Genomic DNA, 108486 nt, shown 5'->3' on the forward strand with positions numbered 1-108486 from the left:
TTCGAATATTTCATGTTTGCTCATTGCTTATTGCAATTACAACAGGAATCATGATGATGAAAATGACGTGATTTCGTAATGTAACGGTACGGGTTATGAATTCTTGCAAGAGAAGTCACCGAAAGCTGTGTTCTAATTGACGTCTTTGCTGCAGAAATCCTGTTTATTTGAATTAAAATGATATATCAACCATATCACCACAGCGCTCATTTTGGTCGTCGATATATTTACCTCTTTTTGGGGGACATTTCAAAAATAACAGTACTGACAAATAAAGGGAAATAGCATGTTTTAATCGCTCGTGATTTCCTCGTCACCTGTAGTATCATCATCACATCACAATATCATCATAGCATAATATCGTTATTGCTGTTGTTGGCTACTGAACACTCGCTGACTAATGAACACATGATCCTTAGTAAAGAGGGGTCAATTCGGTGCTTGATCGTAAATATGTACTTCTGAAGGGAAATAACAGCAGAGAAAGAGAAAGAAAAACAAGTGAACGCATCTCGAAGAAATTTAGATCAAAACGACTCCATTTATTCAGCATCAGGCAGCATAGGTATGGCGACAAACAAAAAGAATGATTTCTTCTTTTTTTGGGGGGTTTTCTTTCGCAACAACGCTTTGACACTGCATTGATTATCCGTGTAAATGTCACATGGATGGGATCTTGTATTATTAATCACTTGAAATTATATAACGATACAATATTCTCCCAATGAAAATGACTCAGGGTGATATTCAAATACAATGTTAAGTTTACGACAGCGCTCAGACCAATTGTGTTGACCATGGTATTTCTATAGCAATTGACTGATGCATATTATGATATAAAATAATTCATGAGGGTTTACCACTCTGGTTTTCATTTTTCACCGACCAGGCTCTTCTGATTGTTAATGTCCCCCAAGAAATGTACCATGAATTACGTGAAATGCAAACTTATCTAATTCCACAATATTGCCGTCAAGGTCCTTTTGATAAATCAAAACTGAATAGAAATGTCTTTCTAGTTTGACGTAACGTAATGTAATGAATGTAAATGACTTAAACATTCTCTGTCAGTACAAATGGACATAACATTCAATTTTGATAGACAACTCATTAACTGCACCTAAAATGAACAAATCAATTAATGTGTGTATTCATATGCACAGTTTGCAAACTAATACGACGACAAGTTGTTTTGTGCACGAAATATTTCATATACACGAATTGGAATGATGATGATGATGATGATGATGATGATGATTATAATAATAATAATAATTATTATTATTATTCATTTGGCCATACGATTGCGGTATAACATACATACATGAAGATGTAAGGGAGTGAGACATGGGCCAGGGCTTACAAAAGTGAACAACAGCAAACATGACAAACACGGCAGACATTGTAATACTGTAGATAGCCTTTAAGGGACATTCAGCCTTTGTCGTAATGTACTATTCGACTAGTCTTGATATCGTTGAATTTAAACGCTCTTCCAAAAACTGCGTCCATTAGGAACTATTCTAATCATAACACGTCTTTGGTTAAGTCATTGCCTGACAAAATCCACAAGAAGTCGTACAGGTTAATTTCCCGGTATGCATGAAATGTGTTTTGTTGGGTCAACATTGCTGATTTCTATTGTTGTTGTTGTTGTTGTTGATGATGATGCTGATGCTGATTTTTCTGAACCCGTAATAATGATCTCATCTACATGTGCAGTTTTAAAGCATAGAATTAAGTAATGGTGTCTGTTATATAGCCCCTTGACATCAAAGTCTTTGTCGAAATATTGCTTGTACAGTGTCTACTTACATATTTGATATGGCTAAGAACAGGTAATTTTGATGATTAACGTGATATCTTTTAACGGCGAGAGTATCTTCTTTTAAGGTCACACGTATAGGCCTACACTAAATTCTTAATTCGCGACGTAGTATTGAACTTGCAATGTGATACAAGGACCCCGTCATATCAACAGCGACGAAAGACAACATTCTGGTAAACATTTTTCGCTAATTCTGACCTGAGTTGTAACGTAACTTTTTATTTTCATTATTTTACTATTGTTTTTTTCTTTCTTTTTCCCCTCTCTTACAAAATGATTGCTGCCACTCCCGGAATGTAGGGTACTGTTTAACCACACTATAATAACTAGATCAGTTTAACTATGTACATAGGGAATTATATATCCAGAAATTTGTGCCTGAATGCACCTGCTCGCTGAGGGGTGCCCCTTAGGATAATTAGAGGTCCTTTATACTCGGTCTTTTTTTTTTTCCTTTCTTTCCTTTTTTTTTTGGGGGGGGGGGCGGGGAGGAGTGTTTTTTTACTGGCGTTTTGAATTCTATTCAATGGCGGTAATCGACTCGCCAATGGTTGTATTCTTTTTGTAACTACTATCAGACATTACTTGATAAACTTTTTTTATTGCAAAAGAAAACGTTCAGAATTGTTTTTAATCTATACCCGAGAACATACAGATGCTTTGTTTTTTTACCATAAAATACTAAAAATAAAAGATTTGTATGTGTTTCAACTTGGCCAGTTTATGTTTAATTATAACAGCAACTTTTTACCTGAGATATTTTACGACTCATTTCATCGAAACAGTCATATACATAACTATCCCACGCGACGATCCGACGAATTTCATCTTCCATTAATGAGAACCGCACATGCCCAAAGTACATTTCTTTATACCGGACCCAGACTTTGAAATAATCTAGATAATAGTTTAAAAGATTCCCCCAAATTTGTTACATTTGAATACAAATTCAGAAAACACCTACTCTCTTCTTATAATTCTAGATAATATAAATTGCTTTAATTCATGCTCGAGCTTTCACCTGTCCTGATGTCGCAGCACTTGGCGTGTTCTGTATGCAGACCTCTCTTCTTTCTTCTCTCCTCTTCCTTTCATGTCTTTTGTTCTTCGTAGACTTGTATTGTTACCGTCTTCTCTCCTCTCGGTACTGTCTCGCGTCATGGGTAATGTGTGTACGTGTGTGTTGTCCTTGTCATATTTTCCCGGTACAGGTGGTTCAGTGAACAGTGTCCGGGCATTAACACTGATATTCTATCTTATTTTTTATTTTTTCCGACCTGCGTATGTCAATATAACTACATGTATATCTTTACAAATGACTTAATTAATCTATATCGAATACAATACATGTAGTTATAAAAACCCCTCGAATAATATATCATTTACTCATTATTTATCTAGCGATCCACGTCCCACAAGCTTTGCTTTTTAGTGGATCACTATTTTCCATGAACGAATCTATTTTCCGCACGCCCACGAAGTATATATGCATTGTTCCTCCTAATTATTGTATATATATATATATATATATATATATATATATATATTGTATATATATATATATATATATTGTATATATATATATATATATATATATATATTGTATATATATATATATATATATTGTATATATATATATATATATATACATATGTTGTTATATAATTTCTCTTGGATACTACATGAATCTTTTGCAAATGTTTGAACAATATTATTTCATGACATGTTACTTTGGTTATGTTATGTTTTGATTTTCGTTGATTGGAAATAAACTATGATTGAATTGAATTGAATTGAATTGAATTGAATTGAATTGAATTGAACGTAACATCCTACATCTGGAAAGACAAAATATGAGATTGTACACGTTGATATAATGAAAAGCCTCGATAACAACCAACAACAATTAAAACAAGAACAGTCTGTAACTTGACTCCATGCAGGTGCGACGACATTGACATAAAAACTGTGGCGTGATGATAACTTGTTAAAAGTCGGCAGTTTTCAATCTTTGGGCTCCAAAATACTATAGCTGTCAATTTAATAGGCCCTACTCCAAGACACGCCTATATCTAAATGGACATAGGGTTAACTGACTGTCGACTTAAGCTGTGGCAAGAAATGAGAAAAAAATATTTGTTTATATATTCAACTGTAATTATTCTCAAAGTGTTCCCCTAGAGCATGAAAAGGTCCCTCAGATTCATAGTGTCAAAGTACAGTAGTACTAGTATGCAAATTACACTGGTGATATCAGTCTCTATGTATATAATCGTAATAACGAATGTTTAATGCAATTTATAACACCTACATCGATCCTTGTCATTTGATTGGTTGTTTGATATTGAGCATTGTTATTTTGTCCCTTTTTACTATTACGTCATCATTCGTGTAATTGTGGCTTCATTTACAGTGCAATCTTAGATCCATGCGATTTGCTCCATCACTGCACGCACGCCGATCGAGAGCCCGGCACACTGCGTACTCAAAAACGTGCATGCGATCAAGAATATTAAAGGAGACCTCCGGATGATTTTCAGACTTTTACATAGCATGAACAACTATAGATTGGTTATACTGGGGACCCTTTAGAGCTAGATTCAGAATTTGTAGTAAATGGGATGACGGATAGGAATGATTTCAAAATTTGTAACAAGTCACAATGAACAAGGATAATGACATGGCAGCCTCACTATAAGAATGCGTGAGTAGGGGCTACAGGAAGCAGAACAAAAGAAGAAAACATGCATGAATTCTACACACTGCTACATTATTTCTTAAATATGTGAGGTTCCTATGTCATCATCTTTGTTAAGTGCAAATTTTTGGGTGGTTTCAGAGTATTGATTTCTCTACTCAAGGACAACAATAAATTCTACAAATTTGTACATGGAGCCGTTGATTTACGTGTTCATGATGTGAAATTATGAAAATCGTCTGGAATACCCTTTTTAGGGACAGAGGGCTATAGCGTAAAGCCATCAGTGAGCACTCTCTCGATCCCAGATCTCGCACATTCTCTTGTTTCTAAATTCATTAAACATCAAATGACAAGGATTTATTCTTCGGTGTTATATAAAACAAATGATAAATGTACTTTTCAATTCGTGCAATGGACAGAACATTTCATTCGGTGAAAGATGAAATCAATATTATTGACTCATACAACTCGGCTGTGCCTCGTTAAATGGATCATTTCATCTTTTACCTCATGACATATTATTCTGTCCATTGCACTCATAAATATTCATTATTTCTATATTATACAACACCTAGAAAGAATGCAGCTATCCGATTGGTTGATTGGCCATCATCAATTAAAGGTTACCACCGTACGCTGTCTCTGTCAGCCGTGAAATTTTGTGCGAGCAAAAATGAATATCGCATGGCTGACGTCACCAATTTTCATCGAAAGTGCTCCATAAAACTTGGCGGTGGTTTGTGCCACCTTTCTCATGCCAGACACAATTCTGAGTTGGGGCATGGATTTCCAACGCTGGCGTACCCTTCGAATCTTTTAGCCTCTGCCAGGGTGCCCTTGAAAAATTCTTTCCAGTGTACCCAGAAGTTAGGAGCGTCATTTCTCTGTTCTAGGATGGGTTCTGTCGTGTTGTTCTGAGCAGGAACGAAGAAACGAGCGGAAAAAATGCAAATGTGAAAGCGTATATAGGGTTTCCTCCAATAACATGTTGGAACACAACTATCATGGTAGAGTTCCTTTTTCATAGTAAAAATATATCGCCGCTATAAAACAAACAAACAAACAAACTAGTTTGTTATACTATTAACTATCGCATGTGACAGAAACGGCGACTGGAGTTACTGTGTCAGCATAATGAAAATACTTGCTACTGAATGGATATCGTCAAGCTTCTATCATGGATACTATTAAAGTAACATGTACGTCAAGTAAGCAAAGGTATCGTACATAATTATCCTACATTTCTTTTATGAATGTGAAACTACTAAGTCAATCTGGAATGAAACTGAAAAATGGATAAATGAAGGTACTAGTGCACAGATAAAGTTTAGTCTGGAAAATATTTTTTTAAAGAAAAGAGAAAAGACGCTCTAAATTGTGTTGTGATTTTGATTAAGCAACAACTATTTGTACAAAAGTACTAAAAAAAAAAAAACCCAAAAGTCCCTAGGTTTAACTCTATGAAAAAAATATTGAATATTATGCAGATGAAAGATATATTTATTCTGCATTGGGTACTCTCAACAAGTTCAGTTTAAAGTGGCAGTCACTCCAACATTTGTTTGTGTAAATGTTTACGAGAGAATGTTAACAGAAAAAGAGATTATGGTTGAATATTTTGAGTGGTTATACTATGTTAACATGGAGAAAATAAAATAGTCCATGGAGGGCTAAAAAGTTTTGAAAAAAAGTAAGCAAAGGTGATTTGAATATTCCTCCTCAAATAAGACGGCGGTTCCACTTACAAAAGCTAAGAGAGTGTACTACTTCGTTTAGAATGATTTCATCACGTTTGTGTACTCACCATCAATTCCTCGATCATACCCGTCATCAAGGGGCAATACTTGAGCTAAAAGAAAACGATAGACGGAAAATCAAAGATTGTTTGCCTACGTATACCAATACAAGGCCAAGTTCAACTCGGATGTTACAATCAAGATTGCCAATGGATCGATCAATTTAGTCTGATGATGACATTCAAATAGGACATGCAACGCGAAGAGGAGAAAAGAAATCACTCCGCCTTTACAAGTAAGTAGGTCGACATGTATTTCACTAGTTCATTGAGTTATGCTATGTGTTGTTTTGTATTATGTCGACATACAAAACAGTAGAGGCACGGTTGATTGATATTGGAAACTAATTTGTGTGTGGGAAAGTTCCCCGTGAATCTGAAGACTTTCCGAAAAAAAAACAACACCGCACATCAACCCAGGACTAAGCCCCAGCAAGTATAATTTATATATATACATATATATATATATATTTTTTTTTTTTTTCACGAACCACCCATTAACTTCTACACCCCAAACGAACAGAAATAGCAAAATAATGTGATTAAACGAGCGCAAAAAGTAACTGGTATACAATTAGAGCACGTTCTATCATGCACTACACCGGATTATAGAATGACAAATACTGCGGACTCGGTGAAACAAATCGGCACAAGGGATAATTTAGTACAGCAGTATTTGGAGTTCTATAGTGTAGTACTGCATGGTGTATCAATAGAACATGCATTAATTGATACATCCCTCGATCTACATGCATTGTTCGGAGGTCTAGGCCCTAGTAGATCTACTACTGATTTCATTCCCTTTATATCTAGAATACATGCCAAAATCGGGTGCTGTTCGTTATTCCGAAGGTTCGATATTCCGAAGGTTCGTTATTCCGAAGGTTCGTTAATCCGAAACACACAAATTCCCTATACCTAGAGGTTCGTTAATCCGAAAATGAAAAAGGGTTCGCTAATCCGAAAATTTGTGGCGTTATTCCGAAGGTTCGTTATTCCGAAGATTTGTTAATCTGAAAATGAAATTCGGAAAAACGAGCCTTCGGAATAACGAATTTTCGGACTGACGAGCCTTCAGAATAACGAACCTTCGGAATAACGAGCTGTAACCCCAAAATCAACGGTCTACCGAAATGTTCACACGATTACACAATGTTATCTAACCAAGGAGGTTTTATATATGGAGTTCCAACTGGCTGCAATTATTCAAACAGTTGTCAGATTTCTATTGATGTATAAAAGAATTCCACAAGTGCACTTGTGCCTTTGATGATCGATGTTCGACGCCGCCGTCTTGCTGAGCAATCTGAAGATTCATTTTGAACGATATCATAATGTTGGTCATATTTTGCTTATTCATTAATCAAATGAAATGAAATTTCACTAAATGTTAGAGCATGCAAAACAAAAGTCAATCCCGTCCAGAAATTTGTGCAAAAGTGTAAATCAGAGCTGTATCATGTGAAAATGTTTACAACTGTACCATCCTGGAAAGCTGGTTTTATCACTTTTCCGCTTGATTTCCACAAATGAAGCTAATATGGAATAATCTTCAAGTATAATTCTTTATTGATAGATATATCAGATTATTGCCCGGGTATGCCCAGTCGAGTAATTTTAATCTTTATTTCAGCATTTTTTGCTCAATTTCTATTCGCGCATCCTCGTATCTGTACCACCTACCTTTTATAAGAAGGGATAGCGAAAAGAAATTATCATCACAAAGACATATCTTCCTTTGAAAGTGGCTGGTGATTATGCAATGAGACACGAGTCAATTGTCTTCGTATCTGCGCGGCAGATCCTGTTTGGCACATGCTTCAAATATTTTTGAGTGGCGGCTTCGAGCATCTAGCAAAGGGAAGAAGACGGTTGTGACTCCATTCTCTAGAACCTCCTTGATCTAACCAACCACAACGCGTATTCTATTACGTAATACTCGTATAAGTCTTCAGAGGTTAGCATTTCCCAGGTGTTTAAGGCAGTGAAGTCACATAATGAAATTCAAAGTAGGTAAAAATTCCAGGCAGTCCCAGTTGGTTATAAATACCCGTGTCAGTGAGCAGTAAGCATCTTTTTCAAGTGTGACGGCAGTGAATTATACCAGGGAGGTGAGACACCTCCGTGATTATACATCTCGAACTCCAATGTCTAGTGATCAGGAAGACGACGCTACCTCTCAGCCCCCATCCCCGCGGGGAGATCAGGGCATGGAAGGCCGCCTTGAAGCTCAGCTAGAGAGACCGAGATACTCTCCCGCCTCATGGATAGGGCGGCGGCACACCGTGGTAATGACAAACGGCATGCGAGCCATGCCAGCTGGTGCAGGAGAGCTTCTCCTCCCGGCGATTAGTCCGGACATGCGAGCCATGTCCGCGGGGACAGGGGCGCTGCCCCGCCCATCGAAGACTTCAGCGAGCTAGCCATCCCCATCGGCAGCTCAACAGACGACGATATTCTCATGTCAGCCTCCTTCCTGGCAAAACTGATTGCGTTGCCCTGTATGGGTGGCCTTGACTCTGCCCTTGTGGTTATGGTCATTTTGACAACCGAATTGATCCGGATGCCATGTCCTTACAGCCAAACTCTTTCAAAGCCTGGTACCAAATTTGATTTTAACTTAAATTCTGATCTCATTTGGGCCAAATTTAAAAATTGGCTGATTTGCTAATGAAGGCAGTCACACTGCCCATATCAGAAGGTAAGTGCTCTATAAAATCGCGAAGCAAACGCTCAATTGCCATCGAATGCCCAAGCAGTTCTCACACCAAAAATCGAGAGCAAAATTCGGGCGATCCTCCTTCACGAGGCCTTGGGTCTTGTGAGCTCCCAACTTCTACAACAAAATGTAGTGAAGGGACTTCTACCACATAGATAAATCCTTTCTGAAATTCACATATCATGCACGGATAATCATCCATGCAATTGACACAACGAGAATTGTAACAACTCATGTCACCATCGATGGCCTGACACTCCCGGGCTTTGCTTATCGTATGATCCGAGCATGCACCATCGAGGTATCTTAAAACCCCTTCTCAACCCTTCTCAGCAACACTTGCGCAGCAAGTCGATTCCACTTGGTAGAAAGTTGTTCAGAAAGACATCTGAGAGAAATTGACAAGTGTCACATAAGCGGTACATCGTGTGTCATGAATGTCTCTACGCAAGCCAGCAAAAAAAAAAAAAAAAAAAAAAAAAAAAGGGATGAGTACTGTCCAAGACCGCTCAGTGCTGGAAATCTCAAGCTTTCCAAAGATGACTGGTCAAAATAATTCCCGAGCCTTGGATATTGGCCACAATATTTGGCTATGAAGCCAATAATTTCATTTCAACCCCATACCAATAAATTTTTCCTCTACAGAGTGTACATTCTACCGAGGAGGAAAAGGCAACCCATGAAGAATTGTCTCCGAACATTCTCGCAAAGCAAGCTATTAGAGAGATTCCTCACATGGAGTATCAACTCTATTCTAGCGCTACCAAAGACCGGCGGTCTAAGTCCAATCATAAATCTGAAAAACTTGAACAAATTTGTAAGATACGAACACTTCAGAGTGGAACAGTTTCGCTTGATTACGGCCTTAATTTTGCCCCTCCAAAGGGTGCATATTTATCCGTATCCGTTCACCTTGTTCATCAAGCATAGTCTTTCGAATGGAAATACTAAGTAGTATTTTCACTGCATTCCTTCAGTGCCTTCCATCTGGCCTTAATTTGACCCCACAGAATTCCCTTAAAGTTATGAAACCTGTCTTTGCCTCGGTGAGTAGTGGCATTACAACAATCACCTATTTCGATGATATCCATATTCTTTCTCACACCAGAGAAGAGTGTCTTGACAAAGCCAATGATCAACTTGTCACCCTTAAAGAGTTTCAGTAAGGATTTCGACAAATCCAGTTTCAACCCAAAGCACGTCGAGACCTTCCTTGGTTCTCATATTAATTCCCAGCAAATGATTTTCAGTTTTTTCCTCAGAACAAGCTTGACAAGGTTACTGCCCTTGAAAATTCAATCTTGTATGGCAACGAAACCAAATTTCGGGATTCTAATGCCTTCCACAAAGAAATTTACATTCTCGTCACTTAGGACTAGAAAAAATAAATCGACTAATGCTCTGCGTAAAGCAGAAGATGACATCGACACGAAGTTTGGTGTCGTTATCTAGTCATGCGATACAAAACATTCTTTGGTGGTGGCTGTCTCGCAAGACAAAGAATTACTTTCCACCTTCATTAGCATGATAATTTCAAGCGATGCTTGCATCCCAGTATGGAGAGTAGTTAATTCTGAACAATGACAATTCCTTTGCTCAGAGAGTCTGGAGTGCCAAACAGAATTCCCCGCATAGCAATGTGTGTGAACCTCTTGCAATTCAGAACGATCTTGAAGCCCTGTGTGGCTCGTGTACAAAAAATGTGCTTATTCATAATTCGGTCAGACATTTCTACAGCTAGTAGCATACCTGACCCGAACGAATTCACGGCCAACATTGGAATTGGTGTCTAGCAATTGGATATCAGCTTCACATTCAACAGATGTAGATAATTCTTAAGTTTTCTGCTGTCTCGCAGAGACATGAACAACTAATTACTATTTTACATGTTTTTCACCACACAATCCACAAACTCTACATATGGATTAGCAACTTTCCTCATGTCAAATGGAAGCCAAGTTTTATTGCCCTGAATTTTGATGCCTTTTTCCTTACCCTAGAACGTTTTCAGTCCTCCACAAGCTTCAACTGAACAAGGTGACCTGAGCAATCCTCACTGCCCCAATGGCGGCGGCAGCCATGGGCCTCATTATCGCTCAAAATGCGAATAGCCCCACCTCTATTACTCCTAGAGAAAATTCTTGCCCCACACCCTCACCCACCGACGAGCCTCCAGCTCACACTAGCCGCCTGCATGGGTGCTCTCTGCTAGCGATGACAAGTGGCAGACACATCGCAGCACATTGCAAAGCTCCTCTCATCGTCATGGCGAGACAATACCAATAAACAAAACAAATGAGGGTGCTTGAAGACAGTAGCAATGTCTGTATTCTGAACAATCTTGTGATCCTTTTTAACCCGTCTACAGAACACGTTGTCAACATCTAAGCCTATAGCATAGCTTTTCAACAAAGCCCACCCCACGATTAACTCATAGACCTGCTCGGTCTTCCATACTACCTGAAACCGAGAGCTATGACATAGGCAAACAGCCCCTATAGTCAGAACTTATGAAGGGCGTATCTAACTCCGACCCTCGCAAGCCTAAATACAACAACATTGGGGATGTTTCAATTGTTTTGAATCACTTTTTATCGTTTCAAGATACCTATGAACTATAGACTCCTTCAGTGCCTTGAGCCAAAAACAATTTTCCTAGCTCGTTTCGGCAAAACGTACACAAATGCTGAGACATCTAGTTCTTATGACATTACCGGAAGATGATGCCACGTTTGCACATTAGAGATATGGAAGGTATATCTCTAACCAGGTAATTAAAGTGCCTTCTTTTACCTCCAACCCTAAAACTCTGTGTTCCGATCAACTCTTCATGAGTATATTAAATGCACAGAACATCTCCAACGAGCAAGTTCAGAAAGCAAACTCATAATTCCTCCGAAACATCTCAACAAATCGGTGACGACAAGCATCTTGGAGCGGAGGCTGAAAGCCAGTCCCTCGCAGCTGCTTGTATAAACACTTAAAATATAACTAATATACTGTCACTAGCTGTACGTGTACATGCCTGTACACTGTACTGACTGTTGCATACAATTAGGTATGAATGTATTGTTGCTATGGGAACATGTACCGAGTTTGATCTGTCTTCGAGATCAGTATGAAAGGGTACCACAGGACGTACATACCTCGTGCTCATATACATAAGGATTTGGGAGCACAGTCATCCCGCGTTCATCCCAGACTCTGGTCTGGTAAGACATCCACGGATGCTAATATCAAAGTGGTATCACATTCTCAGCTCATAGCTACAGAAGCGCCGCAACTTCTAAACTTTCGCGCATGAAGTATAAAGGTCATAATGAAATCTTGTCCACAACTGACTGGACGAACGCTGGTACATTTTGAACCTTCTACCTTCTAACAATTGATTCCACATTAGTTCAACAATTCTCAGTTCTACTGAGTTAGAAAGATACATGTAAATTGTGATAGTATGTGTATATACCTGTATATTAGTATCTCAGTTAAGAACAATGTCATAATACGAGTCAGATAAGACACAAGACCATAAATCACGTTACGTTGTGCATTGGAAAATGGCGACACATTATTCGGCCACTCGTTTAGGAGATTCGGTCCACCAAACTGATGAATTTAAACTCTAATATCAACCCAAAATGCAATGGACTTGCCTCTAATTATTGCTGCAATATTACTATGCCGAGTATGAACTGGTTAATGTCTAATTCTTCCTTCAAATGTACATGAATATTAAGGAACATGATTAGGATTATGTCTTGATTGGAAAATCGGTACAAGAGGTCCATTGTATTTGATTAACTTGTCTGTGCGCTATCATGCTTAATCCTGCTCCAGTTAAAGCACGCAAGGTATCAAAATGATATCATACTCAAAACCTATGCCTTGCACCTTATACTAGTAGGTTCTCAAGCAAACTTTGCTCGAGTTCTTCTCTTGTTTGCGACAATGTGTGTCACCATCGATAGATATTCTCTATGCATGAGGAGTCATGACCAAAGTTTCAACCTTGTTGTGAAAACTGTCCATCATCCTTCTTGTCCTCTTGCCCTCACTCGTGCCACTAGACTGACTTCTGTACGGAACTTTGAACATGCTAACCTCTGAAGACTTATACGAGTATTACGTAATAGAATTCCTAAATTATACAAGTAATAAGAAGTATAATTAGAATTCTATTAGTAATAATGAAGTATAAGTCGAAGAGGTTCCCACCCAGCATCTCATTTGATCGATACTCTTCAGTTCTGAACCCTCCCTTTACAACACTGAACAGAAGTCAAAACTGGTGGGCCCTTATACTGTATACTGATGTTTTGCTTAATTGCTTGACTTGAGATGTCCATACGTATAAGAATGCTCCGTGCCTTTGGAACAGCAATGATTGTGCTTTACTTATTGCTTGTCTGTATGATGAGAAGGACCAGTGAGCTAATTGTCTGCATTGCACCCAATACTGCATGGTGTTGCTGGTCTGTCTATTTAAAGCCGTATTCTCTTTGAAAAGATGCTTACTGCTCACTGACACGGGTATTTATAGCCAACTGGGACTGCCTGGAATTTTTACCTACTTTGAATTTCATTATGTGACTTCACTGCCTTAAACACCTGGGAAATGCTAACCTCTTCGACTTATACTTCATTATTACTAATAGAATTCTAATTATACTTCTTATTACTTGTATAATTTAGGAATTATACTTGACCTATTTACTATAAGACGATAAAGCGGAATCATTTAAATACAGTATGTATGCATGTATTATATATGTATAGGCTCTACAAACTCTGCAAAAAAGTTTGGAAATCAGAGTTTGATCTCTTATTTCTCACTTATCTTAGAAATAATCAAAGCATGCATGGTTAAGCCTACATCAGAATGATTAGTTTATTTTCGAAGTTGTTATGTTTGTGCCATAAGAGAACGAATAATTTAAAACATGGGATAAAGTTTAAATTGAAAAGTTACAAAATGAACACCAATGGTCATGAAGTGGTGGTAAAGAATATTATGTTCTCTTTCTTTTTTTTTTTCAGTAAATCTCTTTTGTTCTCAGCTAGTCAACCATGAATTCCTATTTCAACTAATGTCGTGGTGCCATGTCGGGCAAGGTTATCAGAAAAAAAAAGATCAGTGACTAACCAGACTTGGGTAATTTTACAACTTTTCGATTTTGAACTTACCCTACATTTCAAAGCACTGCACCTCCATGTAAGCCACAGTCAGAACTAGAAGGATACCATTTTACAGAAAACTCATAATCTTTTTTTTTTATTACAAGTGTACCGAGATTTTTTTTTTTTTTTTTTTTTTTTGCGGAGTGTATGTAATAAATGCGTATGTGTGTGTGGGGGTGAGTGGGTGGGTGAGGGTGGGTATGCTGTTCGGATCTCGTACCTGCTCCATGAAATTGTCAAGAGCATTCAGACTTCTGTTTGCGTTATCTCTTAGGAGGTCCACGTCCACATCTATGCGCGATCCAAAGTCGTGGTTCTCGAACATATGCATCTGAGCGACAAATCGACGGAGAATTAATAACCTCTTCGTCAGTCTCACTAAGCCTGCGCTCCCATTGGGTCTGGACTGGAATCAAAGATTGTGGATAATTCAATCAAAGATGTTTTTAAAAAAGTAATAACACAAACACACACACACACACATACACATTTATTATATCTCCTTGTACACTCTTGACAATATATTTCAACATTGATCACAAGATAGTTCATCGGTATTTCATTATAGATGAAATATAACATATAATAGAATGTAGTCTATATAAATACTGGTCGGTGATTGGTCATACTGTAATCACGTGACAAGTGCAGAGAGAATCAAAATCGTTGTATTGCGAGCAGGGATGTTAATTTAGGTCGTATTAATCCAGAATTTGACTGTCTACCAACGCGACGGGATGAGAATGAAACTACAATTGTATGCTTTTTTATAGATAATAATTTCCTTGTCCATCGTTGTAAAAAACAAACAAACAAAAATACATTTGACGGTCTCTTGGGAATCATGCATTCTCTCAAGACAACATTTTCCTCAGGACTATGCTCTTAGGGGAAATATCTATATATATATATATATTTTTTTTAATTTATTTTTTTATTTTTTTATTTATTTTTTTTTGGGGGGGGATTAAACTTCCGCGGGATTGTCACGTGCTATATAGCACTTCTAGAAAATAATTTGTATACCCTCTGCAACTTATTACGGAGAACGGACGCGCGCGCGCGCGCGCACACACACACACACACACATACACCTATAGGTCGACCAAAACTCACAACCATTAAATTCATCATGAACGTTACCTATTTTCTCGTAACGGAATACTCACCGGAGGGTACTCCCATGTATAGTTTGCTGGTGTTGGCTGTGATATGAGGGGAGAAAAGGGGAGACAGAAGCACAATCGAGTCAATCATCACATTCAATAATTTGTACTCTATAAACGCTTCAGAAAAATAATGATATGACCTTTATCTCGCTTTTGGAGATGTCTTTCCTCATCACGTATACCCAAAACAAAGAAGCTGGGATTCCCAAATATTCCGCCTCATGGGATTTTAAGTGAGCGAGGCTCCGAAATGAACCTCTACAAGTGTGAAACATCTTTAGAGGCAAGGATATTTGCACGACACAATAGTGAAGACAGTGTGTCTCTACAAGAAATAGGTTCTGTCAAGGTTAAGAGAGCAGTGATGTTAAAGGCGAACAAATTTAGCAATATCTAAGTCCTTTTATACCAGTAAATTCAACGAATCAAGGTCTTATGCATTTGGTACAGCCATGAGTGATACAAGAGCCTATGTATTTGATGGAAATGAACAAGATGTACAGAAACCTGTTTTCATTCTCTGTTTTGCATTTAAAACAAATAAGAAAAGTTTAAATCTACAATATGTCCCCAAACATTTCGCTGAATTGCCATTGTAAATGCCATTGTCAGTAAAACATGAAAATTGATAGTATTTGACACTGATATAAAAGATCCGTGAATAACAAAAGAGGCGACTTAAAGTACACAAGGCACATGATTTTTCGGTCATGATTTCGGGTTTTGTAATAAAGGTGCACTCTGATAATCGGCATAGCCGGACTTTGTTTGTTTGTTTGTTTGTTTGTTTTTTCTTGCATCATTTTTTCGGAGGGAAGGAAAAATACTGAGTATAACCAAGAGTACAAACAATGCTGTATAGGCGTTATGAAAAATGTAAAACACATGTAGTACGAACTAAACAATGTCATTTCTTTTAACGATAAGGACTGTCAAATCAAATTAAAATAAGTGTTATGTCCGATGATGAATACGATAGGCAAGTTGAAATATACAAATATAATAATAATGGAAAATGAGCAAAGAAAATGGGATTCCATTTTCTTTGCTCATTTTCCATTAATAGATTATATTCATATCTGGTCAGTTTTCTTCTGTGTACGTTTGTTAAATGCATAATAATAATAACAGTCGTAAAATACAGAATATAAGATTCTAAAAGGATCCAAGTCTTGGGAGAAATGCATCATACTAGCTTCAGTAACTCTGTGCATGTCAAATGAGGGTATGTCTTACGTCTGTATCTTAACAGTCATATCGAAGTCATGTTCAGTCGGAAGACAAACACAATCATGTAATTTTTCTCTTTTTCATCCTCTGTCGTTAGAGTAGTAAAAAGGTAGGGTTCTGTACAAGGAGAATTACCTTCAGTATTTGAAAAAATAAACAAACATACTTTTAGTTTACCTATTTGTAATAAAAAACACACACACAAGTGCAAATACAATCCAACCAAGCAACAAACAAACCAACAACAACAAAAAACCCAAAACAAAACGAAAGAACCAAAAAGCGTGGTGACGCGCCTCGATATGATTGCGTGAGTGATCGCAAGTATTTTGCAACAATTATGACGCGGTGATACTCTGGATAAAGTTAAATGAGGTCCGACTCATATTTGAACGCAGAATAACGCGAGGAACATCACACACTTCATCAGTCTCGGGGTGATTTAAGCACCAAAGATGACAATGCTCACCATACGGACCAAACTGATATGTGAGAGGATGTCTGTCGTGGCAGCTTTAACTGATTCCAGGTAGACCAAGGTGACGTTGTCAATGAAACACTTATCCCTGCTGACAATGTTGTCTGCCCGTTGTCCCGAGATACCGTAGGAACAGAAAACCAACACGACCAAGCCTACAAGGACAGACATTTCTGCAGCCGATTTTCTGTTGTGATGTGGCTTTTCCCGCCGGCAGTTACGTAAAAATCTCAAACTTGGCAGAAAAATCTGTTAAGTACAGAAATCAAAGGGCAAAATAAACCAACATGAAGCAAATCGTCAAAGACGTTTTGTTTGTTTCTTTTGCTTTTAAAAACCCCTGTGCAGGAATTAGAAATCAAGTAACATAAACAGGTAGAGAAAGAAGGAGCAGAAATAATGTCAACCCATGCTGGATTCTAGTATATAGTTAAATTATGGAGACGGCTAGACATCGGATTAAAATCTGCAATAATCTAGAGATTACAACTTTTTTGATGTAGCTGTGTCATTGTGGAGTATTTTGTTAGTCCCCCATTCATAAATCATAATTACAAAGGCTATCATAGCATTACGAAAAATCAATTTCAATGAAATTTCAGGGAACCCAAAGGTATCAAACTGACTTCAACGATTATTACAGTCTATGCAGTTATACATGGGAACAGTGGCTGGGTCCAAAACAGTATTAAGATGAACGGTATCTCAACTTTTTTTTTCCTCTACTTCTTTTCTGTGCTTCTTCATGATTGACACCAAACATCTCTTTTTTTTAAACTTCTACCCTTCTTACATGTAGGAGGCCAATGTATAACAACCTTTTGCGCTGCATTTACCAATGCCTCCCAATGCTGAGTGATAAAAACTTTCGTCACTTTAAAGAATTGCATATAGTCCCGCCTGTGGAACAGGGAAATTTTAGACAGATGTCTTAAGAGTGACAGTAATGATCATAATCAATAAAATCAAGTTTGTTTGTTCTTGCCACTCCAGCATCCCATAACATCTACATCATTACATGATATTAATAATTATTTGCTATCTAATAACATCAGTGAGTTTTGGACTCGTAGAACTGTTTCTTACCTTCAAGAAAGGAGGAGACTTCGTCACACTTTGTCACAGGTTTCAGAAAATAATGTATGCTACGTTGATTCTTCAGTCTATTTAAAGGCGTGAAACCCAAAAGTTGTCTCTTAAGAAATATCGCAGGTAATCAATCAGTATCCGGAAATAGCAGGTGAGAGATCCTATCTGGAAAAAAAAGAATACGTGCATATATACATATTTCTAGTGGGCATACTTTCGTTGTTTTTGATTTCATTGTCACAGTTTGCGCAAGTTTACGCCCGTAAATGATTTGGTATACTAGGAGGAGTACTGAAACGAAACTGTCGTTATCCCAGCATTCAAGCATAGGCATTTAAGGATTATTGCGCAATTAGACAGAGATCCAAGTTCGCCATCTGAAAGAGCAAATTTCCCAAGCTAAGCTTTACAAAAAGGTACAATTCTACACCATATCTGTCTCCTCTTCAGAGTAAATGAAGCATGATGAATCGATTGAGATGGCTATTTACCTGATTAAAGCAAGTTTGATACAAGAAAAGACCAAAAATATGAAAAATTCAGTGTCGTTTACACTGGAAAGTGCCCAAATAGTCCGGATACATACAGTTAACAACAAAATTATTCATACCCCTGGGAAATTTTTAGTTCTGAGTAGATTTTTTACAAGTTAAGGATGGAGTGATGGTGATTGGGTGTTAAACTTTTTACTCTTATTTGTCCTCTATAAATTGACATTAATTCCAGTTTCATCTCATTTACATAACAATAGAAATGTTGAGATAAACACCCAATCACCATCACTCCATCCTATACTTGTAAGAAATCTGCTCAAAACTAAAAATTTCCCAGGGGTATGAATAATTTTGTTGTTAACTGTACATGACAAAATACACACCTCACAAAAATGACAAAGTAATTTGCCTTTAGATCATAGCTCAAATACTTATGGTGTGTTGTATCCAAACAGAATTTGAAGAAAATTTAATTCCAAACATTTTAACACCTCACTTGCTGAAATCGAATTTTTGTCTGGGGACGAGTGGCCAGCTTGTTATAACGTGTATTCATAACATGTAGGATGCCTATGTAATTATGACAACCTTTTGCGCTGCATTTACCAATGCCTCGCAGCTGAGTGATAAGATATTTAGTCACTATAAAGAATTGCAAACAGTCCCGCCTGTGGAACAGGGAAATTTCAGACAAAGGTCTTGAGAGTGACAACAATGATCATACTCAATAAAATCAAGTTTGCTTCTTCCAGTATCCAATAACAGCTACAATATAGTGATAATTATTTGCTATCTAATAATCTCAAAGAGTTTTAGACTCGTTAAACTCTGAAAAAATATGTTTCTTACCTTCAAGAAAGGAGGGGACTTCGTCACACTTCATCACAGGTTTCAGAAAATAATGTATGCTACGTTGATTCTTCAGTCTATTTAAAGGCATGAAACCCAAAAGTTGTCTCTTAAGACATATCGCATGTAATTGATCAGTATCCGCAAATAGCAGGTGAGAGATCCTATCTGAAAAAAAAAAAGAATACGTGCATATGTACATATTTCTAGTGGGCATACTTTCGTTGTTCTTATTTCATTGTCACAGTTTGCGTAAGTTTACGCCTGTAAATGATTTGGTATACTTGAGATAGTATTGAAACGAAACTGTCGTTATCCCAGCATTCAAGTATAAACATTTAAGGATTATTGCGCAATTAGACAGAGGTCCAAGTTCGCTATCTGAAAGAGCAAAGTTCCCAAACTAAGCTTTACAAAAAGGTAAAATTCTACACCATATCCGTTCCGGGGCGATGTTACTGACGATTCCACTACACACCGGCAGCATTAGTTTTGTTGCGTCACAGCTCGTTCAATTGTTGAAAGTAGAAGCGAAATGTAACAATAGAAAGAGCAGAGGAGGAAACGTGAAGAATAGAAAAGGATAGAGCAAAATGAACGTAAACACAGACGTAATGGGCTGCAAGATTGAAAGGAGCAGCATTTTGGCGCGCAATCAAAAGAAAGAAAAAAAAAGTTCTAATTTCCTGTCTGCAAGTGGGAGAAGAATCATGAAGAGCAATTTTTGATAATGCTTTTGATATATCTTATTACTGATATGCAATTAGGGAATATCTAGCCAGCCCTGTTTCAACTTCAATTGTGATACAATCGGTGGAGGCGAAATTGATTTCGCGCAAATCACTCTTTCTGCTCAGCATTGATTTATGGTGAAAACGTTACAAGTTTTATTGTTTTAGCGACTGCATTCCTTCATCGCTGGTAAGAGGAAACTGAAAGAAAATTTTATTTTCGTTTCAAGTAATTACTGAACTTTTAGTTAAAGGGATAGTACAGTATTGGTGGGGATGAGAATTTGGCTTTTAACTTTTCGCGAGATAACAATTAGGAAACACTTATGAAATAGTACAGAGCATACCATTTTAAGAGGAATTCAGAGTTCGTTTGATGAAAATTGGGTTTGGCATTACTGAAACATCCAAAAACAAACTAAAACAAAGCGATCGTGAAAAAGTGTGGGTCCCACACTTATTAGAATCGCTCTGTTGTGGATATCTCGGCCATTTCAAAACCAATTTTCATCAAATAAATGTTGAATTGCTCATAGAATTACGTGCTCTTTCATATTTCATAAGAGGTTTCTCATTATCTCACCAAAAAATGTTAGAAATCCGAAATTGGGTCTCAACCAAAACTATACGATCCCTTTAACACAAATGTGCAATCTATATTCACGAGGTCAACACTAAAATCAAAGGGAAAATTGTTCTCTTGTCGTTATTTTGAATATAACTAGAATGACATTAAAAGACTTCATTTCATTAAACATAGCAGTGAGAAGAAATTTCCCTCAACTCTCAAAAAGACTCTGACACACACACACAAAAAAAAAACACACCCAATTGTCAGGTTAACTTTAATGAACACAACTAAATCAAAGGAATTAAAAAACAAACAAACAACAAGCTTGATCACAGTCACATATAATATGCATATTACAGTAGGTAATGATGCCAGGGCCTTACATGACCATAACTAGAAAAAAAAAACAAAAAAAAAACAACCAAATCCTATTATTTACATTAATTTGCTCTACATATTTTGTAACGGTTTGGCAATAGTGACACTCCGAGGAATAATACATACCTTGCTGTATCATTGTCAAAGACAATAATTTTACTTAATCTCACTTAAGTAAAACTTAGTACTATCTAACCGGAGAGCTAACAAGCGATGACATTGTCGCCTTGTCTGATGTGCTCATGTGACTGTGTATACTGCTATTTCGGAAAAAAAAAAACCAACAACATTTTATCTCTTCTTTTCTTTTCGTCCTTAAAACTTCCTACAACCCACCTGGACAGTTGACAAGCAATGACTTGCCCACCTTGTGCGATTTGCTCATGTGACTGTTATACTGCTGTTTCGCAAAAACACAATCCTTTCCTCTCCTCTCTTTTTCATTTTTATAAGACTTATTTTTTCTGTTTTTTTTTTACTAAACTCTACCAAGGAAAGTCAAATGGGAACAAAGAATGGAGTTCCCCTTAAGTTCAAGTTACACCCACGAGTGACAAATTTATTTCAAACAGGCCTATACGATGAAGATATTATAGACCAGAGCTGCACGTGCTTTCAAGGATTAGTGCGCTTTATGAAAGTCTTAAAATGTTATATTTATTTATTTCATTTTATTTATATATTTCATTCTCATTTTTCTTTCAACAAAACATAACACAAAGTAAATCCAAAATTCAATCGTAAGTATAAATTACAAAGTATGACAATCAATGGTAATCACAAAAACTAATAAAGATATGCGCACATACTGGAATTACAAATGAGGTTTACATTATTTCATCTGATAGATTTGTACATGATATATATTATGTGTACATGATAATATAGAGTGCCTACCAGTTAAATGTGGTGATTTTGTTATCTTTTCACAGTATACCAGTTAAATCATCTAGGTTGTTATTTACAGAATAGGTTTAAAGGGCAAAAAATCCCGTCCAAGTATGTGAGAACTGCTCGGGGCTCAAACACATCAATATGCCTACATGTGATCATGTGAGATCTAGAAAAGAAAATTGCTTTAGATCCAAATGTTCTTTTCGACATTTTTATCGTTCCTTCAACAACAAAAAAACCAACAACAACAAAACAACACCCAAATCAAACCCAAAAAACAAAAAACAAAATCAAAACGAAAGAAACAAAAAAAAAAACAACAACAAGCAATTGGTCAAGCCCCATGCACACCCAAATCAGCGAATACTTTATGTTAACCAACTGTGGCGAATAATTTTAAGTAGGGTCCATCCGATTCTACAAGGTCTAATTTGCATTTGAAAGTGTGCCATCGATCAGGGTAGAATACCATGGGCCTGATAGGGGTGTATCAGGCCAAAAAGGATAATTAGGAGAAAATAAGTACGAGGTCCTAGTGAACCTTTGACGATGTGCCTATACGATCCCAGTCTTTCGATGATGGGATAGATAGAGCTGTTTTAGAACCATCGCATATTTTCTTTCATACTCAAAATGCTTGCTCATTGTCTCCGTCAAAATAATCTCATTGTTTAATTTACTCTTTATTATTATCCATAAATATATATCACGTACATATCTATCAGATGAAATAAATGTAAACCTCATTTCTGCAAACACATTTTCAATCCGGGACGAAAAATATCTCTACTTTTTTTTTTTTTCAATAAACGCGCTCCATCAAATGAAAATTATCAAGTTTAGATTTTGCTTGATGTATAGTTTTCAATACTCGTATTTCCAAAAAAAAAAAAATCACCCAAAACCACATGATTGCAAAGTACAATCATCATGTTTATATTTATGGCTGACACAGAAATAAGTGTCAGAATTCAACCACAGACGAAAGTAACAGGGATCGCGGAACCTGGGAGGTTGACTACTGAGGGTTTCACCCGGCATACTTCTTCCCCCGCCCCTCCCCAAACACACTGTTACAATGATAACACTAATACTAAAAAAAAAAAAAAAAAAGTTCCGCGGCCCCCGAGTCACGGAGGTAGGAGGCTAAAACAGCGGCACAGTTGCTATAGGTGGAAGTAGATTCTGGCGTCAATAGAGACTTCACACCAAATGGAGCACCATAGAATGCAGAGAATCAATGTTATTGAGTTATTTAACTCAGAACTCACGCCCAGAAATCATCCTCTACTCGTCAATCGATTAACACCTCAGAATTCCACTGCATATCTTATATTGGAAACAGATTATCAGGAACCGGCTGAATTCATTAGATCTGCACAAAATCAGGAGAAATTCGAGAAAAAAAATCTGACTCGCTGACCTTCTAAAGTGTTTTGCCAATACAAGAATCAGTTATAATAAATAGAGGAATTAAAAGTCTTTTCAAAGTTCTGCGACAGAATAACAACAATGAGCTTTGAGTGAAAGACTTGGCTCTAACTCAAAGAATACTAATAAACCAATGGCTGGTGGAGCTGACAGTAGAAAATAATGCCCTTAGCCAAAGGAATAGGGTCTCTTGGTGTTGAGAGTTAGAGTTAAAAACAAAACAAAACAAAACATACACACACACTCACACTTACGAGCCCAATGGCATGCATCATCTCAGCTTCCAATATTGGAGTCTACATTGTCTACATTGAAGATTAAAATAGTCATTGTGCTGCTAATACACTTTTTTTTCCATGGTGATAGTCATCGACATTGAGTCCTCTTTCCGTTATCACAATTAGTGCAATGGAATGGACGGAATGACATCATTTCCATCCAAGCGAGTTGGGGATTCCCCTCTCAGCTTTATTTGCTATGTATTTTACAGGGAAGCAGCAATGTTTCATGAAGGTAGCACCAATCATTGCCAATCTGGTGAACATATTAGACGATTGTCAGCGGAATTGACATACAACATACTCTGGATTCTCACGTTACTTCGGTCTTTGCACAGAACGAATGAATCACAATCTGTAAGGTGTTTTGATGAATGTTTTTAATGAATCTTGAATTTAAATGAATGTCATTATGCATAATGAAAGCCATATTAAGTACTCACAAAGAGGTAAGCAAGAAATTGTAAGTTTAGGGCATAAAACTAAGGTTTATTTTTTTTTCTATTGATATTCGATTATCATCAAACAAATGTGCTATTTATGAAAAGTCTCCTATCAATATCACATTGTTGATAAGACGTTATAACTAGCACACATTTGGATTACAACCTTCAAATAAAACTTGATGTGTGTTTTTTTTTTTTTTTATGTACTAGCCAAGCAGGAAGAAGCTTAAGACTAGTAGCATTCAGACAGCATTATGATCGCATGATCTCACGTAGAACATACTCAAGTTACAAACGACTGAAAAGTAGGTTGGAAGTACATGGGAATTTCGCATCAACAGAGATGACACAGCATTAAAAATCGACCTTTGTTGTCTTGAGAGCGTGAAGTTTCCCCCCGGCTCGGAGTCAGGAGTTCGCATATGATAATGGTAGTAAAGTGCACGTGCTGCAGCGACACATAATTATAATGATATGCCCCGCCGCTCCGTTTCAAGGTTTGGAAGAATAGACTAAAAATAGAAATGTTTCTGGGTTGTGAGGACATTCACATCTCTTCGTCTGGGACAAGATTTCAGACAACATAATATATATGGGTAGCAGTTACAGTTCATGGTACATGTACGACTCTAAAAAAAAATAAAAAAAAAATAAAAATCTTTCTGATCATTTTAAAACAAAAATTTCCGGCAAAACAGGGGCCATATATCCTCTCGGTAGAATGTCAATCGTCGCTGTTATTTTCAGTGAAATGGATTTTTTTTTTCTTGCTTTCCTTTGCCTCTTAGTCAGTGTAATTGAACGCTTAATACACATACACAATTATCTTGTTGTTTGATATATGTCCATTATCTACATCAGATAACTTGGTAAGTTACTAATTTGTGCAATGTACCTGTCTCTCTGGCTGTCTATACCTATTTACATTTAACTGTACGTAGCTTCACATCTATGTATTCAATAATAATAATATAATAATAATAATAATAATACAGGGTACTTATAATGCGCCAGTTCCACAGAGTTAACGTGCTCAAGGCGCAGTAGAAGAAGTAAGTTATGAAATACAAAAATCCTTACACAAACATGCACATGAAAATGAACGACACAATAATGATAATGAAAAAATATACATCATAATATACAATTCTACTGGAAAATGGTCATGAACAAATGAATCTTGAGGGCAACTTTAAAGGAGTCAACATTCGAAATGTGACGGATAGCTTGAGGCAACTGATTCCACAGGTAAGGTCCAGCATGTGCAAATGACCGACCCCCCCCCCCCCATGATTTCTTCGTTTTTGGAACAACAAGCAATCTACAATCGGATAACCTTAAACATCTGGAAGGATGATAAAATGTCAGTAGATTAACATTGTACTCTGGGGCAGATCCGTGTATGCAATGAAAAACAAATAGTAATAGTTTAAATACAATGCGAGATTCAACAGGTAACCAATGCAATGAGGACAAAACAATACACATACACACAGACAAAGACACACACACACACACACGCATATAAATGAATATATATATATATATATATATATATATATATATATATATATATATATATATATATATATAATGTGAGAAATAGTTCCCTGGGTCCCGAACGTACGCGGTGCCGCATTGTTGGATGCATATAGTTGAAAGAAATTGGACTGAGGCGGGACGTTGCTCTCGATCTTAGTCTCCCTTTTATTTGTCAAGCTTTCGGCCCGTCATTGGGCCTTCGTCAGGACCTATTCTGTTTGTGATCATCATGCTAAGAATTATAAGACAATATGATTATTATATGGCAGCATTATGATATAAGAATTTATTTATATATTTTTTGGACATATGATGTTATTCTGATGATGATTTGAGGTTAGAGTGGATATTTGTATTGAATTGAATGATTGATTTGTATATATAAAGGAAATGATTTAGAAGATTGGTAATATGTGAAATTGCATCATATATTATATGACACATCAGGTTATTCATATAATAATCGTTCTGTTGGTAGGTCCTGACGAAGGCCCAATGACGGGCCGAAAGCTTGACAAATAAAAGGGAGACTAAGATCGAGAGCAACGTCCCGCCTCAGTCCAATTTCTTTCAACTATATATATATATATATATATACAGAGAGAGAATATAGGCTATAAAATTGGTAGATAGAGAGAGACATATCTGTGTGTTTGTATATGTATTTAAGCGTCATTCATATAAAATGATGCTGACTGGAGTCGGTAAAAACTTCGTTTATCTAATGAATGATAGAAATAAGAGAGGTAAATGATCCAAGCGAAACCATTAGGCTTTAGGTCACCGCTAAGTCCCAGTGATCCAACTGAGATCTCGCAAAATACAATGTACATTGTACCAGGATTCACCCTCATTGTAGTGATCATCTATTGCAACTGCAAAATGATGATAAAATTGATGACGTTCATGTTTGCACTGATGATGATGACGTAACAATGCTTTTTCAACGTTTCGCGGGCATCAACTTGCAGTGTACACTCACCCTTTCAGAGAGATAAAAATCCAACCCTCTTTTGTGTAGTTTTCATCCCTTTATTTACTCAGTATCTTTATAGTCATTTTATGTAATCATCTAATTCATGTAGTTACATACAAATATCGACATTCTTTTTTTTTTTTATCCGAGTATACTCCTCTATGAAAGAAATGTATCAGACTTTTATCGTCTGCATGCAGTATGAGTAAAGAATAAGTAAATTTTGCTCTCAAGTGATATTAACCCCCCCCCCCCCCCAACAAGAACAACTTAAGTCTACCTTTGCCGCTGTAGATGCCAGGAGTTTCATTAAGAACTACAATTATGAATATGTCATCACATATCGTCTCGGAGTAGAGTACGTGCATTTTACTTTTATTAACTATCAACAAGAACATTAGCATTCGAACGCTCATTATAAGATACAATTATGTGCATTTACATCAAGCCAAAGCAATGTATCGCCACATTTCATTTAATTGAATTTAATTCATTTCAAATTTTCAAGAAAGAAGAGGAATATTGGCATATAACAGAACATCAATAAAATTAAATAAAAGCAACAATGACACCGAACATTCAGACCTTAACAAATCAATACAGTCTGCACTGTAAGATAGATGACAATACAATGATTGAAAAGAAAGACGAACGCACATAAGATGCCTACACTTAGCTAGAGCAAACACTGTATAAAACATATCTAATGTTAAGGAATAACACCAGCATACATAACTGAGTAAGTATATAATTACAGTACATCGCACGTAAAGAGGTGACAGCCAATAATTCCACATGAAACATCAGTATGAATCCAGAAGTATTTCGTGTATTTTTTTTCTTCATTTTATTGAATTGTAAATAAAAAAAAAAAAATCACATCCAAATTGTTCAACAATACTAAAAGAAACTCAAGAGGCAAAATATTATTGGGGTGGGCAATATGTCTGAGGCGGGAATAACTACGTGGAATGTAGGAGTGACATCTCAGAATGCCTTGACATTGTGTACAAACAAGTTACCAATAGCAACAATCATGGACTCATTCTACACGTTGACCAGCTTCCCCGAAAGTGGCGCCGTTTGAAAACTTTTTTTTTTTCGCCGTAAATGACCCGTGTTCATTTACTATTTAGTCACATGATACGAATGTATGATTTGTGATAATTGGAGCAGCTTCGTGGAAACCAGTCAGTTACGAAAAGTTTGATTGTCAATCATGGGAAAAAAAAGGTCAAATGAGCAATTTGTAAACGATTTGATGACTAAAGAAGAAAGGTTTAGTGCCAAAATGCGTCAAAACACACAGTGGTTGGGTCTTATACTATGTACTTTTTGAATAAAGTTGGTATAGCCTGCTGCCCCCTCCGGCTTTAATCAACACTTATTCTGACAGTATCATGAGCCAATCTCATGATAAAACTTGCAACAGCTTTGTAAAGAAAATTATCAAATTATTCCATTTTGGCCCCTTTTTGAAAGCTTAAATTTAATGACTTCTATCTGTATCAAAGGAGCCATTTTGAACAAGAGAGCGTCATCCTACGTTTTAATTTCTTCATGCTTGGACATATTTATCACATTGTTAGGCTCAATCAATTTGATTAGAGCATTGTACTCATTTCTTTACTTTTTACTTTTCTTACATTTAGACACGTGTCCTACTACCCACTCATCCCCCCCCCCCAAAAAAAAAAAAAAGAACAAGAAAAAAAAAATGACGGCTGCTAGGTCCAACGTAATAATATAGATATATTCTCTTCTTCTTTTTTTTTTTTTTTTTTCCTAACACGAAGTTAGCTAGCCTGCCACTTGTCGCTGGTACGATTGCATCATGGGTGAGCGTGTCAGACGAGGAAGTGCCGGAATTGGCGACCTGAGTGAGTGACGTTAAAACGAAAGAATTCGTCGTCGTTCATCCTGGACTTCCGGCCAGCCAAAACCGCATTGTCAAATCATTTCACGACAATATCTTGTGGTGCAATCTATGCGTATGATATATCATCATATCCTGACAGATGGAATTGACGCTGCACTTTCCTTGTCAAGTTAATATTGAATTAAAAGGGGACTGAGCTTCCGATCCTAAATTCTCATGGAAATCTTCAAAGGTAAAATCTTGTAAAGCTATGTAAATTTTCTAAGTGAAATTCCACTCGGTGTTAATGTTCATTTGAAATGATAAACAAAAACAATTAGAGCTGCGAAAAGTTTCTCTCCGCTGATAAATAATAGCCTTGCTATCTAAATTATTGACTAAAACGGATTTCCACATTTTTCCCAAAACCAGTGATCGAACTTTGAGGGAATGACAGGCGTATCATGTTATCTTGTGATTGTTCCCGATGTCACTGTGTCGTGAATAGATAATTGTGTCAGACTGTCATGTCATAATTTCTGCAACTAAATTCCACAAATCCTGAAGAGAAGTTTGTTTGTTAGGATGGATATCTAGTAATGCATGGTAAAAGTGAACCTTTTTGATGTGGATGCACCTCCACAAGTATGTCATGTCGCTCACCAACGAACAAACTCTATACGCTGTATGTAGAAAACAAACAAACACGCACGCACACACATACACAATTTGAAACACCCTGGAGACTTTACGAAATGAATCATCTTCACGTCGACTAGACAAAAATTATTACTATAATATCAAGCATTTCTCAGCATAATGTCAAAACGGTACGATGGAAAGGTAAACCATGCTTTTAATCATAACTGATTTGTCTTTCAATAATCTTTTGCTAGAGTAAGAGGAGAAAGCTACCTCAAAACTGACGTTAGTAGTCAAAAGTCTGCAGGAATCAAAATAAGTGAAGAATTTATGGACTGCAAGTAGTTCCTTCTTCGTTGCTTTCTTTTATAACAAAGACACTGGCACGATAAACACACGGAGACAAAATTAGAGACAAATAGAGTGCGACAAACTGTAATACACATGATTTTAATCTCATGAAATGACGCTATATACAAGTTACATAACGAATGACTTTAGGCTGATTCAGCAACCATCATATCAAAACATACAATTATGTGCTTTGTCGACGTTATCTTTGTAGGTATATCTGTATCACTGGTCAATTAAATATCTTTTCCATTTGTTCCTGATCGAATACGATTTTTTGTTCAACAAGTTTCACTTCCATAAATGACCAACAAACAAACAAACTAACAAACAACAACCCCCAAACCCACCCAACAACCACAACCACAACAACCAACCAACCACAGCATTTCTAATCCAACTGAATCATACCTTGATACATACATTGTACAATACTGCACGGGAGCCTCGTATTTTCAAAGAAGATTCCCATCAATTTTTTGACAATTTCTATGTGTCAAAAAAAAAAAAATCTGACAAGACAAATACCCGTCAGGCGCTATCGATCTAGTAAAAAAAAAAAAAAAAAAGAAGAAGAAAAAAAAAAAAAGAAGAAACAGATTGTACTTTGCCCTATACAACCGGGGCGACATTGAACTATTCAGGCCTTTACGTTGATTTGTACTCCCTGAACTTCACGTCAATTTACAGTACAATATACTGGATATAGAAAGTGCATATATTATAATCTTATTGTAAATAGCGACATTTCAGACTTTGAACGCGATCTCGTGACTTGTACTAACGAAGTTCCCCAGTGGCAGCAAGTGGATTGACAAATTGCCTCACAGCAAAGTACCGTGTCAGACGAGATAACGCCACAGGTAGACACGGTCTTTGCCCCCTATAAGCTTGAACACTATTGTTCCTTATATGTATGCAATCCTTTTGAAATATTCTGTGCATTTTTTTTCCTGTAGTAATACATCACTGTTGTACCATATTCAATAAAACTATTGAGGAAAAAAAAAATCTGAAAACACCACAGTTCAGGCTGCTTTGGCGTAGAGGCATTCACACACAAACACATACATACCACCCCCAAGCAACACACAAACATACACAAAAAAAAAAAACTAAGAAAAAAAAAAACTACCTTCAACAAGTGAGAATAGACCACACCAACGCGTCCTGTCTGTGTGGTTGAACTCTTTGTTACAAAAAATTGTTCACTTTATCTGTCTCTGTCTTAGTCTCTCTATCTCTCTCTCATCTGTAACAATGACTTCACACAGTTTGGTCCATATTGAATGCATGCCACAATCAACACAGGCATCAGTTACACAGTAGAAAAATAGAATAGGTTCAGAGAAGGATGGATAAAAATTCCACAAATGCCAATACAGTTATAATTAATTGTGAAGCACTAATAAAAACTAGCATCCAGGGCCCCATTTCATAAAAAAAAAAAAAAAAAAAATGTGTTATGATAAGCAATTCTTGCTGGAGTAATTACAAGAAGCCAGTTTCCTGACTGGCTGTTGCTATGGGAAGTTGTTTTTCTAGCAAAACCTGCTATCCCAACATCTTTTATGAAATGGGGCCCAGGAATGGTTGCATGCCTGTTGGTGTGCTAACTGCATCATAAGACACTCATAACTCAATATTCATGTACAAATTTGTATCATTTAGTTATCTTGACATTGTTGTACTGCACCTGGGAGGGGGGGGGGGGGGACAACTTTCCCACAGATTCTTACTAGAATAAATTCACAAGATAAAATCCATTAAACAGAAAGCAATCTTCTGGAACCTTTATTCTAAATACCTTTGTTCTTTAATGTAGACATCGACATACAGATCTGTCATACAAGCCTCATTTGATCAGTTTATCTCAGTGATAATACTTGTAAGAAACATACGCCAACAGGAATGTATTACATTACTATAATATTACATAACTATACACATATATTTTCTCCATAAGGTGGCTCCAGCATTCCTTAATTCCTTGCAAAAAGTGACCAAGTTATTACTTCTCAGTAATCACCTATCATGCTATTTTTTAATGACAAAAAAATACTAATGACATGCAAAGTGCCAATACTAAATGTTGAACTTACCTCTCCATTTTTCCTTCGTTGGTAAAATCTTCCTTGATTGCAAAAACAAAAACAAAAACAACCCCCCCCCAAAAAAAAAAAACCAAACAACCAAACAAACCCAAAAACCAAAAGAAAAAAAAAACCACTCACTCTTCTTTGTCGAAAACCTCATTCACTGGTAGCCTCCCCCAACTCTATCAATAGTGTTAAACACCCCAACCCACACACACACACCCTACAGCTTCTCCTGGAACTTACAATCATGACTCTTACAATTGTCAGTCAATGGGAAAGAGACTACATGGAATTTTATATCACATGAAACGGTGATATGATGTAATGTGCTTTGAGTATGTGCTGGTTTTGAGTACATGGTGGGCAGGTGCTACATAAAACACCACACCTATTACTGGTACTAGAACTGGATGATGTGCCTGTGAAAGACAAGGCATATTGTTATGATGTAAGACTTTACAAAACCATCAGCAGCAGCATCAAAACATTAGAATCCTCACTTTATCATTTCATAAAACAAATAATACACATCTTATTAGAACAAGGAACATCTGTAAAATCCACTCATCCATGTAGATTTGAAGAAGCATATCTCCACGGCTGATCAAGGATAGTTCAGCTTGCTCATACGCAGAATATGCGACTAAAAAGAATGAAGGTATATGTATTCACTCAATAATCAGTACAGAAACACTCGGAAGGGTATTTGCATACTCTTTCTCTCATTCATGAAACTGAAGGCATTGTACAGTGCTATGAAAGCTGATCATGTGCTTCTTAAAACCATGTTGTATTTGTTTCAGACATCTTGAAATGCTTTGTTTCCCTATTAATATAATGCTGAATCCTGCACTGGTACAAAAGAACAGGGATTAACAGGAATTTTACCAAGTCAATACATCTTTGTTCATTTCCATGGATTGACATTATAGCTGTCATTAAGACTGGATTGATGATCATTCAAAACAAAACACTTTTTGGCTGCACCCAGATGAGGTAAACTTGAATAAAAGCTGAAATTAGTCTGCCAGTGACTTCTGACAAAATAACAGCAGATCTTACAGATCAAAAAACAGAATCATCCTGATTAAACAGTAAAATACTACACAATCTCTGTATTCCTGTTGAACCAATAATTGGTTGAACTTTTTCCCCCAAATGTCAAAACAACCAAACAGCATTCAATCTTCTATCAAATTTCTAGAGATATTTACCAGAAATCCCCTGAATATTGAACATGAAATCATTGCTATCTGCGTTTTTTGTTCAGTAATGAATACATAAAGACATTACACTTCTAACCACTATTTGGGATTTTATGCTGAGAATCTGAATATATGTTGTAATTACATGAAAGTGAAAGGGGGGGGGGGAGGAAGAAATCAACACAGCATTGATACCATGCTATCAAGTACAAAACAAAATGATGTAAACCTGTCACTCACACACAAGAAGAATGCATTATTATTACATGCAGCACATGCAAATGAAGACATTCCCCAATACTTCATATGAGAGCACTTCAGTTCTGAGAAAGACCTCTCTTGCACTGTCCGCATGTACAACTCTTTTTCTTTACTATTATCTTTCCCTTTTGATACATTATATACAATAGCACTGCAGCCTCAGTTTCACTATCATGTAGTGCGTCTGCTGAGAAAGTGTTGATTGCTATATCTGTCCGTGGGTCACCATGTTCTGCAAGCGTTGCGTTGTGGAGCCATCAAACTGGAATGCCTGGAGATTGGTTTGAAGGAAGAGAAGATGTGCAAGAAATTGATGGATCACTGTGCGATCTATTCCAGTACAGACACACACTGAACAATTGTTGGATAAAGGGGAAACTTGCACACATCTATCAAGTAAAGGTTAACCAACAAACATAGCGCAATGTTGTACCAGGGGGTAGGAGAGTGGTCTCGGAACCTTTTTTTTTCTTCTCATTTCGTTATTTTAGTGACTATTGAGCAAGAATAATTGACATAGTACATGTACAAACAACACAACATTTGTATGTTAATAGCAAGTTTCATTGATATCAAGGAGGATAATTTGAACACATATCACAACACAATGTACAGGTAACTGGTAATTTCTGCCTTAACTTTATTACATAAAGTTCCATAGAGAGATAACAGAGTTCCTTGTAGAGACTTTGGGAGGGGAGAGGTAGAGGGATAGGGGTGGAATTTTGGCCAAAGACAACAATGTACATTCAAAAAAATGGGCAAAAGAAAGCTAACAGCAAAGATAGGGAATGAGTTATTCTCATATCCTGTCCAAGCCAATGAAGATTTTAAGCCAATGCGGTAAACACACTGTGCTTCAGCCAGGTACTGTAAGTGTGGATATTTTCGCACGACTAATTTTTTGCGCTTGGTAGGGTACGAAGAGTTTCGCCTGTTTTTTATTTCGCGGAATCAGGGCATCAGCTACTGGGACATATGGCACGCAAAAATATTTGCATGCTTTTATTTTCGTGTTAGCCTCTGGTTGCGCAAAATGTGCGAAAATCTCAACACCGTGAAAATTTCCTCTTTTACAGTAGTTCAAGTAGGGGAGGGGGAAGGGCTGGAACTCACCCTGGAGTAATACTTCTGCGCTAGTGCCTTATCTTTTTTAACGCCTTGGCCAAGATGGAGGCATCTGGCATAGTAGAAGCAGCCCATGGCGATACCCTTGGCGATGAACACAGGCAGGCAGTCAGTGGCATGGGACAGTGCCACAACGTCATCCAGTTGAGACACTCTGCCATACAAAAGGATATACACAACAATCAAATGACCAACCAACCAACCAACCAACTTACGTACACACCAGCCCAGCAAATGAAAAAGTTACACTGATATTTGCCTCACAATTAAGACAGATTTGGATTCATTTGGCTTTTGATGCTCCCACTCTATCATAAGTCTCTCTTTTTTAGAAACCTCTACATCCCCATGAAATTTCGAAGGTTCGCTATTCCGAAGATTCGTTATTCCGAAGGTTCGTTTATCCGAAACACACAAATTCCCTATACCTACAGGTTCATTAATCCGAAAATGAAAAAGGGTTCGTTAATCCGAAAATTTGTGGCGTTATTCCGAAGGTTCGTTATTCCGAAGATTTGTTAATCCGAAAATGAAATTCGGAATAACGAACATTCGGAATAAAGAATCTTCGGACTTAAGAGCCTTCGGAATAACGAACCTTCGGAATAACGAGCTGTAACCGAAATTTCACATGTGTTAATTCTGCTTATTTGTTTATTGTCATCATTTTGATATTGTGGAGGTTAAACAAACAATCTGCTACAGAGACATGTCTCAAAAAATCGACCATGATTTATAATCTTATATGAAAATTTTTTGACTGCTCCTCAAGTGTAGACATTTCTTCCTTTGACAGCAAAAGCCCAAATTCCCTGTTGTTTGTTCTTTTTTGTTTTGTTCTGTGATGTTCTCAGACAGCCTGTGACATTGACGGTGTACAGCTTTAACTTTGATTACACACTAAAGTTTCACTATCAATACGTCATTCAGATCACACAATCTAACAAGCAAGTCCCAGTATAATCAAGGTATCAATCATTGCACTAAGAACCCAGGCAGCATTATGAGACATGACAGTGCTTACAGCGGAATTCTACACCATGGTCAAATCAATTTCAAACAAATGGACTACAATTATATGAACAAACTGAAAGAAATTTCACCCCATTTGGAAATGAAATACAGTAGATAAGTCATAGAATTTTGAAATTTCGTCCATTTCCTCTGAATGCAGACAAATTTGAAAAGGCAATGTTGTCATATTCTCACATCTCTCGAATGGTTTGTACACAAAAATATTATTTCAAATTCAATCACAGTTTTGGTTGATGCCTTGGTAACTACATCCTCTCTCCAACTGAAAATCATCGTTCCGAGGTCATTACAATTAAAGGACAAGTTCACCTTCATAAACATAAGGATTGAGAGAATGCAGCAATGTTAGAAGAACACATCAGTGAAAGTTTGAGGAAAATTGGACAATCGATGCAAAAGTTATGAATTTTTAAAAATTTTGTGTTGGAGCCGCTGGATGAGGAGACTACTAAGGCTCGTGATGTCATATGAGTACAACAGTATAAAGAAAATGTAAAGAAAATTCAACATATTTTCACTTTTTTCGCATAATTAAAGAGCACTTGACACGTCTCTTTCTAAAGGCAATGGGAATAATATTACCCATAACATATGACAGTAACGAGTCAAGGGAATGTGTACTTTTTTAAAAAGATGAAATTTGTGAAATTCTCTTTATATCTTCCTATATTATATACTACACTGCAGTAGTCTTCTCATCCAGTGGTGACTGCACAAAAACTTTAAAAATTCATAACTTTTGAACGGATTGTCCGATTTTCCTCAAACTTTCAATGATGTTTTCTACTAATATTGCTACATTCTCTCAATGCTTATGTTAATGTTAATGTTAAACTTGTCCTTCAAGAGTATAATTTGATGCAGATGATACATCTAATTCTTTCACATCAAACACAGTATGAAAATAATGATAGTTTAATAGGAGACATGAGGTGACGACATCCATCACCTCTGCCAATTTGGGTGCGTGGTTGCCACTAGTGTGTCTGATTTGTTAATCATTTGTGAGAAACTTTAGAATTCATAACATTCTTATTTCATGTTGGATTTTGGTAAAACCTAGCTGTGCCATTCTGTTAGCCCAATTCTACTCAGATTCATTACATCCAATGTGTGGGGTTTCATTTTAACAACAAGAGTAACATCATTCAGCTCCTATGTGACTTCAAAAAAACAAACAAACAAAGCAAAACAAAGGAAAAAATGACATTTACTACACAGATAATGTACTTACTGCTCGTAACATCCTGTATATTGCTTGAAAAGAAATACTTCATACATCTGCTCACTATTAACAATGAAATCATACAGTCATATGTTTGATAGCAAAATTATTTAAAAAAAAAGGTTTCCAGTAAATTTACACTTTGTTTATTGCATTCTTTGCCACGATATGTTCGGTTTTGTATATTTGTTTTATACATTTATGTATTCAAGTGGAATGTAAATCAATGAAATGAAAAAAAAAATACAGGGAGTGAAACGTAACTTTGACAGAACTTCTAATAAGACATAACAATCAATCAGTCCAATATTAAGGCCACAAATCCTCAATAGGAATTAGGTCATTGGGAAATCTCTATTAATAACATCTAGACATCTGCATCAATTGACATCCTCCAACACAAACACACTCCAGCAAACATGCTGATTGGCGATTGAAGCATACCTAATGTAAATGTACATTGTAATGAGTCCTGCTTTCCAATTCCGATGTCCCTAGTTTCGTTCTTACAGAAATGATCTTACATCATGAACCACGTCAAACATACTCATGAAAGGATTGAAAATGCAGCATGCAGTGCATTATCTATTTTGTATACAAGAGTCAGTGTTGCTGAAAAATCACATGTGCAGGTTTCATAATAAGCATCACAATATCAGGATTATGAGCAAACCAGTTGTTGACAAAGATGAGAAGAAAGAAATTAGGACAGCCTCGAGCACCCTTTCTTGGGGAAACCCCATGTAATGTGAATCAACCTCTTGTAGATTATTGCACTGCACATGACAAACAATGAATGCAGTTACATTAAAGGAAATGAATGACAAGAAATTCATTAGGGAAGTCATCTTCCTTCCATTTTGTAGGACTTGCAGATTGTGATCCAAGTAATATTTTTAGTAATTATGAAAACACGCAAACATAACAGTTTGTTGCATCAACCCATTTCTCAGTCCTCATTTTATCGAAAACGTCTTTTTTGCTTTTCTTTCTTTCGTTTTTTTTTTAACACCAGCATCAGTTAAAGCTTGTTTAATATGTGCTTCATTTGAAATCTAACAGTCAATTACAAAATAGCATCAATGCTATCTAAACTGGCAGCAAGTACTTCCTTTTCAATAATATGTAATCAGGCATTTTTTAAATCCTGTCAACAATGAAAAAAAAAAACAATTCTAAGAAATTTGATAAAAACTGAAAAATGATGATAACTGTATACTTCCCCTTGAGGCAGGAACTTGTGTAATACATAATTATGTGATCAGTTGTTGATCAGGATTTGACAATAATACCACTTTGTGGTTTACGACCAAGTGCAAATTGATTACTACACAGAGCCCAGTGTAATAAATAAATTACCATTTCAAGTGGCTAAGCCTGTCAAGCGTAGTAGCATTCCTAAATCCCTACATTCCGGTTTCAATTTCTTGCTGTGCATGGGCCATTGCAGTTGTCTTCTATGCATCAAGCAATTCTATTGTCTGCGTGCAAAGGATGCTCACAACAAAAGCTACTCAACACTCTCGAAGGCTGGGCAGCAGTTGCACATGCTCATAATATCGAGTTCTTGTTCCTGGACGTGCAGTTTTGCTTTTTTTGAAGGCCACACTTTTAAGGAGAATGATGTATTGCAATTCCAAAATAGAAGCATCTGTTCATCATTGCCACAAAAAGGAATTTTCTTTCCCCCAAGTGGCAAGAAACAACTTCATACAGGTTAAACGCTGTGGTGTCATCAACCCATTGTTAGCTCTGAGGGAGCTTATTACTTGCAGTCGTCCAGTTTTCCAATCGTGAAAATTAGCACAATATCCATTTTTGTCGCATTTAGGACTGCTCTATTACGACTATTATCTCAAGACAAAAATATAAAAAGAGATGCCATTAACATGATATCAACACGAAAGAAAGCTTTTTTCTCCCTTCAAAACACTTTGCCCTCTTCCACCGAACCTGATTTTTTTTTCTCCTCCTAGTTTTTATTTGAAAATGGCATTACAACGCAAAGGAGTATGGGTGAATGAACCTGACAATGTAATGTTTGCACACCGGGAAATGACAGTTCATATACATGTAGTATACACATATACTTTGCCTTGGAGAGTTTATGGTTAAAAAGTATGGGCAAAGGTGACTGCAAAATAGTACTCTTGGAGGCACTGAGGCTTATAGTTTTAATCAGAAATTAGGCAGAGTCACTGATGGAATTAAAGAGGACCTCTGGATGATTTTCAGATTTTCACATTTGAACAACTATAAATAAGTTATACTGAGGACAGAGTTTCAGAATATATGATAATTGGGATGAAGATTAAGAATATTTTCAAAATTTAGAACAAATTGGAATGAACAAGGATGATGACATGGCACAGTCACCAGAAGAATACATGAGTTGGGGCTCAAGGAAGCAGAACAAAAGAAGAAGGCATGCATAGATTATACACACATGAACTCCTAAGCAAGCAGTATTGTAATGAATTACACTGCTACATTTCTGAAATATGTGAACCTCCTATGTCATCATCCTTGTTCAGTGTCATCTGTTTAAGGTTTGTCAAAGTATTGTTTCTCTGCTCAAGAACTACAGTAAATTCCACAAATCAATACATGGAGTTGTTGATTTATGTACTACATGATGTGAAATAATCATGAAAATCGTCTGGAATGCCCTTTAATATGTTCTGCTAAAATTCCATCTCCTAATCTTTCAGTTACCACCAAATAAATTGACTTTTTGTAAAAAAAAAAAAAAAATTGAACATGGCCTTTCATTTCATTCAAACAATTTAAAATCAGGTCAGCAAAGAGAATTGATGTTTTACAAATTGCATTGTGTCACACCAAATGCTGTAGATAATTACCTACGCCAAGGCAGGAGGTCATGTTTTCATTGGCACAGGTTTGTTTGTTTGAAAAATAACTCAGAGTTGTGAAGGCATTTGAATGAGACTTGTAGGAAAAGTTGATGATGACACAAGGAACAAATGATTAATTTTGGTAGTGATCTGGGAATTTTAATGGATTTCCAAAGGATTTTTTATCTTTTTTGCAGACAGGGTCAAATGAACTTCGGAGTTCAAGCTGCACGCATTTGAGATTTGCATATGATCACTACAGCGCATGCTCTGTTCAGGAGAGGTGCTGCAATGCCAGAAGGTGATGACGTAACAAAAGGCTTCTACACTGGGAAACTGAGTGATTTTCAGCATGCGTGAATGGGAGAAATGAGCTGCTTGGCAAAGGTCTGCGCTTTCCGAGTGCTTTTCTAGTTATACAACTGTAACTGCCTTGAAACCTGGCAACTCCTCTACAATTCTGCTGGTACATTTAAACTTCAGTAGAAATCTATCAAAAACAAAATCAATCAATCAATTGAAATGTACTTTAAAGGGTTGATTATTGTTCCTTTAAGTTAGAATTCTCAAAGTTTACAGTTTGAGGTGTGAACTTCTGATGAAATGCATTTGGTCAAAAGGAAAAGGTATTGACAAGCATGACTACTAGATGTTTTAGAGGCTCACCATTACACCTGTGCTTTGGTGTGGGAAAGACAAAGGAAATGACAGCTAGAGGGTACAAATATATCATTTGAACATAAGGATTGTATGGTAAGCAAGCACATTTACAATTAGGCTCTCTCTCTGGAGAGTTTTTTTTTTTTTTTTTTCATGTGATCAGCAATAACAAACACATTTGCTTGAGAGCTATGTGATGTGTAAACACACTCTGCAAATGTCAGACAGGCACAGCTTCGACCACCATGGTTTACATGGCACACTTTGCTTCAAATGTAAGAAGGCAGTCTCCACTCTCATTGCATTCCACACTGTTTGCCAAACTAAGGTCTGGTAATGGAGAGTTTTCTTTGTTTCCTTCTCAGTACAATCTCACACAGAAACATATTTCCAACAGCTGATAATGACAGCTACTCTGATTAAAGGAGAATGACACTGAAATATACACATGGATTGAGTAAATTCAGCAACATTAACAGAATACATCAGTGAAATTTGAGGAAAATTGGTCAATCCATTCAGAAAATTATTGATTTTTTTAAAGTTTCAGTGCTGCCATCCTGAATGAGAAGACTAGAACAGTTCATGTCACTGCAGGACAATAATATAAAGAAACATTCGTAGAGAATTCCGCATATTTTCATTTTTCGCTTTCAGAAAGCAGGGGAAATAGTACTACCCTTAACATGACTTATGTTAGCAACAAGTCAACAGAATATACTTTTTATTAAAGAAATTAAGTTTTGTGGAATTCTCTAAATATTTTCTTTATATTGTCCTATCATGATATCATAAAGTGTGTAGCAGCACAAAAACTTATAAGAATTCTGAACATATGAAAGGATTGTTTGATTTTCCTCAAACTTCACTATGTGTTAAATTGCTGCATTCACTCAATCCACACGTTTCTCTGGGTTTCATTTTCCTTTAAGATACAAAAGATATATTAATCAGTTCATGGCTGAAATGTAGCATTTGTCTCACATGAAATATTCATTATTCCCTGGGAGCATGTGTGTGGGTGTGTTGGGGGGGGGGGGGGTGAAACAAAAGAAGAGTCTGAAATAAATGATGTAGCATTTACTCATATCAGGGACATGTTTGATACTGAATTACTGAACCAAATCAGCTGGATCTCATGTATTTTGGTCATTTTTTTTTTTTTTATTGCAGTTAGTCTGATTCTGAAAGCCATCTTTACATGAACCTTGCTGAATACTAGCAATGATTTCCAAACAGGAGCCTCTAAGTCACAGAGCACTATAACACAAAATTCAGGTATAAAAGACCAAACATTCCAAGAAAGTCTTCCTCAATTAATCGCTACACACAGATGAGTGACAAATTCAGGATTAGGGAGGAGACATATGAAGAAAATGAGGAATTCCTTGACAACTTCAGAATCTATCCCAAGAGAACATACCTGGCTGCTAACTCAGCCGCTTTGGTGTAGAGTTTGGTGGAGTAGTAATGGGCGACGAGGTGGCCGGTGGCATAGATGTTCCCTCTCTCTGATGCTTCCTTCAGACACTCAAAGGCGGAGTCAACATCTCTCTTGCACCCCTGTCCAGTCGCATACAGGACACCCAGTGCACCTGCGGTACAGAAGGCACAAGAAGGTATAAGGGATCAATTTAAATCACAGAGTCATCCCTTTGTGCGAGTACAATTCTAGACTGGTGTTTAAACTTGAAGAACTTCTATAGCAGTGTGAGGAACAAATAGCAATAACATCGGGAGCTGGATCTCATTTAGCGCTCAGAGCTTCTGTGGTTTGTTCCCTCAGCAGTTATGGGCGCAGAGCACCCACAGCTCATTGGCACCAGTCCAGCGAAGAGCTCAATTTTTTTCATTGTAAACCTTACTCCAACCACAGATCATACACTTTCACAGCCAATGTTCTGCAAGTAATTGTGCAGTTCTTAATCTACCCCTATATAATTTCATGAACTGTTATTCAGATATTGGTGGACTAACATCAGTACACAGTAAAATAAACACTTGTTTTTTTCAATGGTGATTATGGGTCTTTTCTAAGAAGGCGTGGGAGTTTGCTGTTGGGATTGCAGAAAATGTCACCATCAAACAGACAAACAAAGCTAAAAGTCTTCCTAAAGTCTTGAAGTCTATCAACTTAAGCACATCTGTATTTGGGTGGCTCTTAACCAGTTGAGGATGAACTGATTTTGCTATATTACACATTTTCCATAGACACCTACCGAGTATTCCTGCTTTGACTGTCCAATAGAAGGAGGGTGGCTCCAAAATGCAATGCCTCCACCAATCTGTTTTTGGAAGTTACATTGTTAACCATCTAATCACCAGCCAGACAGGATCTTACCATGATTATCTGTAACATAGGAGCATACACTGTAATTTGAGATAACACACAAGTGTGTGTGTGTGTGTGTGTGTGATGTAATTCATGCAATGAAAAAATCCACAAAATAGTTGTGCGGTGACCGCAAGTATCAATGTTTACAGTGGACTCCCCTTATAACGAAGTCCTCGGGACTGGCAGACTTTTTTCGTTATATCGAAATTTCGTTATAAACGAACGAATGAATAACTAGAGAAGCACTCTGAGAGCAAAGACCTCCGCCAAGCATGCAGCTCATTTCCACCACTGATCTTGTTCTTCCATAAAGATATCAGTGATTTCCACCCGTACGTACTTAGGCACCATGCTGAAAGTGTTTATAGTATGCTGAAAGTCGCCCGATTTCCCAATATAGAAGCCTTTGTTACGTCATAAACCCTCAGCTGCACGGCGCGCCTCACCCTAACAGAAACTAGACCACGCACTTTAGTGCGCGCATGCAAACCTCAAATACGAGCAGCCTGAACTCCCAAGTTCATTGACCCTACCCGCCAAAATATAAAAAATCCTTCATAAATTCCCCCAAAATTCTCGGATCACTACCAAAAGTTAATCGTTTGGTACTTGTGTCATTCTCAACCTTTCTTGCAAGTTTCATCCCAATCCGTTAACTACTTTTTGAGTTATTTTGTACACGGACAAACTAACTAACTAACTAACTAACTAACGAACGAACGAACGAACACACAAACAAATGGTAACGAAAAAATAACCTCCTCCCTTGGCGGAGGTAATAAAGATACATAGAGTAGATAATGATGCGGCTTGAATATTTACTTCATTGTAACCAGAATTTCGTTATAACCGTGTTCATTATAATGGGAGTGCACTGTACTATTAAATGTACGTGCATGTGGCTTATAAAGCTAGAGAGCATGACCAAACCTGTGTGAGTGGACTGCCAGTTAAGACTTTAATATAGCTGCTTCTGTAAAGCAGGGTTAACTGGAGAAGAATGACGTAGGAAGGGTTCCCCTTGCCATTTAGCACTATCCACTTTCAGGCCAAGGCTCATATCCTTACCAGGGAAACTAAATTTAATGTTTCCACTCTATGATCAGATTTAAAGAGCCAAACAATGTGTCACAAGAGTGATCATGATCATACTTGATCCCACTTGCATCCGCATCTCAGAATCTTACCAGCCAAATTAATGATGGCAACACAACGAAGACAACAACCCCTCCCTACACACATGTACAATAAACAAGGGAACAAAGAAACACAAAGCAAACACACACAAGAAGACAGATACTTTAGCTTATCTTTCTCCTATCAGGGCTGGTTTTGTTTAGATGCACTTTGAACAGCAATTTCACTAGGTGATTTTGCATCTGTGCTTTTTAATGTGTGCAAAACCTGGTAAAGCACGCTCAAATTACATTAATGTTCATTCACTGTTTACGTCACATGTACGACCGCCACAGCGGTCTAATGAGCATTGCCATTGTCTCATATCTCGGGCGTAGGGGAGATTGTGAGCATACATGTACTTTGCATAATAGCACTCATAGGTCTTACTCCTGCCATACTTTGTGGCATGATCCATGATATGATTTCCCCCCCTCTCTCTCTCCCTCTCTGATCTCTCTCTCTCTCTCTCTATCTTTTGCTCCTTTCCAGTTTGATGTCTCCTGACAGCAAACTCTGAAGTCCCCATTGTGCTGTATAGATGTGATTGAAGTTGTTGATGAGGCATCTGGCCAATAAACCGAGTTTCGGTTTGCTTCCCTGAAATAGCACGCAGGCATTGATCAAAAGACCCATCCTGGAAGGGGAGTGTCGATATAAAGCCAGAAGCGTCAAAGTTCCGTATGGCTGGTAGTGTCTATTATAAGGCAGTTGTGTCTGAGGCACGCAATGCAAAGATTAATTAGTAAACACGTACAATGTAAAAATACTTGACAGGGTCAAGTGCTTGCACACTGAATTCAGTATCACTCTCTAAGACTAGCATCATACATTGGAATTTTGATGATGCAAGAGGATTGTTTTATAAGAGAAAGGGACTGAGTGAGAGATGGAGAGAGATTAAGATTGAAGGGGAAAAATAAACAGCACAGAGAAATGGGGAAAGGAAAATAAATGGGTGTAAGTTAATGAAAGAAGCAATACATATCAACATAAAAATGTGATATAAAACATTAAAAGTTCAACAAAGCTAATTACAAAAGATAATTAATATAAAAAATAATTTTCAAAGAGTTATGGTTATGTAGGTGTGACCCAAATAGCACTGTGTATATGAACATTTTGTCCCTGATGTCTTTTTTTTTTTTTTTTTTTAAACCAGTAGACACAGATGTTTGGGCAACATGACTACCAAAGTCTTGGTTCAGCTCTACAATTGTCATGAAATTAATTTGAAGTAGAAGGATGACCCTGAAAATGGGAAATCAGTGATCAGTGTGATCTTTGTATCCACTAATGAACAAATTGATAAAGAAGGAAAGATGCATGGTCCACATATAGAGTCTTTAAATCCTGACAAAATCTTCATCTTGAGATAAAGTAAGAAGAAAACTGCAACAACACAAGCAAATACACAAAGTTTTGAAAAAATATAAACTCATAGCTCACACAAAAAGATTCTTGTATTTCTGGGGATAACGAAAGACTAGCAATATCGGGATGCATGAATAAAATTGTCAGCAAAATATCAAAAGGTGGATTCCTCTTTAAATTGAAGAATGTATTAAGAATGTCAAACAACCTACAATATATTCAGTTTTATATAGCCCCAGGTAACAAACTGTTCATGAAACAATAATTGTGCAATATATGTAAACCATGTGTCGTTAAAAATCCTAGTTACGTAAATTCAAAATAAAGCAACACAAATGCTATACATTTGCACACATGCTCACCCAGCATCCTAGCACTTAGGAAATAGTGTTTATTGACATTTCAAGATTTAATGTTACACACTAAATACCCTCATTTTTGTTTCTGTTTCCTGTCTGCTGAATTTGAATCGAGACAGATTTTCTTTACTGGATTTTGACTGACTTTCAATTTCCTTTATCTGACAAAGATCTTACTTTTGTGCACCATAATGTCATTGTTTCTTCAACATCTCAATGTACACGCATTTCTGTTGGAACATGGAAAGTGAATGAACTGTGCTAAATGTTCATGGCCTAACATTTTTTTTTCAATGTACAAAACAGAAAAAAAAAATCTCATTTAAAGAATATCAAGGTCACAAGCAGGATAATTGTTTATATTGTAAATCTTGCACAAGTTTTATCTGTGTTTGCGTCACTTATCGTCATAACACCATCACTCATCATAAACAATTTCTCCAACCCCACTATAGCGTATTATATGTTTTGACATGCATGAATTGACAATAGATTTCTATTGATTCAAGTCCAACCTTCATGCTATGGCTTTTAGGGCCACCTCAATCATGTTGTTAATGCCAGATCGTTTTGTAAGATATCACCTGTTTACTTTAATATGGTTGAATAAATGTAAATCATAACCTTGTCAACACTTGCTTGAGAAGAATTACAGTCTGGCATTGTGTTTTGTGTATTTGTGAGGCAAGGAATCTACCCACGCTGACTAGCAAATACACTACTGATGTAAGAAAAATATGAAAAATACACCATACATACACCATTTTCCTCAAAAAGATCAAATGCTGACTGTATGTTTCATTTCAAGTGATGTGTTGACCTGAAAATTGTGACAGTATTGTGCAAGACAGACCTGTGATGGCTGCAGGGATTCCCTGGATCAAATTATGTGCATATGACGTTGGCCCTATTAACAGCTACCGGTGTTTTGTCAAAAAAAAATGTGGGGGGAAAAGTCCGCTGGTGCACAGAAGACACATAGACATTGATCTGAATACACCAAGGAACATCAGCTGCAAAAGAAAACAAACAAAATCGATAGGACCTTCACATCTGTAGAATACACACGCAGAACCCATTTGTTCACACTCTATCGGCTCAACTACATGAACTGCACATGAGTATGCAGACTTCATTGTTTGTGAGCCCGCAAGAGGGGAAATCCACCCAAACACAGCCTACTTAAAGGGAACCATCGCATTACTGAAGACTTATGTTTATCTGTGTGTTTTTTTTTTCCTTCTGATAAAGCAAATGCCAGTTTAATATCTACAGCATGGCTATGACTTTGTTGAAGAGAAAAACAAGAAATAATTGATGGTGCTTAGAGTATCCATTGAGTACACATTTCATGAGCAACTCTGTCCATTTTAATAGTGTATCAATACAGTGCACTCCTTTCATAGCAAGCATGGTTATAACAAAATTCTCGTTACTACTGCTTTTGTCAGTATAAAATTTGGGTCCTTTAATTATCATGTATTTATTTTACATACTGTACAGTTCAGCATACTGAAATTTTGATAGAACAAAAGAAAACTCCCCTGTACCCCGGAAATGAACTTTGTGACATGAAAAAACATTAAGAGGTACCTCAAACTTTCCTCTCCACTCCAGCTCTTTGAAAAACCTATTTATTGGTTACTTTGTCCATTCACAGGATCCACACCATTCATCTAGGAAACTACATTTCACAACTTTCCAAATGTTTTCTAATGTTTAATGTTGTAGACCATGCTTCACTTCCATATACTGACACTGGATAAACGCAATAATGAATCACTCATAGCTTAGCCTCCATTCCTAGTGTCCTCTTTCTAAGAATTTTCTCCACTTTGAAAATGCTCATTTCCACACCTGGAGCAACCTGTCAAGGTACTGCCAAGGCAGTTGAAAAAATAAAAATTGTTTTGAATGTAGTGTTTTTCATTTTTATATTGCATATTTGAGCCTCCTTCTTACCTGGCAGATATAACCATGCTTTCAGTCTTCTGACGATTAATTGATAGCTGCCCCTTTTGTTCACTCTCTGCAACTACCACATCCAATAGCCTCTGGAGGTCTTGTGTGTGTCATCTGCGTAGTGCAGGTTTGTAATGTTTTGGCCTCCAACCCTTACATCTCTCTCCTTTTTCCAATGATCTGAGCATTGGTTTGCTGTGGTAATTAAAAGCTCTAGGGACATTATGCACCCCTGTCTTACTTCCCTTTGTATACTTGTATAATTATTTACTGCATTCTCCATTTATTCTGACAAACGCAGACTGGTTCCAGTGAAAACTTCTCAGCAGATGGAGGTCCAAATATCTTCAAGCAGTTCTTTGTGTCTAACATTATTAAAGCCTTTTGCATAATTAATGAAACATACATAAACATCTTTCTGCTAGGATTCTTAATAGTTGCATTTCTAATTCCTGTTTCATTTACTAGTCTATACTGTTGATTTCCAGTCTCTAGTGATATCCTACTGTGTACTCTTAATTCACAGAACAGAATTCTGAGAACAATCTTTGTAATATGGCTCATCAGGCCGATTGTGCGGTGCTGCTAACAGTCCACGGCACCATGTTTCTTGGGCAGTGTGATGAAAACAGACTGAGCTAGATCTTTCAGAAAATTTTTGATCTTTGTAGATCTTATCAATGGAATCTGTTTTTCAACATCATAATCCTCAAAAGCATCAATCATTTCTATCATCAACATCTGGACCTGCTGCCTTGTTCTTTCTCATCATGCTTGTTGCTGGTACGACTTCAGATATTCGAATTCTGGGGCCTTCCATATGTTCTTGAAAGTTTCTCTCACATCATGAAATAGCTCTCCTATATAACTCTGTCCATTGGTTCAGAACAAGATCTTTTCCTACCAGCAAGTTTCCATGTTTTGATGTAATGCACTCCAAACCTGAACAGCTTATCTTCCTGCCACAGACTTCATTAATCCTCTTTTACACATCATGATCATTTCCACAATGGCCTTCTATTTTTACTACACTGATCATTCAACTGCTTCAATTGCTTCTTCATTCAAATGTTTCTCTACATTTCTTATCCATTTGGTTGTTCAATTCTGTATTCCTGTCCTTGTCTATCTCTAATCTTCTGTTTATTCTCCACCACTGATATTATCTCTTCTGTCAGCCACTTGTGAAACATCTTTTTTCCTTTCTTTGATAAAGTCTTTGGCTGTTTGGACTAAAATGTCTCTTGGCAACTTGAAATTGTCCCATCCCCTCCATCAGTGAGATTTTAGAAACTATCATTAATCTGGATGAAATACTGAAATCAAGATTTAGGCTTGGCCAGCTTTCCCAGCACCTGGATAAGTTTCAGCAACTCTCACTGCTCCCTCAAAACTGTTTTTTGTTGTTTTTTTTAATCAAAATCTACATCGATACATTGTGTTTTTTTAATAAAAGTGATCAACTCTATCTGGTTCCTTGTGCGATCCCCGCAGCTCTTCAAAGTATATAACCTTCGAGGATGCTCTTTTGGACTGAGTATTTATGATAACCATGTCCTTAGACTCACACTATTGCACCCATCTGTCTCCTTGATCATTTCTTTCTTTCTTCTGTCTTACCCTCTCTACCACTGCCCACCTTGGCACTAAGATCTCTAATGATGATGGGAATTTCATTTGACTTGCAATGGAATTTAGCCTCATCCATTAAGGTCTCATAAAAGGCATCAATCTCCTCCTCCAAGATCTGATAAAAGGCATTGATCTCCTCTTCTGTACTATCTGCTATCGGAGCATATACTACTCTGATGGTTAGATGAAAGGAGTTTCTGTCTTCCTGATCTAGAAAAGCACTTGTAAAGCGCAGACCTCTGCCAAGTAGCTCATTTGCTCCCATTATTATACAAGCATGCTGAAAAATCGCCCCATTTCCCAATAAAGAAGCCTATTGTTTACATCATCCGCTTCTAGCTACACAGCGTCTTGCCGGAGCAGAGCATGTGCTTTTAATAGAGCTCTCATGAAAACTTTAAATATGCACAGATTGAACTCTCAAGTTCATTGAACCCATCTGTAAAAAGATAAACAAGAGACCCGCGGGTCTAGCGCTCACCTGAGTATCGCAAGTTCACCTTTTCACGCAGTCACTAATCTAAATTACACACAGCTCTACCAAAATTTGACTAGGCATTCTCAAGTAGAAGATGAATATGTGACCCGCGACAACGGTTTCAGGCAAAAGTCGCAAGAGCAAATTCCCTCCTAGGCGGGGTACAAAGATTTTGACCATTATTTTTGTCGATTTAGGTTTTTTGCAGAAATCGAACCTTTGATATGTTTTCTACATCTACACTAAATTTCATAGCATAAGACTAAGTTTTTCCTATCGAAAATGGAATTTTAAGCACCCTATGTTAGATCGCACTCGTCAGTTTCGAGCTTCTTTCGAACGCCGCGCCAATATCCCAAGCGTTGCTACGGCGCAGGGTCTCGCATGCGATTGGCTGGTGCGTCGCATACATTTACATAATTCGGCTTTCGGAGACACCAGTTGCAGCATTTGGGGAATGCTTTGTCCACGCGTGTACGATTACATGCTCCATTGTTCTTGCTACAGTGGTTTATATACGCTCGCTCTGTAGTGCGTGCTCTTCGTTTGGCTTTCTGTCCAAACTATTCTACCGCAATGTTCGACAACGGAAGTGAAACAAAAATCATGTAGCATGACATAACCGTGTGAAAAGAAAACTAGATATTCTCAAATTTGTCTACTTGTACATGTAGTAAAAATTATGACAGCAGACTGACTCAATGGAAGGGAGATGAGAGGAAAGGAGCGGTCACATGCGACTAATTATATTCAAATACTACACGTCAAGATCGCACCAAACTAACGAGTCGTGTTTGTTTGTTTGTTTGTTTTAATTTAATCAGCACCACCGAACAAAGCAACATATGCATGTCTTGTAAAAGCAAAACAAACAGGAAGCGTGACCCTTGCCAGCACTGGCAATTTTCTGCCTTCAACCTCGAAAGGGTCGGCAATGATATAGACAAATCAACCACAATGAAAACGCGATTTGTAAATGTGTGGATTCGCCACCGCTCCTGCTACATGCACACAATCATGGCGTGTGGATGCCATTTCGTAATGCGTGCACCAAATATATGTACACCATACAGCTGTACGTGCAATTATCGTATTCGCCATCTTGAAAGACGTACTGTAAACAAACCCGAGCGAAACGCATTGTTTTTTTTCGGCTCCATACGCTGAGCTCCGAGGAAGGTGCCCGGGAAATTTGACTCTGTCAGTGAGCCAATCAGAAGGCGATGTGGTTGCTAGAGGCGGAGCTTAACATCGATTGGCACCATCATACGGATGGGTGATTCTCCCCTCGCATCGCCGCTCCGACATTGTCTTTGAGAAAGAGGTGAATCTTCAAAGCCTGTTTTCTCGCAGTTTTGTCAGGCTAACATCTTAAAAAGTGCATTTATTTCTCTTTCTATGCCAACTTATGGTGCCGAAGAATACAAGTGTTTTATATCAATGCAAAGCTTAGGAAATGGGCAATGTGATTCAGTGAAAAAATGAATTTTCAAAATTTCTGACTTTTGCCTGAAACCGTTGTCGCCGGTCACATATGAACAATTAGGGCCCAAATTCGGACCCCCCCCCCCCCACTCATAGTATCAATTTTAGCTCCATCACTTCTGGTTCTAGAGAAGAACACTTTTTTTTAAGATTCCTTAATTTGGGGGGATGGGGGGGGGGGCAGGAGCATGGTGCCCATTTTAACAAATTGAGATTCTAACCCCCTAGGGATGCTACCTGCCAAGTTTGGTGAACATCCATCATGAGGTTTTCAAGAAGAAGATGAAAGTGTACAATTTAGGCCCCAATTTAGACCTCCCCAACCCTCCCCCTGCCCGCAAGGGAGGCACCCCTGGATCTGCTAACAAACAAACTTGAAACTACAGTCATCAATGTACTAACTCATAGTATTAACTTAGCTCTATCACGTCTGATTCTAGAGAAGATTTTTAAAGATTCCTTAATTTTGGGAGGTTTGGGTCCCTTGGGGACCTCCAGGTGGGACACAGTGCCCATTTGAACAAATTGAGATCCTACACCCCTAGGGATGCTACCTGCCAAGTTTGGTGAAAATGAGTACTGGGGTTCTCAAGAAGAAGATGAAAATGTACAATTTAGGCCCCATTAGGACCCCTCTCCACCCCCCCACCCCTCCTTTCTGGGTCCCAAGGGGGCACCCCTGATTCTGCCATGAACAAACTTGAAACTACAAACTTGAAACTACAGTCATCAATGTACTAACCTTAGTATTAACTTAGCTCTATCACTTCTGGTTCTAGAGAAGAAGATTTTTAAAGATTCCTTAATTTTTTTTTTTTTTTTTTTTTTTGGGGGGGGGGGGTTGGGCCCCCTGGGTGGGGCATGGTGCCGATTTTAATAAATTGAGATCCTAACCCCCTAGGGATGCTATCTGCCAAGTTTGGTGAAAATCCATCATGAGGTTTTCAAGAAGATGAAGAAAATATACAATTTAGGCCCCATTTGGATCTCCCCCACCTCCCCCCCCCCCTGCCCCAAGGGGGGCATCCCCTGGATCTGCCATGAACAAACTTGGAACTACAGTCATTAAAGTACTATCGCATAGTATCAACTTAGCTCTATCACTTCTGGTTCTAGAGAAGAAGATTTTTAAAGATTCCTTATTTTTTTTTTTTTTTTTTTTTGGGGGGGGGGGGGGTTTGGGCCCCACTGGGTGCTTCCTGGGTGGGGTTGGTGCCCATTTTAACAAATTGAGATCCTAACCCCCTAGGGATGCTACCTGCCAAGTTTGGTGAAAATCGGTTTTGGGGTTTTCAAGAAGAAGATGAGAATGTAAAAAGTTTATGCAAGACGCACGACGCACAACGGATGAAGAGCGATCCAATAGCTTACTTGAGCATTCGGCTCAGGTGAACTAAAAATCCTTCAAATATCCATAAAATTCCTGGATCACTACCAAAATTGAATCATCTTTTCCTGCAAATTTCATTCAAATCCATTCTCAACCTTTTAAGTTATTTTGCAATCAGACAAACAATGCCAATGATCATGCACTTAACCTCCTTCCTTGGCGGCGGTAATAAACCAATGAAACCATCAACTATAAAGTGTCAATGTTTGACCACCTGCTTTCATTTATACCAAGTATATTTACACTGTATGTTGATCCTTATTATTTCTTGCTTCACATTTTCTCAATTACCACTTTGGTACACGTACAGGGTCCCGACATTCCATGTTCCGGTTCTGATGGTACTTTTGGTGCATACAGTCGCTTGATGATGACCAGGATCCACCTGTAGCACATGAGAAACCCTACTAGGCTAGGAACCCTTTCGAACACGGATCAGTCCCCTTCATCCTGTTATCTACAATCCTTGAAATGAGACTATCATCCACACTTGCTCTTGGAGATTTGGTGAAGACAATCTATGTTGCCTTCTTCACGGCAGTCTGATGGCCATCAATGGGATTGCCACTAGAATGGCTATCATGCAGTAGAGTCAATATCTGCTGTTGTCTGATGCTCAGATCTTTCATTAAGACTCCACTACCACATGACTGCAGCCTAATGCAGGGCCAACTTATTTAGGAGGCAGCTAGAACGCGCCTTTATCACAGCATGTTACTAGCGATACACAGTTTTTTAAATGACTCTGTAAGTGTCACACAACCATATCCATTGGCCTTGTGACTGCCCTTTAGTCGCCTTTAAAGACAGGCGGAGTTTACAGGGGGGGGGGGGGGGGGGTGGTGCTCCTTTGACGAACCACACACCCAGCTAGGCTTCAATGTTTATTGCTTCTAAATTATCTGGGCCATTGTATCAGTAATAGGAGAGCATCAGCTTCATGCATGCAGATACAATAGCAATAGACTTATTGTATCATGCATGCATGCGTATGCACTGGTTTGGACTGGGGGTGCATGCAAGGGCCAGCAATATAGCTCTACATGTATGTTCACATCAATTGCATGGAGTGATGTATTGTTGTAGTGTCAACCTGGCAAGTCCTTTGTGGAGATGGTGGGAATCAATGAGATAAAAATAGTCATGCTCTATGTATCTTTAAATGGTGTATGGTATCTGCAACAAAGCAAAAACAAAGTCCTAACCCGGCAGTACCGTACCCTGTTTAACTGCTGTATTACTTTATACGTTGCATGCATTGTGCTAACTTTCAGAACCACTGAGTGAGAATACCTGGAAAGTGATTTTTGACTGCACATTTATCGTTAATATCTAAATCATAACTGTTGTAAAGAAAGAGTTACATTTCACATCAATGACATGTTTTTATAATCTTCCAAGATTAGGGTGCTCCCTCCTACCAATTCCACACAATTAGTAACATTGATATGATCCATGTTCCAACATATCTGAATAATACGAAAGACCAATTTTGACACAGGAGGTGCCCACTGGTTATCAGTCACCTGACTTACTAACACTAAAATGGTCACTTTGATTGTAATGACTGGTCTAAGTGTGATCATGATTTCGCTGATGTCCTGTTTTTGTTGCATTTTATAGCTTTTTTGTGTTTCTTGAAAAGCATGATGCAATTAAGAACATGGAAATGCAGAGTAGTTAAAAGGAAAAGGAGACTTCCTGAAAGTTTACCTTGTGACTCTAAACTTCCATTTCCTGTCGCCTCAGAGTGCCAGAAGAATGCCTAAAAGAGAACAAAATCAAATGAAAAAACAAACACAACCATTCAGAAATGTGACACCTTAGTTTGTTTGAAGACAAGACAAGTCACTTGGATTCTACATTTTCATTGATATAGACCTTTCACAAACCAGGGGGGCGTTTCATGAAGGAACTTGTCGGATAAAATATCTGACAAGTCAATTATATCCGACAAGTTTTGAGAAATTCTTTAGTCTGATTGGCTGATTTCTCTGAACTTGTCGGATATAATTGACTTGTCGGACATTTTATCCGACAAGTTCCTTCATGAAACGCCCCCAGATGACAATGCAGAAGACAAAAATGACACAAGTACTGCTTATCTATTCTTTCAAGGAAACATTAATAGACAATCCCACCCCCACATACGTTGCTGATGTGTTTGTGGTCAAGTCAGCACTTATCTTTGCATCATGTTTCATAAGATAAAGATAGCTTCATATGATGAATAGAACAGATCCATGTCTATGCAAACATTACCAATGTATATATTGAACCATTTATTATTATTTTTTTGCTTAAAGACAACAGAGTGAGATAACTTCAAAAAACAAACAAACACATATTTCTTTTATATTGCCATCACACTGACAAAGTTATTTCACCAAACCTAACCAGAGATGATAATGCATAAAAAAAATACTGGTAATTTCTCCTCTCTTTTTTTTTTTTTTTTAAAGGAAACATGAATAGATCACTACCTAACATAGTATGCATGTGGGCTGTTGGCCAAGTCATCATGATCTTTGTAATATATTTCGAGGATGTATTATATTTTAGTGTTTCCTCTCCACAACTATTAGAAAAAAAAAATAAATAGAAAAAAAAAAACAAGGCAAATACCAAGCAATGTCTTGCCTGCATATAAATGGCAATTTTCATATGGTTTGGTTAAACCTGACACAGCTTCCAAGCAAGGAAATGTCATAAGAATCTGAAGAAGCTGAAAAATAGATACAGGTTGAATGCCAGGAAGAGCAGAGGTCGTTAGAAGTCAATTATTACGCATACCACAATATAGTATAACCTTCCCTTTACGTGTGAAAACTTGTAAATATAATTTAAAAAATCAATCTGTTAACAGAAAAGAAAACCCAAAATGAAGTGCACACATAACACGGATGACTAAAACATGACAGTGTGATCATTCATCAATTTTGAACTACACAATATCGTGAGAACTATGCTGATCAGGGCAAATTCATTGATCTTTTGACCTTGTAGAACTCTCCCCCCCCCCCCAAAAAAAAAAAAAAAAAAAAAAAAAATTGGTCTCGACTGCCACTTTTAGGTTATCTACCTGTGGTATGCATTTTGTGGACATAGCTCAAAGGTGTGGAAAGTTATTGAGAAGACTAACTTGTTGACGCTGCAGCTGCACACGACAATAATGGATTATGGACACCAAAGTTTCATTTCTGCAGAACGGGCACGACAGAAATTACATGTGCCATGAAAGCCTAACTTAGGGAGCAAATTCACTTAAAAAAAAAGAAAAAAAAATAGAATAAACTGTGATATCACCAACTATGTATATATTTCTACAGTGGAAATGTAGTTTGTATTGTGCAGAGCAGGTAGGTCCTTGAGATACATCACAAAACTTCTTTCAACTTGCCAGAAAGCTTTAGTTGGTACAGGAATGAACTTTCTCTATTGGCCATAAACTAAACTCACACATGTGTAGATAGATGCCTGGGTACATGTGTACCTCTCTCGGAAGTTTCTATTTTCAAAGCTTGATTTCTCCTGGCATAGTTTATGTGAGGGGAAGTCATGGATTGTTATAAACACCCAAATAACACTGCCCTCATACTGCTCTCCCACTCGCAAATCCTGCTCTCACTTTTCCCCATCAGCCCATGATAAGCTTTCAGTTTCCCCAAGGTATTGCCAAAGTCATTTATGTTTTGCTTCCAGAGAGCTCTCAACTGGTTTCGGTCCTTTAAAGTTTGTGTGTCCCTTTTGCAACCCTGTAAATTAGATTCCTTTCATAGGCTGGTATATTGTAGCAATAGGTAATTCAGATCTTTCCTCACAATAATAAAACTGGAAACTTACGATGGAGGGGAAAACAATGCTACAGATTTCAAGTGAATTGATTTGAAACCTGAAAAAAATTTAGCCATTACTCTTGGTACATAAGGGGAGTGTATTCTTGAGTGACAAGGGGTTAGTTTTTCATTTCTATTTAAAAAACTCTGAGGTATATCAACTGATATTTTCTTCTAAAGAGTAAACAATGTCATCATACTATCATAGATTGAAAGCTTAACATATATTATTCAGTTTGTCTCTAAACCTATCATTCAAGATAATACTATATTTTTCCTTTTTTCCAATAGTGGTGAAGCACTTCTTTCTCTCTTTCATCTGATCAATTAGAATCCTGCCCCCTTCCAAATTTTACAAAGGATTCAATTACTCCCAACAATATTTCATTTCCAGTCAAACACAGAATAAGCATGTTGCATTCCCTTACGAATTGGATGCAGGAGATGACTTTCTTGGTGTAATCTTGTGGTGTTAGTGGAGAGCGACAGACTGTAATGCCTGTGCTTGATCACTGTGGTGGTCTGAATAGAGTGTAACTATATTTTATACATTACAGGTATGTGATCTGCTGATGTAATCTACTGGAAAATGAAGGAATTTGAAGAGATAATGCCTTTCATTGAGAGCTCAGTGTAGGGCCCTACTGTCGATAGAAATAGGATATAGTGATGATGAATGCCTGACTGCAAGCAATAAGTAGATGCAAAACAGAGACTTCTCATTAGAAGTGGTAATTTACTTTCGACTGGATTATTAATAAATGCTGTTTGCATTCTCTAGCTTCGTCGTCTGACAAGGCATTGAATAGCTGCAATGCAGCTGGGGTACGGACTCATTTCAAGTCTGGTTTCATTGGGCTTGTGAGGGCAGTATTGCATTTCTTCATACGGTCAAAATAAAATGACATTTCAATCTCCAGCCTTTTTTTTTTAATTCTTCTATCGCTCCCATGACCAAAGCAACAATTTAGCCAATTTCTTAAACTGCATTGTGAGTGTATAGTAATCTACACAGTATATTATAACTGTATAGCATGCAAGGTGGACAAATAAGGTAAATGTTGTTTCGATTGAGTGTATCTTGTGTTAAAATTATTTGCTTTGATAAGTCAACCACAAGAAACAAACACTTGCACAAAAAGAAAACCAACTATAAAGGATTTGTATGACTGCATAACAATTAAAAAAAAACGAAAGGATTTCCAGATTATTTTGAAACTTGCATACTCATGGAGCACATTTTATTCCCGTTTATTGTGCTTTCGTTGAGTGCTTTGGACAAACTTGTTCTGATAGGATTAACATATCTATCAACTCTTGTGCCCTACAAGAGTGGACATTGGAGAAAACAATGTCAGACAGAAGAAACATGGTTCTACAATGGCCATACAAAGAAACTACTGTATCAATTTTCTTCACTTTCATACTTTGAAACCCCAAAAGTCGAGGAAGAAATGATCACTTCTGAAAAACTCCAAAACAAAAATCACCATTGCTGACGCAAAATGCATACTTTGAGGCATACTAACGAAGAGACCTGGAACGAAGAGACCTGGAGGTCTCGTGCTCACCCGAATATCACAAGTTCACCTTCCACAAATTCTTACAGACTATTACCCAAGAAGAACATAGCAACTCAGGGAGCTTTTGGGACCTCCAGGGGAGCATGGTGTCCACTTGTACATTGTATATTCTATCAAAGTGGTAATAATACACGAAAAGTTTGTAGGAAATTTGACCATGCATCTTCAAACAGCAGATAAAAATGTAAAAAATGGTTTATACAAATTCAGTCCCACAGTGCTGTATATAAAGATAGTCTGGCCAACTGCTGAATTGGATGCCATGTCGTTACTCAACATATTGTGCATTAGAGGGTTAGCGTGTATGCTCAGATGTCATAATGAAAGCAAGCAAAATGAAGGGTAGTTAACAATGGGCACTGTGTGTGAGTGTAGTTTGATAAGAACATGGCTCCATGAAGATCACAGGACCAGTTTTGACCAATCACAGGCTTCAAAATTCATAAGCTGAAAACTGATTTGGCAAGACTCTCTATGGTACTGCAGTCCCAGCCCCAAGGGGGCCACCCCTGCCTAGATCTGACACATGTATACAAACTTGAAAGTACATTCACTGATGTACAGTATATTGTATTTACTCAGAGCATTTCTGGTTTTATGGAAGAATCTCTCTTTTTTTTTTTTTTTTTTTTTTTTTTTTCTAATTCTCTAATCTAGGGTTTCTGGGCCCTCTGGGGTGGGGCAAGGTGCCCATTTGTGCTAATGTACATTTATCAACCCAGCAATATACTACCTGCCAAGTTTAGTGCATTTTCAACAAGATGATGAAAATGTGAAAATTGGGCCCCACTTTGGCCCACCAAGGGCCCGAGGAGAGCATCCCCGGACCTGCCTTGAGTAAAACTTGAAACTACAGTCATCAATGTACTTACTCATATCACTAACTAAACGTTTGCGGGCTTTTGGGACCTCAGGGGATGGGGGGGGGGGGGGGTAGAAATTCGTCTTACAGACTATTACCCAAGAAGATCATTAGCAACTCAGGGAGGTTTGGGGAGCTCCAGGGGAGCATGGTGTCCATCGACTTGTATATTCTGTATAGTTTTGGACCCCAGGGGCCGGGGGAGGACAGATGGTGCCCATTTGGTGAAAATTTGTCTTGGAGTTTTCAAGAAGAAGCTGAGCATGCAAGAACTTTATGCATGACCTACGTATGATGGATGATAAATGATCGCAATAGCTCACTCAAGCATTTGGCTCAGGTGAGCTAAATATTAAATCATGGGAGTCCTCATGATTTTTGTGATACAAGTTAACAGATGCTTGAGGGGCGTTGTTCAGTTTTATTGAAATCAATCTCAGCGCGTATATTATGTCTGTAATTGTGTCTGTCACTCGACTATAGTGTCACATGACTGCAATTATTTCTACATGATTGATTGTAATTTGTGTGTGCATGTGTGTACGATCTGTTGTGATTCTAATGTTTACTATGCACTTCACTTTAAATAGTCACTTGTGAAGTATGCAAATCTTAATCTCATTTTCTTTTTTTAAACCCCTTACCAGAATACATCATCACTGTGTGATTACATTCATGACTTTCAATTATTCGTATGGAGCTATGATGTATGATAATTACTTTAATTGTTAACCTTCACAGCATTGTTCAATGATTGGCACACACTCTGGAGTGCTTTCTTTGCCAACTGGCACAGACTTCTGGAAAGTAACTGTCAATGAATAGAGATGACCTCATCTCCCTAATCCCTATTGTGTCACCATGGCTTCCTGTTGGACTGCTACACCTGACTCTTTAATTCAAAGTAAAGTGCCTGATCACATACAGGGTTAACAGTCCAGTTCACCATCACGTAAATCATGAAATCTGATGAATGATCTTCAGAAGTCATCACATAAGTCTTTAAATAAATCTCATAATGGCCAAAGTCTCTCATATGTAGCTAGATGTGAGACTTTCAAAGAGAAGTAAAATCAATTTCATGAAGTCTCTCATATAAGTGTGTCTTATGAGTAAAAAGTCTTTCAGAAGACTTTCATGAAGCAGATCTGTATGAGATTTTCCTGATTTGTCTGATATCATTTAAGTTGGTTTGTTTATCCAGTGATTGTGAAAGTATCGTTTCTGAAAGACTTGAATTAGCTGTATAGCTACATCCGTCAGGGACACTACAATGAATTTACTGACACAGCAACTTCTGATCATCAACCTTGTAACAAGGTACACCTACAATGTATTTCCGACAAACCAGTGTGAAGCTTAGGAACACTCATTTTGTGAAAATTCTCTATTGAACCATAAATATTGATGAACAATTTTAGTAGATTTTTGAGGTAGAAAATGATATTAAACTAAACTAACTAAATTGTTTCCACACAATTTCATATCGCAAACAGCAGTGCAAAAGAAACTCATTTGATCTTTATTTTGAATAAAGTCTTATTCAAACAAAAAGTATCTCTTGAATGCCTATTGCATATAAATCTGTATGGGACGTATTTGCAGTCTCCCATATCTATCTAAATTCAACTTATGTGCATCAAATCTCATGCAATTCAAATTAAATCAATTAAATGGGCTATTGTCCTGAATCTCTAAACTGCAACTTTGAAAACTTCTTTCAAGCTACAATTTCCCACGATTTACCTTTTTGAGATCCATAGTCTCTGGACGGCAGTAGTACATCCCCAGCGCTGTCTGAGCCTTAACACTGGCCTTTGGATTCCCATCGTCTGCCGCCAGAATCCAGTACCGTTCTGCCTCCTTATCAGACTGCTTGATCCCAGAACCCTCGAAGTAGGCACGGCCAATATTGTACTGAGCAAATGGGATCAGGTGCTGGACGAGTTTGGAGTCACACTTTGCCACATCCAGCATATACTGGAACCCTCTCTTCTACAAATTGCAATGTAAAGATAACAAGGCATAGAGAAATACAGCATCTGTCTACCTATCTATCTTTCTGTATAAAATGCTGCTCCAAAAAACACTGCTGGTTGGCTAACTTTCTAAAGATCTTTGGCATCAATCAGACCACATGGGAGCAGACAGCTCAAGGTATAGCAAAATAGCTTTCAGTTGTCTACCAAGGTATGAAAATATGTGAAGTCAATTGGATGGCTAAGCCAGTAAAACCAATGTCAGTAATCATCCAACTTTCCCAAAATTCTAAATTCTAAGTTCCTCAAAACATTCCATGCACAGATTGGTTTATTCAGTCATCTGCATGTCCAAACAATTGAACTCGTTCATTAGGAGGGCAAAGTAATAACTGTCATTTTGATGAGCAGATGAATAATGTAATATGTGCACGCACACACTTTGTGGGTATGTTTCAAGATGGCACATTGTGTGAACCATCAACATGAAACACTGCCAAAGACATTAACCCGTTGAAGACGAGTCCCAAGAATACTCGGGCAGGTGTCTATGGGAAATGGGTGTTAAAGCAAAATCAGTCCGTCCTCAACGGGTTAACCACTAATCATCTAATTGTGGTATCTATGCTGTAGACTCTAGGGTTTCCAATGATGCCAGGTATTTCATTTGACCCACTTTATGTCAAAACAACCACTTACATGTGTACTACAGAAACAGTAAAAAAAAAACAAAAACAAAACAGACCAACTGATACAGTAGCAGTTCAACTGAATAAATCTTGCCTTGAAGTCAAACTTGGACCAACTTGGTCAATATGACCAGGAACTCTTCCTGTTTTTCTGTTCCTTGTACTTGTACTTGTTATTATTATTATTATTATCATTATTATTATTATTATCATTATCATTATTATCATTATTATTATTATTACTATTATTATTAATTCTAATCTTTTGTCAAGGTTGCCCATTCACCAACAAGTAATGGTCTGCCATGGAGCCCTGAATAATGATGATGAACATATGTTCATTAAACAGCAAAACATTTCAGATCATCTTATATTAAAGGACAAGTTCACCTTCATAAACATAAGGATTGAGAGAATGTAGCAATATCAGTAGAACACATCAGTGAAAGTTTGAGGAAAATTGGACAATCGATGCAAAAGTTATGAATTTTTGAAGTTTTTCTGTTGGAACCGCTGGATGAGAAGACTACTACAGCTTGTGAGTCATATGCGTACAACAGTATAAAGAAAATGTAAAGAAAATTCAACATATTTTCACTTTTTTCGCATAATAAAAGAGCACTTGACTTGCCTCTTTCTAAAGGCAGGGGGAATAATATTACCCCTAACATATGTCGGTAACGAGTCAAGGGAATGTGTACTTTTTTCAAAAGATGAAATTTTGTGAAATTCTCTTTATATTTTCCTTATATTGTTGTACGCATGTGACATCTAAGTTATTCATACACTGCAGTAGTCTTCTCATCCAGCGGTTACTGCACAAAAACTTCAAAAATTCATAACTTTTGAACGGATTGTCCGATTTTCCTTAAACTTTCAATGATGTGTTCTACTAATATTGCTACATTCTCTCAATCCTTATGTTTATGAAGGTGAACTTGTCCTTTAACAAACACTCAGTAGATCATGAAGAATTGATTCAATGCCCACCTCATCTTGCTCGGCACCTAGTCCGTCAAAGTACATGATACCGAGCTGATATTTGGCCTGCATATCTGTTTCTCTGATGTCATAAAAGCATTTCTTTGCTTCCTTGTACCGCTCCTATGTAAAGAATAAAAAACAAACAAACAAAGAAGTATGTATCTTAACACAACATGGGGGGGGGGGGAAGAAACACATAAAAAATATTGTCTATTTCAAAGTGAGGGAGCCACGAAAAAGCAAAGTATGCATGTCAGGTTAACTAAGTATTGTCATAAAGGTATCCACTCTCATAGTGTACACTTACTTTTTAACAAATTCATTGGTACAATTTTTTTTTTTTGATTTTCATGATAGAATACAAAGGACTCCTCAAAAAAAGGCTGAGGAGGGGCTCCAAATCTCCTCCCCCTCCCCAAAGAAAAAAAATTCTTCTATTGTATCAAAATGGCTAAGGCTGCAAAGATCATCTATGACTTTGAATACATTCTCATGTATCCCATATAATTTTGTATGACATTTGTAGAGTTAGACATGCTGTGCAAGTGTCAAACTACTCTGCAATTGATCCTATCTGACACAGGCATATTGACAGGCATTTTCATGTGTTAAAGGCCCGGTCCCACTGCACTTACGGATGCAAAGAGGATGTAAACGTAAAAAAAATCTTGCCATCCGTTGGAAAACGCTACGCATCCGCTGTGTACTCATCGCAATGTGTTTCATACGCTCTATCCATCGAGCATCTGTCCACTGTGATTTCATCCACGCAAGAAATTTTAAGCTGCTTAAAACTTTTAGAACGGATGAACTTTCCGCCGTGTACGATGTTAATCCGCGACATACGAGCAACAAACGTTGTATGTCCGTTATCATCCCTTAAACGTCCGCTGTATCCTCTCTGCATCCTCTGGGCATCCTCGCAACTCACATCCGCTGCAGCTCAAAACGGAAAGAGGGAGGAAAGATATGGTACATGGAACGTCTATACATCGTTAATAGCACGGAAATAGAAAGGATGTAAGCGTATGCATCTCATATATAAAGTATTCAGAACGTACAAAGCGTTTGTTTCCGTCAGGCGTACGTGATACATCCGCTTCATCCGCTCTGCATCCGCTCTTCCGCTATGCGTCCATTTCGCAATTATCTCCGGTAACCCCTTTGGAGCTGTCATCCACTTCCATCTGCTTTCATCCGCCAGGCTTCCGATAAACATCCGTTTCACATCACCGCTACATACTACCCACGTCTGTTCTTTTTCCGTTCTGTTTTCGCCAATTTTCGCCAATTTTGTAAATTTCTGGAGCGGATGAAAGCGGGATGGAGCCATCCCCGAAATTTTGCTCGTCCGCTGTGTCCTTTCTGCATACGTTTTGTGTCCATCGGCCAGTGGGACCGGGCCTTTAATAAGTAGAGCAAGTCTTGTTTCTACAAATCAATGACATTTCCAATAATTATCTATGCTTTCAAGAAATATTTGATGCAATACAATCTTTGCTTGGTAAGCAAATTGAAACTTAGGATATCGAAAATGGTATGTGCAATAAAATTTAATTTAACTGTATACAAAAATCAAGAGATTCATGTAAAGCATTGGGAAATAATAAGAATATACCAGTCCATATAATGATTTTTACCTACAGGAACTACAATATCTTTGCCACTGCACACTTGTAAGTGAGATTTGAAATGGTTATCATAATTATAGTATTTATACCAAACTCAGGGCACAGTAAAATATGCCTGTTAACAGTTTGCATATTGCTTGTCAAGAAAATTGCTACAATCTAAATACAATGTAATATCACAAAAAGCACATGTTTCTACAGTATGTCCCCCAAAAAATTACAACGGGGCCCTCCGCAATGATATCTTTAAGAATAGTGAATCAATCTAAATACAAATTCAGGGTATGAAACTATAACTCATTGCCCACATCTTACAGAAAACCCCATTCGATTTGCTTCAGTGGTCAAAGAGAAATACGGAACTTTGTAGAGGATGTCGGGAATCTCTTCTGTCCAAGTTCTGTCTATTGTTCACACACAAGATCATCGAAATGCTAAACTCGGAAGAATCTGATTCATGACATGCTTTACAACAATCCACATTTCTCTGTGACCGTTTAACCAAATCGAATGGGGATTTCTGCGAAATAGAGCTAAAATGTTATATTTCAAGACCCTGAAGTAGCATTTGAAAAATTTAATCAAATTGGGCATTATCAATGCGAAAATCGTATTGTAATTTTTTGGGGGACATACTGCAGAAAGTCGCCCCAAAAATTACAATCAGACTTTCGAATTGATAACACCTATTATGATCAACCTGTGTACGTGCTACTTCAGAGTCTTAAGGTATAACATCTTAGCTCTATTTTGCAGAAAACCCCATTCAATTTGGTTAAGCGGTCACAGAGAAATGTGGATTGTTGTAAAGCATGTCATGAATCGGATTCTTCCGAGTTTAGCATTTCGATGATCTTGTTTGTGAACAATAGACAGAACTTGGACAGAAGAGATTCCCGATATCCTCTACAAAATTCCCTATTTCTCTTTGACCACTGAAGCAAATCGAATGGGGTTTTCTGTAAGATGTGGGCAATGAGTTATAGTCTCATACCCTGAATTTTTATTAAGATTGATTCACTATTTTCAAAGATATCATTGCGGAAGGCCGCGTTGTAATTTTTTTGGGACATACTGTATAGCAGTATCATTGCCCAAGATATTCATAACTGCACGTACCAACTGCTTACAAGATCCATGATAGGAGGGCATGCGGGCTCCTAAATACCCGGATATCCAAACTACTTATATCTGCAATCAACATTGCCAGGTTTACTTGAATAATCAACCGTACAAGCTAACCTGCTCAAAATAAAACTGTCCAAGCTGAAAGGTTGCAACAGGGTCCCCTTTCTTGACCTTGTCCACCAGGAGCTGCTCCACTTTTTCATTGAGCTCCTGCTCTTCCTTCTCCTTCTGCTCTGTGTCATCAATGATGTGCAGGCTCTTCGTAATGGCCGTAGTCTCACTGCCCAGACTGCCTGCACTGCCCGACCGAAGACTCTTGCTAGCCGGCAGAGGTTCCGAGGGGAGGGAGAGCTCCTTGCTTGGAACCCTGTGCTCCATCTCGTACTGGCGCTTCAATCACTATTGACTTTGCCTTCGTCTATACTCTATTCCACAAGGTGAATAGACATATCAATTAGAAACATTGTGTTGGTCTGTTTTCTGGCATGTATATTATTGTAAATATGTCTAGTTATTTCTTGCAAAACCTTTCCAAAATAAAACATATCTAAAAATGCTGCTAGTCTGCTCCTTCTGAGGTGCTCATGCACTTTTTTACCCATGTAGAATTCACACTAAATAACTCAAATTCTAATGTTACACAACCAAATCGCCCCAAAAGACAAATCACAGTTCTATAGTCTACTTGTAATGTCTAGGTCTAAGTTACACTACTTACAGACAGTCTAGCTTTAATATTTCCAATCACTCAACAAGTAAAACTAGGTCTAGTCTAAATTCAAGCCAAATCAGTTGTCTTTTCAGTTGACTTTCATGTTGTTGCCCAAAACAACTAACTCTTCAGCAAACAATTGTGACATAAATTACATACGCTGCCTGCACAATGTAAAACTGAAGAAAATAGGCATTGCGTAATTCGTCGATATGGAGTTGGATACTTGGAACCCTATTTTCAGAGATTATTTTCAGCTTTTACGAAGCGATCTAACGACAAACGTTAATTAGGCTAGGCTAGCTAGGTATCTACCTGGTTTCCACAATTCTACTTCTAGTCCGTGCGTGCGAAAGCTGACAAGGGTAGGGCAGTGGTGGTGGTGGTTGTCCCCAAAAGAAGTTTTTCCTAGATTCTAGAATTCAAGGGTAGGCCTATAGAATCTAACAAGTTAGGTGTCTAAATGAACAGGACTTCTTCCCAAGCCATATCCATCACGAAATCTTACGTATGGGACTAATAAATATATCCGGTCCGAGTTCATTCATACCTGCACATCTACGGGCGCGGGCAGGTACAAATGCAACAAATGGACGCGAAGGTACTTATTTTTCGATGTTTTATTGTTAATTGCCGTTAATTCTGAAATCACTACTGCAAAGCAAGCAATCGTTGAACCTATAATCGTTACCGAACTCTTACCTTAAAGTTGCCATCACGTCGTCAGACTGTGTTTTGCAATTTGTGTACTTCTCGTGTGGTCACAAAAAAACTTGGACAAGTTTTCGAGAAGCGCGCATGCGTGAAGCGTTCGTGGTTGTCCTGGAGATCCTCAAGTTCGCATTGAGAGTCCAGCCCACTGTTTCAAGTTTCAAGTTTTATATAGTTTTAGTTCAGTGGTCCAGCCCAATCCAGATTTTGCAAAAATGGGCTTTCGGCGGGAGATCTCCCGTCGAGAGCGGGAGAGTTGGAGTCTCTGAGAAGTAGGTCATTAAAAACACGTACCATATACATGTAGCTGTCTCAACACTGTGATTTCTCCTGTATGCTGATTGTGTTCTTCCGCATAGCCTAGAGCTACATATCATTTGATTCCAGTCTTTCCAGATACAATGTATTTATGCATGTATCTGATTGGCATATGCTCGCTCTACCAACTTTGCAACAAAATTAAGCTTTGCTTTTGGTCTGTAATTTCCCAATGATTCTGAATCTAAACCTGGCTTCTTAATACGAGGACCGACTTGTGCATGTTTGAAGGAATCTGGAAAACAGCCGCTCATCAGAGAAAGGTTGATAAGGTGTGTGAATACTGGAGTCAGCTCATTAACACATTTCTTCAACAGTCATGTGGGTATTGGATGCTGTTTGCAAGACGAAGATGATGAAGTCAACACCAGTTTCCTTACCGCTGGTTTATACTCGGTGATGGGTTGAAATTCTGCAAAGGTTGGTTCGCAGGCTGTCGCATGGATGCTATTTGGACGTGGTGACGTACAAGGAAGTGAAAGTGATGACTTGTTGTTTGATACTTTTGCCAATTCATTCTTTATGTTTTGAATTTTCTCAGAGAAGAATTGCACAAACTGGTTTGCCAAGTGAAAATCACCACCATACTTGGCGATGGAAGAACCTTGTCAGACGATGACGAGGAAAGCATTTTAGTATAACTGTCACAGAAAGGAAACCAGTATGCATTTTGTGTATTTTGTTGGCTTGTGATCCCCTCTTACTTCTTCTTACTTCCTGGCTCTTTCTGACGAAAATCTCACCTGGAAATCAATTATGGGGGCAAATATTGGAGGGGGCTCACGATAGACCATAATTATGTTACACAATATACACATACACACACACACACACACACACACACATCTATATATATATATATACATATATATGTGTGTGTGTGTCTGTGTGTCTGTGTGTGTACATATATATATATATATATATATATATATATATATACATGTATATATGTAAAGTGGCGTACTGTGGGTCGAAACATTGGGGGTGGGCACCTTGTGGAAAAGTAATTTTGACGGTGTGTATGCATGTGCGTGTGTGCGTGCGCAATAATGGGACTATATACAATACATTACGGAATGTGATACATTCAACAACGCAGTCATTGAGCAACATTGTAAGTTTTCCTTACATGGATTATGGAATGACGGTGTGAAACGACAAATTATATACTGTCAGCAACATCAGGAGAATTGCATAACAATAAAATGCGAGCGAGCGGAGCGAGAGAGCTTGAAAATTTTGACATTTTACAGTCCCCAAACTGCCGTTTGTAGCTATATCTTTCGCTTTGGAAATTAAGGGGGGGGGGCATCGGGCGCAACTGCTGGCAATTACTGGCGGCAACATTAGGAGAATGGCATAACCATTCAATGCGAGCGAGCAAAGCGGGCGAGCTTGAAAATTTTGACATTCTACAGTCCCAAAACTGGCGTTTAGCTATATCTTTCGCTTTGGAAATTAATGGGGGGGGGGGGGAGGGGGGCATCGGACGCAACTGCTAGCAATTACTGGCAGCAACATTAGGAGAATGGCATAACCATTCAATGCGAGCGAGCGAAGCGAGCGAGCTTGAAAATTTTGACATTCTACAGTCCCGAAACTGGCGTTTGTAGCTATATCTTTCGCTTTGGAAATTAATGGGGGCGCATCGGGCGCAACTGCTGGCAATTACTGGCTGCAAAATTAGGATAATGGCATAATGATTCAATGCGAGCAAGCGAAGCGAGCGAGCTTGAAAATTTTGACATTCTACGGTCCAAAAACTGCCGTTGTAGCTATGTTTTTCGCTTTGGAAATTAAGGGGGAGGCGCACCGGGCTCAACTGCTGGCAATTACTTGCTGCAACGTTAGGAAAATGGCATAACGAATAAATTTGACGATTAATTTTGACATTTTTTTAAGCTTTTTTTTTTTAGCTTTGGAAATTAAGGGGGGGGGGGGCGACCCAGGCGCAACTGCTGGCAATTACTGGCAGCAACGTTATGAGAATGGCATAGCGATTGAATGCGAGCGAGCGGAGCGAGCGAGCTTGGAAATTTTGACATTTTACAGTCCAAAAACTGCCGTTTGTAGCTATGTTTTTTCGCATTTATTCATTTATATACATATCTATCTTATTTTATCTATTTTTATTTATTTGTTTATTTATTTATTTATATATATATATATTTTTTTTTTGGGGGGGGGGCTTTTTGGGGGGCAAAAATGCGTTTTGCCCCCCCCCCCCCACTTTTTGGATTGGGGGGGGGGGGGGCGGCCGCCCCCCCCCCCCCCCCCCCACTTCCGGCGCCTATGCAGTGTACCAACAGCGGCTCGATACATTTTTTCCAGCACATGTAGTTGGGGGCCTAAGGGCTCAAAATGGGCTGTTTGCTTCAAATTCTTCCAAAAGCACCAAAATTGGCTCATAGGTCCCTTGTACCATACTCTTTCGATTTTTGATGGGCGCCAAGACTAAAAACCCTTGGGGCCGCCATATTGGTGAAATCCAATATGGCCGCCATCCGGGTTAAAGGTCAACTGCAGTTACAAATTGAAAAGGTTGATCAAAGTAATGAATCCCATGTGGAAGGGTTTACGAGATTAGAGAATGTGATTCTAAATGTCACTTCTGCAATTCAACGTCACTAATCACCTCTCAAGGTCACTTTCAAGGTCAAATAAGGGTCAAATCAGGCATTTCGGGCATTTTTGGAAATGGCGTCTGTGAGTATTCAACTGGAATTGACTGGTACAACTATTTTGTCCCATCTGTCTTTTCTTCCATACTTCTTCAATGATCAATTAGGGTCAAGAGCGATGTTCCATCCCCCTACATATCAATAATGATTATGACAAATAAATGAAAAATTACATATATAATATATGTATATATATATATATATATATATATATACAGTGAAAACTTTGAGTACAGAAAATGGGTTTCCATCGGTTTCGTTTTCTTTTCTCATTTTCTTTGCTCAAAGTTTCGCTATTTATCATTTGTTTCTGGTCAGTTTTCCCTTTCTTTGTATCAATATATATATATATATATATATATATATATATATATATATATATATACCTATGCTTAAATACGGCTGCCATCCTATTCCAAGGTGCTGAATCAGGGTGCAATGGCAAAGAGGGTATTAAACACACCTAATCTTATTTCGTCTTCATTTTTCCTTCTGACGAGATAGCTGGATAGCCCGTATGCAACTAGATGGTCTGTTTGTAAAGCTGGCCAGTTGTATGTGTACTTGGGGTGGACCACTTTACCGGTTTATGCACCTTGAGTTTTCCGATAACGGAATGCCGATTCGGGATCTTTTCATGTTTCTGGGTTTGTGATTCTTTCATACAAGGGACTTCCACTTTTTATATCCAAGTGATGAGGTGCAAAGTGTTGTGTCTCTACTAGAGGGGACGGTATGACAACACACACCATTGCTTAGCTAGACTTGAGATAAGTGGGATTCGAACCCGCGCCGGAACACAAGTCCCTAGACCGCAAGCCATATGCTACCGACTGAGCCACCTCGTCACCTTTCATGGTCAATTATATAACTTTCCAGCTGGCAAGCGATATGATTCTCCTCCTGCTGAAATTGGTGTATGCCTGCTCTCCCTTGACAAGACAGCGTCTGCTTCTTCAGTGCATGAAGGAAGCAATGGTCGAAGCTTCCAGGGAATCGAGTTCCTCAATCCAGGTCAGACCAGTTTTCTAGGGGCAGTAAACTAAATTTGATCATTAAAGTCCTTCAATGGCAGTATCTTATCAGAGTAGGTGAAGACAATTCAGCTGAAGGTTTTTTCTTATCTTTTTTTTAATTCTCTTTTTATCAAACGAAACCGTTTCTTTACTGAAAGTGCAAATGACTATAGGGAAACTGAACACCTATTGATGTTGTATGGGATACTGATCCTGAAGAAAATAATCTTAACATTTTTGCACAGCAACACTGTGACACTGTGCAGTCCTCTGACAAGAGATGGTGATGGCACCACTCAAATCTCAAATTATGATTGGAAGAGCGTAGCGGCTTGCAGAAAATTACGATTGAAAAATAAAGAACTGACCTCATTTATCAGCGCACAGATATCCAAGAATAAATGGGACGGACAACTCATCCTGAGCACCTGATTCGAGACGGAAATATCCAACAGGAATTGTGAGCTCACAATCCTTCAGCTTTCCAACAACTTAGATGCGATCTCCGCAAAGTATCCTTACAAAGGATGACATAGTGTTTTCTGAAAGCATTTTCTGAAAACAGTACACAATCGCACGGATGAGCATAACATCACATTTTCGGTAGTGTGCTTTTTTAATCCCTTTGATCTGAGGGTGTTACGGGTGGGTCGTAGTATTGAAAAGATAAAGGCCTTTTCAGCTCTTTCCTGTACGTACAGCATACCTCTCTTCCAGAGCCCAACATCAGGCACTGACAGGGTGCGACAGTACTTCAGACTTGCTTTGATGTGGCATGCAAAATGCCTAAGTAGTATGGGTCAGCAAACCAGAGCTAACTAACACATAAACTACTTTAATAATCGTGCTCATGTCCAGCAAGGACTGATGAGCAACAAGGTTTATGGGGCAACGAGGGTAGGCATCATCTCGTCATAACGTGGGAGCAAATCATCAGAAACTATACCCTATCTGCTCAAGCGGCGCTGTATCAACATTTCGAAGATCTGAGTGCTGCTGCAAGTGAGTTTCTATTGGAATCATGACAGCATGGGTCATGATGTGATCCCTGACTTCGGGGAGTAGAGCTGGAGGAAAGATGGCACAGGTACATGGCAATTATCAGCCACCCTCCGCAATGCTTCAGTCAGTACCAAATTTCATTCTTCTGCACCACAGCTGTTTCAAGGCATGCATTGGGAGGTGGAAAACATGGAAATGAAAAAAACAATAATGAAATGAATGAATGAATGAATGAATGGATGGATGAATGAAGGTGAAAATGCACAATGTAGAGCAGGTGTCAGACGAGCCATGGTCAGTAGTTTGATATGCTGGAAAAAAAAAAAAGGGGGGGGGAGGGGATTGAGGGCCTATCTGACGAGAGGAGACATTGTCGCAATGCCAGCGTCTGGAAGAAATTGTTTTCGCTATCATTTACTAATGCAATTTCCAGGGCGACGTCCAAGACGTCTTCAAACACTGAGGGACAACTTATTTGTTTGGAAGTCACGGGGATGTTGGCACGGCTTTTGCAGTCGCAGGGACTTATCAGAGACGTCTTTTCTCAGCGACTTCTCCCTTTCGTCGCCATTATGTTATTACGGTCTCCACAAGATGCGGGGACATCTCGAAGATGTTGCAGACAAATTTAGTCCCCATGACATGGCCACAGTGATGGAGACTTCGAAGAGACGTCTCGGAGACAAGCTGGAAGACGGAAATAGTCTCTTCAAAAATCGAAAATGTTCGATTCTCCTGCGAATCCTGGCTCGTCTCCAGGAGACGTGCGTCGTAGAGATGTTGGGGAGAGTAGAGTTGCAACCTATAGTGTTCAGACCAACGAGATACCAACTTATAAAGTCTTGTGATATCATACCAATTTGCGTCCAAGCACTTTGGAGAGAATCTTAATAGACCCTAGAAGGTGTCATGAAAGTTGTACTATACTGTGAAATATGCTTGTTCCCTACATGGCGTCACCAGGACCGTCATGTTCTCTGAACGGCATATTTAGATGTGGAGGCACATAAAAAATTCCTATAAGGACTTTAGAATCGAACTTTGATACGCAAGTTCGAAAATAGCAAATTGATGCCAACCTGATGAACTAAAAACTCGCTTAAACACGACAGTTTTTTATTTTTTCATCCAGATTAGGAGTGATCTTCATAGTTATCATTCCATTGAATTTAAATCTGAATTATGAATATCTATTGTGATTGAGGATCCCTGAACTGCAACATAGAAATAAAAACACTTCTCTTTTCAGTGGCAACGTCAAGGACGCTGGCAATATAGTTCCCCCCCCCCCCATTGCTAAACTATTAATATATTCGGTAGCAATAGGATTCTATTTCTCATATATGTATGTTTTTCATTGCATTCCTTGCAGATGAAGATGAAAATAATGATCCAATAATCAAATCTTGAAAACTCTTTAAAAGGGCATTACCCATAATTCTAACTAGCTCTTTTGGCTGTCATTAAAGCAAATGCAAATATATTGAATTCCGCAAACCTAATATGACCAGTCGGTGAGGACATTTCCTCTTAGCGCCTGTAATGTAAAAATAATTAATGGAACTATTGTGACATGAACTATGATATTCCATAGGGAGACCTTATAAGAACCTTTAGGGAGACCGTATAAGGAAAAGTTGACATCAGACCATAGAAACAACTTCAGAATCGAATTCGGGCCTTGACCCATAAAACCTCTAAAGCTGATTTTTTCAAATTATTGCAACACTTTAAAGGTTTTGAATACTGGCCTTTAAACGTAGGTGGCAGCCGTGGATTTTGCAAATATGCCTCCCCGGAGGGCGCCATTCACAAGAAATACTTGTACGCCTTTTCAGCCGTCGACAACTGCAATTCTATTACTAAGGCTGGCATTCCTGGAATATTGTCTATGCATGGGCAAGCCATTTTTTTTTCAATAAACTGTTATGAATACAATGGCTTGACCCCTAAATGACCTTAAGGTGACCTTATAAGGAAAAATTGACTTCAGATCATAAAAACAACTTCAGATTCGAATTCCTTGACCCAGAAAACGTCTTAACCTGACTTTTAAAATGATTGTAACTCTTCATTGTTTTCAAATGCAAGTGACCTTTAAACCTATATGGCGGCCATATTGGATTTTGCCAATATGGCCGCCCCATCAAAAATCGAAATAGTATGGTTTGGGCTACATGTGTGCCAATTTTTGGTGCTTTTGGAAAAATTTGAACCAAAAATCCCTTGCGCCCCCCACTAATAATGTACATGTATAGTAGCCCTACTACATATCGACCACCCTTATTGAAACCGACCGCGTATAATTCGCGCACTGAACACTTAGTACGCACTTCTCTGCGCGCAAAGCACATAAAAATGGATTGGCTTTGAATGTAGATTAGGATGGTGTGGGAAAACGCGATAATTCACTGTTCATTAATGGTTTTAATCAAGGACAAAATTTCGAATGAATATTTTCACCGAATCGTAATGACAGCACAATGGTAATGTCTATGGAAGTTTCTAAAAGGCTTCTAAAAAGCTGCGTACAACACGGTGTTCAATACAACTCGGTTTGCGTGCATTGTCAATGCAAAATCAGCGGTCGATCCTAAAAACGCGATTTACCGCGGGGAGCTGAAACGAGGCCACGTAAGTTCGTCGGCGATATTTTTGCACTGAAACTTCGAATCGAAAAGGGAACAACGGCATTTGATAGAGCTGGATTTTCTCAATCACGTAGGTCAATTTTTTTAGGTGAATTTCAGTGTTGAATATTCTTATCAAGCAAATAAACATTAGGCGGTCGATTAGTAGTAGGTCCAACCCTACTCGGTTGTATATACTGTCTTCAGAATTCCACTTGGTATATACTAGTATTATCGACAATGGTGTCTTTGCCTTTTGAAGACTTTCGTGACAGTGGGCCATCATTGACTGCTTATTTGACCATTGTAGTTCTCGCTATGCGTGGTTCACCAAGTTGTCGCCTTTTATTCTTGGGGACCGTGTGTATGCGATCAGAGTATGACATAGCATGTACATTCATTCCGTTATACACTCTTATAAAGAAAAGCGTAGGCGCCTAAATCAGCGTTTTAAAAGGGCGAGGAGTTACAGCGTTTTAAAAATGTTGCATTCACCCCTTTTCTTGCTGTATCTAGCACATCTAACTCTTTGATTCAGCTGGATAAAAGGGTGAATACAACATTTTAAAAACGCTGTCATTCCTCGCCCCTTTTGAATGTTGATTTACCCTTTTCTTTTTAAGAGTGTAGGTGTGTGTAACAGACCTATACGTTAGCTCCTCGACACTGCATATTGAAAATCTATAGCACTTGGATGGTTTAAGACTGAGGCCTAGAGTAGAGCAATGCTGTTGTAGCTCATCGATTATCTTTTGGTGTTGTACTTTGTTGCTAATTGTGACAAGGTTAAAATCATCTGCATAGGGGGTAGTGATCACCCTCGTATCTTTTAAACAATATCCATGTTGTTCTTTTAACTTAGACAATAATAGTCGATCAGAGGACATCAAGTTATGTTAAAAATATTACCGGCGAAAGAGGGTCCCCCTGGAAAACACCTCTATCAAAAAATCAAACTTCTCTGACGACCATTTACATCCAGTAACCGTACCCTGAAGTCTACTGTGAGTGTATAGGTTCTCAACATATGATACAACGTTGTTAAGGAACATCATATCGTTTCAGAGAATGGGTGATAAGATCGCGACTTACACTGCCATAAGCATCGGCTAAATCAAAGAACGTTATATGCCCAGCGCGTTTGCTTGATCTGCTGTCGGCTATGATTTCTTGGACAACTTGGTTATGCTCGATACATCCATTAATTCCAGTAACAAAGGCTTTCTGAATTGATCTATTAATGAACTAATTATCTATTAGATATGCCACCATCTGATTTGCTATAATCTGGGGAAAGACTTTACTTATGCAGGACGTAAGTGAGATCATTCTAAAGCTTTGAGGGAGGGAGGTGTCACCACATTTTGTGAATGAGTGACACACGAGAGATTGACCACCTTTCTGGAGGGCCTCTCGTTTCACTGAGAATACGCGAAAACAAAGTTGCCAAAAAGTGGCGGGCGCAAGGTACATTGCGTATGTTAGTCCATACATTAGACAGTCAGGTCCCGGAACAGAAGATGCCTTTTTTGACTGCAGAAATGATTTGATAAGTTTTGGGGTGGCATGGGAATAAATCGAATTCCGACCTCCCGGTTTCATTAAAGGGTATGAAAGGAAAGCATTGCAATGTGTTAAAGTCTAGCTCTACTCTTTGGGAGTATTTTTCACAATAATATATCTTATATCTGCTACTTCTTTGGTGAATGAAGGTTTCGTCTAAGTTTCCGTCTAAGTTTTGTCTAAGTTGTCTAAGTTTCCGTGACAAAAAAAATTGCGAAATTCCAAAAGTCGTTACGATATTGTCGCTCTTGATGTATACAATCCTTTTCAAAGTTCTTCCTTTTTTTTTTTCTTCAAATACGAAACCGCCTTGACTGCATCTCTGAAGTTTCTTCTGTCCTCGTGAGTGGTGTTCTTGGCATATGCTTTACGTCGAAGAGCATTTTTCCTTTTCCTCGCTTCGGCAAGGGTCTTTGGTCTTGTGCGATGTAAGTTTCGGAGTGTCTTTTCTCGACGAAATCCGGATGCATATACAATAGCACTAAAAAACGGAATCACTGATGAATACGGTAGGTTTGCTGCTTGTGTGGTCGTTATCACTCGGTGGTTCGGGTCATGATGAATCGGGGAAATGCGCTCTTTTAGCTCCGTATTGACGTGTTGCCATTCGTCCGAAGCGAAATGAGGGTTAGTAGTAAAACGTCTAAACGCTTCTGCTCTTCTGGTGCACAGAATTAGCGTTAGGATGTGAAATGGGCCACAAAACGAGATTATGATCCCCTCCCTCCACTGAAATTCCTTGCTAAGTTTGGTAAAAATGAATCCCCCAGTTTTTCAGAAGATAAAAATGGTACTTGTCTTGAAAACTTGGCAATTTGGGGTATGCCTCGGGCCTATTCTGCTTAGATGAGCTAAACAGACTGTAATTGAATCTATGCCTCTATGGACTTCTGCAGCAGTAGTATGTGAGAACATGGATTATACACTTTTACCCATTGATAATGTGTTGATTTTAGGATAGACCACAACTTTATGTATGACTGCATCCTAAAAAAAAAAAAATGCACAGGAAACTACCGATGCAGTCGTGTATGAGTTGCACTAACACATGATCCATCCATAAAAAGTCAACAGTAAGTAAGTTCATCACACTTTATATTTGACAAAAACATGTTTTTAACACACAAAGAATCAATAACTCGATTCTTTTCATTGATGCCACTCATTTCACAAGCTGTATGGCACATGTACTCAATTTTATTTTCATGAAATACCACTTCCTCCATCGAGTCTCCTGCAAAGTCCACACAAGTCAAGCATGATACAAAGGCATAGATAAACACTGAATTTGAGTGGTTTACAGTGACAAAGCATCATATCAGTAAGTAAGATATGTTCATACTGTATAACAAAATCCTGTGTAACAAAATACAATTGTGCAATGACAGGTACATGTACTACCACATCATACAGGAGTGATGTTTCTACGTAGTTGTCACCAGGGCTGATAAATTGTGCAATACACCCCCTCCCCAAGAAAAAATATATAACTAGAAATGTCGCTATGGCGACTGGTATGCCTCCGCCATAATGCATGGTTCTCCTAATAGGTCTATAGTACAATGTCTTGACAATGTGTGATGACAGTTTCACATAATTGGCAAAATATTAAAATGACAGGTTTGCCACAAATGTGCTGAATGATCACTTTCCTTGAACTAGGTTCAATTGGATGAATGATTAAAATGTCAGAGTGCAGGCATCTGGGGAATTGACTTTGACTTTTGACCCTTTTATAAGTTTATGCATCGGGTAATTTTCAAGGTATGGAGAAAAAGTGTTATTTCAGTATCAAATGGTAAAATATCTAAACCCGGCCTTTGACCTTTGACCTCAAAGTTTCAAAGAGAATCACTGTTAGGAAGAACATACATGAATATGTAAGTTTCATGATGATAAGCCTTTACACTGTACCTGGAGTTTCTTTCGAGTTATGGAGGAAGAAGTGCAATTTAGCACTTTCACTTGACCTTTTGACAAGAAACTTCCCACAGAATATATATTAGGTAATACATGCATATATCAAGTTTCAAGAAAAATCCTTCAGGCATTGCATAAATATGAGGGAAGTAGTGACATTTTGAGGAGTTGACCTTGACCTTTGACCCCCTGACCTTTGATCCATGACCCCCAACTTCCCTAGATAATCACTGTCCGTCGGTACATGCATATACTAAGTTCCACGAAGATACCTTGAACCATTTGCGAGATATGGAGAAAAACATGAAATTTCAACCTTTTGACTTGACCTTTGACCCTTGACCTCGTGACCCAAAACTCTCTCTGGAGAATTTTTATTTGGTAGTTCATACATACACTTAGTTTCAACAAAATACCTTCAGGCATTGCATGGATATGGGGGAAATAGTGAAATTTTGAGCATTTGACCTTGACCTTTTGACCTTTGACCATGAGCAAGTGCACCTAAAAGTTGATAGGAACAACCTCACACACTCATACATATACATACTACGCTTCATTAAGATACCTCAAACGGTTTTTTAGTTTAATATGCTGTCCACAAAATTGATTACGGATGGAAGGACGGACGGACAACCCGAAAACATAATGCCTCCGGCACCACTTCGTGGCAGAGGCATAGAAATAAATGCAAAGCAGTGATATACAGTGTAAACAAAGGCAGAAATTATAAACTTTCTTCACAACTGAGGAATTTACACATACAGTAGGGCCTACTAAGCATAATGGATATACATGAATCACGATCGTGAACAGATGCAAATGACAGAGTCTCTTGCATTTTCAGGGCCCTGTGTATCAAAAAAGTTATCATTTACTGCAGCTTCCAAACCCAAGGTTCCTCCTATGTCAATCAGTGGTGTATAGATTTGGGGATGCTGCACTGTTGACCTCTACAGACATTGTACAACATACATGCAATGTTCCAATTTACTTTGTTCTGGATCCATAACATTACATGATATGGGCAAAGTTAGTGAAGCAATAACAAATTTGTAATAAAGAAGTATTTTTGTGTTGTTACAGTCTCTGAAAAAAAAAAACAATAACAGAAGTCACACTGTCATCATGACTGAAAATATTTTGGGCACTTTTGACTTTTAGTACAAGTTGTTTTTTTTTAATGAAAGAATATGTTATGGCATCATTACACTGCAGTATGTTTTTAGTGATTGATTTTACATACGGGAAGGGGTATGAATTTACAGTCTGTATAACTTTGTATTTTTACATCAACAACAAACAAATCGCCCTTTAGCAAAGCGCTGCGATTCACAGCATGCCATTGACAACACATATAATGGAATGACCTGCAGTGGTCAAAGGACTGCAGGCTTCACTAACTATTAAAAAAAAAATGAAACAACTTTTAATCTTCGTTATTAGCCCATAATTCTGACATTTCCCACAAGTAGAATAATTTGGCAATATAATGCAGTAACATACTTTTCAAGCTACTCTTCAAGGCAATCAAACCGGACTATCCCATGTAGTTTGTGGTCACTGTGTGTCTGCCAAGTTTATCACAACATGGAAATACATTTTACAAGTATACTTGTGCAGACAAAGTTTTTTGTGCATGCTAATATCTTCATAGAGTACTTTGCCTACTGAAAATGTATTCATTGACCTGTACATAGAAGCACAAAATTTTAGTTTTCTCAAATTTAGTTATCTAAAGAACATTGCACAACTGATCATGCATATGTCAACAAATCATGCCATTTGACATTACAACGAAGGCATAATTTCCCTCATTGTAACAGTTCATTCGGTTTTTGTTTTGTTTTTTGTTTTTGCTTTGGTGTAAGTTGGCATTTGAAAGTGGACAAATGGTATACTAGTGTACAAATGTAGGTCAACATGATCTTGACCCAACCAAGTAAAAATTCTGTATTAATTGCCTCATCTATTAAGTCAACATGAAATTATGCTTTCATCAAAACAGAAAACAGGACAAGAATGCTTGGCAATGTTGATCTCGGCAATACAGACTTTCCATGGCCATGAAAACATCCAATCATACCTGTTAGGGCACTGCAGCATTTGTGGTGAGCAGGTTAAAGGCATGTGCATGTCACAATCCTTGACGTAGGATGTCCAGTAATCAAATGCTTCATGGAACCTGAAGTCACACAGGAATGTGGGGAAAATCCCCTTAAATAATAACAATAACAATAATAATCCTTATTCTGCATATTCATTAATACTAGCAACAGTAATAATGGTTTATAAAGAGCAATAATTGAGCATGAGAGTTTTTATAATCATTGAAGGGTTAGGAAAGGGTGTTAAAGTAGCTCATCACACATATAGGTCCATACTATACAATAATAATAACAGTAGCTACTTGTATAGTGCACACGTCCACCTTTCAGCGCTCATGGGGCTTCAAAAATGAAAAAATAGATATAAACATGCTCAAACATGACAACAGAGAAGAAAATGGCAAACAACAAACACATACCATTGATAAAGAATACAATTGTTCTGAACATTATAGACAGCAATTATAGTCCTCAGTGTGAGAGGAACTGATACGTGTCAAGTTTGGATTTGAATGTTTCTGTAGATGACAGTTGCCTTAACTGCATTTTAAATTGATTCCACAATTTTGGTCCCATAATGGAGAAAGCATGATCACCCCATCCCTGTTTTACTCTGGGTGTTTGGAGTAACAATGCATCTGATGATGAACGTAGACTTCGTGTCGGACTACATTTTTTAACAGAGTCACGTAGGTACACAGGGGAAAAAGAATGAACTGAATGATGTTTGTTTGTTCATTTCCATCTGAGAAGATGGCTGGATAACCCATATTCAGCTACGTTAAGCTGGTCTTCCATGGGGTCCAGTTGGATGTGAGGTGGGACCACTTCACCGGGTTAAACACCCTGCTCTTTGCGATGAATGAATGAAGCAGGATCTTTACATGCATGAGTTGTTACTCTCTCATACATGGGACCTCCATTTTATGTCCTATCCAAGGGACAGAGTGTTTTGCCTCTTGCTAGAGGGGGCGGTATGCTTACACACAACATTGCTCAGTCTAGACTCAAGTTCGAACCTGGGCCGTGTGATCGTGAGGCAGACGCGCTACCGACTGAGCCAACTCATCGCCCTTTACGGTTTACATTAATTTACATATGAGACTGATGGGTGAACCTTTCTTCCCCTTGACTCTAAAGGATCTCTACGATAAGACATATGTAAATGGTAATTAACTCTGAGAGTTATCAGCAATAATTTTCAAAACCATTCCACTACCATGCATGTTTTTCAACACTCAATGTCAACTCAAGATAACGCTGAAGTCGGTGTATACTATTTGTAATGAGACAAAATTGCACATGAACTCCAGAGTACTATAGGTTGTTTGGATTGCCAATGTGCACATAGAAGAGTTTTTCACAAAAGTGAACACAAGTCCATAATTATAAGGTCACAAAAGCTTGCAAGAAAAACCCTGAAATACAAACAGATGGATATGTATATTTCAATGAATTAAATGCAATGATCATTGTATCAACTTTAATGCAAAATACAACTCTGCATGATAGCATATAGAGCTGTCACAGTGAGAGGTAGCTCATATATACAAATACACTGTATCTTCGTTACTTGTATACAAGCTACAGACTGTAGTGATTCAACACATCAATCTTCCTACTGCATCTCCTGATAACTAATTTCAGTGCTCTTGATAAGCAAACTATAAAAAATGAAATGGATCCCCTGAATGAAATATTGATACTAATACTACAATTAAACTATGAACTACATGCAACATTAGTCTAGATATCAACTCTGTTCATAATTATGCGAGTAGATACCAAACAATCCCATTATAGCAAAGTCCTTGTGACCAGCAGTTTTCCTTTGTTATATCAAAATATCTTTGTGTAAAACAACAACAAAAAAGGATGAAAATATATGTACATGATAATTCTAAATACCTGTACTCTCCCAGACGCACTCATTCAAAAAACAAGTACCAGGATATACTTTAATGAAGACTTTACATCTGTTCACAAAGCATCAAGTCCCGTAAGGTACTCCCCTAAGGTACTATCTTAAAAGATGCTGCGGAAAGAATAACTTGACATGCCACACAATGTAATGTCCACATCTGATGACGATGCCATGGGTGGATCCAGAAATTCCTTAAAAGGGGGGGGGGGGGGGGTGCAAAAAATATTTCTGGTGCCACTTCCAGACATAATCAGCTAACAGGCAAAAAAAAAAAAAAAAAAGGGCTCCTGTGCAATTTCTTCCTACCTCCGGGTTTCAATGGCTGACAAGCAAAAAAAAAGGGCTTGAGAGCAATTTTCTGGTGAAACTAAAATCGAAAATTAAAGGGGGTACATGCACCCCCTTTCACATTTTTAAAAATGTCTTTTATTTTAAGAAAAAATTAAAGGGGGCGCCTGGCGTCGATGATCCCCCCCCCCCCCCCCCCCCCCCATCCCCTGGATCCGCCACTGCATGCTATCAGGTTGTGTAGCAGTTCTAATGAATTGTAATAGCACTTTCACAGGGCTGTCTCCAAACACAAGCAGAAGATTGCAAAGAGATATCAGGGCTTTTCTTTTGTAAAAACTTCAAGAAATAGTTTCAGGGAACCATCTGTACAATCAAGGAGATTTGGTGATTCTTCAATCATGACAGTTAGTATCCAGCAACCCTATCAACTGGCATAAGAGAAAAACCAGTATGGTGATGGACTTTGTTGCCCCTTAACTAACAGTCAACTGAGTGTGATCATAGATATGTTGGAGAATGGGAAATATAACAATGACAATCTTACATCGGGGTCATCATCATGTGGTGTAAATGCAATACAATCTGTGCTGGAATGATGTCCAGTTCATATTTCAAAAACTTGGCAGTCAAGCAGTCAAGGCTGCAATTGCATGCTGTACACTGTAGTTGCTAATGGTAATACACCTGGGTGTGGCTACTCCCCACAATTACAAAATTGTGATTGCCAGCGATACGGAAGTTGCTGCTGGACGGAGAAGTACTTGTAGATGATGGTGGTTGCATTGCATGTTCTGAAGAAGCTGCTTGTCCATGGCTAGTCATGATGGTCTCTGACCGGAGAGCAGATGGATCGCTGGTACTGTCATCATCGAGAGGTGTGATTCCAATGTCTGCCCTGTCTGCTGCCAAGGATATAAAAAGATTTTAGAGAGAGAGAAAAACTAGAATTATCACTGAAGGTGATTAATAGCCCCGCCCCTAGTGTCGCTTTATAGTATGTGATCATGTCATGAGGGCAATGACGTTGATACCAAGTTTGTGCACTTGTCGAATTGGAAACAGAATAATTTTAGTTTACTGTACAATTACAGAGTTGACACTGATTTCCACAAGGTTTGGGTAAAAAGTGTGGTTACCATGGCAATGCATTGTCTGATACAAACACAAGGGACATTTTGCATAACTACACTTAAAGACCATCATACACACCAAATTTGACCTTCATAGCTTGAATGGTTTATTTTGATACAAAAATGAGTGGTTACCATTGCAACACATTTCCCTTAAACTAACACATTGGTGTCTTGCAAAACTACACTTCTAGATCATGATACATACTAAATTTGACTTTAATTGTTTGGATGATGGAAAAGTTATTCGATCTGCAAGGTTTTGGTAAAATTGTGGTTACCATGGCAACGGCTTGTGTGACAAACACAAAAATTATGTGTTCCACATCTATACCTCAGGGCCATAATGCCTACCAAATCTGGTTTCAATTGCTTGAAAAATGTGGAAGAAGTTCACTCCACAGGATTTAAAAAAAAAATGCAGTTACCATGGCAATGCATTGTCCGATACAAATATAAAGGACGTTTTGCAAAACTACACTTAAAGAGCATCATACACACCAAATTTCACCTTCATAGATTAAATAGTTCAATTTGATACAAAAAATGAGTGGTTACCATGGCAACACATTTTTCTTATTATTGGTGTCTTGCATAACTACACCTCCCGATCATCATACATACTAAATTTGACCTTAATTGCTTGAACGATGTGGAAGTTATTCAATCCACAAGGTTTTGGTAAAATTATGGTTACCATGGCAACGCTTTGTCCGACAAACACAAAAATTATGTGTTCCACATCTATACCTCACGGCCATAATGCCTACCAAATTTGATTTCAATTGCTTCAAAACTGTGGAAGTTGTTCACTCCAGAAGATTTCGAAGAAAACATGCGGTTACCATGGCAACGCTTTGTCAAGTACAAACACAAAGAGTGTCTTGCATAACTACACCTATAGATCATCATAGATACCAATTTTTAAATTGATTGCTTAAATACTATGGAAGTTATTCAATCCACAAGCTTTTGTTAAAACTATGGTTACCATGGTAACGCATTGTCCAACAAACACAAAAAACATGTCTTGCACATCTATACCTCAATATCATCATTTACCCTAAGTTTCATTTAAATCGCTTCAAAACTGTAGGAGGAGTTCGCGACGCAAGATTTTGCAACAGACCGACCGCCCGACCAACATCACGGTGATTCCTATATACTTAGTACCCCCTTCACACTACGTGTGGCGGGGGTATAAAAAAACACCCCACAGTAGGAAATACACACCATAGGTTGAGAAAGAATAATGCTGAATGGACATCTGGAGCAAAATGAAAGCAACAATTCTGGGATATTTTCAGCAGCATACATTAACCCGTTGAGGACAGGGGTCTATGGGGAAATGCGTGTTGTAGCAAGATTAACCCGACCTCAATGGGTTGACACTTCTAAGGGAAAAATAAATACTTATCAATACACTATGTCCTTTGCTGGAAAACCTACAGGGTGAAGGTGATTACTATAACTGCATACAGACCATAACACCTATTCTATATTCAAAATAAAGAAAATAGGTAAATTCTGCAGCTGTGATGGAGACAAAGTGCCATAGAACAATTTAAGGGAAAATTTCATTCCAGGTAGGGATCAGTTGTCACGTAACATGTGACATGCCAGTGATATCAAAACTAGACCACTCAGCTGGGGGAACCATTTGAGCACACATATCTCCCGAACCTGTCCCCATACCCCATTCAGATGACTTTTTAGGCCAAAGTTTTAGCCCAAGTCAGAACACTGAGGGTGCCATCACCACAAACTCTTTTGCCCTACATGTAGAATGACCACCCATACAGCTCCTCAGCAAATCTGAATAAAATCTGTTTCAGCAACAATCAAGTTATTGCATAGATAAGTATTTTTGCACATTTTGACATGATCGGGGTGACCTCTGACCCTTGGAAAGATGGAACAATGGGGGCAGCATTACTAATATGTATAGGTGTCTAGATTTGACTACGATGCATTTACATACCAAATAAGAAAAAAAATAAATAAAAATTGGTCAAGAAACATTGCTGGTACAACATGGCATCCTACATGTATAAAAGTCAGAACAATAATTGCCCGTCAATGAAAACTTTTTCTTACGTGGAACACCCCCCCCCCCCCCCCAATTAAACCTCAATAGCAAGTTTGCATAAAATCCAACCAGAAATGTGACTCATAGAGCACGATACAAGAAATGTGACATGACATCCCAGTCAGAACACTGAGGGTGCCAAAACCACACACTGTTGTGTCCTGCATGTAGAATACCAGTTCACCTCCTTAGCGAGTCTAAATACAATCCATTGAGTAATAATCAAGTTATTGCATATATAAAGCATTATTTGCAAATTTGAACCTGATCAGGGTGACCTTTGACCTTGTAAAAGGTGGAAAAGAGGGGCAGTATTTAGATATCTGTGTCTAGACTTGACAATGATACATGTACATTTGCATACTAAATTCGAAGAAAAAACAAGAAACACGGCCAGTATCGCGCACAGAAGCAGACCCTGAAAAAATGTACTTTTTGTGTAAAAAGATGGAACAAGGAGGGTGCTAAAACCTAAAATGGGCATCTTCATTTTACCATATGCACCTTCATGCCAAATTTGAAGATGATCCCACACAAACCGCAGCTGGTAGAGAGCTCAGAAGAAAATCTGTGTGGCTGACATTGGCAGCGGTGGCGGCGTAATAAGGCCAAATCCATAGTATCCTCCGAACTCCGTTCAGGGGTTACAATTACCTTGCAAACATTTCACATGCAAAAGAAAGTTGACATCAGCTGCTTACCACAGTTGTTGTCAGTCTGTGAAGATATACTACTGAGATCAACATTTGTAGCATCTAGTCTATCTAAAAGGTGTTCGTAGACCTCATTTTCTCGCAATGCCTTCCGGAACGCATCATAAGCAGTTGGTCCTCGTTGCATCAGTTTGGTCAGCAGTCTTCTTGCTTTTGCCTGCAAGGTGACATTAGAGAAGGAAAAAAAGGATTGCATGAATAACAATCAACAGAGATGCATTAGTAAAGGGAGTGTAATACAGACTAAACCTGTTGAGGATGGGCTAATAGTGCTACAACACACATTTCCCATAGACACCTGCCCGAGTATACTCAGGACTCATCTTCAACGGGTTAAAACTCTACATGTCCTGTCTTGTGAATAAACAAGAGCCAATGATAGAAATTGCACTTCTAAAGATACTTGTACAACTTACCATGAGTTTTGCGTGAAAAGACATTCATATGGTATAATTTGACTCAATCTGATGGTGACATTTTTAAACAGCAAAAGTATTAAGAAGGAAAACAAATATTTCAAGATTACCTGTGTACACTTGAATATCTTATTGCCAATGTTGATGCATTCTACAACCTCTGATCAATTAATTACCAGAAAGGGCAAACCGGCACTCTAAGCACAAATGATATGGATGAAGGAGTAGAAGAATAAAAACAATACAAGGTACCTGTAGTCGTTCTAAGAGACATTCTAGCTGACAGCATAACTTTGTCAGTACCACAGTCAACTTTTTAATGCACAGTGTGCCATGTCATGGCATCTAGGTCATGAGAGGGTTACTGCTTTTATAAAGATACAAAACTATCCATGTTGAAAAGACATTTCCTTTAATGACTTTGTGAAGTGGAGAAGTGAGCATTGAATTTTGAAAACAACAACAACAACAAACAAACAAACACATAACCCCAAAAAATCAACAACAACAACAACAAAACAAAACCCCAATGACATTGAATGAAAATGTGCTACCTTGCGAGTGTCTGCTGCTTCAATTTCTTCTACAGTGTCAATATCAAAGACAAGGTCCTGGATTAGGTAGGGCACAACATCCTCGCAGTTCAAGGAATCCAACAGATAAGTCCAATTCTTCTGTAATCGGAGACGATCAGCAGCATCCATGGTTTAGCTGCAGAACCAAAGGCTGCACAAAGAAAGAAAAAAGCATACAATTTGACAGATTCTATGTAGATCATTAGACCTTGCCCTGTTCTGGGCCTTTCCGTAGAAAGCGAGCTTATGGGAGCCCTAGTATTGCATTGACAGCACGGGAAGTAATTATTTATATCTCACCCAAACTGGTTGTAGGGAGAAAGGTTTGCAGTAGCACCATGTGTATGTAGTCCTTGTAGGGATCGTGGCTTGACAAAAGAAGAGCCTAGAAAGAGGAGAATTGAGGAGGAAAGCGACATATTTATAGGGGGAATGTAAGGAAGGCAAATAGTGACAAGTGGGGGGGGGGGTGGGGGCAGCAAAGAGCTGGAAGTTGAAGTTGCACTGGTGGAGACGGGAGAAAAGGGGACAGAAGGGAGAATAAGGGAGAATACAGTGCACTCCCGTTATAACGAACATGGTTATAATGAGATTCTGGTTACAACATACAGTACTAAAAATTCACTCTGCAACATAACGAAATTTCGATATGACGAAAGAAAACTGCCGGTCCCGAAGACTTTGCTATAACAGGAGTCCCTGTATAGTAAAAATCAAGTAAAAGGTTCAGACATCGCTGGGAGAAAGATGAAGTAGAAAATATGGGGGAGAGGGAGAAGCTGAAGGTTGGAAAATCATGGAGATAGGAGAGAGAGAACTAGAGATTCATGAAACCAATTGGGAGAAACAAAATCGGAAACTGATATGGATTATGGAAAGCAAAATCAAAATAACGAAAAGAGAAATAAATCCAGAAGGGGAAGAGGTAAATCGAGGGGGAAAAGACTATCAACTATGGGTAAAAAGAAAGAGAGAGAATGGGGGGGGGGGGGGAGGGGAGGAATGGAAGCTAAGTGAGTGAAGGGCAGGTGGTTGAGTGGATCCTGGAACTGGAATGCTGTGGAAGAGAGCTAAAAGATAAACAGTTAAAGTTATGTCCTGAAAATGTTTCTGTCAGAGAAAGGAAAGGGAGAGAATTGAAGTTAAGTGTGTGGTCCTGAAAGAGAAGAAGAATGAGGCATTAACCTAGGTGGAGGAACTGTAAAATAGTCAGGTGGACCTGGAAAGGACTGTTGGGTTGTAAGGATGCAAGAAATAAAGAAGAAATAAAAGACAAGTGGAGGAAAACAGACTACTTTGAAAGAGAGAAGAAAGTGGATTGAAAATAAATGAGCAAGAGAGCTAGTTAAGATAGAGCAAGAGATCTAGTAAGAATAGCTATGATATTCAGAGAAGTTGACTTTTCGGGCAGATTGACTGTCCTTTGTCAGAAGTGCAGCGTAACCTGGGAGGAGGTGAGGATGGAGGATGTGGATCAAGGTGGAGATTGTTGGCAGAAGCGGGCTGAGTGTCGACTGTTGGCATGTGATGTGTTGCATTGCAGTTGTTGAGATCCAGGGGCTCTCTTTTGTTGGAGTGATTGTGGAATACATCCGGGAGGATTAACTTGGTTGTTGGTAGGTCGCGATCAAAGAGGTTCTATATGTAATAGAGTGCGCGCTCGCACATAGAAGCGGGGCCAATTGAACAACCCGCTGCTAATAGCAAAGAGGTCGAGAAGTCAAGCATTTGCGAAGGTACCACACGTAATACCTATCACTCTCACTTGTGCTGACATGATTAATTTTGTGTAGGAGCCCAAAATGCCTCAAGTCCTATGATGAGGCACTCAATGAATAACCATTGAATATTTGTGCTTACTATCAGTGAATGACTACCTACTGGCTAATAAACCGGTGCCACAAACAGCAACATTTAAGACAGAATCACACATAATTAGCTGTCCATATGCGTACCATGCACTAATTATGTGCAATCAATTTTAAAGCCTCCAAGGTGATAGTGTACTGTATCCAATAGTGTTTTTGCAGTCCTTCCTGCTGTCTGTGCCTTGAGTTATGCATGGTCTGGACTCAAGACATGCATTGTGTGTGTGTGCGTGTTGAAATTGAAAAAAAAAAAGTGTTTGTGTGTGTGTGTTGTGTGTGCGTGTTGGATTTTGAAAAAAATGTGGTTTGGTGTGTCCGTTTGTGTGCGTATGTGTGTGTTTGTTGTGAGTGTGTGTGTTTGTTGGGGTGTGTGGGTGTGTGTGGGAGTGTGTGGTGTATGTGTGTCTGATATTTCTAAGTGACATATATTATGTGAAATCAGTACTCCATACCAAAGAGTATACACACTGTACCTTTCTGCAATCTTTACTGAAGTATGAATGCATGTTTGGCAATTTTGGCTTCATGTTTTTAAAAGGCACATACTGTACGAGCTGAAATTTTTGCGGTGGTTTTATTTTCGCGAATCGCCTTTAAACTGCGAAAATAACAACACGCTAATAGCTAAGTTCAGTTAGACCCTCGCAACCACGAAATTAACAACACGCGAAAATGTCCTCCAAGTAGCAATTCGCGAAAATATCTGTACGCGAAAATTTCAGCTCGTACAGTACTGTAAAACATGATATATTCACGGCATGAAATTTTCGCGAATTGGAGCCGACAGCCTTTTTCATGGTATGAAATTTTCGCGAATTGCCACTGGCGTTCAATGCATGTAGTGTAGACAAAAACTTTTGCGTGCATTTTAATTTCGCGAATTTTGGCGCTCGCGAAATTCGCAAAATTAAAATGCACGCGAAAATTTCTCGTTTTACAGTATTTGACACATTAGAGCAAGTCCTTTTTTCATCAAAACATGTATACTGTGTTGAGAATGTATCTCTCTTATAAAATCCAGAGGGATATGGATAAATATTGATTTTCCTTAAAATTAGAATGATTTTTCCAACCCAACCCCATCTTCGAAGCTGTACTTTACGTGTATTACTATAGGCACTTCCGGGTTCAGGCTTCTGGTAGTAGATCTCTTTCATGCGTGTGCGCCACTGTTCAATTGGCCCCGTTTTCATTTGTACGCACTGAATGGTGAGCGCTTACTCTATTACATATAGAACCTCTTTGGTCGCGATCAAAGAGATTTTTCTCCTCCCCACCATTAGAGGGCGGACTCTACAATGGAGTCAGTAATTTCATGGGGGCCGCCATTGTACCACTTAGTAATGGCGGACTTTGCGTACTAAGTATACATTTCTACAGCGCGTATTACGCGAACTTCTGAACTTTTACGCGAGTACGCACTTGATTTTGGCTGCTCCTCGGTTGCTCGTTTGCTAGCGTGTTAGCACGAGGGGTGACCCTACCGTTGTACCGCCTCGTTGTCATCCAATGCTCCCATTGCGCTCACAAAACAATAGTACAGGGCGTATGAAGACCCCGCACTCTAGCAGTCACTGGGGAAAATCTCTTTGGTCGCAATGCATACATTCCTGCATTCTCATGGGATGCAGTAGACGGCTATCCTGGGTTTTAGGGGTCTAAATTATTTTGGGCCACTAACTTCAGCACAGGCATAGATACGGACTATGGAACGCCAAAATGGTTTCACCCTAACCCTAACCCTAAACCCTAACCCTAACCCTATAACCCTAACCCTAATCCTATTTGGCTTTCCTTAGTCCGTATCTATGCCTGTGCTGAAGTTAGCAGCCCAAAATAATTTAGACCCCTAAAACCCAGGATAGCCGATGTGTGTCGGACCTGGATTTTGGTGGACTTGAAGATCTATGCGCTGTAGTTTTTGCGAGATGGCGCCAAGGTAGGGGAGAGTTACAGTTGTGATAGGCTGTTCCATGGCTGCATGGTTAGATTGAGAGGGTGCTTGTGTGTTGATTCTGTGCTTGGGGTATTGGTTCAGGGAGTGTGTCTGTGATGTGTTTGAGTTCTTGTTGGGGGTGGTTTTGTCACTGATTTGATGATCACATCGGACGACCGCTTTATTGGGTTCTGACTGGCAGACTGCTGGATGATGGAATGAGTGGTAGTGAAAATATCTTTTAGTGTGAGTACAAGGGTAGGTTTGTGGTGGACTTGGTGAGAAATTGCCGGGAGTTGGTTTTGGTGACGAGTACGTCGAGGAAGGGTATGGAATGATTGTTTTCAGTTTCCACTGTGAATGAGACCATTGTTAGAATGTTGTTTGTCAAGATGCGTGAGGAAGTCGTCTAGTTGGTATATGGCCAGATGTGAAGATGTTGTCGACATACTGGAGCCAGAGAGGTTTGTGTTGTGCTGTGGCTAACTGCGACCAGCCCAAACGCTTCGTGTTTGGGCTCCCACAGTATAACTGTGTGAAGGAGAGTCCCGGGGTTGTTGTGGCTAGTGCGTGTTTCTAAGTGTTCTAGATGTATACAAATGTTGGCAATGATGGGCGAGAGGGGGTATTCCATGGCAGTGCCTTGTTATTGTTTGAAGTGTGCTCCTCTCCATCGGAATGAGATAAGATTTGGGACATGCGAGGAGATGGTCATGTATACTGTTGTGGATTGAGTTGTGTTCTGGAAGACAGAGAGATGTCATCAGTGAGAAGTTGTTTGATGACATCACCACGATCACATGCTTTGTTGACAGGAACACAGAGCTCTGCGCTGGTGAAGAGTGATTCTACATCAAAGCTGATGAGGGTGTCTGCAGGCTTGACGGTGGGGCTAGAGAGAATCACAGTGAAATGTTTGGAATTGTGAATGTGGTGTTCTGTGTTGCCAACAAGTGGTTGTAGGATATCTGACAAGTTGGCCGTTTCATAGTGGGGGGGACCTCCTGGGGAAATGATGGGGTGAAGAGGGGCTGATCATGCTGATGGCTTGTGAATTTTCAGTTGCCCGAAGAGGATGGGACATCTGCATAGACCAGACGCGTCTGGTCTATGGCCGGGGCGCTCCTTGTACAGTTTAACGTACGCACTATACAGCTAAAGCGAACAGGGATGTTGCGATATCGCCCGATGTAAATACAACTCTCTGTGATCTTACCTAGTTTTTACTGTGAGCTCGGGATTTAATTCTTTGAATTACTTACTGCGCTATACTGTATACTGGGCGTCATCATACTATAATCTAATTCAGGTTTTAAAAAAAATAAAAAATAAAAATACGTAGAAAGGCAAACTTACCTGGCCTGGCTACCGTAGGGCTAACTGAACTGCGATCACGAAAGCGATAACTGTTAACTGTGTGAAGGAGCGCCCGGGTATAACTTTAGAGCTAACTAGCTAGCCCCAGCACGAGCACTCGCACTCAGTAGCAGCAACAGGACAGCTAGAGCAGGTAGTTGAGTGTATTTTATACCAATGGCACTGCTGTTGGAGAGTAGGTCCGTAGCTTCCTGTCACTGTAAGCAAGCAAGATCCGCTGGTTATGTTTCAGATTGATGGCTAAATTGGAGAACATAGCGTGTGACCAACACAGCACGCAGAGCTCAAGCGCAGAGACAAGGTGTGAGAGCACAGAGACAAGAGTGCAGTAACCTAGCTCTGCGCGCTATCGACCAGCCACGCACCACGACGCCAATTCATTGGTTGTACTCGATCATGTGACCTTCGCTAGCGCTTGGGGAAGTCCCAAGTATATTATAGACACGTGCTCTTAACAAAGCATAAACACGGCGCGAGTTGTTCAGCTTTGTGCTTCCCGCCGGTGACAGACAAGTTTTGACTTGTCCAACTAAAATCCAGGGGCTCCTTGAATTGGCTCGGTAGGGTTTAGTTGTTTTCAATTTTTCATCGTTTGTCTCGTTTCTGTATGTGATAATGCAAATTAAAATTCGATGAATATTACTAGTACTCCAATAAAGCTTGGTCTTTCACGATTCTAGGCTTGGATATGTACTAGTAGAGTGTTCCATCCTAATACAGTAAACAGGCATCTTTTCTGGCTTAATGGTATTACGTGACGCTGTTAATACGCTGTGCGACACGTCGCGCTACGTATGTACAGCGACTGGGCTGTGTATAGTTACTCTTAAGTATGCTTCTGCAACTGCTGCATGCAGCTATACATACTAACAATGAAAGTGGAAAACAAAAGTATATAGCAAAAAAAAAAAACAAAAAACAAAAAAAAACGTATGACACCATTTAAAGGTTTTTGTCAATAGGTTTACACAGCAGAAAAATCTGTCGTGAATTAGCTCCTATGCAAGGATATCTGTCAATCAAAGTTAAAATTTTCTACTTCAAGAAAATTCACACCTCAGCATGAATAATCTTGAGCTTGTTCTGACATATGACTATAAAAGCATGAACAAGTAAACTTGGCAGACTGTCTTTCAGATACATGTAATTAATTAATATTTATGCTGGCAAACCACAACCGTGTTACACGTATTGGAAAGGAAGCAGATATAAAAGCTAAAGAATAATCTTTAAAATACATGTACAGTGTTTTCACAATTATGTGGCCAGGTAATAAGTTAACCTGAACTATATTGAATTTCTTTCCCTCAGTGGAACACCCTTATCAGCAAAGCTGGCTTCCATAGGTGTCCAAATACACACATAACAGTACGATACAGAAAATACATATAATACAGAGCTAAAATACAAACAATTAAGTATAATGTACACTCCAAAAAATACAATACAAGTGTACATGAAAAATAGAAATAGACTCGAATGAAGAAAGCATACAACACATCCAAGCAAGCACACACACACACAAAAAAAAACAAACAAACAAACAAAAACCCATGGCAATTAAACCGAGTTGTCTGCCTCTACTGGTTAATTCAAATTGATAATACATGTACAATATAAAGCTTTTAAGCTTTTTATGCAGCATTCCGTCAATCCCTCAAAGCTTGACCCAATTCTAGTCAAGTCAGCAGAGTCACTCATATGTAACAATGTGCCTCAGTCCAACAGGAAGGCCTGTGACAAAATGGTTACAGTTTGTTATTTTGAAGGTTCAGTAATCCAGAGATCAAATAAGGTCCATTAATTCAAAGGGTTTCATCAGTCCAAAAACAAAATAATGTTTGTCATTCAGAAGGATTGTTACTCAAAAAAAGAAGAAAAGAAGAAGTAAGGCTTGTTAGTTGGAACCTTATTAGGTGATCCGAGTATCCTCTCGGATCACCTTCTGTATCTGTACGGATTCTTTGTTCTTCTTCTTCTTTATTTCTGGACAAAAGTTGTGTATCTACGTACTCAAAAAGTACTCAGAGTATCAACTTCAAACTCATACCATATATGTATCATGTCCCAAACACGACAAATCTAATGTATCATTGTGATTGGTCGATCGTGACGTCACTATGACGTCATTATATGAAAACACATTCTCACTCCTATCTCATTAATGGAATGGAATTTTTCAATGAAATTTACGTCACATATAGTTCAAGTCAAGCGCATTCTACTCATATAATCAAAATTCATATTTTCTCTTAAAACGTGCGCGTACGCGCGCGTTGAAATATTTGTATGCTCAAATCGAGCTCAAATTTTTTTTGCACACGTTTCAGACCAATCGGAGCATTTTTTGAAAAATTGAAAAAATTGGACGGACGCGTACGCGCGCGCGCATATACGCACGTACAGCTCATATGCAATAGAAATTTCCACTTTTTTTACACAGATCGGATTCCTGAAATGTCAAGAAATATTTCTACCAAGTTTCAAGTCAATCCCACTCAAAATGACGTCATACGGGTCCGTCAAAGTTGAAATTCCGCGCGCGCGTCAATGGCGATATACAGTGCAACAATGCCAAAAAACTGCCAATTTTAAATCCGATTTTACTCGTCAGGATGGACGGTGACCCCCCATTTTCTTTACATATTCTGAAAGCTGATGAGTTGTACATGTCATTTCATGGGTTGGCAATGCTGGAAAAATGATTAAAATATATCAAATTTGTTAATAAAGTTAAAAAAGTAAATTTTCAAAATGACGTCATCAAATTTCAAGTTCATTTAAGCATATCTCACTTATTCTTTAGTTGATTTTCGTCCAAATTTCAATATGTTGTAGCTTATTAAATGGTCTTTCAGATATATAATAACAACAATTTGATTGGATGATGGAATCACCTCGTAAAAAGGGATTAAAAGTAACACTGTTAAATTTGACCAGTTTACGTGTTATCTCTATGGGAGTGCAGTTTTTCTGGAAATGAAAACTGACATGACTATCTTTATCGAGCACTAGCTCACTTATGCTTCGGTGAATTTCTCCCATATTTTAGTATGTTGTAGCTGAGACTTTGGGCTATCGTAAGTGTGCCCTTCGTTTTTTCATACGGAGTCGGCATCATGCCCAAAAACTTGGTTGAAATTAAAGCTTATCTTCTATGTATTTTCTTATTCCTTTCTTTCTGCAACTTTCTTTGCAATAACTCAAGAAAAACAAGCTCTATCAGCCCAATATTTTGCACATGTTTAGTTTATGTCACGTACATTATTTCATAAAATAACAACTACTTGATCGGGCACCTTCTTAGGTATGTAAATTAGGGTCAAAGGTCAAAAATGTTTCATCCTGTATCTTGGTGAATACATGTCCTATCTTTCCCATATTTTGCATACGTAAAGACCATGTTACAAGAATCATTTCACAAAATAACCACTTTTTGCTCAGACGCCATCTTGTCTGTGCAAAGTAGGGTCAAAGGTCATATGTACTTCTTTCTTTATCTTCATTATGACGTGTTATCTCTATGGGAGGGAATTTTTCTAGATGTGCAAATTGACATGATTGTCTTTATCGACGTCTAGCTCAATTACCCTTCGGTGAATTTCTTCCAGATTTTAGTATGTTGTAGCCAATGTAATACTCTTTAAGTTTTGTGATCAAAGTTTTAATCGGATGATGTCTTCACCACGTGAAAATGGATATAATGTAACCTTGTCAAATTTAACCAGTTTACGTGTTATCTCTATGGGAGGGAATTTTTCTGGAAATGAAAATTGACATGACGGTCTTTATCGAGCACTACCTCACTTACTCTTCTGTAAATTTCTCCCAGATTTTAATATGTTGTAGCTGAGACTTTGGGCTATCATCAGTGATTCTCCATTTTTTCATACGATGCCGAGATCACGTCAAAAAACTTGGTTGACATCAAACTTATCTTCGATGTATTGAGATATTTCTTTCTCTCTGCAACTTTCTTTGCAATAACTCAAGAAAAACAGCCCCTATCATCCCCATATTTGGCACATGTTTAGTTTATGTCACGTACATTATTTCATAAAATAACAACTACTTGATCAGACACCATCTTGGGTATGTAAATTAGGGTCAAAGGTCATAAATGTTTTAACCTGCATCTTGGTGAATACATGTCCTATCCTTCCCATATTTTGCACACGCAAAGGTCATGTTAAAAGAATCATTTCACAAAATAACCACTTTTTGCTCAGATGCCATCTTGGCTGTGCAAAGTTGGGTCAATGGTCAAATATACTTCATTCTGTATCTTCGTTATAGTGTATACCGAATTTGGTAACAAAGATAGCAGACCTGACTCTCTTTTCTAAATGAGAATCCAAATATCACACGTCCAATGTCTCTAAACACAGATGAAACCTATATGGTCATGCCTATTGCGATCAGGACTCGAATCATTGATTTAAAAAAATCGGATCACCTAATTTGTCAGTCTTGACAAATTCCAAGTCTAGTTTCATTTTTGGACTGTTTAATTTTTGAATCACCGCAAAGAAGAACAAAATACACCTCGATCTGGTAAGCAGCTGGTTGAAGATCTACACTCTACTTCTTTCATGCATAAACATGAAGCTCAAGTCCATATGGCACCCTGCATCACAAAACCAACAAAAAAGTCACTAGACATGGATTTTTAGTTAAGGGCAGATTCTGAAAGAGCAGACTCTAAGCTTTAAAATGATGTATGACTCAATTCAAATGGATTCTCCTAACCTATGAATTAGAAAGAAAGCACACACTCTGGAAAAGTCGGAACTGAGAAAAGAGGCTCTGAAGTACAGGGTCTATTTTAGCCGTGCTAGCTGTGTGATGAATGGGAAAAAAAAAACAAAAGCAAAACAAAAACAAAAACAAAACAGGCTGTAAACCACTGGAGCAAAAGCAAGGAAGGGATCATCAGATTAAGCTAACATTGAGCATGCTATATCAACACATTCTGTCCATGATTAATGCCAACTTTCCAAGCAGTAACATTATCCTTTAGAAAATTATGAGAGTTGAAAGTGAAGAGTGTGCTAACGATTTCCAAATGAAAAGGGGTCTCTAAGACATACCTGATCTCACTACTTTACAGAAAAAAAGGGTTGTAGAAAAACTACTGAAAACACACTTTCCCATTCACTTTATGATCCTAAACTTAGCAGTAATGTAGAAGAAGAACAGCCCTTTCAGAAAATATGAAAAACTCAAGATCGACGTGGTTAACCCGTTTCACCAATATTGAATCCTCACATAAAATCAAGGCATGCGACTGTATGTTTTGTGATGCACAGTCACATATATTCAGTTGCAGAATAAATAACTTCTCTCACCGCCCCTTTTTGGTAAACTAATCTCTATAAAATGCTGGCCCCTCCTCCTCCCCCTCAAAAAAAAAAAAAAGAAAAAAAAAAAAAGAGTAAATAACACATCCAGATGTACCGTACGCATACACCACACCACACAGAATAACAAGTGAACAACATTAATTCATAGTGTCAAAAAATTTATTCATAACAAGAAACATGACTGTCTTTGGTATCATCATATCATATACAGAGGCTGCAGCACAATAAGAATCATGCGCTGGACACTGCTAATATTGGAGCAAATGTGTCAAGCAAGTCATGTGGTTCAGGGCTGCCATTTCAGGGTTTGATTCTTGTCTTTGACTTATCTACCTTGCAATTGCATTATTGTTCAATATTTCTTGTTTTGATAACATTACATTGCAACTTCAGTTTCGTTGAGTCTTTACTAAAATTTCATATTAGTTGAATCAAGAATGATATGTACACTGTATTAGGAGCTGACTGGAGATTTGAGGAAGTACAAAGTTATATTTTTGTTGTTCATGGTTTTAATTTGTGTTTACTACTTTCTTGTTTATCATTCATTGAGTGTTCAGAATTGATGAGCTCAGATTTCATTTGTTCGTGAGATGTTATTCCTTCGTAATTCATTTTGTTTACATATTCACTTCCAGTGCCAATGCGTATTGCTATTTTCACAAGTATTCTTGTATTTGATTTTGCTGATGGTTTAAAAAAGTACACTGTAACTGTAACTTTACATTTACAGTGTCATGAAAATGCATTTGTACAAAGTGGGTGTGGCCTGTTCGGCCCGGGTTGAAAAAAAAAAAAAATCGAGACTGGGACGATGGTGTTTGAGACAAGGGAAGAGCAGGTCCATGGGAAGAGTAAAGTTTTCTTGTTACTCTAAGTCTGATGTCATCGTGGTGGTAATTTCTTTTGTTGTCAGAACATGTGACATGTTGTTGTGCCACCAAAATTTCCCTCCCTTCCTTAATAACAGCATATTTATACCTTTGGTAAAATTTGATTACATCATGACCTACATGTATGTAACCAATATATTACAATATTTGGTGCTTAACCAGTGACTTCTTGAATATTTGTCTTTTCATTTACAGTGAAAGTGAGACCTCAACATCTGTCATGCATTACCGAGGCAGAATATCAAATGCTGAAGGGTGGACTATGGCCTTTATGGCTGAACATGCAATACCCATGCTCAATGATGTGCCAGATCTCATCACATAACCTATGCAAAGGAAATGTCACGGGATAAAAAAGTGCTTGTAATGGGATAGACTAAAAATGGAAAGAATGTCCACAACACATAAATGGTTCATGGCTTTGCTGCTGTTGCTCATAAGATTCACCAGATACAGACCAATTTCTTTTTAAGTTGTTGTTAACTCCTTAAGTGTTATGGCGGCTTATTTTTCACAGGACATTCAACACGACACTTCACAGTGTTGTGAATGCTACATAGGACTGTAAGCAATGACACTACAAAGCTGGAGATGGATGACATTCCCATGTCCAACTTGAGTTCAGCTTTGTGTGATTCTGCAAACTATATGAGAGGAAAAAAAGAGGTTTTGAAACTCTGTTACATCAAGGCCATGACAATCATAAGCTGGATATTGATGGAGATATCTTCCACCAAATAGGACCTACATAATGTATCCAGGAGATTTGTGGTCACTTTGAAAGTACAATAACATGGCTTGTTGACGACACACACACAGACTAAACATTTTCCCCCAATCTACGTGGATATCTTCAAGAACTGTGTGAAATTCTTCAGTGCACCTACCACATGCCCAAGTAGAGTCCCCTTATAGGAGGCTCTCAGTTCTGTATGCCCTAGAACCAGACAGGGAAATGCTTGATGCATTAAACTATCCTGTATTCATCTGATGACCTGAAGAGGTCAATGACCTAAAAAGTATTAGATCATCAATGTTTGGTGTCATGGACTAATGGTAAACAAGGTATTGTAATGATGTTCTAAACATGCATTTGTGTTACAATGAAATATTCCACAGAACATTGGCATAACAGGTCTTTGTTAAAGGTCAATGACCTCTAAAACTAGAAAAATAGTATTTTTGCTTGAATGGCCAACTGTTTATGGTGTACAAACAATGCATTTATGAAACTGTATAAAAACTATAAACAAAGACTAGTGTAGTGGTGTGATCTTTTTTATTTTTCATTTTTTATTTCATTTTTTTTTTTAATGGAGTGACAGGTTTGGCACTCTTGGTATGTGCATACCAAAACATAGTTCCTGAGTGAAAACATCATGTTAGGAGACATTAGCATAGCTAAATGTATGTGTATATTTGTGATACCACAGCGTCCACAGTAGGTTGAAGCGTAGGAATACAGTGTCCGTGCGGTTTTGATGTGAAGTAAGCCTGCCTCTTGAAGCTTGGGAGTTGCAGAAGACAGCAGGCAGTCAGTGAGAGAGGAGGCAGCTTTTAGGGAAGCTTAGAGATTCTGGAGTTTGTTCCTGCCGCTGTTCCATTTAATTGTTAGTTGGAAAATAAGAACTTGATTTGTGTCACCGAAGTTTGGTTGTTCCCATGCACTGTAGAGAATGGGACCAATTGCTGTAGAAAAGAGTGTGTTATGATACTCCAATTCAATATTTGGCCTGTTAATGAACCTGTTGATGTCTACTGACACTGTATGCTGTTAATTGTGAATGGCAAAATTGTTCATATTATGTTCCCTATAACGTTTGGCAGTGAAGGCGGTGACTGTGTCGGCCGTCTACAATAAACACCACATATCTGACTGGAAGAGATGCTTGTGAACCTGTGTCATTCTTACTCAAACCATGACACTAGCAATGTGTCATGAATATGCATTTATGTAAAGTAAGTATAACCTGTTCAGCCCATGTGGGGCAGAGGAAGATTCGAGGCTTGGGACTATGGCGCTCGAGGGGAGGAATAAAGTTTTCTTGTTCACTCTAATGTAACGGGATGGTAAACTAAGAGTCTGTGTTAACTACCGAGCTCTCAATGCCAAGACCCATATGGATGCATATCCCCTTCCAAGGACTGAAGATGCCCTGCAAGCCCTGAAAGATGCAAAGTATTTTGCAGCCTTGACCTCGCCCATGAATTCAACCAACTCCATGATGCAGAAGAGGATGTGGAGAAAACTGCTTTCCAGACAGGGACTGGTGGATTGTACGAGTACACACACACGCCCATGTCATCAAGCTACCGAAAAGACACTTGCATTAGCCAGGAGACGATGCTTTTGGCCTAGCATGGCAAAGGATGTTGCTGAGTACTGTTACAGGTGTTAATGATATGCAATGGCCAAAGCAGGGAAGTGTATAACTATATAAAATTTTTGCAATAAAGCCTAAAATATATTAAAGGAGATATCACTATTATCTCAATAAACCATAACTGTAGATGGTTTATTCTAGAAACAATTTTATCATAACTATTGTTATATGTTATTGTATATCTAACAATACTTAACACTGATTAGACTGATTAACACTTTTACATTGGCTGTTTCTATCCCTAACTCACATTTTAGAATTATTTTGAAGCACTAAAGCTGGGTTTTTGTTTCATCTGCAAATGGTACATAATGTCTTTAATGATTAACCAACAAGACAGTCTAAGAGCGTGTTTCTACTGAGAGCACCTTGCATCACCTCGCATCACCGCGAATTTTGTCTCCCGCATCACCTTGTATTTTACGACCACTCGAGCTGTTTCTACTGAGCGATAAAATATGTGGTGATGCAAGGTGACCTGCTAAATGCCGTAAATCCTGAAGTCACATATTTTCAGGTCACAGATCGGGTCGCGCTGCCTTAGCCATTTTGTGGTAGGCCACTGAATTTCGTTTAGTCTTTCCGTCCAAAATGCCCTTCACCACAATTTCCTGCCACTTGGTTATTAAGAATCGTTGCAGGTCGAGGGTCTAATGCTCTCTCGGGGCTCCGACATACTAACATTAGTATTCCAGCGAAAACGAATTAGGGAATCTACAACTTCGAGACGATAAGATATTATGGGAAAATGAACTCAGTGTAAAAATCAGAGTATATAGTATGATAGGCTGCAGATGGGTACGTAAACAATAGACGATGAATGCACGCTAATTCACAACATGTACCATACCACCTCATGTATAGTAGGAGTTGGTACTGATGCGTGCGAAACTACGCGAGATACGGTCGCTGTGTACACAAGTGTCGGAGTGTGCGATGAACCGATTTGAAAAGCGCGGGCGAAAGCTCCCAATAACTCCAAACTTCCGGTACACTGCGAATTTCGCTACCCAGTGTGTTTCTACTGAAAATCGTCCCTCGCATCACCGCGCATCGACCACCTCAAAAGGTGGATGATGGAGCACCTCGCATCACCGCGCATCGGCCACTACCCGATCTGTTTCTACCGAGGAAAAATTCGAGGTGTCACCACGCATCACCACGAATCACCTCGCATCGCCTGGCATCACCTCGAATTTTCGTCGCTCAGTAGAAACACACTCATAGTCACTGCATTTACCTTCGAATAGAACTATATCAGCTTAAAAAATTCACATTCCCAGGCCTAAACTCTGAAATTCATTGGTCACAGGTTTGAAAGAAATACATATATCTACTTTGAATAATTTCAAGAAATATTTGAAGAATAAATTTTTACAAAGATATTCTGCTTGAAATTATCAATCCTCCTGCTTGATATCATCTCCTCTCTCCATATCGTCTTTTCCCTCCTAACTTGTTTCATCTATTCCTTCTGCCATGTACCCAGCAAACACAGAACGTTTTCAGAATGTTTCCTAAACGTTTTTTTGAGGTTCCCTACGTCTTCGTAAAAAATGGACGTTTTTAAAACGTACATACAACGTCAAAGTGGGGACTTAGCATTTACCGCAAAGCACAGGTTTTTTTGAAAACGTTTTAAAAACGTCAATGGACGTTACAAAACATTTTTATTATGTCAGCAACGTCTTCATCCTTTGTAAACGTCTATCAAACGTTTTTATAAGGTCTGCTATGTCGACTTCGTCTTTAAAGGGTCCGTACAGTTCTGGTCGAGGTGAGGATTTAGCTTTTAACGTTTGCGAGATATTCAGAAACCACTCTATGAGATGTCAAAGAGCGTGCAGTTCTAAGGGGTATCAAAAGTTTATTCGATGAAAATTGGGTTTGAAATGGCCGAGATATCCAAAAACAAGGTGAAACAAAGAGATCCTAATGAAGTTGTGGCATGTCGCCTTTTATCATTAGCACTTTTTTGGATATCTTAGCCATTTGAAAACCAATTTTCATCAAATAAACGTTGAATCCTTCTTAAAATTACATGATCTTTCATATTTCACAAGAGGCTTTTCATTATCTCACTTAGGAATGTTCAAAACATGAATCCCCACCTCAACCAGTACTGTACAATTTTCATCAAATAAACGTTGAATCCTTCTTAAAATTACGTGCTCTTTCATATTTCACAAGAGGCTTTTCATTATCTCACTTAGGAATGTTCAAAACATGAATCCCCACCTCAACCAGTACTGAACAGTCCCTTTAATGAATGTTTAAAAAACGTTTTTATTTGGTCCACTGCGTGTTCGTCATTGGTTTCTCTACCATGAATATTCATGACTAATTATGAATATTCAAATTAAGGAGTGTGTGATCTAATTTTAGTAACCATGTCTTCATGCATTACAACATTTTGGTGGAATATAAAAGAATGTGATGCAGATTCATCAATTGGGAATAGGGTGTAGTATAGGTGGTAGGACATTAGGAACAAGTTAGGATAGGATTATATAGGAATAGGATACAATAATCTCAGATTGTGTCTGTATAATATCAAAACTATTATTTTTTTTTTTTTGTAAATACCCTATAAAAAATAAACATTAGACATTCTTAAAAGGTTTTCTGGACGTTCTACATGGATGTGAAAGGTTCTCTAAACGTTCTGGAAAGGGTCGTAAGACTTTTTAGACATTCTTGAAACATATTTGAACGTTCTAGACCGTTTTCAAAGGTTTTCTGGACGTCTGCAGAACGTCCACAGAACGTTTTGGATATTCTTAAAAGGTTTTACTGACGTCTATAACGTTCAAAAGGTTTTCTGCAGGTCCTTAAAAATTCCGAAAGGTTTTTTATTGGTTTTTTAAACGTTTAAAAAAACATTTTTATAATGTCCATTTGAAACGTTTTAAATACGTCGAAAACCTTCCACAAAAAGACGTTCTGAAAACGTTTTGATAAAACATCCATATAACGAACTTGAACGTTTCAAGAATGTTAAGAAAACATCCTTGTGTTAGCTGGGTATCCTCTCTTAATCTGTCATCATGCAGAGCTTTAGTTTCAATTTCAATTTTAGTTGTTCTCTTTATACCATTCTGGTACAAAATATCCTTTGTACGTAGTTGTTTTGTGTTCAATTGATTTATTATGATTTGATTTACCTTTCTGGGGCCTACATTATACAAGGTGTGCTTTTGATTTAGGTGCCCCCATTTTGGTTCAGGACCTAGAGGGCAGGAGCAGAGGATCTGGAGATTGGGCTGAGGGACCAGACGTGGCCACCGATACACCGTTTTTCTGATATAGGTTCTCCATTATTTATTTAAATCTTATGCATATTTGTGTATGCAATAATATCATTGACCACCATTTTGTGGAGGCTGTCAATGAATGGGGTTGATCTCAGCTTCTCTCAGCTTCTTTTTTTGGTGATTGCTCTTGTTTTTACTTGCCTTTCTTATCTGGAACATGAGTTTAGCAGGTTATTTCATTGCTCTGTCCTTTTTTTAGGAGACAAATAATTACTGTTGGGATAGCTCCCGATACTTTCTAATATGTTTTAAGTATTGCGAGTGATTGAAAATAAGTTAGTGTAACAACTGACCAAAGCTCCTCTACCTGCCTTAGTTTCCTGTGGTTGGTGAAAATGGCCACTCATGAAGATGCCCGCCTCTTTCCGGACGATGAACCGATTGACATCTCCAGCCAAGGCCAGCCAAACAAAGCACCCACAGCCTTCACCCAAGTGAGAGGTGTGCCATTGTTCAGCGTGGCCAGGAATCCAAGATCGGAATCAAGGGCTGGATCTGAGATATGGGGGACTTTCTAACAGCAACACACATCCCGGATCACTTGGAATTCCCTACCATTGTCAGGAACCTCAGATTGGAGGCCAGGACATTAGTCCTTAATCTGCCACCACATACACAGTCTCCAAACAGGCGTTCACTGAACTGCAGCAGGAGTATAGCGATACCTTGGGTGCAGATTCATTCGCGGCATTCTACCAGAGGGTGCAGAGGACAGGTGAGATGGCACAGTCTTTTGCCATCTCATTGGAGGCACTGTTGAAAAAGATTGAGCAAGAACATCCCCAGGCAATTTCTCAAAATCAATGGGATGGAGTGCTGTCCACCCAATTTATGAGAGGACTCCAGCATGAGTAACTTCGCCTCCTACTATCCCCCAATGCGGCCTCAAAGTATAACATTCTGGGGGTGAGGTATGAAGTGAGGCTTATAACTAAGGAGAGGCACGCAAAGGGAAGAAAGCTAGCAAACACATATGTGCAACAACCTGAACCAATCCCACTCCAGCAAGAGACCCAGGCTCAAATCTTGCACATCAGTCATACTTCAGAAGATGTGTTAAAACTTGTGAAAAACCTTTCTGACAGGCCAGCAGCAGCAGAAAAGAAACTCACCAGCTTGGAGGAACAGGTGGCAGCACTGGAAGGCAAGGGACTGGCACCCCAGCCCTGACAAACTGCTGGCAGTGCGGGCGACCAGGTCACTTCAACTACAGTTGCCCACAAAACAGAACTCCTGACCTGAATGATGTGGCAAGCAGCAGGACGAACACCCTCCATCATGCCCAAAATTTAAACTGGGCGGGCGTAGAAGAAAACGCAGGCTTTAAACAGCACTCTCAACATGATTTTTCTGTCATTGGCCCTGGCAATTTGGACACTGTAGTGATCAATGAAATAACCATGCAACCCGTCCTTATCCAAAACCCGATCAGAAATGTCCGAGGTAGTGATCAACTGTGCAGGTGGCCATCCACTCCCACACGGCATTATCCCGATTGACATTGCTTGCAACAGATGTTGATATGCACATGTACCAGCACTTGTTGTTCCCCCTGGCAGCTATGGACCAGGTGTTGACACCCTTAACAGTACAAATGGGATTCAGGCTGTTCTTAGCAAGGAGTGACGTGCGTGTGTTAAGATGTATTTATCTCGGCTGAGGGAACAAGGCCCTGCATGGTACACAGCATTGTCTGCGATGGACACATCACCAAGAGATTACAAGAATATAGGAGTTTTGACATACCAAGGCAAGTCCCCCAAATCAATTCAACCCAGAGAGGAGATAGTTGCGTTCTGCAAGCTGCTGAAATACGTAACTCATTGCACTGCCCATGTCGAACCCCTCTCCAAGATCAACAACAGCTCCAAGATGATTTGACGGCAGATGTCTGGTAGATGTCATCTGCGACAGATCCATCCCCGTGTGCATTTTGAACATCTCCCAAAGACCTGCAACTACTTCCCAAAGACAAGACTTGCCAAACTGTGTGCCGTCTATACATGTGGAAACCCCCCAACATGCCGACTACCATGCTAAGGCCAGGATGGCCCGATGTCAGCCTGCACGAAACCCAGGTCTGATCCCCCACCTGTCCCCTAGACTTGTACCTGTCAGCCTGCTCATTAGTTTAAAACCAAGAGGAGGTAAAGCTTGCAGATCTCCTTCAAGAATTTAAGGACGTCTTCTCACGTGATGAATTCAACTATGGGTGTGCATGTGGAGTAGTGCATGAAATCCCCTTGAAATCCCCATTGTCGACAACAAAGGAGTCCCCCGTCCCAGTTTCCAAGCTGAGGAAACACATTCAGGAGATGGAAAAAGCTGGTGTCATAAGAAAGAGTAGTAGCCCCTACACCTCTCCCACAGTTCCGAAGAAAGATGGGTCAATCCCTCTCTGCGCCGACTACCAGTTAACCAGAAGCAAAACAGCATGACGGGACGCATACTGTAAAAGTGGTTTCTTTCACGTACAGATACTATCGCGGTTTCCATCGGTGCTGACTTTTTTGCGCGTGTTTAAATTCGCGGTCGGCAAAATCTGGGAATTCACATTCGGCAAAAACTTTTATTTTGCACATGAAAACCTAAACTATAATCTGATTACTGGTATTCTTTTATTTATTAAATAGAAATCAAAATTAAATGCAGGCTTACCTGAAATCCCGTCTCTCAAGTACTTTAGTGTGGGGCACGTGCACAGGAGTTGACCTACATTGCGCGGTATCGCTGTGTATTTGTTGACCATCAATACACTCAATGCGTGGAATCTTCGTGTGTGCATGTGCGCAATAGCGTTGCAGCAAGTTCAAAACATTTCCTTGCGTGGTTAATTTTGCGCAACTTTTCAAACCATTTTCGCATGATGTGAAATTCGCGGTTCAACCTCAAAAAAATAAAACCACCGCGAAAGAAACCACTCTTACAGTACCCCACGCCGAGGATCTAGGAGACCCTGGATGCTCTCGGGAAGGTGAAGTACTTCTCCACATTGGACTTGACTAGCAGGTATTGGAAGGTCAAGGTCGCTGAGAAAGACCACCTAAAACAGCCTTCACCAACCTTATGGGCCTGTATGAATGTGTGCGAATGTAATTCTGTCTACAAAATGCACCTGCCCCATGCCAGCGCCTTATGACACCTTGCCTTGGAGAACACAACTTCCAGATCTTTTTAATATACCTTGACAACATTGCAGTTTTCTCACCCCCCTTCAAAGAGTACTCGTGCCAACTCAAGGTTGTTTTCCAGGGACTCTGGTTGTATGACCTCAAACTGAAACCCCGGAAGTGCCTTCTCTTCCAGACCAATTGAGACCAATCCAGCAAAGACCAGTGCCGTTGCAGAGTGGCCACACCCTAGGAACAGCTGAGAAGTTCAAAGGTTCCTAGGATTTATAGGATACCACAGGTGGTTCATCAAAGGCTATGCAAAGATAGTGCACCCTCTCTTCTAGTACACGGAAGGTGGTGGCCGAAGGCGGAAACTCCAAAACCAACCCCATCCCTTCGAATGGACAGAGGAGTGTGAAGAGGCGTTCCTAAAGCTCAAGGCCGCACTGACAAGCCCCCATCCTTTCCCCAACTTCGAGCAGCCCTTCCAGTTAGATAGAGGTGGATGCATCAGGAGTAAGACTGAGCGCAGTGCTGAGCCAAATTGAAGGGGGAACCAAGTGAGTAATCCCTTACACTTGTAAGAGCCTCACCCCATCTAACGCAAATGTCCTGCTCACAAAGTCCACTTTTTTGGACTCAAGTGGGCAATGGTGGATAAGTTCAGAGAGTACCTGTTAGGCTGATGCTTCCACGTCCTCACTGACAGTAATACATTCCTTTACATTACGAGCACAGCAAAGCTGGAAGCCACAGGACGATGGGTATCCACATTGGCTGAATCGACTTCAGTGTCAAATACTGAAGTGGACGAACAAACGCAGCTGCAGATGCCCCGTCTAGACACCCTTCCAATGACAAAGAACCAGAAAACTGGGGGGAGTGCTAGCTACAAACAGGAGCAGTGGTGAATGCAGTGCTTCAGGGTGCCCAGAGAGTGGAAGATGCCAGCCTGCCAACTGCCCCCCTCAACTCATAGCCATCCTGCAGACAGAGGTGTCTGGTACGCCCTCACTCGATAAAATTTCAACTGATAACCTGTCCCGTCAACAGAAGTCTGAACCTGACATCAGCATGGTGTTTCGCTTCCTTGAATAGGCAACAAAACGAAAGCAGGAAGAATTTAAAGAATGCTTCCCAGATGCACAACTTCCCCTGAGGCAATTTGACCGCCTGACCCTGGGACAGTCAACCGGATCGTTCAAAACCCTGTGGGCATCAAACATTCCCAACTTGTGCTTCCACTGTCCCATCACAAATTGGTGCTGGGCCACCTTCATGCTGACGCTGGGCATCCTGGAGCCAAAAAGACAATGGACTCAGTCCAACGATTCTACTGGCCGAGAATGGCACGGGACATCCAGGCACTGTGCAGAACCCACAGGTGATGTTGCCTCTGGAAGACCCCAACTTTAAGCAACCCAGCCCCTCTCTCCAATATCCACACCAGCGAGCCACTA

At 38.7% G+C, this 108486-nt stretch overlaps 2 protein-coding genes and 1 long non-coding RNA gene across 5 annotated transcripts; all 3 read right to left on the bottom strand.

Moving 5' to 3' along the window:
• Positions 1 to 29711: 29711 nt before the first annotated feature.
• Positions 29712 to 66448, bottom strand: LOC140241613 (LRP2-binding protein-like). Its single transcript, XM_072321349.1, has 8 exons — positions 66394 to 66448; positions 65094 to 65404; positions 62227 to 62340; positions 60315 to 60563; positions 54001 to 54052; positions 41520 to 41691; positions 34310 to 34475; positions 29712 to 33464 (listed from the first exon to the last, which is right to left on the bottom strand). The coding sequence occupies exons 2-8, from the start codon at positions 65355 to 65357 to the stop codon at positions 33399 to 33401; spliced, it is 1083 nt and encodes a 360-aa protein (XP_072177450.1). The 5' UTR covers positions 65358 to 65404; positions 66394 to 66448; the 3' UTR covers positions 29712 to 33398.
• A 10341-nt stretch (positions 66449 to 76789) lies between these two features.
• LOC140241522 (uncharacterized) lies at positions 76790 to 80480 on the bottom strand. Its single transcript, XR_011902086.1, has 2 exons — positions 78883 to 80480; positions 76790 to 78483 (listed from the first exon to the last, which is right to left on the bottom strand). It is a non-coding gene; the product is annotated as an uncharacterized lncRNA (long non-coding RNA).
• Positions 80481 to 82524: 2044 nt separating this feature from the next.
• On the bottom strand, positions 82525 to 92015 carry LOC140241513 (uncharacterized). Of its 3 annotated transcripts, none has more exons than XM_072321249.1 (4): positions 91939 to 92015; positions 86758 to 86929; positions 85776 to 85944; positions 82525 to 82754 (listed from the first exon to the last, which is right to left on the bottom strand). In XM_072321249.1, the coding sequence occupies exons 2-4, from the start codon at positions 86905 to 86907 to the stop codon at positions 82525 to 82527; spliced, it is 549 nt and encodes a 182-aa protein (XP_072177350.1). In that variant the 5' UTR covers positions 86908 to 86929; positions 91939 to 92015. The 3 variants fall into 3 exon arrangements, with proteins under 3 accessions (XP_072177350.1, XP_072177348.1, XP_072177349.1); XM_072321247.1 differs by having other exon boundaries at positions 82525 to 82757; XM_072321248.1 differs by lacking the exon at positions 91939 to 92015 and adding an exon at positions 87079 to 87124 and having other exon boundaries at positions 82525 to 82757.
• Between the last annotated feature and the right edge of the window lie 16471 nt (positions 92016 to 108486).

Source organism: Diadema setosum, chromosome 18 (assembly GCF_964275005.1).
Source record: "Diadema setosum chromosome 18, eeDiaSeto1, whole genome shotgun sequence".
NCBI classification, from domain to species: domain Eukaryota; kingdom Metazoa; phylum Echinodermata; class Echinoidea; order Diadematoida; family Diadematidae; genus Diadema; species Diadema setosum.

What these genes read in the sequence shown, in the direction of transcription:
- LOC140241613 (XM_072321349.1), bottom strand. Translation starts at nt 65,357, where the DNA reads ATGGAGCACAGGGTTCCAAGCAAGGAGCTCTCCCTCCCCTCGGAACCT. An exon ending in AGACTATGGATCTCAAAAAG is followed by an intron (nt 54,053 to 60,314) that starts GTAAATCGTGGG and finishes GTTCTCTTTTAG; the next exon opens with GCATTCTTCTGGCACTCTGA. An exon ending in GCGGCTGAGTTAGCAGCCAG is followed by an intron (nt 34,476 to 41,519) that starts GTATGTTCTCTT and finishes TTTGTATGGCAG; the next exon opens with AGTGTCTCAACTGGATGACG.
- LOC140241513 (XM_072321247.1), bottom strand. Translation starts at nt 86,907, where the DNA reads ATGGATGCTGCTGATCGTCTCCGATTACAGAAGAATTGGACTTATCTG. An exon ending in AAGCAGCAGACACTCGCAAG is followed by an intron (nt 85,945 to 86,757) that starts GTAGCACATTTT and finishes GTCACCTTGCAG; the next exon opens with GCAAAAGCAAGAAGACTGCT. An exon ending in ACAGACTGACAACAACTGTG is followed by an intron (nt 82,758 to 85,775) that starts GTAAGCAGCTGA and finishes TATCCTTGGCAG; the next exon opens with CAGACAGGGCAGACATTGGA.